Source organism: Larus michahellis, chromosome 6, assembly GCF_964199755.1.
Source record: "Larus michahellis chromosome 6, bLarMic1.1, whole genome shotgun sequence".
NCBI lineage: Eukaryota > Metazoa > Chordata > Aves > Charadriiformes > Laridae > Larus > Larus michahellis.
This window is the reverse complement of record NC_133901.1, coordinates 32,247,071-32,369,712: the sequence shown is the minus strand read 5'-3', so window position 1 is coordinate 32,369,712 and position 122,642 is coordinate 32,247,071. Positions and strand designations below refer to the sequence as shown.

General features: G+C 39.5%; 2 protein-coding genes and 1 long non-coding RNA gene across 4 annotated transcripts; 2 read left to right on the top strand and 1 right to left on the bottom strand.

Annotated features, from left to right (window-relative positions):
* Positions 1-4,376: 4,376 nt before the first annotated feature.
* DHX36 (DEAH-box helicase 36) lies at positions 4,377-25,311 on the top strand. Its single transcript, XM_074591270.1, has 25 exons — positions 4,377-4,636; positions 5,352-5,473; positions 6,274-6,475; positions 7,181-7,219; positions 8,472-8,642; positions 9,548-9,627; positions 10,625-10,699; positions 10,839-11,005; positions 11,587-11,668; positions 12,148-12,288; positions 13,524-13,626; positions 15,203-15,290; positions 16,162-16,217; positions 16,333-16,397; positions 16,900-17,043; positions 17,678-17,795; positions 18,452-18,550; positions 19,534-19,707; positions 19,988-20,074; positions 20,721-20,804; positions 20,903-21,002; positions 21,089-21,179; positions 22,737-22,857; positions 23,333-23,485; positions 24,381-25,311. The coding sequence occupies exons 1-25, from the start codon at positions 4,391-4,393 to the stop codon at positions 24,564-24,566; spliced, it is 2,994 nt and encodes a 997-aa protein (XP_074447371.1). The 5' UTR covers positions 4,377-4,390; the 3' UTR covers positions 24,567-25,311.
* A 2,402-nt stretch (positions 25,312-27,713) lies between these two features.
* ARHGEF26 (Rho guanine nucleotide exchange factor 26) lies at positions 27,714-86,738 on the bottom strand. The gene is made up of 15 exons (XM_074590742.1): positions 86,714-86,738; positions 84,906-86,043; positions 83,348-83,387; positions 81,255-81,400; positions 75,649-75,705; positions 71,130-71,290; positions 54,815-54,967; positions 54,199-54,328; positions 52,182-52,256; positions 50,374-50,463; positions 45,358-45,512; positions 37,014-37,223; positions 34,070-34,137; positions 33,490-33,594; positions 27,714-32,811 (listed from the first exon to the last, which is right to left on the bottom strand). Exons 2-15 carry the CDS (start codon positions 85,959-85,961, stop codon positions 32,669-32,671), a joined length of 2,589 nt encoding a protein of 862 aa, XP_074446843.1. The 5' UTR covers positions 85,962-86,043; positions 86,714-86,738; the 3' UTR covers positions 27,714-32,668.
* On the top strand, positions 84,834-96,452 carry LOC141744539 (uncharacterized). 2 transcript variants are annotated; one of them, XR_012587490.1, is made up of 4 exons: positions 84,834-85,398; positions 92,452-92,610; positions 93,006-93,079; positions 95,144-96,452. It is a non-coding gene; the product is annotated as an uncharacterized LOC141744539 (long non-coding RNA). The 2 variants fall into 2 exon arrangements; XR_012587489.1 differs by lacking the exon at positions 93,006-93,079 and having other exon boundaries at positions 84,919-85,398.
* The last annotated feature ends 26,190 nt before the right edge of the window (positions 96,453-122,642 follow it).

Below are 122,642 nucleotides of genomic sequence, written 5' to 3'. Positions count from 1 at the left end.
GTGTTGCTTTTCTTTGTGTTCTATAGAAGGAACGCAAAAGGTATCTTTATAGCAGCAGACACACTCGATCCAGATCAAAGTAGCACAGTTGTGATGGAGAATGCAGTCCAGCACAGCTGTAGTTTGCTCAGGTGTTCTGCTTTCCCTGGAAGTGATTCGGGCTGTGTTTATGTGCTGATGTGTTAATCTCCGAGGGATATATTTACAAAGGGTTAAAATTTGGTGGTATTAAAATTCCGTATAGCCGCAACCCCGAGCTTGACCCGATTGTAGAGTGTTGTCTTGTTGCTGTAGTAAAACAAAACATTTTCTTTAATGAATCGTAAATTTGGTAATGTACGAATGTCTGATTCTTTTAATTTTTTGCTCTAAATGACTTACATCATTAAACATTTTAAAGCGTCTGAAAACCCAAGTTGTAATTATTGAGTAGATATCAGCTCCTTGCACAAACCACCTTGCTGTTTGAGAAAATTTTCTCCTGGTTTGTTTATTCACGTAAGTGTTGAAGTGTCTTCATTTATCATTTCATGAAATGTATTTGGACTTAATTTTTAAAACAGTTATTTTATAATAGTTTTTAAGGAAAAAAAATTTCTTCCTCCTCTGTTGTTTTTCCCCATCTGACCTTTTGATGTATTTCAGTGACAGCTTGACATTTGAGAGCAAAGTGTTTGTCAATGACCATTTGAAGGTGACTTGAAAGGGACCTCATCTCTGCTCAGACACCACAGCGACTGACGGAAAAAAATCCCTTGGAAAATGTGATCTGAGTCAGCGCCTGGGCTTCCCCTGCTCTTAGGATATGATTTGTTAAATAATGCAAAGGATAGAAAACCAGAAACTGAGAAATAATTTTTTGAGCTAATCTTTGGTAAGCAGTATATCCAGTGGGTCAGTGTTTCCTTTCAGTGGTACTCATGTACACTGAGAGTAACATTGCATTAACAGAGTTATAAGAAAAATAAATCTGAAATAGGCAGGCCCAAGAATCCCAAATGTCTCAAAGGATTGTGCTTCCTGAAATAGAGGGTACAGACAGGTGCTGAAATGTATATTTTCTATACTAATCTTGATAGAAAATGTATCTTACAGCATCATACTATTTCAAAATAACAATAATTTCATAAAAAGATAATAAATGTTACTTATATGTTACATTACCTTTATGGATTTGGGGTTGATGCATAGATTCTGGAACATGATTTCACTTCCCAGTATGTATCACCGTAATGATTTCTAAGATGAGGGTTTGAGGGTTATGTTCCTCTCTCCTAATAAATTTTGGAGATTTAGATGTCTCAGAGCAGAATAAGTTCTGTTTTTCTCAACTCAAGCAACAGCTTCTACAAGAATTACAGTACCCGTATCTGTATACTCCTGTGTGTTGTACACTCTGTGTTTTATAAAACAAACAAATTGTAAAGACCTTCAGTCCTTGCACAAATGATCTGTACTCGTAGAGACAGTCCAACTGACAGCAGTGCTGCGAGCATGCAGTAGCAAGGTTTACTCACTGGATTGAGAGCTGTAACGTGGGATCCTTTTCTATTGTGTCTCCCCCTTCTCAGTGTTTACCTGCCAGGTTTTGTGTTTCCTCATTAGGAATTTAACTTCAAGGAATCTCACTTCCAGGTACTGAGAGGAGAACATCATCTTCTGTCCTCTTTGAGAGCTTGCTGCAGCGTAGAGACCGTTATGTACAGGTGCATTACTTTGTATCATGGTAGTGTGGTACTGAAGTGGATGTGAGTAGTGGTTAAAAGGACTTGAAAAGGCCCACTAATATGCAAACCATTGAGATAATTTCAAGAAATAGATCTTGTCAAAATGATCTATACATAAATAGATGCACATTTACTATCTTTCCAACATCTAAATATACAAATCTACTCAAAATATTCGAATTTGTAATGTCTTCTTTAGGGTGTGGGTTTTTTCACAGCGTTAAAAAGATGTGGCTGAAATGCAGTAGCTGCATGCATGCATGTGGAAATTCCTCTTACGCTAAAATCCCATTTCTTTCAAGTGTGTGCACTGCTTAGGTGTCCAAATACACTATCATGGAGAGGTATACTGGATGAAACAATAAATCTGATAAGTCACCTGGGTGATTCAAGGTAACCCTAGAATATTTTTCTTCAATAATTTTAAGAAGATGTAACAGACAAAACCAGCTTTCTGACAGCTTGTTTAGGCATGCAGAACCTAACACACGATGCAACAGTGTGTCTCAGTCAAGCAGCGTCTGAGAGAGTGGCCAGTGCTTACAGGATATGTACCCTGGCTGGTGGCACGTGTTACAGATGGTCACCAGAGCCCTTTCATTCCAGGCTTCACAAGTTTCAGATTAATATCGGGCACGTCTCTTGTCCTGATAGATCTAAATAACAGAACTGGAGACAATAATTGCCCCAATTTATATTGACCTACAGGCTAAAGAAGGCCTGGAAGGCAAGGTCCTTTGTGTGTGGGTAATGTTGTGCCACTGGCATGGAAGTTCATACCCGAGCAGCAGGATGTGTTTTCTCATCTGGTATTCTACCTTGTTTATCCTTTCAGATGAAGTTGTGCCATTCTCCCTTGTTTGGCCTGTATGCCACTGACATATTTAATCAGGGGATCTGTTAACATTTCTTAGATTTTGGCATTATTTATTTTGTACTAATTTTCTTTGGCTCTTTTTTACTGCCTAGTTGGTTGCCACTGTGAGATTTGAAGAATGCTGTGAAATGACTTCTAGTTTATGTAGGATAACAAACACAAGAAGCCATGGAGTGTGCTTCCCTAGACTGCATTAAGCTACAGATGCAGGGTGAGAAGAGGAGAAGTAAGAAATAAATTTATTTCCTACTAACTCATTTCTCTCCCATGCTCCTTCCTGTAATTTGCCTTTCAGATGATCTTCCTCAGGATCGTCCAGTCCTTGTACTCTCTGTTCTTGGTCCTCTCCTTTTCCCTCTTTTCTCCAGGTAACCTCACCCAAAGTTCAGCTACTTGCTGTGCTGATGATTCAGAGACCTTGGTGATGATTCAAACTCAGAGAAGTTTGAAAAGCAGTGGGTATTCTTTACTTGTCTTTTTATTCAAATTAAAATCCAAGCTTCTCTGAGATTTCCTCATACCTGAAACTGGGTATAGCTAAAAAAGACCCCATGATGCTTCTTGCACAAACCCTCCTGTGCAAGACGGTGGCATGATGCTGTACTTTTCTGCAGATGTACACATCAGCTCTGGATGAGTGGGTAGATCCATGCAGGACACTGTGGTGAGCTGTGCCTCTGGTCCCCAGCGCACTGCAGTTTCATCTTTGGAGGAACAGGCCCCATCAGCCATCTGCCACCTACTGCCGTGATCACTAACAGGAGCTCCGTGTCATTCAGGTCCATCACCTGAGGTGTCTGAGTAAAAGGCTATGAGTGTACAATGTGACAAGGCACTGTGGTTTTGGTTTGCATGTCTTAAGGCTACGGCTATAAACATTTCGTTAAGCATGGAAAAGGATAAACCTAGCAGCAAGACAAGTGGCTACTTGGATGCATAAAGCATTTTGCAAGGGGAAAGGAAAAAAGAAATTACAGATCTTTAACTCGAGCACCTAGTTCTTATTTCTTTACATAGCCAACTGCTGGGAGGTGTTGGAATAACTGTAGGTAAATGGTAGGCAGAGAAAAGAAAAGAGAGAATGGCTTTCTCTGAAACAAGCAGTCCTTTACCCAAACGAAGTTTGAAAATCAGTGGGTAACATTGTATTTTGGAGATCTGAATGCCAGTAATTTTTTAATGAACGTAAATCATACCAACAAAGAAGAAAAGGCAAAATAATATGTAAAGAAATGAGATCGAAGAAGCATTTATAGCTGCACAATGGTGTTCAAGGAAACAAAAAGAACATTGATTAACTGTTGAAAGAGTAATAATTTGGTGAATAATTTTATCTAATTTAAAAGGTTTCATTCAACACTCCAGAGAACCTGGACAAAGTATACCATATACACCAGCGGTCAGCCAGCAGACCCAGAACTGGTAGCTATTTAAATTTGTATATTCTATTTAAAAAAGAAACACTAGGAATACCCATCTGCTGCACCGAAAGGGTAATAACCCCATGGGTAATGATAGAGACCAACATTTAATGTTTCCTTAAAACCTTATCTGCAGCCTCGGGAAGAGAAATCAAATCTTGGATCTGTAAATCAAAACAAGAAGAGGTATTAATGTAGGATGAACTTCAGTGACATGTTGCACTGACTGTATTGCCTTATTTAGTCGCTGTTACGCTTTGCTCCCAGCTGCGGTTTGCGATGGGAGCGGAACTCGAACCCGCGGGCGGCAGGGGCGGGGCGCGGGGCGGGGCGGGGCGGGGCGACGGTCGGAAGTGAGGCGGCGGATGAGGCGGGCGGTGGCAGCGCTGCGAGCCGGGTGCCGGGCGGCCATGAGCTACGAGCACCGCCGCGACTGGGGTCGGGGCCGCGGCGGCGATGGCGGGGCCGCTGGTTCCTCCTCCTCGGCGGGGGGACACGGGGGCCGCGGTGGCGGCCGGGGGCGCCACCCCAGCCACCTCAAGGGCCGCGAGATCGGGCTGTGGTACGCGCGGAAGCAGGGCCAGAAGAGCAAGGAGACGGACCGGCAGCAGGTGAGGGGCGGCGGCGGACGCGGCCTCTCTGCGGGGGCGCCGGCAGCATCGGTGCCCCCCTCCGGCCGCCGCTGCGGCCCGGGGGCATTTCGTCCCGTCCCCGAAGCAGCGGGGGAGGAGGGACTGCGGGGAGCTGGGCCAGGCCGGGAGGAGAGCTCGGCCTCATCCATCCCTGTGAGAAGCGTCAGATCGTGCCGAAGAGTCTCGCTAGGCTGTCAATGACATTGGAATGTTAATAATGTAAATCTGTCGATATTACATTTTTTATTTTTGCTGTTAGTTGGCCCAGAGAGTTGGGGTTGTTCAGCCTGGAGAAGAGAAGGCTCCAGGGAGACCTTAGAGCCCCTTCCAGTCCCTAAAGGGGCTACAGGAAAGCTGGGGAGGGACTCTGGATCAGGGAGTGGAGTGGTAGGACAAGGGGGAACGGTTTTAAGCTGAAAGAGGGGAGATTTAGATGAGATATTAGGAAGGAATTCTTGACTGTGAGGGTGGTGAGCCCCTGGCCCAGGTTGCCCAGAGAAGCTGTGGCTGCCCCATCCCTGGAGTGTTCAAGGCCAGGCTGGATGGGGCTTGGAGCAACCTGGTCTAGTGGGAGGTGTCCCTGCCCAGGGCAGGGGGGTGGAACTGGATGGTCTTTAAGGTCCCTTCCAACCCAAACCATTCTATGATATGCTAAGCATATGTTGATGAAAATTGTACTTTTTTTTTTCATTAGAGAGCTGTTGTGCGTATGGATGAACGCAGGGAAGAGCAAATTGTGCAGCTGTTGAATACTGTCCAAACTAAAAATGAAAAGGAGCAAGAAGCCATGTCTTGGTGGTCTGGGGATGAAGAAGGGTAAAGAGAAACAATTACTAATGCTTTTATTTACCTTGAATTGAACAAACGTCCTACAAACTGGTAGGAAGGCATATCAGAATATATTTACATTTAGTGAGCAAATTAGGTTAACAAATGTACTCAGTTTTCTCTACATGTAGTGTCGTACTGAAAAAGTTGGTTGTAACCATTGCTGTAAAACTCTCTTCCAGATTATTGTTGAATTTGAGCTGTTACGTTTGTGTTAAATTAATAAAATTCTATAATTGATCTGCAGGTCTACTAGAGTAGATATATGGAATTTTTCAGCTCTCCTGGCCTCTGGAATTACTCTTCCAGAGGTAGCATTTCACTTCATTTTTCAGTTATTGTACAGTCTTGGAATGTTTTCTGTGAAATAGGGTTTAACACCTAAAGGATTTTAAATGATGTCAGTGAAATGGGCAGCCAGGTCTGTTACTCCGAGTTCACTGAAACAAGGTGTTTGGGTCTCTGTTCTGCTGAGTGATCCAGTTCCAGAGCAGTGGTTCTGGCAGTGGGTTAGGCAGTGATTTTTCTGGAGATGTTTTGTTGCTTTGTTAGCTTCGTTTGATGCAAAAGAACATTTTACATTTCTAGATACCGATGTAAAATTTTTGATGGCTGGTAATTTTCAGACTTTAATTGTTTTAATGGCATACGCCATCAGCTGATGGCCAGGTAACCTGTGGCTGTAATGTCCCAAACAGATTTCAGGTTTGCCTGGAATGGTTCAGTGTGCTCTTCACAGGCACATCTTGGATAACCTTTGAAGTTTCTGTTTTCTGCACTTATTTCAGACCTACTCCAGAACAGCCCACAAAAGTGAAACCAGATACTGAAAAAGCTCCTGTAAAACAGAGGCCAGTCTTGGAAAAAACGTTTCTTGATCGCGATGTGGAATATCTCTTTGAAAAAAATGACCAAGATACTGATTTAGATGAGCAACTTAAAGAAGACTTAAGAAAGAAGAAATCAGATCCTAGATATATTGAAATGCAGGTACTTTTGCACATATTAAGTAGAAAGCTTTTGATTGGCTTATTTTTTTAATTAAACTAACCAGAAAACATAATTACTTGCAATATATTTACTGGGAAGTTCTCATGATGTTACTTTGCCTAAAAATCGCATTCAGAATTTACAAAATGCGTACCTATTGGTAGGACAGTGATTTAAAAAAAAAAAAAACAAAAAAACCCCAGGCTTTCGGTGACAATTGCTGATTGCATAAAATGTAAAATTTTAAACTTACACATTGTCTAGTTGGGTGGGGTTTTCCTGTTTGTTTTATAGTGGATTGTACCCCTGAATTTATGCCTAAAACTGAAAGCACAAAAATGGGATCTGAAGGAATTGCCTCTTAAAAATGTACTTTATGTTGTTCTAACAGACATATAAGAAGTTGTCAAATAAAAGAGTCTTACTGTGGACAGGCAGTTCTCCCTTTGATTCAAGGCCCTAGTCTTGCAACAACACATACGTAGCTCGTCAGTTACTGAACTGTTGGTTTTAAATAATTTTGCTAAATTTAATTAAACTGAAAACATGGATGGAATTAAACTTATTTCTAGTAGGCCTGTGTGTATATAAGTATTAGCCTAACAGTTTGTTGTGTTGTTTCTCAGTTTAGCTTAGATTGTAGATGAAATCTGTTTCAGTGTGGGAAAAGGTGTTTAAAGATACTGTTACTTTCTTTTTCCCCAGAGATTCCGAGAGAAACTCCCGTCATATGGGATGAGACAGGTAAACATGTATTTAATTTGAAAGAATGTGCATTACTGTTGTTCTGTTGTAAAGTAGGAGGAAACAATTGTGTAACCAGGACTAACAGGAAACTTACTGCTTTCTATGAAGGTGCAGAAGCTTCTCAAGTTCTGACACTGGCTTTGACTTCTTTCCAGAAAGTAGCTCAGGTTCTCTGCTTCGTGACACATGCAGAGTTACTCTGCAGTTAGATACAGTTTTATCAGTAGAGGAAGCAGTATTCACGGAAATGGTATTGAATGCTGGATACATTGAAGTAGTCTTTTTAAAGTATAGGTCTTTTTTTCTTCCTCTGCCAGTTAAACTTGTAGAATGTACCTGGTCACTTGCATTTTATATAGAGTAATTGATCACTGCATGAACTGTCGTGCATTTATTTTCTTACATGTATAAAATTGTGGCCATTTGTTGAACACTTGCTCAATTTAGAGTTGAATATAATGCAGATTAAACCTTTTTATTTTTTAATCACAGACTTTATGGCTGTACTGCTGGCTGTTACTGCCATTAATTCCCCAGGCAGAATATAAAATCAGTGACAGTGTGGGTTGTTATTAATAGATGTTAATTCTTCATTTGAAGTCACCTGTATGAGATAAATATTATGCATATTCTGTTACATTTTCTTTTGCAGGTTCAGTGAATGATTAGTGAGCTGCCTTTCTAAAGTTACTGTATTTGTCATAACGTGGTCCTTCCTGTTAGTGTTTGGTTCTTAAGACAGTTATATTCCCCTTCACAGCCCTTTGGATTGGGAAGTAGAGGCTGGGAGTGGAAGAAGTACGGTACTGTCAGTACAAGAAATGTTAAAATGTTGCTCTGAAAATCTTCAGTTAGTACAGTCCTGCAATCCAACAGAAAACACTTGTTTTCAGTCACCAAAGATATACAGAAGGCAAGAAGGAGGAAGAAACATTAAAAATGTATTTCAGGCTTTCATTTTAGTTATTTTATGTTGTTTTCATAGGCTCTTAAATATTTAAAACTAGTATTCAAATTTTATATACTTCAGACTTTACACATGTGAAGTCCAAATGTGCAAAAATTACTTCTGTGTGGTTTAAACTGAACTTGTTTTTTTTAGCGTGAGAAATAGATGAGTATCTGTTTCTTTACTTGCTATGACACTTTCTTCTAAGTTCATTGCATGGTAGCAGAGAATTGTCAAAATCCTTTTAAAATCTGTTTTGAATAATAATACAGTGAATGTTTTCTCTTTGTTTGGAAACAGGAACTTGTAAACCTTATAAACAATAATCGAGTAACTGTGATAAGTGGTGAAACTGGTTGTGGAAAGACAACCCAAGTTACACAGTTCATTCTGGATGATTACATAGAGCGAGGGAAGGGGTCTACATGCAGGATTGTTTGTACTCAGCCTAGGAGGATCAGTGCTATCTCAGTAAGTGCTATTTGACAAACTGGTTAACTTACTTCTTGTGATTTATTTTTTTTCACTCATTTTTTTTTTTCCCGTAACACATCTGAGGAAAAATTAACTGCCTTACTCAGAATCACTGAAATACACGTTTCTTACTGGGCCTAGGATCCGTGGGCAAGTTGATGAACTGAGTGTACAGTCTGCTAAATTATTTAAAGTTAAGGTCTGAAAAAATTCCAAATGACCAGATAGGTAGTGTGCATCTCTCGGAGAAACTGCTCTGCCGTCACGTGTACACATGCTAAATTTAAAGCTCAAGATAAGCATTCAGCCTGTAGTGGACAGTGAAGATGGCTTTGTGTGTGTTTGTTTTCAGTCATCTTGGATTCTATTGCAAATAACGCTTGTGTTAATATACACTAATTTGATATTCCATAATTTTTGGTCATTAATAAAGTACTGGCACTGGAAGCCTCATTCTTCCCTGAATTTAATCATGGTTTATATCTGTGACTTCAATGGATTTGGGCAGTGCAAACGTTATGTCAGGCTCTTCAGAGGCATATTAATGAGCAAGAAAGAATTTGGCTTTTAAGTGCACAGTAGTCACTCTTCTTGACAGTGAAGTATCAAATGATTATAGAACCTTACTTCCCATGAGGAAAAGCTTGCCCTGATGAAAGGACGAGTGTATTGCTTATGCCTAAATGGTGTCTGTCTTTAAAATATGTCCTGGGTTGCAAACCTGTTCTTGGGTTGCTGACAGGAAATGCTGTTCTCAGTGAGGAGAAAAAGTGATTTTCAGGGTGTGTGTTGTTTAGATTCTAGGTATTTCCTGCTGATGAGTAGCTAAATTGTAAATCAGCCTTGTGGGATTTTGTAATATTTTTTTAATGCACTATTTTGATTCTATTTATTTTCCTAAGGTGGCTGAGAGAGTCGCGGCTGAAAGGGCGGAAGCATGTGGTAATGGCAAGAGTACAGGATACCAAATTCGTCTACAGAGGTGAGAGAGGCTCCCCTGGCAGTTCTTGTGCACTGGTGTACAGTAGTATCTATTGTTGCTCAAGCAAGAAAATTTTAGGAGTAGTTCTTAAGATAGATGACTGCTTTTGTTCTGATACTTTCTCCAAAAGGAATTCCTGTGAATAGCTGGCGTAGGGAATAAGGTTTCTGAAATTTAGCAAAAAGTCTGAGTGCGATTATTGTATTATATGGCTAGCAGCACGTTCTACTTTTGTCTATAAGTCCTTTTTTCAGCTCTTCTAAAAGGTTCTGCTATAGATAGAGATAAAACTGATGTCCCTAATCCATGAATTTCAAGGAAAAAAGTGCTAAAGGAAAGAATGCTATAACCCATACTTCTGGGGAACATTATGTATTAGCTACACTTACCTGTTGAGTAATCCCGCTGGGATCAGGTAATAAAGTTAGGTGCATTGACAAGAGTTCATAGACCTAGTGCCATAGAGCAAAAGCTATCAAAAGCTATTATATTTGGAGTCATCTATAATTAAAAAAAAAATATCTGAAATGTTACCAGCAAATAATGGAATCTCAATTATTGTTGAGGAAAAACTGATGGTGAGAGATGACAGCTTAGTCCTTTCAGCATTTTAATTTGAGTTTATAGAATCTCATTTATGTTTTTCTTTACTATTTAATCAAGAATGTTACATTGCTATGTATTTACCTGTCATCTGTGCTGTGCTTAGATAGATACAAAAACTTGGGGTTGGAGGATCAATGTGCAAATGATGAAAAATGATGTCTGGGAAGTCAGGGCATTTGTCAAATTACAAGTAGTTCATTCCCCATCAACAAAAATGCTGCAACTGTGTCCTAATTCTGTGTTCCACCAATTGAACTCTAAGTGAGCAAATTAGAGAATGAGGCATATTTCATAATGTCTGTAATGACTATCTGCATTTTGATTTTAAGCTTTTGAAGTACTTTGCAAAATACAGAAGAGAACTGAGGAATTCTTAATGTATCTCTTTCAGTCGGTTACCAAGGAAACAAGGTTCAATTTTATACTGTACCACAGGAATTGTCCTACAGTGGCTCCAGTCAGATAAGTAAGTTTTTTCTTATTTAGTAAAAAACTGAATACAGTTATGAAATGACTTGACTACTGAGCTGTTTCAAACAATCTCTGCTCTGTTTTTTTTAATTTTGCTAAGAACAAATGTTTAACTTCCGGCTGTCCTATTTTAGGCACTTGTCCAGCATTAGTCACGTAGTCCTTGATGAAATTCATGAAAGAAATCTTCAGTCGGATGTTTTAATGAGCATTATTAAAGATCTTCTGAATATTCGTTTGGATCTGAAAGTAATACTCATGAGTGCTACTTTAAATGCAGAGAAGTTTTCGGAGTATTTTGGTAGGTGAAATGCTTCCTATGAATGTTCTGCTTAAGTAATTTAGGCTTCTAAGGTGTAATACAGTTCTCAAATTTTAGAACTGATTTTTGTCAAAAGAGGTAATGACTTCAATTTAACAAATAGTTGACAGCTAATGGAGATGCTTGTTCCCATAACTTTATCTCATCATGAGCATATGTTGCTTTTGTATTTGCTGTTCAGACCTATCGTAGAGACATGTCTCCAGCGTGTTTTCATGTTAAGTATTCACTAATATTTACCATATTTTAGAAGTCATGGTGTGAGTGGGTAATCAGATTAAAGCCTTTAGTTGTTCAGTCTTCCAGCTGTATCCTGTAGCTGGAACCAGAACATGCTGGAGAACAATACGCTGCTTGCTACCTATGCTTTTTTTTATTCAGCAACTGTATTTGGAATTGAATTTGGCATCTTCTATGAGAATTTAAAAATAAACAAACAAAACCCCCCTATAGACTTAGCAACTATGTTGCAAAAATACAGAAGAGTGTTTATTGCCTTTGTTATTTCAGTACAGTATTTTATTTGCTGTTTAAAAACTGAGTTGTGCCATCCTCCACAGATAATTGTCCAATGATTCACATACCTGGGTTCACCTTCCCTGTAGTGGAATACCTTCTTGAGGATGTAATTGAGAAGTTGAGGTAAGTGTCTGTAACGGTGTGCAGAAAATACAGTATTTTGGGGTTTTTTTTTTTGCGTAGTATGTCTTTTCAAAGATTATCTTGCTACAAATAATCTGTGGAAAATTTAGGTGTGTTTTTCAACAGAAAACATTTCAAGGGACATTTAGAAGCATTTGCACATAGCAACCTGGAAATGTTGGCTTGAGGAGGAAAAAAACTTGTCTCTTCTCTTCTTATTCTGGAGTGGTGAATTTTCAGGCTGCTAAATCAAGCTAGTCTTTTTGTTTGTTCAGACTTTTTTTCCTACACATTCTCATGCTTACTAGAGATGGTACCTGCTTTTTTAAGATTTCTTACAGAAAAGAAATTTAAGAATCTTATTTACCTTGTATAGCTAAAGCATTGCATAGTTTCCATGGTTTGGAAAACTGCTATGCAGCTGGCTTTAAATGACTTTAGTTTCAAATTTTAATTATGTTTGTTATTTAAATTTAAAGGTATACTCCAGAAAACACAGACCGTCGGCCACGGTGGAAGAAAGGTTTCATGCAAGGACATGTAAGCAGACCAGAAAAAGAAGAAAAAGAGGAAATCTACAGGGAACGATGGCCAGACTATTTAAGGCAGCTGCGGGGCAGGTTGTTCTCAAGTTACTCTTCTTGGTCTTTAGACAATTTACCGTGCTTTTATTAATGTTGTGATAGTTGCTACTGTGGAAAACAATAATGATGGTATTGCCCGTACAATTGGCTGGCAACTGTCGAAATGCTTTGGAGTTATCACAGGGAATTAGCTTCCTTTGCATCTAAGAGAACTTACACCTGACAAGTTGCTTGCTTGTTGGTGTTGTTCATTACAGTCTTCAACATGATGTTAGGTTTCTTGAGCTTTGGTCATTAGTTCTCTTCTGATGAATTCTTCTCTTCTTCAGTCTTTTTCTTTGAGAGAGATCTCAGTATTTTAGTCTCATAATCAACATAATACAAAATATGCTGGGTTTTAAAAACAAACAAGCAAAAATTAAACAAAAAACAAATGACCCCCAAAAACCCTAACAAAAGAACCCCCCACAACCTTTTCCTCAGAATATTTTAGTATTCCTATATAGTGGTTTAAAATGAAGCTAAACAATTTCTCCTCTTGAGCATCTAGTAGAGATTGTCTACTTGAAACATTCTTTTGATTGCCAGCATTTGACTACTTCGGTAATCTGGTAAACTGATTAATTGGATAGCCTGGCTGATGTATTTCAGGAACAGCATCTTCCTGTTTTTCTCCTGTCTTATTTGTCTGTTGTGTTTTGGGACTGTCTATATGTCCAGCTTGGTAACAATAATGAATATAGGTGGCTCAGTTTTACCTCCCTTTTTTAAGGGAAAAGTCCTCAATGCTTTATCTCTGTCTGACCCATCCCATGCTCCACTCATCCCGTTTGTGCTCCTCCTTCCCTTTCCCACCATGTCTTTTGAATCAATTGGCAATTCTTGCTATAGCGTTGGCTTTCATGAAAGCAAAGGGCAGAACAGATGAGGTGCCTCCTGTACTCGCTGTGAGTGAGGGATAAATTGAAAGGTAAACTCGGATTGTTTAGGTCCTAGGTAATGCATGAGGAGGAGAGAGATGATGTAAATGCTTCAAACGCGGTTCAGACATAACATGGTAATTATTAAACTTACTATTCTACACTGACGATAATCATGCTAAACTAAATCTCAAGAGTACATTGGAGGTACAGTAATTGAAAAGACAAAGAAATAAATTGAGCAATAGTGGGTTACTTAGATGTATGATTGCAGAGCCTTATAGCAGGAACATGAGTGCATGACTTTGTATGTTAGTAAGTTACCAATGTGTATGCTTTCCATGGCTGTAGGTATTCAGCAAGTACTATAGATGCCTTGGAAATGATGGATGATGACAAGGTCGACCTTGATCTTATAGCAGCACTTATCAGACACATTGTTTTGGAAGAAGAGGTACGCTTCTGTCTCCTATCATCACACTTTAATAATGTGACTGAATTGACCTCAGTGGCTGTTGGGAGTGTCAGAGCTGACAGTTTGGCTTATTGTACAGATACAAAGAAGAAGAATTTTTTATTTTGCTCTTCTGAGAAGTAATCAACAGCTTTAAATATTTAATTACTATTTAAGCCCTGAGTTTAGAATGTGAGCAACTGCTGTGTTTATTGAAATGATGGGATAGAATCCATGTTTAAAGAGGAGCACGCATCTAAGCATTATTTTTGGGTAGAGGTTGTGGGTGTTAACGAGAGCTATGTAGGTAAGAAACTTGGAAAACTTACAAATACATTTGATATGCTCATTTATGGTCCCTTGTGAGCAAGCGGGGAAAGAGAGAATTCTTTCACTAGCAGTAGAGATTGTCTTGTAAATAAAACAGGATAGGTATCAGAAGGTTTGGGTGCCATTTGGCTTCAGATTGCTGCGGGTTTTTTTTCTTCTGGCTAAGCTTTTAAAAAAAACTTCAAATTAATTATACACCTTAGTTATTTGATGGAAAGTAATAGAATTACAAATTAAATTTTAACTTTTAGTTCTTTCTGTGACTGTGTTTGTTTGTCAAAGGTAATTTTCTTTGTAGCGTGTAGTAAAACTTACGTTTTATGAAATAGCTGTCTGAAAACCTCTTTAGTGTACAACCAAATCTCCGTTTCGAATTCTCAGCAACGGGAGGCAGAGGGCAAGAGCAATTCTTAGAGTTGACATTCACTGCCTCATATCTACACTGTGCAGTTTGCTTTACTGGTTTTCTGCCCGAGTAATTCAAAGCTGACTTAGACGCTGTGAAGACTGAATTTTGATTAGCAGAAGTCTAGTCACACTTACCAAACACGCAGCTAGGAGAGTCTTCCAACTTTCAGCTGTCAAGATTAGTAGTTAATACAGCTGCATTGTTATCCCCAAATGTGCCTTACCTTGTTATTTAGTAATAACATTATCAGAATATTAATACTGGAAGGATCCTGTGCCTGAAGCAGTGACAAATGAAGAATAACTTCCGTTACCATACGTATAATGTATGTGGACTGTCAAAACCTGAAGCTATATATTTGTTTCTGTGTTCAAAAACATCTGTGGAAGAGATGACACCTTGGCTGATTCCTTAAAGAGAATTTTGATTATTTTAAAATATTAAATAATTTAGTATTTCAGTTGATTGATCATTTAAGCTGTGGATAATGAGGATGAGTTGCTATTTTGTATTTTGTTCTTCCTGTTTTGAAAATCATACGTTAGTTTTTCTGTTTTATTTGCAGCTCAAATTCTTCCAGTGTTGAAATGGTGGTGTTTAAAACACTGCAGGGAAAAACATTTGCAATCAAATTTTTATTTATTATATTCAGCTAGATAAATGTAATTAACTCTTTTATAGAAAACAATCTTACAAACTTTGTTCCAAATTTCAAATATCCAGGTTTCAAATATCATCTATCCACTACATATGTATTAGTGTGCAAGTAGCTGGTTCTTCCTGTAGCATATGATTTATTCTAACCTCTTCTCCCTTCACTCCCTCTTTTATATATAGGATGGTGCGATTCTAGTGTTTCTTCCAGGCTGGGACAACATTAGCACTTTGCATGATCTCTTGATGTCACAAGTCATGTTTAAGTCAGGTAAAAACCAAATTTTACATGGGAATTCTAGCAATAGCGGCAAACTTAATTTTTGCATGTGATTGCTGGGATTGCACTGGATTTATTTTTTTTTCCTCATGTCTTGGAATGGTTGCAGTTTGTTCAGTGTTTTTTGCTTTTCTCTGGACGTGTGGTAGCTCTCATCTACCTAATGCTAATAACTCATTTTCCTCAGTGTAGGAGTGAAAAATCTGAAAAAGAATCTTAGGCCCACATCTTTTTCCTTTTGTACTTTCTTGTAGCTGTGATAACTTCCGTTCAAAACTAAACTGTCTCCCTTCTCTGTTCATTTCCTGTTGATTCTTCAGCAGCTTCTGTCTACTGCTTTGCTGGTAGTTCATTTAAATCCTGTTTATTCCTAGAAGCTTTTTTTAATAGGACACTAGAATACTCTATGCCTATCCAATACACTTTAATTTGTCCTTTTTGCATAACTCATATTTTCGTCTAACTATGCTCTTGGCTATTCACACAGTCATCTTACAGTTGAGTTCGTATTATGTATGTTCCATAGATAAAGAATTTCAATCTATTGAAGGACTGAGTGTCAGTTTATTTATTAAACTTGAGCAATTGTTAAATAATTTGAGAATTTAAAAATATAAATTACTGTACGTAACTCCATATATTTTCTTGAACTTGTCAAGTTATCATAGCGTAATAAAAAAAAAATTTCCTCTATACCTTTTTACTTTAGAACTTGCTGTTATGATACATATACCTGTGAATTCAGGATATGAACTAGTGGACATACTTGCAGCATATTTTCTGTATTCTGCATACTTGATTTTCCTGTAAAACTAAAGTTTCTGTGCTTACACCGTATCTCTTACTGATTTTTAATTTTCAGATAGGTTTATTATCATACCTTTACATTCATTGATGCCTACTGTTAACCAGACTCAGGTATGCTTTTCTTATGTTGTTATGCAATAAAGTAACATTTCACAACTACAAAAAAAATTAATTAAGCATATGTTTGGTTTTGGCAAATGTATAAATGGGCCATGGATAATTACAGGTTTTTAAGAAGACCCCGCCAGGAGTAAGGAAAATCGTGATTGCTACCAACATTGCAGAGACTAGGTAAATAGCTAGCTATACAGACTGAAAAAAGCTATATCTTTAACGAAATGAACAAAAGTGGTAATCTAAAGTATAAACCTGTTTAATATTTCTAAAATATATGGTTTTGTATTTGTTCTGTTCATTTATAACAATTTATCTTTAGAAATGTTTATAGACTAAACGAGAGTTTTCCTTTAATTGTTTTAAACAATTAAAACATAGGTGTTACTATAAAGACTCGCCTTTGTACATGATAAATCTGAGCTACCTATCCTCTCTGCAGACTTCAAAACCCCATGGGGTGACTATCTCCAGACCTAGGAGAATAAATCAAACTTTTTACTTGAACTACTTAGTAATGTAATTCTTAACGAAATTCCAAACATGTTGGTTTGTTTGTTTTTTTACTGATGGCTCGCAGTTTGGGAGGGGGTAAGGAGAGGCTAAACCCCTTTAAAATCCTAGGTCAATCTTGCAGAGGTGAAGAGTTGCATTTCTGTCTTTTTTTTTTTTTAAACAGCATTACAATAGATGACGTCGTGTTCGTTATAGATGGTGGAAAAATAAAGGAAACTCACTTTGACACACAGAACAACATTAGCACAATGGCAGCAGAGTGGGTTAGTAAAGCTAATGCCAAGCAGAGGAAAGGTCGAGCAGGAAGGTAAGAATAATGGCGATAGAAAAGTTTTGTGATGTTAAGTTTCCATCAGTGTTGTAGCACATGTGTGCTGAAGATACTACTTCATGTGTTTAGAAGCAAATGCTAGCACAACTGTCTCTTGTTCTTATGTAAAGAACGGTTTCTTTGTCTTTCTAGGAAGCTGACTTAACTTGGGCTGAATTTAACTCATGAGTTTCCCTCCTTCTTACAGAAGAATAAGTCATGCATTTTTTTAAATTTTTGTTGCCTTCACACCTGATTTATGACGCTATGATAGATTAAAGTGAAAGTTGTCTACAACTTACTATCACTTAGCTATATACCAATTTTTTAAAACAATCTCTCTCCCTCTCAAAATACCTTGTGGAATAATTTCTCTCTTACAGAACTTAACAGTTCTTCTCTGGTCTCTTCATTACTCCTTTTGAGCACTTGATAGGAGGTTTCTGTGTTCAGCATGCCTTTTTTCCTGTTGATGGGTCTGTGTTTCAGAAAGCTGAAAAGGCTTTTACAATTGAATACGCTTCAGTTCTAATTCCTTGATTGTGTTCGTTTATAAACAGCTTTCCAAAACACCTCATAATGTCATGGTGTATAGGGAAAAAAAAATAATTACTTATTTAAATAATTCCAGAGTTCAGCCAGGCCACTGCTATCATCTATACAATGGATTGCGTGCTAGCCTTCTAGATGATTATCAGTTACCAGAGATCTTGAGGACACCTTTGGAAGAACTCTGTTTACAAATCAAGGTAAACATATGGATCTTCAAACTTATTTATTACTTACTTTTCCATTGGAATAAGAAGTTGAGAGATTAAGTTAATGCAACTGTGAGCCTAGGGTCGCCTTCAAGTCAAAATTCTGTTACACTAGAAGTACAATATACTTAGCTATATAATTGCAGCAACTTTTGCAAAATGCATACTTGTATCTAGATGCATCAAACACAGGAAACACAGGATTGTCTAGTATAAATAAAAGCTGAAGTGTATTAACAAGAACTTGGACTGTGCTTCCTCCCCTCTTCCCTGCCCAAGTATCATTCAGTCAGAGGAGCTTCAGTGAGAATGGTAGTGAGTCAAGGGATATGATCTTAAAATAATTTTACTAAAAAGTAGTTTTAGAACTGACGTGAGTTTCCTTTTTGGCATTTTGTATTGAATTCCTTATGCATGCATAAGGAATACCATGTGTATGTGTACTGAATGAAGAATAGATCCTTATGTTTCAAATTTCATCGTTAATACACTTTTATTTTTGTCCTTAATTCTTAATTAGTGAAATTCCAGCTCAAGCTGTGAATTATTTACACTTTTTTAATTAGTGTGGTTTCTGCGTACTAATTTTAGGTAGCCATCCTTCTCCAATTGCTGTAGGTTTTTATTATTTTTTCTTTTTCTTTCAGATTCTAAAGCTTGGTGGAATTGCTTATTTTCTGAGCAAACTAATGGATCCACCATCTCGTGATGCTGTAATGTTGGCCATAAATCATCTAATGGAGCTGGTAAAGTATTGCTTAATGTACACGCAAGGAAAAAATCTATTTAGAACCATGTTACTGTGGTGTTTGTTATCAGACAGTTCTGATTGTACACATCTAGACATTTGCAACCCCTTACTGTATTGTGTAGATCCTTTATATATCTTCACTGAACAGAGGAAATAATTTCACATAATACGTGATGTTTATGGGCTGCATAGAGTAGTTCCTGAGGAACTTTCTAAATGACTCAAAACATATACATGCACCTTGCATGTAAATTCCTTACGGATACTTAATTTGCTGCTTCTGTTAATACCCTGCTCGTGGCTGCATCCACCAAGCTTTCCTATCCCAGTCAGATTAGTTAAAGAGTTTGAGATACTTTTTTTGTGGGCCAATAAGGTATATAGGAGAAAGATCTTGTATGTCACTGCCCCTCTGGATGCTGGGGAAGGAGAGTTTAATGATGCATTTGTACAGCTGATTTCTTGCCCTGCTATTATTTGTACAAATGAGTTGAAGCAATAAATTGAAACATCTCATTTAGATGAAGGGCGGTATTTAGACTGATGGCATGATTCTATAAATGTTTAGATGAAACTAAAATTCAGACATACATTTGGTGTTCTGGGACAATGCTGTATAGCAGCAAAGGGGAGAGTAAATAAAACCAGAAGTGATATTGAGGGTAAAATACAAGTCTAAAAATAAGCTTGGTTAGGAGAATAGGAATTCTTAATACTTTCATCCAGAAAGACACTAAGCCCTAGTAAACCACTTGAAACACAATTAAAGGTGGTTTCCATTTTCTTGTCTCTAACTGAACATTTCTATTTCTCCATAACTTGCTTGATCACTTTCCGACCATACCTTATTACAGCTCATTATGTTTTCCAGCTATTAGACTTTCCTTTGTTCTCTAGGTATACTAGTGGCTATTTCAAGGAGATCCCATTTCAAATGCTGTATTTATTCTTTTTTTCCTTTTGTTTCCCTTCTGACAGAATGCTTTGGACAGACAAGAAGAACTGACTCCACTGGGTGTCCATTTAGCACGATTACCAGTCGAACCGCATATTGGAAAAATGATCCTCTTTGGAGCTTTATTCTGCTGCTTAGATCCAGTACTTACAATTGCAGCTAGCCTCAGCTTCAAAGACCCTTTTGTTATTCCTCTGGTAAGACTTCTAAAAGGAGAATTACACATAAGACTTTAAGAATCTCAGAAAAGGATATTGGGACTTAGTGAGATGTTATAGTTTAAAAGCACTTTAATGTTATTTTCACGTTAATTACATTTTTATTAGTAAAAGATTGCCATCACATACTGTAAAGTATAGTCTTTGCCTACAGAATATTGGATGTAGCACACAAAGTATTGCTGTGTGTACGTATCTTAATTAAGAAAAGAAATGGTGTGTCAGTCATGAATATTTTATAGGTTCTAATTATTCTCAGGGCAAAGAGAAAGTAGCAGATGCAAGAAGAAAGGAACTGTCAAAGAACACTAAAAGTGATCATCTAACTGTGGTGAACGCTTTCACGGTAGGCATGTTTTAATGTTTGGGTTTTTTCTTCTAGAATTTTAATTTGAGTAATATGGACTATTCTAAGGAGAAAACTGATCAGTTTAGGCTCTGAAGTATTTATTTCTTGACTTCTACAGAACAGAAAACCAAACTAATTTTCATTTTTCTAGTGTTGAGCAATCTTGTCTTCAGGCTCAATAACCTAATTTCTTGCAGATAAGTCTATGGAAGAGACAAAAAAAACATAATGTTACAGTTATCTTGCCGAAGTCATTAATTCTTGTCCTTCCGGCCTCTGCAAGAGGCTGAAGCTGACTTCAAAACTGTTGGAGGTTTAGCTGTATAGTATTGGGACGAGAAGAGGAGGAAATAAATGGCCTGGAATGCAGTTTCTGTCCAGGACTGTTAACAGTAACAAATGAAATTCTGACAAACTTAGCTAGATTTCACTCCTCGCCATGGAAAAGGGAAGTTGATTCAAAATGTTACAAAGTTGTGGTTTTCTGCTCTGTGCTGCATATATATAAACAAAGAGTTCAAAGGATTTACTTTCTCTGTTTTAGAGAAAAATATCTATATTGTTTGTTGACCTCTAGTTTTTGCTGTCTAACTTGTTCAGTATGTGTTCACTTACATCTTTGAACTATGACTTTAATTTTTAGGGCTGGGAAGAGACTCGGCGTCGTGGTTTCAGAACTGAGAAAGACTATTGCTGGGAATATTTCCTGTCTTCAAATACGCTGCAGGTAAGATCCTGACAGTTTAAAATCATGCCTGTGGGGGGGAGAAGGGGAGAAGCCTTTTGGCACAGCATCATTCTGGAACAATTTTTGTTATTTCCTAGATGCTGCATAACATGAAAGGACAGTTTGCTGAGCATCTCCTTGCAGCTGGATTTGTGAACAGCAGAGACCCCAAGGATCCCAAATCTAATACCAACTCAGGTAAACAGTGGAAGAAAATAGAAAATTTCTGATAGTTGAAGTCTCAGTTTGCAGAACTGCACTATTGACTTTGCTGTCTTCTGCAGATAATGAGAAGTTGCTCAAAGCAGTCATTTGTGCTGGTTTATATCCAAAAGTTGCAAAGATCCGGCCAAGCTTCAGCAAAAAGAGAAAAATGTAAGGATTTGGTTTAATGTTGATTTGTATTTGAGGTGTTTTCTACATTAGGTAGTTTAGCAAGGTGAAGCAATGGCTTGAGTGCATGAATGAATCTCTGTATAGCTCAGTCATGGGTGTGGGTTGCTTCATTTGAGAAGGGTAGAGGAGAGCATGAGATTGTTGATCTTCACTTTGTTTAACATTTAGATGCCTGCTACTCTCTGAAATACTTTGTGTATATCATACCACGGATAATGTTGCAATATATCAATAACACTGCTGCTAAAGGAGTCCTGCCATCATCTTTGGTCTATGGCAGCAGTTGAAACATTGTCCTTTCTTATTATTTGGCACCATAAAGTCTAGAAATTCCAGTATGTTATGGACCTGATTTAAGGCAGAATGAAGGGTTGAATATTTGGACTGATTGTTTTCTGGGTGTGTGTAATGTGGAAACAGGAAGCTAGGAGCAATCGTGATGCCTATAACTAAAAGCAACAAGCAAAAAAAACCCCAAGTCATTTTTTCTGTGAAAGGAGTAAGAATAGGTAGTCAAAATGCTACCTTGTATTGTGTAATTTAGACCTGTCTATAGCTGACACTGCTTGTCAGTCGATGCTCCCTCTTATACTGAGTCCCGTGTGCCAGAGTCACCTCAGTGCAGTAAGTTTGTAAACCTGATGCAAGTTATGGTGTCACTGTGTCTTTGCCACATGGTGGAGCTCGGTGTCAGCCAGCTGCCCAGGAAGGCTCAATTTTATGATTGACTAAACAAGAGATATGTTACACTAACCACTTTCCTGGAGAGGCTCTCACACACTGTTTCTGTTCCAAATACTGAGTTCTATGTTTTACAAGATATTTCTCCACACAGGGAATAGAGAGCTCAGTGATCCATACCCAAAGAATTACATCTCTGAAATGTGGGAAGGAGGAGAACAGTTGTGCTTCATATCTGTTGTGCTTGGTTTCTGCTTTTTATTGTCTGATGGCATTATTACGCTAGAAAGGAAACGTGATTTTGGGTGCTAAGTATAACCAAAGGAGTTGACGGTTGTCCCTTGAGTCAGATTCATTCAAAGGCATGTGGTACAAGTCGAGGTACACCACTCTAGACTGGTTGACAGTGGTATAGCTAGTCCCTCGTTCCACACTGATGCCACTTAACGCTGAGCAAAGAATTCAGATGTGTAAGTTCCTTATGTGTTTTACCAAGCAGTTGCTTGAAACTTGGTTTGAGTAACCAAATTCACTAACAGACATGGTCCTTCATTTGGAAAAAAACCCACCACTTGTTTTTCTACTTGAGAGAATGACCGGGCTTATTAAGGGGGGTAATTTGACAAAGATTTCAAACTCTTTAAATGCACAGAGAGACGTGTCTAAAAGTTCATACTGTAGATTCAGTTGTAATCTTTTGGGAAAGGAGTTAAAGTTTCTTCAAACGTCCTTGTAGTTTCAGAGTTTATTATGCTAGTAGAGAATTGGAGGGTTTTTTAACTTGGGACATCATTGTGCTAAACTTTCAAGGTCTTATTTTAATCCTAAAATAAAAACTTTTTTTTTCCTTTTAAGGGTGAAAGTTTGCACCAAGACAGATGGAACAGTTAATATTCATCCTAAATCAGTTAATGTGGAAGAAACAGAGTTCCATTATAACTGGCTTGTGTACCATTTGAAGATGAGAACTAGCAGTGTATGTGAAGGTTTATATTTGTGTAATTTATTTTTGTAGTTCTTTAATAAGATTGGATCAGGGTTCAAAGGGGATGTGAACAGTGCCTTTGTTTGAAGCCTTCCTGTTTCGGGTCATTCTTTTTACATGCTATCAGATTATGTTCTTTGTCATACTGCTGGTATTGTTCCACAAATAACTACTGGGTTTTTTGTGGTTGGGATTTGAGGGGGGGGGTGGGGGGTTGGTTTCTTTTAAGGTTCTGGCAATAGCAGGTGTAAGTTTATTTTTTTTTAATCTCAAACCAGTGTAACACTAAAATTATTTTTTCCTCTGATTGTTACAGAGTCATTGGTTTGATTTCATTCTATGTGAAGGAATTTATGAATGGCTCTGAATAATGATGTTATAGAATTCTGTTATAAGTTTCATTAAGGGTTATTGATAACACTTAAGATGTCTTGAAGAGTGATTGGACAATTTTGGTGTCTTGCAGATTTATTTGTATGATTGTACAGAGGTCTCCCCATACTGTCTCTTGTTCTTTGGAGGAGATATATCCATTCAGAAGGATAAAGATCAGGATACCATCGCTGTGGATGAATGGATTGTTTTCCAGTCTCCAGCAAGAATAGCGCACTTGGTTAAGGTGACTATGTTTAATAATAACATATATGGAAGACTTAGTGTAACACTGATTCTTCTTAGAGATTTCTTTATTTGATATTACTATGTACCTATGGATTTACCACTACAGTGAGAGAATAATGTAATGTATTAATGTTCTGGACAGTCTGTATCGCATGGTAAACTGGGCAGAAGTAAACAGTAATGTACTCCCTTATGTTTGGCCTTAGGAGCAGGCAGTCAGATTTAATTTTTGTTTGTTTCCCGTTTAATAGCTTGACTAATGAGAATAAGGCTGTGTGTCTGAGGTGTCAGGAAGATAGTGATGATGTTCTTGTGCAGCCTCTGCTGAAGAATTCATGGGGATATTGAAAAACGTAGAAGCTTCAGAGAAGAGTCATAGGGTGTATTTAAAGGATTTATAAACATGTCTTACAGTGAGAGATTTGAAGAGTTTTTCATCTCTTGTAGTTTTCCACAGCAAAAGCTGTAGGATGACTTGATCAGCCCATGACATGTCCACGCGGATATGGAAATATGAGGATGGGACTCTTCAGTTACCAGTAATAAGTTCCAGTGGAAGGAAGAGCTGAATAGCGCTTTGTTCAATATTAGATCCTAGAAATTGTGTCTCTTTTTTTTGCCCCAAATATTTTTAATCCTGAATTAGTCAGCTAATGGACATATATAGGCTGTTAAAAGGTCATCACTTCCAGAGATGGTCATCTGTCATAAAAGGTAAAACTGATAGTTTTTGAGAAGCAGCTTTTGATAGTGATGTTGAAATGAATTGATAGGAGAGCAGCAGGTGTAAAGATTAGGCAAACAGTAATGCTGTTGTGTGTAGCTCTAACTGCCTGTCTCTTTTCTTTTTTCTTTTTTTTTCTTTTTTGTTCATTCCAACAAACTCTTTGCAGAATTTAAGACAAGAGCTTGATGATCTTCTACAAGAAAAAATAGAAAACCCACATCCTGTGGACTGGAATGATATTAAATCCAGGGATACAGCAGTACTGACGGCTATTATAGACTTAATCACAACACAGGAGAATGAAGGTGCCAGAAACTATGCTCCACGATTCCAGAGTGAACGCTATAGTTGACACACTTTCATCTGTTTCGATAAAGCCAACATACTCAACTTTTTTGTTTCATTTTTTATAGCATTTATTTAGCTAGAAGAAAAACTTTTTTAGGGCAAGCTGGTAATTCCCTCATACTGAAGAGCAGTTATTTCAAAATAGTTGGTAATATCTGTATATGCATGGTATTCTGTGTTCAGTGTAGCTTTTTAAGTAAGAGAAATGCAATGCTAGCAATGTTAGTTGATGTATGGTTCGTGTCCTGCTGTAGCTTTTTTCTTTTTACCCATCAGGTAACAGATATTAAAAAAACCTGCTAAAATACTGCTTAATAATACTTAAACTGTTCTTGCTGTTGGTAGAAACATCTCAAAAGACTTTTTTTTTAATTGGGGTGGTGAGTAATTATACTTAGTATGTTATTCCAGCTGTGCAGCAGTCTTCTCACCACCACTTTCACAGAAGGTAATTATAGCTTAATTAAACTAAACTTGAAAACACTTGTTAAATTTGTACTGTGGGAGGAAACAATCTTCAGAAATATTCTCCTCTTTTGCCCTTCACCTCCTTCAGTTTTTCTTTTTTCACTTTCTGTGCCCATTCATCATCAGTACTGACTAAAATTTCAGATTACAGGAAAGATGGTTAGATGAAAGTCACGGTGGAACACACTTTAAGGTTGCATTGCATTCTAATTTTTCTTTTTTTAAAACAGTCCATGTATGGGTTATAGTATTACATTAAAAGTCTTTTCTTTAAAATGTAACTTCATCTGTTTGTAGTTCTTAATGTTTTAAATGTCATTCTGTTCTGAATGCTTCCAACTATGTAAGAACACTGTTTAGGATTTCAAGTAGGGTGACTAGTTTGAGAAATGCTTGTTTTGATCAAACTGCTGTTACTGTTTTTAAACCCTGGGGGCTGGATGTGGGGCTGGGCTCTGTTCCCCACTGCGGAGGGCAGGAGATGGAGCTAAGGCTGAGGGTGGGTATTTAACACTGAAAAGTGCTGGTGCTTTACTTAGCAGCCCTCTTACCTGTGCTTTGCAGCTGTAGTTATGGTTATTTCTAGGTTTATCCTTGAGGAACAAAGCTCTTGCGTTTCATTTTGTTTGCCTGGAAATGTCACTCCTCTCCCTTCTTGGGGATTTCTGTTTCTTGAAATTTGTGAAAAATGATCTTGACCACTAGGCTTTATGAGCCTTATCCTGAAGAACACAGAACTGTTCAGGTGAAACTATTTTATTTTCATAGAGAAACAAGTCTTGGTGATTAGCCTCCAGATTTCCATTGGGTTAACAAGGAGTCAAGGCTGCCAAGCTCATTATTTCTACAATACACCTGTTCAACCTCCCTCCCCCCAAATCAGTTGATTGCTTCACCCCCAGGTGCTGAGGCTGGTGTTTTAGTGAGGGAGGAGGAACGTTTTGCCCTGGGGCTGCAGGAGGCAGTTTAAGGAAGAGGAAAACAAAAGCTCCGGGGAGGGGGACGGTCGGGCCCGGGCGCCGGGTGGCAGCGGCCGCTGCCACCCGGCGCCCGGGCCCGACCGTCCCCCTCCCCGGAGCCGCCCGCGGTTTTATGAGGAAAATCCAGGGCTATGAGGGGTGCGAGGACACACCGGAGTCCGCCGGGACCCGCCAGAGGCTCGGGTAGCAGGTAAGAGCGGGAGGCGGGCTGTCCATCTCGCCTCATGGCGGTGTTGAGCCGCTCTGAGGGCTGCGTCGCACTCTTCAGGAGGCGGGAGCCTCACCGCTGAAGGTGAGCCCTGGAATCAAAGAGGGCGGGGGAAGAAATTAAATTTGTGATAATTTGTGTGGAAATGGAAAGGAAATAACTTTGCTGTAGCGCTGTACCTCAGGCTATTGGTCTTGGAAACAAAGGGGCGTTGTGCTGGGACAAGGGGCAAACTCTCACAAAATGGCGCCCAGGAGTAAGATGGCGCCCAGAGCTGAGGGAGCAGCTGTGCTTCTGGGGCCAGTTAAGGCCGTGGGGTGTGGGATGGCAGGGGCAGTTTACCACAGAAAAGTAGGGTGAGCTGCTCTACATCGCAAATTTGTGTCTTCTTGAGGAAGAATGGGCGGTAGCGCTGCTACTGGCAGGGTTGGATTAAAAATCATGGGGGGGAAAAAAAAAAAATAAAGGCTGGCACGTGGTACCAGTCGTACTCTCCTTGTTCTTGGTTTTCGCGGTACTTAAAAGCAGTGATGCCTAAATGTCTAGCTAACAACACAAAGGGCAAAAAGAAAGGGTAGCGATGGTGGAGCCTGTGTAAGAACAGCAGCACTGGCTGAACAGACAGTAGTTCTCTCACGTCCCCCCCCCTCAGTTCCAGGTGATCGAGATGATGCTATGGTATCAGGGCCACCAGTAGAAGAAATGCACACTGAGTTGGCCGTGGCTTGGTATGGTCAGATCTTTACTTACAAAGTAACGTGACTAATGTGTAAATAATAGTATTTGTTAACTTTTGCAACTGCGCTTAAAGTGTGTAGCTTGACATACTTTTCTGCTTAGAAAAAAAGTATCGGAAACCTCTGTGTTCCTGAGAGCTTGAAAATTAGCCTTTTCCTAAAGTCAGGTGTACTGGTTTTGGCTGGGATAGAGTTAATTTTCCTCGTCGGTGCTGTGTTTCAGATCTGTGGTGAAAACGGTGTTGATGTCTCTGTGCTGTCCCTGCGCGGGGTCCAGGCCTTTCCTGTCTCACTTGTCCCACCAGCGAGTGGGGACAAGTGGCTGTGAGGGGACACAGCTGGGACAGCTGAGCCTGACTGACCGAAAGGATATCCCACACCAACTGTATGGTCATATCACTCAACAATAAAAGCCTGGGGAATGGAGGAGGAAGGGGAGACATTTCAGAGCTGTGGTATCCATCTTCCCAAGTCACCCTTAGCACGATGGAGCCCTGCTTTGCTGGAGACGGCTGAACGCCTGCCAGCCTATGGGAAGCAGTGAATGAATGCCTGGTTTTACTTTGCTTTACCTGTTGAACTCAACCCATGAGTTTTCTCACTTACCCTTCTGATTCCCCTTCCCCATCCCACTAGGGGGAGAGAGCGAGTGGCTGTGTGGGGTTTAGCTGCTTACCAGAGTTAAACCACAATGTCAGGTTATTAAGCAATCTGAGGTAATGCTTGTGTAAGGTTTTTAATTTTCTTTTCCATATGTATAGCTAGAGTGAATGAACGTTTCTCTTCCCAGTTCATAGTGCACTTAATGAAGGCTGTTTGTGACTGTGTAGAGTTTCTAGCATCTTCTGGACCTCCAGCTTATGGAATGAAACAGAATTCAGTGGTGGTAATGAATTCTTCCTGACCTTACTGTTATCTCCAGTTTGCCTAAATGATGTAGTTGTTACGATACAGCTGTAAAAAATTAATTTGCAGACTACAGTAGAGCTAAGAGCACTAATAGCTGTGTTTAATTCCCAGGAATCAAGACCTCCTCAGATTTGCTCAATCTTGGCATCAAAATTTACTCTAAGTTTGTTTCTAATACTTGTTCTGTCCACTTGTTTTGACCAAGTGTATTACTTTAGAAATAGGATACACAGGAAAAAAGGAAGCTTGTGTGAATATATTCTATAGATAGAGAGTTTAAGGTATGTGCGTGTAAATATGATGCTGTGTAACGGCTGCATTTCATGAGGTTGTGTAGGTTGACTAAAGTGGTCCTACTTTTGCCTTTTTATTTTCAGCAAATTAGCTTTGCATAATGGCAAACAAATTTATTCTTTGATAGGAAAGTCAGGAACAATACTGCATTACAGTGTTACTTTTTAAAAAGTTCAGCAAATAAAAAAAGTTCTATTATGTTGCAGGGATGATACAAAGAAGCAGAAAAGATATCAGTAGCTGTTCTTTAGCTGTGTCATGCCAGTATTGGAAATGCTGAGACAGGTTGATGGCAGGTGGGCACTGGTTTCCCGAAGGGGTGCTTGATGGCCTCCAGCAGTCCACAGAGACCATGTGGGCACCTGGGCTCACCAGGACCAAGTGGGTTCCTTCCCCTGGCAGTGCTGATGTTCAGTTTGGTCTTGGCTTCAGTGAGGGTTAAGCATAAACCTGAGATAATGTTCTCATCCATGCAGGCACCTTGTCGCTGGGCCAGTCATGCACGTTGGGCTTTGCATGGTTCCTGCCCACCTTACGTGATATATATTTAATTGCATAAAAGTGAAACTTTGATTCAGGGAACTGAGAGCCTTTTAGTTTTAGTCAACTTGCTTAAAACCTGATTGGAGAAGTTATGTAAGGAAGGGGTACAAATTCCAGGCCCTGCAAAAATGAAAGTTGATTTTACAGTAAAACTCTCAGTAGTATTCTGTCACTGCTGGGCTGTTTAATTAAAAAGGAGATACTACTGTCATGTCCTCCTCCTTGGGCAGGGCAGAGGGGAGGAGAGAGAAAGTGTATCTGTGTGTGTGTGCACATGTGCACACTGGTTAGTGAAAGCAATGAATGAGGCTTTTTAGGTCATTCTCTTTGCAGTAAAAGTGCTCATCGTAGAGTAAGTTAGAGTTAAAAGGTAACTTTTTTTTTTTTGCTAATGAAATTATTGTGGAGTTGCTAGAAGGGAAAAAAACAGCACAAACAATCCCTTAGCTTTTGAAAACTTCCTTATACAAACTATTAGATAAAGTGCTTGTCGTGTGTTCTTAAATTTCCAAGACTTTGAGTTATGAGGGAATTTAGATGAGTGAAAGTCAAAGATCTTAAAGGCTATGTTTTCAGTGTTGTCCCTGCTCCTTTTCACTGTTTTTCATTGTTGTGCCTGCCATGTCTTTTCCAGGCAATCGCTGTTGCTACACTGAACGGGAACATGGTGCAGTCTTATTTCTGTGCATGGGGGAATTGCGTAGCGCGGGCTGGAGCTGTGCAGCTTAGACAACACTGGTGGCATCAGGTGCTTCCTTAAAAAACTCACTGTGTGCTTTTTTTATTTTTTTTAAATTTTGATTCTTTGTTCAAAGAAGGGTGGGGGCAAACAAACTATGCAAACAAGCAGGTGTGACAAACATATAATGGAATGAACTTGTAGCTGTCATGCCTCCACCAGTGAGGTTGTTAACAGCCTGTAGGTTAATGGTGAGGTTGTTGCCACTTATGAGAAGGTTCCCAGACCATTGTTGTGGCCAGCAGGAGCAGCCATCAGGCAGGAGAGGACAGTCCCCATTGCCCCAAGCTGTCAGCACTAGTACAGGCAATCACCTTTCTTCCTGTGTATACTAACCCCTGGATAAGAAATGCATTATAAATAATTGCAATACACTCTTCCAGCATTTATTGTAACTATTTAATACTAAGTAATGCAGTCATCTTTAGCAAAAGACCTGGATCCAACATTTCCACTCCTGAGTGGTCTACAGTAGGGCCTTGTTTCATCTGTCTCTCAATGAATTTTGAATTATTTTCTTCAGTCACTTCTAGAATTCTGGTGTATGGCCAGATCCTTAGAGGCTCATAGCATAGAGAGCAACAAAGCTGGTGAAGGGGCTGGAATGCAAGTCCTCTGAGGAGCAGCTGGGGACTCTGGGTTTGTCTAGTTTGGAAAGAAGGAGGCTGAGACGCAACCTCATTTCTCTTTGCAGCTTCCTGAGGAGGGGATATGGAGAGGGAGGTGCTGAGCTCTTCTCCCTGGGATCCAGTGATAGGACTCATGGGAATGGTTCAAAGGTGTATCAAGAGAGGTTTAGACTGGACATTAGGAAGCGTTTCTGTACTGTGAGGGTGGACAAACCCTGGAACAGGCTTCCTCAAGAGGCAGCTGATGTTCCATGCTTGTCCGTGTTTAAGAGGCACTCAGACAAGCTTTATATTCTTGACTTGTTTCCTCTTCTCTCTCCTAATATGGTCTCTAACTTGAGACACAAGATGTTCTCCTAGGCCTGCATTTTATGCCATTGCTCTAAATTCATGTGCATATGTGTGACAGATCTGTCACAGATCAAGTAGGACAGATGATGGTGGTGTTCATCCTTAGAGAACAGAAGATTTTAAATGCCACAGGTTACAGAACAGATTTAATTACTTTGACAAGAATGACATTAACTTGCAGTTAACTGTATTTCTTAAAGAAAAATGGAAGCTTTTTTTAGTAAGGATTTAAAAGTATTTTATTGATTGTTGTCCTATAAAATCATAGACATTTTTCATTCCTGAAGAACTGCGTCCAACAGTAGGAAAAATGAAAAACTCTTTAAAAAACATTACAGCATTTTTGGAAAAACTAGGTATGAAAAATATATACAATGTATTAAAAAAAATAAGAATAAAATTAATGTCTGGATTTATACATTCAGTTGTGTTAAACATCTGCCTGTGTACAATAAAATTTGTTAAAATATTAGCAGTATTTTTACTATGTTAAATAAGTCTCTGTTCAATTTACAGTTCCTCATTACTATTTTATCAGTCCACTTAAATTAATTTACAAGGCCGTATAACCACTGTCGGGCTGTCAAGGTAAGTATTTTTATACAAAAATTATTGCCTTATTTTAAATTGTTACAGAGATACATCTTTATAAACATCCAATTCATTCACAAACTCAATCAACATATTACAGTATATAAAACATACAGCTCCATTAAAAAGACAGGGAATGCAACAAGCAGAAAACCTTTGTACTACACGTTGTTCCCTCGTTTTTATTGAACATGTTTTCTACTCTGCTGAGTTATCAGCTGGTCCTTAAAAACATGAAGATTTTTATAATACAAATTGTCACACCTATATACAGAAAAGATGCACTGAAATTTACTTCATTTTTGAGTGCATTTTATTAATGCAACATTAAGTGGTGTTTTTTTTCTGTGAAATTCCAAATCTAAACTGCAGATGCAAAAACTGAGCAGGTGGTGTGTGTAGTGCAATTGTGAGACATCTTCTCTGAAGCAGAGAAGAGCTTCTCTGAAGCAGCACCAATGCGAGCTCCTCTGAAACTAAGCTCCCAGTACTATTTTATCTATTGCTCTCTCTCCCTCCCTCCTTACCTCTTGCCTGAAGCATCCAGTGCCATCAAATCACACTGCAGTAGGGGAAGGCGAAGATAACAAAATACCAGGTTAATCAAAGTGCTCAGCTATCTCCTTCCAGCTCTTTTCTCAGTGGTGGTCTCACCGTTTATATATACAATGGAGATGAGAAGACCTGGCACCTTAACAAAGCTCTTCAGATGTTACTACTCTCCTCTAGTACAGAAGACCAGAAAGACTAGAGGACAAAAAACACCCCAAACAAATGCCCCAAATCCAGAACAAAGTATTTCCAACGGATCTGAGACCAAGATGATCAACACTATATATTTTGCAGAGTTTGGTACCTCTTTCTTGCTTTCAGAAATCCTTTCACAACTGCAGCACTAGAAGGAGAAAAAGTCTGAGCTGCCTGAATGAGTGACACACCGTACTATAGACCACCATCACTGGAGGCATTTCTCTGGATTCTTCCCCTGGAGCTTCTGTCAGCCTTGCTAACATCAATTGGAGAGGTCTAATTAATTACTTCTTACAAAGCCTAGGACCTCCCTGGATCTGTGCTGGAGAGGTAGTCCTTTAGGAATTATGGGGTTGGTTATGCTAGTTCAGGTTACACACAGATTTTGACACAACGGGGAAGCAAGCCATGAACATAGCCTCTGATACTGCGCATGTAACCCTGCAGTTTCTTAGAAGCAGGAAACTCCCAATACTGCTATTCACCTCCACCTCAATGGATTGGGTGAGTTTCTGGTGTTTGGTCTCCTACACGGACTGCTACACAGAGCTCTGCTTCTGAAAGAAAGTCAAGATGCTCAAAAACAGATGGAAATATGTAAAAAGGCAGGAATGGAGGAACTAAAGTTGAAACTGAAATTTGAGCCAGGGAGATGCATGGCTGATCTCCAGTGCCTAAGAAACTACTTCTAGTTGAAATCTGCTACTGGTCGAGCCAGGTTTCAGCTCAGAGCTCTCAAAACACAAAGCAAAAAGGGATGTGTATCTGAAATATCAGTGCTCTGTTACTAGATTTGTTGCATTGGTGACCCACTCTTCCATGCAAGAGCTGTAGGGCACGGCCCCGTGCCCCCACCAACAGCAGTTAGTGCAAATCCTGTAGAGTAGTATGAAGAAGCAAAAACAGTCTACACGTTGGTTTCAAGTCCAAGCAGGCGTCCCATCCGCTCCATGTTCTTGTCAATCGTGGCACGACACGTGATTTCTTTAGCACACTCCATGGGAAACCAACCTCTTTCGCCATCCCGCAGTCGTTCCCCTTCATACCAGCCTGCAAGGGTGAATAGACAAAGAGTAACAAACCTTCTCAAGTTATGTTAAAGATACTTTGTCAGAACTGTGTTGCACTTGAGCAGACAGGGCTGACACAGTTATCACATACATTATACCTTTATCTATCTTTGTAGTGAATAAAGTACCAGATTAAAATAGATTCAGCAGTTGTGGTTTTTTTTATACAGGCAGACTACAAACAAAATAGTATGCACAAATAAATATTATATGAAACAAGTGTAATACATTTGTTATACTGTTATTCAAATATATCGTCTGAGGTAATATAAAGAATATAATATAATTGCAATCTAAAGAAAGCAATGCAGCACAACTGACAGGATCTTTGATTTCATATGTAATATTGAATAACATCATTAAGTCAGGATTTAGTACTTCAAGTGCTGACAGCTGCAAGCATCACTGAATCAGCACATCACGAGACAGGAGAATCACTGGCACGTCCAGGCAAGTTATGGTAGGCAATGAGTTACTTTGAACATCTGTTCCCTATACAGAGGCTGTCCTTTAGAAACCTGAACCAAAATGCTCATGTTTTTCTTGGAAGCTAAACCTTTATTCATTGTAAGGCCAGTGCTATTAGGAAACAATTTTTACTAGCTGGATTTACCTGCAGTGGTGACAGTCGGTTACTAACTGCAAAATTCTCACTTACCGTCATTTACTTTTTGATAAACCAAAACAACATCAGCAACTTGAAGAGACAGTTCATCTGACTGCTTTGCTGTGTAAGTTCGGATGATCTCTACCTGAGTCAAAGCTGTGGAAGAAATAAGACAGGTTGAATTAGAGGATTCATATAACAGAGTATCTTTTATTAAAAAATATATACGATTTATTTTAAAAATTTCCATCTTAGAGTATACTCCCCCCCAAAAACCCAAAGGAAGTAGCAAATTATGCAAATGGCTTCCTACCTGAGCAATTACATGCGAACAAGTGAGATAAACGTACAAGGGAAGGGGCTTTGCACTTTTGCTAACAGATTGAAACAACTGACCAAACTGGTGTTAATGAATGCAAATGGAAATTACTGTGTGAAGCAGAATGCCTCGAAGCCCCTGTGCACAGGAGGAGAGGGCAACAACACATGCATTGCATACAGAGCCCAGGAAAAAAATGGACAGCATTTCTAAGGGTATTTGTAGGCTACATTCGCTCATGTCCCCACTAAGGGGCAGCGCATTTCCATTCTCCTGTCAAAGCTCTCGAAAATCTTTTTAGCTGTAACTTACTCGTCCTGTCCGTTTTCTGCCCGTCTCTGTCCTGTCCAAGCGCTGTAATCCAGCGAGCTCTGTCACTCCTGCAAACACCAAAGACAAAACTCAGTTTCCCAGCTCCTGCTCTTGATAATGGTCAAGACTACTCCTCTTTTCAAAATTTTGTGTTTAAATTTTTCCTCTTATTGGGTAAGAGAACAAAACAAAGCCTTCTTTCTTCTCCTCTCAAAATATGGCCAGAAGGTGTGATACTACTTTTAGTAATATATTATTCAAACATATTTAACTGTTTTAAGCATGTTGGATTAGGGGAAAAAAAAAAAAAGCCTATATACATGGGGCCTACTGGCATGATGTCTTATATACCTTTATTTTAATTACTGTTAAGTAATGCAGGTAGACTTCTCTGCTAGTGTCTGTGACTAATATGTATTAGTAAACTAATAAAAAAATAATCCATCTAATGTAGAAAGGGTATCATAAACGCAATACAGCAATTTTAATATACAATACCTACAGGTTTCCCGTAAGAACTATCTGTGACACTCACTCAGAATGAAAAGCTGTGATTATTTTTACATCCCAACACATTCTTCCTCCAAGATGAAACTACTGCAGGTCCTACTGGCATTTCATACCTGTTCATCAAATGGCCAAAACTACAACACATGCTACTTTAGACATTTCAGTCATTAAAAGTAGGTGGTGCTAAACTTGCTTTTCAACCAAACTAAAAAAGTCTATATGCAATTTGGCATGCGCTTAACTTTGTGCTTGCTTTTTTTTTTTTTTAAAGAAACAGGTGTTATTTATACTCTCATTTTCCATTCCCTGTAACCATTCTTAACAGTAAAATTACAATTCCTTTCAGACAGCTCTAAGAAAAATAGGATAATGCCAGACTGTCTCTGAGTTTAAGTATATATGTCTTCAGAATCTGTGTGTACCATGTATTTTGTGCCTTATTCACAAGTACTTTTGTACTTGGGAATCCCACAGCACATGAAGTAACAAAACACGATAAATCTGTGCTAGAAATTTCTGCATCAGTGAAAACAAATTTAAGTTTTACACATGCAAATTTCTATTCAATAAGCACTCCAAACCCTCCAGCTTGGCCTTCCAACTGTAGATCCCCTTCCCATGCTCCTCAAAGATAAGAGAAAGCTACATTTTTCTGTACCCTGTGTATACATGATAATACTCTACAAAGATAGGTAATTTCCAAATAAAGTAATTATTTTCAGAATTTTTTCCTCTGAATGACAATATCCTAGACTGCTATTTATATTACAAACAGTAATAGAAAATCAATAATAAAATCTGCAGAACAAAATGTCTTTTCTTTAAAAGGCAGACAACTAAAAATGTACTGCATTTTTTCCCCAATAAAAATGCGTTTCCAAACAAGTCTGAATCATCTGCTTACTTTATAATGAGATCTTTACTAGAAATCATTAACAGTCTGTAGTTTCTTTCAGGGTTATTCTAAACTTTGAAAGCAAACCTAAAACTGTAAATTTTTCCAGGCCGGGATACGTCTGGAGCACTTTGTTTCAAGTCTTCTGTCCCGTCTCCAGCTTCCACTAAAACAGATAAAATCTTTCACTTTTGTGAAGGGTTGTGTGGAAGTTAATGGCACCACAGAGAAATGATGGCCTCTCGCATATTTGCACCCAAAAGAACAAGACACTTCTTGTTGTGCGTTTCTAAAGCGGAATGCTCTTCAAAACTGCGTCAGGAGAACAAGGACCACCTCTATCCCAGCACAGCTCCACTGCTTCCCCAAGGCAATGCCAAACTCCTCCTCCCATTTAATCCAGTACTGTTTCTACTTTTGCACCATCCAACCATTATAATAAATAATTCACAAATCACTGCTCCAGGACAAGAGCATTCTCCGTTCATACCTTCACAACGTCTGCCTGCTACCACCACGGTGCCTTAGGATGCACCTGTGCCTGTTTCTTCCTGCTAATACTGTGCTCTACATACACACAACGTGGTACAAATGCCACATTGCTAAAAGACCTGACAATTAGAATAAGGAACACACCAGTGCAGAAAAGCATCAGAGACGGAGAAAGCTTAAATGAATCTCTGCAGTCAGGTTATTCAAGGTCATCTTCTCAAGATAAATATCAAGAAAACCTCCCTTAACTGCAACAGTAAGAGCAACGTTTTCCTCATAGTCACCTGCATTACGTTTAGATTCACATGCTCAATTACGCAGCCTGCACCGCAGCACGGTGTGCCACGGGATGAGATGGGAACAGGGTTACAGAGCCTGGAACTCCAACTCTCACCACCTCGATTGCTTGTAATTGACCTTTCGGTAGAAATTTAAGAACCTGCAGTTGTTCACACCGAGTTCTGTTCCTTGGGGTTGGTAATGGTCTGAACTGTTTGTAGGACAGCTCTATATTGAAGCAGGCTGTAGAAAGCACACACGTATAGCACTTTCAACTACAGTCTACTATTTGCTGTTCTGTTAGGCACTGTTACTTTAGGCACTTACCCACTGGACATAATGATTAATATATCGGATAAAAGTGTTATGTTAACAGGTAAGCTAGGCAGAAAACCTGTGTCTTGACTTCCAGTTCTCAAAAGGTGCGTTAGAGAAATATGTAAACACATCATACTCAGCTACAACAAAACCTAGCGTTGACTCAGATACTTAAGTCACATTTGTAGTTCAAATTAAACAGTAAGAATATCACAATATGTAGTCAGTCATTAGATTGCGTAGTTTACTTAACACTTGCACTATGTGGCAGAACTTTGATTTCTTTTTTTTTTTATCATGATATCACTTAAGTTGAAAATAAATTTATGGAAATTCCTTCCACAACCCTCAAACCCCAAGAAATCCGAACTGCTTAAATCTCCATCCTGCAGTCCTTGTTTGCCTTCCCGAGTCAGTGAAAAATTACAGAAACAGTTACTATTGACTTACTGAGTCTCTGCTCCCAGGAGCATCTCCACCTTCTCTCCTGCGTGGTTACTGAGGACAGCCAGTCGGAAGAGGTAAACTGCAGAACTCTGCCGCGAGTAGAGCATTGTTGAAGCATTCTTTACAGGAGAAGAAGTCAGGTCCTCGCTGTCACATTGTTGTACCACCAGCTGGCCTCTTAACGAATAGTCTGTGACATTGTAACTCTCTTCACTGCAGAAAAAAGGAGGGAAGAAAAAACCTCAGAATTTTAATGTTTAGTTTGCCATTAAGTATGTCTGGAAGCAAACTCAGTCACAGAATCCCCTTTTAACGACACAGTATGGCATGATTCTTCTGACACCTCAGATCTTCATCTTTTCTGTTTATTTGTTTTTGAAACTACCAGTTTTCCAAGATAGAAAGTAGATCAGTTTTTAAACCCTGTGGAATTTCATTTAGTGGCACAGTTTAGGACTTTGGCGGTGTTGAGATGGTGGAAGCTCAACTTACTCAATTTGAAAACAAGCACAGCAATTGCATAGAATTGTGCTTCTTTTTCTTCTGTAGCTTTGGACGAACGACAGACTTCAATTTTAGAATCTTATAGGAAAAAAAGGTAAAGTTTCCCTTTTCCTGTGCCTGTAAAACTATGGATATGCATACTGCTTCCAGATAAACACTGTTCATCTTCATTTTAAATACAGGATAATCATCTGTACTCCTTGTACATCTGCATGTAGGTGGACTAATCTAAAAACTATTTTACAGTATTCTGAAACATAACCTTAGTCAATTGTGAATTCTAAAAACAGGCAAAGGCTTGTCACACGCTATTGGTCTTGCAAAATGCACTGCGCAATTTACCTTTTAGAGAGTACTTTGTACATAAATATACCAACTCTAAGTGATACGAATAAAGATTGCTACGTGCGCTTAATAACTTCCCAAAAGCGACTAGAAAGAATTCTAAGACATGAAGGAAGTCAGAAGCTTTGCTCTCCTTATGATTGAAATGTAGGTGAAGAGGTGGGCAAAACTTATCTTCACTCACACACCACCGTGTTTGACACAGAAAACAGAAGACCTCAGAACTACTTCTTATGTCAAAGTTGTTGAATTATGCCAAAATGACATTCTGGTAGTTTTCCCAGATAGGTGGAACTATTAGACATCACAAATCAGAAGCATTACTGATTTTAACAACACAAAGACTTAAATGAAATATGTACTCTTCCCTGAACAACAGACTTTTATTTCTAAATGTCAGAATCACTTCAGCTACTTGAGATCTTCTGGAGAGGTGAAGGCAGGGCAGAGAGAGGAAGAAGCACGTCTGGACAAGGCACCCCCTCCCACATACAACAGCGACAGACGGTAGCAGGAACAGTAACTTCACCCCCCCTATTCTTCAATCCACTACAACGTATTTATGACATGCACTTCGACTTCAGAATATCCAGACATCTTAAGCAGCATTCCTCAGCACTCTTACATGAGTTCAACCAGTTATTGTATCTATTGTTTTTACTACTTACTCGTATCAAGGCAATACTGGGAATATACTTTTCCCGTGGAAAATAACTGCATTTCTCAATTTTTAAAGTTTTGAAACATAGCTAAAGATCAGTTAAAAGAATCTACATAATTTACTTAAGAAATAGCAATTGATCACAAAAGAGAAGCCAAATTAAAAGGCGTTTTTGTTTCGACTGAAGCTTGTGAATGTATTTCTTAGAATTGTCTAACATGCATTTGCAAGTTTACCAGGAAATATCATCAAGCCAGGACACTGATAAACTAAATTACCTCATAATTTCATGTAAGCTTGTACACTTTTTTTCAGATTTATTGTCCTACACTGGTGCAACAAGAGAGAAAAAAAACCACCTGCACACACAGGCATAAAGCCAGTTCTCCCTCCTAGCTCATACATGGCTGTGTTTGCCAAAATTTGCAGTAAATCAAATACATCAGATTTTAAGGTGCGGCTATAGTTGGCCTTAAAGTACAATCTGTTTAGACCTCAGTCTCAAGTGATGAAAAGCTATGCTAGAGCCTCATACTACTATGGTTCATTAAAATAATTTAAATTGAAAAAAATACTGGAGAAGCTTGATTTTGCTGCCAGAGATACACGGAAACCCAAGCACTGAACTGATACAAATTAAATCCCAAACACCTGGAACTGAAGCTGTCTGAAATGCAGATGGTGACATACTCCTTTCTGGCAGGTGCAAATGAAGCGTGTTCTTCCTTTATGGTCGCTCAGCTGTTGTAAGAAAATGGGCAGATGATAACTTAATGTCTGTTGGGATATATTCTACCCACTTTGTGAACTCTTAGAAAAATACCTGCAAATACCTCATTAGTTAATATAATGGTCTTTGTAATTCTTATTTTCAGTCCTTCAGAAAAAGACTTGCAAATGAGCAACATTATAACTCAAAACATAAGTTATCGCCTATTTCTGTGACTCATACAGCATTAGAAGAATCTCTCTATTCGTCAAGTGACAAGAAGTTTACAGATCATATTGTATTTGTGGATTTTTGTGGATTAAGTTTCTGCCACTCCATCTAGTGTAAAACAAAACTTATTTAAACTATGTGGGGTATGTTCTTACTTTTGTTCTGTGAATTAAATACTTAAGTTGTTTGGTTTTTTTCCTCAGTACGGCTTTGTACATTCTCAAACAATCAACATAGTTCCGTTAGTATCATTTTTAATCCTCTCAAGTATTTTTTTGTTCTCTGTTCTGAGGAGGTTGGGGGCTTTACAAAGGAAGCAGAAGCAACAACAGACAAGCTGAGTTAGATTTATCCTATAGAAGGACTGAAATCAATGAAGCTCGTAAGATGAACACTTTCCTTCAACATTTCTTTTTCTTCAAGTCTCAAAATGGTACCAGCAGTTCCCCACAATCTGCTGGTGTTTCCCACTCTGAGGGCTGGAATCACAGCTCCCCATTCAGGCACCATTGACAACAGCACAAAAACATGCCAAAACATCCAAGAGCACTGTTGCAAGAACTTAAGACGGCTTTAAAAACTCTCCACACAGTTTTGATTAGCCTCGCTTTTGATCAGACTGTTGCTTCCATGTTCCTTAGAGTAAAAAAATTAAAAATTAAGTCACATAGGAAATGAGACGGACACAGCAAACTCTTTTAGAGCTCTGTAAAAATGAAGCCAGGTTGATTACGGTATTACACATGACTTCTTGGGTCCCCAAGTACAACGAATATAGTAGATTACAAATACGTTTTGGTCTAATTAAAGGAATTTAACATAAGCAGACTGAGAAGCTGGGAGAATCTTCAATATTTCAGCATGTGGAAAGCATGCGCAAGTTTTAATTTCTGCACATATAACCCAGGGATGCTAAAAGGAATCTTAATTCAAATGTATTCTGTATGTCCTTATCTTTTGGGAAAGGTGTACACACAGCTCTTCCCTGAAACGTAACAAATTTAAAATTACTGTGATTCTCCTACTGTAGGCTACGGAAGGGGAGAGAGTAGAGACTGTGGATTTAAGTTTCACATTCCCCTAAATCCAGCTCTAGCTTCAAATGAATTCATTTATCCCCAAAAAGATGCTACTTATCACTTGAGGACAATTGCTTCAAGGACCATCTGTAGTAGCTGAGGGTTCCAAATGAAGAAGAAAAAAACACATCTAATAGCTATCAGTCTCTCCCTTCCTCTTTTTTTCTTAAAATACATACTCTAAAAAAGGGAAAGGGTGGTTTGGTTGGTTGGTTGGTGTGGGGTTTTTTGGGGGGTGAGGGTTGTTTTGTTGTTTTTCATTTGTTGGCTGTTTTTTTGGCTTTGTTTTTTTTTGTTTTTTTTTTTTTTTTTTTTTTTTTTTAAGAAGTCAGTTCAGTATTTTAGTCTGGACAATCCTGCTTAGCCAATGGCAGAACTAGCCAAAACAGCTAGGGATGCTGCTGTAGTTATTTGGGAATCTTGCATCTGAAGAAGAAATGTAGTCTTCTATACATTTGCATGATGAATAATAAATGCATTCCTTACTAATTAATCAACAGAGGTGAACCTCTACAAAACCTTCCTATTTCTTACCTCCATGCAACAAAACAGTCTGATTTGAAACTACGAGGCAGTCCTCATCTTTTTACCTCCACAAACTATCCTCCTTCCAGACGGATAACGAAATTTGCTGATGAAGCTGACAGTGCTGCAGTGCAGATGTACATAAAAGTTAATGCGCTCAGCCAGGCAGCGAAGTAACAGGAATGACATTTAACGCATTCTTTAAAATTACTGTAATCAGGTAATACAAACACGCCAATGTTCATTTTCAGTCTAAAACTTAACTTTTTTGCTAAACTTTTATTTAGATTCAGAACATGAAGCAACAGGACTATTTTATATCCCTTCGTAGGGATATGCAGTATTTTAGAGGCACTTTTATGAAGAACAAGTATCTATTGATATAATATCTTCTGTTCTAGGCCACCTAAACCTTAACAGGAAGCACACAGGCTGTCTCCCCATCGCTTTCCTCTCTTCCAGCTGTGCTACTCTGAAACCCTTGGTGATCCATACAAGTTAACTTTGCATTTTTGCTTGCCTTTAGTTACAAAATCACCCCTGGCACCTTGAGAAAAACCACGGGCTTGCAAGCAGCTGTGCACAGGTAACATTCCCAAGTAGCAATGAACCTTTGGGTGATGTCCAGTGTATGAAGTCCAGCTGCATTCCACTGTCAAGGTATTTCAGGAGCTGACGAGCTACACAGCCATCAAGACAGACAGCATTCTAGCAGTATCCTTAGGGGATTATGGAAAACAGAACAGTCAATAAGTGTACACTCATTCAAAAATATAAGCCTCTCTGGAGTTCACCTGAAGTCTTCCAGAAGCACTCAGGATGTAACTGGCAGGTTTTCTGAATAGCTGGATAAGGCAGCTACTTACTTGCATATACATTTATTAATTCTGGAGTTCTCCTGAATTCTGCAGAACCCAGAGCCATTAGTAACTAAAATATGTAACCAGATCCTTGTGGTCCCAGGAGGGCATGTGGAATAAAAGGAGGTGTTTGACTTTTGGTAGAGTTCAGAACTAGCTGTATCCTGGTTTTAGCAGGTTTTAGCTTTGTTTCTCTTACGGGTTTTTTTGTTTGGGGAGGTGCGTGGGGGGTGGTTTTTGTTGTTTGGTTTTTTGGGCTGTTTTTTTGTTTGTTTGTTTTTTACAGCGTACGCTTCCAAGCCTGCACAAAGTATGGGAGAAGTTGCCTCTGTAGTCCAGTCCTCTCCTCGGGCAGTTATAAGGTGTCCACTACGGAAACTCTACCGCACCTGGCAACAGACAAATAAGTATCTAAACCCAGCAGTTGAGCTCACCGGCTGTGCGGGAGAGGTATGGATGATACTTGGGGTTTAGAAGAGGGAGAAAACTGAAGACTTAGTATGCAGGAAATACATACAAACATAAAAGTAGTAGTGTGCTTAAACTAAGTATGCTATATTTTAATAAAGCACCAATTTCATCATACTTTGTGGAACCTGGAATAGTTTCTTCAGTAGCCCAAGAGAAAGCAAATCTCCCAAGCAAGACACAAATGACACTTTAAAAAAAATAATAATAAATCGGATTCTGTCTACACAGCATAAGGGGCTACAAGAAAGGACTACTGAACTGGAAAATTTCCCAATAAACTAAAAGCTGAGCAGTGCAGAAATGCAGATTTTTACACTCCAAGATCTTGTGTAGAATGAAATGCATCACAAGTTCATGTGTCCCTCTTTGGGCTAATCCCAATGTCCAGTCTTAAGTATTATTCAGTAGCCATTTGCCTTACTTCTTTGAAAGGCAAGTGTGATGAAGCAACTGACTACCCTGCTGCTTTCTTTACAGCACACAAGACAGCCCAAATGATGACCAAGGTGTCTGTAACACACAGAGAAATGGACCATCCAGTAGCTGACATGGAAAGCGTGAGCCTCTGAAATGTTTCATAGTAGCATGAGATACAGCCACACAGTGTCCATTAAAAAGGAAGAGATTCTGGTAGCTAATCTCCATTTAACGTACTTTCCATTTAACCTACTTCATGGATGAGACAAGGCAGTTAGACCCGGCAGTTTTAATCAGGAGGTGAAACTGTAGCTGAGGAAGATTATAATGAATGAAGTATCGTTAAAATTAAAACAAGATTATGATGAATAAAGTATCATTAAAATTAAAACAGAAAAACTGTGAAGCATTCTGAGTACACACCAACACAAGACCTCCCTTAATCTTTTTTGTAGCTAAAATGTAAGAGTTCTCATTATGAAAAGGTTTCTGGAACGCTTGCTCACTCAAGTATTAGAAATGCAGTTCTTCTAACGATGATTCTGACATTTAGAAAGTGTCCCTGAAGCAAGGATGCGAGCAGTGCCGTATGCCGTATTGGGTTGGCCTGGAATTATTTAACAGTTACCAGCAGGACTTCGACGGGTACCATCAAGCCTGGCCTTTAAGCAGTCAGGACTGAGCCGCTGCCGGCTGCCTGCGCGAGGTTCTGCATATATGGCAAACTGCTCAGCTGGGATAGCTGAAGATTAACTTCTGGGTAAAGATTAAACAGCGTGATTGCAGCACTAAGCAACTAGTATTTTTAGCACAGTAGCGAGGAGTTATTTTTTTGTGCAACGTTAAGAATCTTCTGAAATGCAACTGCTCAAGTAAAAACACAAAACATTTAAATTCAACTAGCAGCAAATATTTCTGTCCATTGCTGTGGTGTCCATGGGAACACTGTGGGTGGGAAAACAGATCACCAAAAGCTCAAATATTATTAATAAGCTTAGCCACTTGGCTAAAGTACACGCTTCATGCTCGGAGTATCTGGGAGACTCGCAGAAATCAGTCCTTTTCCATTATACCCATTTGTTTAGGGGGTCTTGCTAGCGTGAATATGTGAATCTGATCATTAACATGAAGCGTTCTTCAATTTTGGCTTCTGGGCCCATTTAGGACATTTCAATTCCAACAGCTGGAAGCTGTTATAAAAGCAAAAGCCCTGAAGTTTGGATAAGATATGTTGCAATAAAAATCTGTTTTATAATCTGGACAACGAGCCATCACGTAGGAAACCAATAAACAATGTAACAACATAGATAATAGATTTTTCACTTTTTTTCCCCAACTCAAAACATTTACTTAGCTACCAATACAATAATATGTTAACAGCAGTCCCATGAGAAAAGAAACGCACTGTTTAAAAAAAGTGCAGTACAGCTCTGTGATGTTCTGCCAGTGATTTAACAAGAGACTTTCATAGAAACATTTCAGCCTAAACTTTGATAAACACTGAATGTCAGAAACGTGTTCCCATCAGTAAGATGAAGAAATCTATTCACTTTTCTTCCCATCTTTATAAGAAACCCCTTCAGTTAATTATTTTTTTCCATTCCATTTTCATTTAGCTTTCTCTTTACTTAAATATTAGTGTTTTCTTCCCAGATTTTATATCATACCTCGTTCCTCAAAATTCATTTAAATTATGGATTAGAAATTTCACAGAAGGGTGTCTTAAAAATAGCTGGTATTTGATTTAACTGGCCAACCCAGATGCAAGGTAACTGTTCTTCAAAACAGTTTTTAGCCTCAGGAATAAGGTTTATCTATCAAGTATTATCTAAGAGCAACAGCAGAGGATGCAAATTCCATTCAATTTAATTAATCTAAACCTCCCCTCAAATTTAATCGTAAGTATTTAAATGGAGGCTGATAGAATTTGTATCCCATACATCATTCTCAAAAACAGCTGAAGTGTGGAAAGCACAGAGGGGATGAAAATTACTACTTCTTTATCCTTCCAAAACTCCTCCCTTGGCTAAGGCATCAAGGATGAACTTTTTAATTTGTTTGACAATTTGGAATGTCAATTGTGTTTGGCAAAAATAAAGCCTTTTTAACAAGTAGTTACTTGTCATTTCCAAACACAGTCTGATAAAGAAATACGAGAAAACTCAAGTAACTTCTTAATTGATTTACTCTCTCTGACACAGCGTATTAAAACATGTAAGTGGCTTTACAAATGTTTACTGGACGTAGAACATGTTTAGTCCATATTTCCTCCTATTTTATGCTGCAAATGCACCGGGTCCACTTACTTCTTTTTGAGACTCCTTCGTTCTTTAAAACAAAAATGTGGCTAGAAAATATGTAAAAACACTGTGGATGCAATCAAGTTTACCGTTCCAAAGCCAGAAAGCTTTAGTTTTAATTTCCCCGTAGAGGGAGACACACACAACTGTCACAATAGTCTTAGAAGACAACGATAACTCGGCTGTTCTCTCCGTGATTCAAGGAGTTGAACACAAAGGCCATTTTACATCGGTGAAACTCTTACCTCTTCTTCTTGGTGATAATGAGGACATCATTAAAGAGGAAGAAGTAAACCTGCTGTTTAGAAGTTCTTTTAGAAAAAAGTCCGGTGTCTTCTACATATGCCATTAATTCGCCCCTTTTCACCAACCATCGTGAAGACGAAACCAATGGAAATGGCTACAAAGCAAGAAAATAACATTTTAATCCTTTAAAAGCAGAATTTTTAAAACTCAGGTAGAAGACTGCTATGTATTTGGGGAAAAAAAAAACAACAAATGCTTGAGTGAACTCAAAGCTCCGAGATCACAAGTACAAGCACAAAACAGAGGTTATCAAGGTTTAAGGTATCTTCATCCATACAATGTACAAGTCATAGTCTGCAAATACTTGAAAATCACTCATGCACGACATAGCTGCTCATCTAAGATAAAAATGAACAGATTTGATCAGTCATACTTGGGATGGAACAGACTATGCGAGATCGCCTAAGGAGATTAAAAGTAAAAAGACTGTCTCCCAGGGATACGTAAGTTTTTGTAGAGTAAGCAATCATTCTTTAAGCAGGTACGAACACTAGATTTTCCTCTAGGTACCTTACAGCTTTTCTACCTAAACAATGGGAAAGAAGAGCTTAGCTTCTCATCTCAAACATGACGGTTACTGCACACTGCGTTTCATCACATCCCTAAGGCCGGTTAAAAATGATGCTGTGCCTTCTTTCTGATGGTGTGTTCTGTACCACACACAGAATAAATAAAATTAAAAAAAGTAAAATCCTTTAACAGATAAATACACTTTGAAGTATATTAAAGTATCTTTGAGTATATTAAAACAGACATAAACAGATATGGAGACAGCATACAAGATCAGATTGGTCCTAATACAGTACTGAGCATTATTATCATTATTACTGAGATATTCAGAGCACGCAGAATTTTTCTACATTAAGAAGTAAGGTGAGGAATGCCAGAGGGCTTAGCCATCACATGTGGTAAAATCCATTTTCTGCTCTGCAAGTAAACTGAAGTTCCAACACAACTCTGCAAAAGAATGTGCAAAGCAGCATGCGATATGTAGGTTTGAATTAGCTGTCCATGTCAATGCCCAAACAATACACTTTGCTCACGACATCATACATTCACCAGTGGTTTGAAGGACACACCTGACAATTTTCAGAGGACATTTCTTTAGGCATCCACTTATGAAAGGCCATATTAACAAATAACTGCCCTTCCTCAGGAGGAACTTCAGCTTGTTTTTTCGCTGTCTTCCATTTTGTCAGAAAAGGTGACTCTCATAGTTGTCCACGATTGCTCTGTAATTTGCTATTGTAGCTCACACACAGTGAAGTGTCACCAGTGTCACTCAGAGCAGTGGCTAACTTAGACTTCTGTTGATCCAACTTTACTACTTTCTCCTAGGACATGCTACCAGTTTTCTTATGGATGGTCATTTTATTAAAGACACGTCATTAAACCTCACAGGTTGTGAAAGGCCAGTTTAGCTCAGTGCTCGGACACAACAATCCCAGAGGAGCTCCATCACTGAAATCAAAGTTCTTTAATATTAACATTCAGCTTTAAAAAATTAGGCTTACTTTCAATCAAAACTCTACTCGTTCAGTACCTTCATGTGACATGAAAATCAATTTTTTAAACAAACGGCTTTTCTTTCTGTTTCCTGAAATGCAGTAACAGTTCCGTGAGACAATCCAGGAATGTGAAACATCGGACCATACCCAACAGTGACACCAGTGCGCTTTTTGTGACTACAAACTTGAAAGACTTTGGGCCAGATGCTCCTTGAACACAGAAGTCACAAACAAGTTTGTTTCATGAACAGAAAAGTCCGTTTGCAAAAAAGAACCTCAAAAAAACAAAAATCCCCAAACCCACAACCTTTCTGGTGCTAGAGATGAAAAATGTAAGAATAAAAACTTCTGTATCTCAGTTAAAAATTAAATTCTACAGATTAGCTGTGTACAAAAGCGACATAATATCTGAGCAACCTCTCTTGTATTCCCATGAAATGTTCTACAGTTACATCTAACAAAATAATAAAAATCCCCAAACACTCTGAGGGTGAGCAAGAACAGAAATAGTTTACCTAATTTATAATGGTTATAAAACAGAATTATAGCACCACAATGGTTGTTTTACAGACAAAAAGTACTCCGACAATTTCTATTTGAGGATGAACTAAAAATTCATCTAATCTCAGAGTTCATAACATTTTCCTAATTGACTATATTCCAGTGGCGGCTTTTTACTTTCCTATCAATTTTTCCTTAATTGCCAAAGAAGTACATCACGTATACCATCTCCTTTCTATATAAAACAAGCCACCAGAACTTAAAATGTACTGAAACTTGGCCAAAGAAGCCTCTTATACACCAGCTGGCAAGCTCTCAAACCACAGATAAGGTCTAAACCACTAAGTGGTTATATTTAAGATGCACAAAGGAAAAAAACTTGCATTAAAAAAATACAGAAAGTTGCTGTTACTCGCTGCTAGTTACAGCATGCAGAGGGAAGAACTGTACAAGGCTCTCGCATCCGCAAAACCGGGGTCAACGGCATCCTCTTCCCAGGGGGAAAGTAAGAGACTATAAACCATTTAAGCACTTAAACACCATTAGGTACTTCTGTAGATTTGAAAACTGTTACTGAAACCACAAAGCAGATCGCCCAAGGACTTCAGACTATCCAAAACACTATCTTAGACTATCAAAGACTTGAGCCTGTTAGCCATCGTTGTTAGCATACGTAGTGATGTCACTTGTTAAGAGATGTTTTGTTTATTGTTCTTGTTGTAAGTAAACATTATTATTCTCGGTTTTTAGTCAAAGTTTGAAAATGAAAATACTTCAGACAAGTTCAGAACTATCTTTCTGGAGACCGCATTTCCTCAAAGACTGATGATGATCCATTAAAGAACCACATCTTTAAAAACACGAACCTCTAATTACTACCTGTATGGTAATAAAAAAAATCTCACAAAAGAATACTCATTATGTAATGGTATGAGACATTATTTATAGAAATGATATTTTAACAAACATCGAATAGAAAAAAGTAAGTGTACTTGAAGAATTATCTTGAAAGTACAGTAAAATCCCTACTGACTATGACTATGTCTGCTATTTTTTCCTACCGAAAAGGCTGACTGTAGAGAGGTTTGTTGGTTGCGTTTTTTTTTTTTTTTTTTTAATGACAGCCTAAATTGTATTTTCAGGACTAGAAAGAAAAAATTCGGAATACTTCAATATCCCAAGACTCTTTTAAAATTATTTGAAGGTTAATACCACGGTTACTAGCAAAACAAAAACTTGGGAATATTAAAGTGAACTGTACTAATAAAGGTGTAGTTTAACTTCAGCAATTCCCCTACCCTGAAGCCCGCTGTTGCCCACTTTGCTATTCCAGGCAGGTGGCTCATGATTTTGGTTGCCCATCCCATGCTGCCAGAAGGGCTGTCGTGGGCAAAGCTGGGGAGCTCCTGCCTGCGGGTGGGACCTGCGAGCCGAGGCAGCTGCTGTGGGAGAAGCCGGCTGGGCCCAGGCATTTCACACCCCTGTGCGGGCAGCGCTCACCAACCACAGCCTGCACTCGGTCACCCCCCACAAAGAGGACGACTCCTCAAACTGACAGTTTTCCCAGCAGACTATCAGAATCTGGTAAAAATAGACTGTCATTCCAAAAAACGTGTCCTAAGGTGACTGGAAATAGACCTGTGTTTGTTTTTTTTACTTCACACTACTGCAAATCCAGACAGTCAAATACTATTAGGATCCTTCCCTGGCCTGGAAGTACATACTTAGGTGCGCTTTCCCTATCGCGTACATGAGAACATCTCATCATCAAGCAGCAGCAGCCGGCCCCTCTCCTAACAGCAAGATCTTCACAGCAACTTACTTTGTCTTTACAGCAAAGAATACTTAATTCAATATACATTAAAAAAAAAATTTGCTATAAAATAACTCTTAAAATAAAAATACTTGACAAAAGTTTTTTTTATCCTGACATAATAGATCATTTCTTTGCAAGAATTACTGTGTGATATGAAGATGCCATTAAAGTTCCACTGTTTACTCTATCCATTGCAAATACCGATTCACTCTAAAGAAACACCTGATGTGTTCCTCAACTGCAGTTAGAAATCTAAGCAAAACTTCAGATGTGCAGCTCACAGAAGAGTCAACTCACGTGGGATGAAATTTATCAGAACTTGTTCGCACGCTGCCAGACAGAGTGCTGAAGTGAGAAACAGAACTGCTTGGCAATGCGATACCTCCCCCCAAAACATTTCTTTCATCCATCCAAAAAATTCCCATTCTGCAAGAGACTTCAACAGATTCATCAATCAGCCAGGTGCACTCTTCAGTGACACGGCCTCCGTCGCCAGTGGAGAACCGCAATGATTCTCCTGCAAATTGGAAATGATTGTGCATTCTTCTGCTTTTGTTTTATGTGAGGAGGAAAGAGACCAAAAAAAGCAATTCAAGCTCTGACAAGCCTCGAGGAAATGAATGACGAGAAGGATGGACACAGAGGCAGGGCAACGTGTGATTCTCTGTGTGAACTGTGACAAGACCATCACACACATTGTTATGAACTACGTAAAACAGCATAAAACTCTACCATGACTGATATTACCAGGTACTGTCCCGCCAACAAGGACGGTGTTCATCCACAAAGGTAAATGCAGAATCCGATATACCTCATTCTTCAGTAATTAATGACAATTTATTCTTTTAAAAATATATATATATATATATATCCCACAACTCTCTTCCCCTGAAAAGCCTCAACCTGAAGCTTAACCTGCCTGGTGAAATGCAACAGTCCTCAGTGACTCAGTTTCCAGGGCTTCAGCTATCCCAGAATATGAACTTGTCTTCCTTCACTGAAGTCATGTCAGTATTACAGCCTACGCTAATTTACTTTGTTTATGCTGGCAATGAACCTATAAAACTTAACACGTAGTCAAAACTATTCGTATGGTAAATGATTTATGGTCAGAAATACCACTATCATACCTTGATTTTAAATTCCAGTTGGGAGTTAATTGTGTACATCATTTCTGTCCTTTCCATTTTCCGAGCACCCTCGTTGCATAAACGCACCAACTAGAAACAAGACATTTATTTAACAGGTTTAATATACTCAGGACTTACAATGCAAACATTGTTCCTCTATAAAATGCACTTCAGAGGAAGCAGAAAATTTGCAAAGGCACTGACATTTTCACGCCGGGTCACAGACATCATGCTTTCAAGACCAGAGTGTGTGCGGCCCTGAGCGAGCAGGTCTGACCTGGCAGCCAATTCCGCTCTCCTCCGGGAGGCTGGACTGGATGACCTCCCGAGATCCCCCTCGACCTGGATTACCCACTACACTGTGACAATTATTTATTCTTAGGGGAGTCCAGATGGTACAAAGGTTCATCCAGAAGTTCTGGCAGTGAAGGGTTATAGCTCTCTGATCCAAGTTAATGATCAGCTCCAACAGAAACAACCTCCCAGACTGACAGATCGGCGCCACACGCTGCCGCGTGTACCACACACCCCAGCTCACTCATAGAAGAAAGCCCCAGCACAAACATTAGGGTACCATCTTGTTAAACTAATGCAAACAGTACCCTAGAAAAGTTTCATTGCAGCTGACCTCCAGAACACAGTTTTAAAGCAAGCTACAGCGTTACTGAAGCCTGCACGTGGGGGTGGGGAGCACATAAAAATGGGGGGCAAAGACAGAAAGGCATGAAATGCATCCCCTTAACCCCACCACAACAGGCAGGGACTTCCCAGATGTCAGTGGGCCTTTTCTGCTTTTCTAATCGAGCACTTCACACACCATTTCTGTTCCTACAGAAAAACCCAATTTTGTTGGCAGGAGTACAGTGCTACTGAGTTTAGGATACTTTCCTAAGCAATAAGCAGACAATAATTTAGGCATAAAAACAATCCCTAGTGGCCTAGAGTTTTTATTTTTCAGTACTCTTCCTGTTTGCATTATTTATACATGGAAAACATAATTTTTTCCCTTAAAGTAGACAAGCACGTTCAAGGCTCAAGGTAATGTCTAGCCCCAACATGCAGAAAAAGACTGATTTTTTTTTTTAATAAAGAACGCCCAGTTCTTCACATTTCACAACAGTCCATGACGCATTACAGTTTCTGAAATTCTGAGATCTTAGAGGCAAAAGACAGCTAGTCTTTAGATCCACAGATTTTTCTTTTCATAACACAATGTTTTGTTTTAAAGAGTTGTCTATTTCCAGAATATAATTATATTGAACAGATGGATTGGCTTTTCCCACCAATAAAAAAAATAAAAAAAACCATCTGATTGCTCAGGTTCAAATGGAAGGAACTGGAATTTATTATGCAAGTAAGCGCTGTTGAAATTCACAATCCATGCATGGAAATGGACTGTGCTCGTCTTCCACCATTCATTCTTGGCAAAAAAGCATGACTACGGGAGAAGAGAACATTTTTGAACGACTGACAGGAGGCGATCTGCTTCACTTAAAAGCAGAAACGATGCTTAAGTTTGCTTAGAAGAATCAGACTTTGTCTCTGCTGTCAGGACAGTGTTATGGCTTTTTTTTTTTTGCCCCCCCCTTTTTTTTTTCCCTTTTAAAAATGTCTGGTCCACCCCATGGCTTTCTGAACAAAATGAGTAATGAACCTGAAAATTAATTTTCAAGTAACTAAGAAAAAACAAAAGCAGCCACTTCTCCCAATGGAATTTTGAAATGACAAAAGCAGGCAGTACAATTTAGAAAGGAAAACAGTCAAAGCAGGAAAAATTCCGCATCCATATTAAACTTTTAAGAACGTACCTTGCTCACTTCTTTTAGAGCTTGCTTGCAGTTCTCATATTTTGGTGAATCCTTAGGAGTTTTCTGACAAATCGTCTGAAATAAAATGTCAGTTACTTCAGAGGATTACATACCACAGATTGTAACAAATAGAGAATTTTACATATATATTAATTGACACCAAAGAGGTGAAGTCACAGCTGTGGACTGGGATAAAAGAGAGAACATCGGATCACTTCTTCAGAGTGTTTCCCAACACTGAGGAATGCCTCCCTTGAAAGCTTTTTGGAGCAAAGTGATATTTTACGCCTCTTGGCCAACCTCCACCTGTGGCAACACAGTGGAAGAGACAGGCCATATACCTGCAGGAAAGGGAAAGTTTCTGCCATCTCGTCTCTAACGTTTTGCAAACCACAATAAAATCCCATTGCAGCTGTACGTAACCAGGTTCTTCCTATTTCAAGTACCATGTTAAGCTTTTCCTGGAAGTTGAAATACCCATTTATGTACAATTGTACTTGCAAGAAGAAAACTATACTAGATTACTCTGTCTGACCTCCTCGTGGAAGTAAGTATTTCCAGAGGATTAACAGAAAAGGCTCTTGAGGCTACACTGTGATGTGTACCATGGAAAAATATGCATAACAGTATTATATTAAAACAAAAAAGCACATGGAAGGGAAGACAGCTGCAGCACCCAAATAGAGGAAGTGCTGGCAAGTAATGAGAAGTGAATCCGATCTATGATGTGCACATGACAGTTCTATCTACTCACAGAGGTTATTCTCATAAGTTAGAGGTAAAGACAAAGTTCTATCAGAAACAGGCATTTTGAATCAATGACCGACCACATAAATCACTTTTTTGATTGAGAAACAAAAACATTGTAAGATATTTTACATTACATTAGTCTTTGGTTTAATTACGTTCCATCCTATCTGAACATAGTTGGAGCTGTATTTCTGGAACTAAAAGCTTAAAAATTGAATTTGCTCTGAAGCCTCAATATAAGGTTTACACAACCATTTCCAAGAAAAGCAAACAAACTAAACTGAAAAAATGCTTGGTTTGCTTGTTAAGATTCTTACAGCCGAAGAGGGGAAGGAGGCAAATAAAAGAAAAAAAAGACAAAAAGGGGAAGGCACACCTAGTGACACACCGAAGTAACATGGGATTACTATTCCATTTTTTAAATTTAGGAATGTACTACAGAGAAGAAAGTATTCAATGTCCATGAATGAACTAAGTAACTATCCAGATGATCAAATTAATCAGTGTACAATTTGCAAACATATAGATCAAAATTATTAGGCCTGTTTCTCGATCCTACTAATGCTAGAATCTGAGCCTGGATTTTAATCTGCACATAAATTTAGTTCTATCATCTTAACTGAAATCCCATGAATCTGGGGTGAGCTTTGCTTCACCAATACTCAGTTCACTTCATCACACTTCCTGAGCCGCCTGGTAGCCTGCGCAGGAAGGGAACATCTCACTGCGTAACGTGCTGGTGGGAAACCAAGTCTATTGATATTGCTCCACTCAAAGAGCTCCCGCACCCTTGAGAACAGAGTTCATTCTTCAGGGTTACGCTGTGACCCTCTTAACTTGAGTGTCTTCACAACCCTGCTCCCGAAAGTAAGTATTTATGCAAGAGGACCCTCATCTGATCTGTATGATAGGAAGTCCTGGTTTTTAAACTGTAGGGTTTAATTTTAATCCTAACACTATATAACACTTCTGCGCTAGGTTCCTCCTTGATTTCAGAATCATTTTGACCCTTTACTGTAAAATTTTTCTATTAGAATTTCTAAATATTTAATTTTTGACTGGGGGTTCAGGAGCAGGGGGTACTGGTCACAGCAAGCAAACAAGTTGTACAGCACTTCATAATCAATAGACCAGTACCTACAGCCCTGAACCTGGTATAAGTAAGAAGATATGAAGAGACTGGAATGAACTAGAATCTGAATATGAAAGAATGCTAACATTAAAGAACATGCATCAAGGAAAAATAGAAGAATAAGTCTGTTCTCACATCCATCAGTAAGGGAAGACGAGTAACTCTCTGCATGGGAAGAATGAGGAAAGAGATCATTGGTAAATTCCGGCAATCTTCATGGGACTCGATCCGTGATAACACCTCTTTAAATGCTGGATTTGTGGCTCTGATGGGAAAAAAGGGGGAGAGAATTAAATGGTATGTTTTACCAAACGGTTGTGAAAGTTGCTAGATTTTATTAATAGGAAAGTGTGGTTTGAAGGAGTCATATCAACTAAGCCTTCATCTTTATTTACTTAGATATAGAAGACCAGTATTGACATTTAGAAACCTCAAGTTCTCCCATACAAGAACATGAGTGCAGACAGACTCATATGTAACATACAAGGAAAGTACGTCTCTGACACTGATTAAACTGTACTTATCAGTGGAAAAGGAATGTAATGCATGACCACAAACAGGATTGGATGATGCAGCCAGGCATGTTTTCGCTCTCAATTACTTCAAAGGAACTTGCACATTAAGGAAAGCTAAGCATGTAAGTACATGCTTAGTTGGAAGCCATAGGTTTTGCATCAAATACCACAGCCTACTACTCACTCTTACTAAAGAGGGGATGATTTTGCAACCGTATTTTAAAATTAGTTCTTACAGTAATTTCTGCAGTGTTCGCTGCTGATAGACTTCATTGGTGCAGTACTTTACATACGGATCAAACGTTGAAGAAGTATGCTTTTCGACTATATCACTAATATCATCAATAAAGATGTTGTTCTGATGTCTTGCTTCTAGTTCTTTAAAGAACCTGTAAAAAAAAAAGAAAATAAATTACTTATTTTGACAAAAACAATGGCAGACTTTCTTTTGCAATATTTTACACTTCTCCTGACGCAACCCATCAATTTTCTAAACTAATCGTTTGTGAAAGGGTGAGATCATCTCTCCTTTGGCAAGGGAAAACTTTACACGATACAAGCCCAAGGGTGGCGATGTCACCTGGCAGAGCTCAGCATAAGCAATGCTGGCAAAGCTACTTCCCATTCTCTAGCTGCCAAAACTGAAACTGCGTTACTGATCTGGTTAGACTAGAATTTCCAGAAACAGGGTTGAAAAAGAAATGAAACAACTTCAAGCACAACATTAACACATTTCCTCTTGTAATAAAGGAAGTACAATACCAGAAATGTTCAATTAAATGAAGTTACATGTGAACTGCTAAACTAAAACCAAAAAAATACGTAGCAGGCTGAGCTGGAAGAGGTGCTTGTGTACCGCATACTTCAATCTACCATGCAAACCAAACACCAATTGGAAACAGTGAAAATGGGAACAGAAACCAAAATCCTGAGCTGACTTTTTCTCCTAACCATGCCTGTTCCAAGAACTTCCCTACTGTTTGTCCTCAGTTCCATATCTGAGTCCCTTTGGCCTCTGAAAGCTTTCCACTGCTCCTTGCACTGCTGTTTTTACTAGAAAACAAAAGCCTTTATTTCCACAATGCTCTTTAGAAATATTTTACTGTTTGGGGTACAAAAGCTCACACAGATTGGCATTAGATCTATTGCAGGTCATTAGAATTACCTACACTGACACTCTGACATCACTTCAATCCTTCGAAATCTAGAAGCTGCTGAAAATCTCTCCAATACCAGACTTGCCTGCGGCCTTTATAAAAGATGACTCACTATAACAATCCTGAACTCCACAGAGCTAATATTAAGGAAATACTTGGAACACATGACCTCACATCATGCTAAAATATTTTGAAACACGTTTTATTTTGGCCCTTTATTACATTTTCTCATTACTAACACTGGCTCTTCAAAAATCTGTCACCTTGTAGCATTTAATTTTTTTAAGGGTCCCACCAATGTTGTCTATAATTTGTTTCACAAACAAACTTAAAACATGTAAGAAGAGAAGAGGATGAACAGAATCTTATCATATGAGTGTTTAACAACATGGGTTAACTAAAATTAAGACATTTTTTCAGGTGTGCTTAGAAGAAGCTGCCTCAATTGAGCGGTTGCCAGATTCTCACTCAGTCAATCACACAGCCGGAAGAATCAAGTGGGTTTTTTTGTTTTGGTTTTTATTTTTTTTATATTTTTTTTAAAAAGTTGTGACACATTAACTGCAGATTGAACTGACTGATGTTTGTCAGTATTGTCATTTGAAGAAAAACAGGACACTGCCTACAAATAGGTATAATGCCACCTATGACAGTGCACAGTTTTCTTCTCCCTCTTCCCCTTTAAATTGTGCAGCCATGTTTTTTTAATAGCCTTGCCACTTTTGGAAGGCAGAGTCCTCCAGCATCCTTCTCGCCTCCACTTATCCTATTTCAACGCACAAAATATTTCAAGTTGTCACTGACTTGTATTATCCTACGTATTTGTTTTTTTAGTACCAAGAGCAGTGCTAGCTGGCAAAGCATACTAAGGTGCAATGAGGCCTCATACAATACATGGACAAATACAAAAGTTAACAGTGGCCTGAAATTTCATCAGGGTCCAAGAAGGGGAGGGGGGGGAGGAGGGAAGCCTCCAAGTCACAATTTCTCATGAACAACAGTCAGATTTCAACCACTGACCACCATGAACTGCAGACGACTGGAATTTGTTCCTACTCTACTCAGACACGTTTATAGTTGGGAGAACTTCTCAGCGCGCTGCCAATTTACTTTGCTCAGGAAATTAGGAAATACAGCATTTCTTCCTGCTGTTATGTTATGGCATGCTGACGAGGTGTTTATCCAGGCTGGGCTACAACTTCCACTTTTAGAATTTATCTGATGCCTTATCAATGACATCATCAGTCACAGTCATTGTAAGGAACAGTAAAAATCTTGGATAGTAGATTTTAAAAAAGAAAAAAAAAAAGAAATAAAAAAAAGAGAGGGGCAGAGAAAAGCAGCATATCGCGGTCCCATCCCCCACAACATGTACTGTAAGAATTATTACCTCTGGAATCATGCAGCAGAGTTTGAATCAAAGGTTGTCTTTTTTTGCATCCTATCTGCTAATTACAATGTACAACCAGTGAACCAAACACATCATAAAAACCTGTTACTTAAAGTTTCAGGACAGATTCTGTCATAAAGATCAGTACTGAGTGATTGAGTGACTACATTCAATTTAACCAACTACAAATCAGTTGTGCTGTGTGACTGGCTTTTTTTGATTAATATCAGAAGGATTTATTTAAAGCTTTTGTTTCTGTTAAATCCAGAACTTTTCTCGTTAAAATTAGATCCAATTAAGTGAAAGTCAAACAGCACCATAAGACAGCATTTGATTTCCCTCATTTTGCCCTCATGTTGTTTAAAAGAAATGTCCAATTTGCAATACTCTAAAACTCCCCTCTCCTAAAGGCTACATGCCAAATTTAGAAACGCAGGTTTAATTCATTTCCTGTTTCTTTCTTTTTATAGCACAGTATCTACAAACACTACAGATCTGACCAACACTGGAGTTTGCCCTGTCTTTATGACAAGGGCTCCCTCCCTAAAGTTGGTGGCTCCTGTTAACGGTCTTCTTATGTCTTCAGGCAGCTCATTAACAAGCTGGTAGTTACCAACAGGAACAATGTCCTAATACTTGCTCAGGCAATTTTCTGAAGCTATTTTTTCCTACTCCTTGGCATTGCTTTAATCAACGACTGATAGCCCCCACTTTCTCAAGAAGTCTAGTTAATTCAGCTGTATAAACACAAATGCGCAGTGGTACATGTACAATGTTACAAACTATTCCACACAATTCACCTTTATAAGGCCTAAACTATGCCTCACTTTACAATTACAAAACTCCCATCAACATCAATAGAAGTTCTACTTTCACAGATGCCATGAAAACATACACAAAATAAATGCCCTAAGATAACCATTTTGGTCAACATTTCTTCTCAGCATTTACTCTCCCTTCACCCCTAGATAAAGATACTAACTATCTAGTTAGTATCTCCCTTCACCCCTAGATCAAGGTAACTAAGATAATCCAAAATTAGACTGCACTGCATTAAAAGTATTCTAATTAGGCAGGTAAAAGAGATTTTAACTAGGTAGGCCAAATCACCATTAAAAAACAATTGTCTTACAGAATCAGTTATTATCCAGGAGCAAAAAGCACTTAGAATCAAATGACAGCACATAAAAGGAATATACAGAAGGGTCAGGGGTACTGCAAAAAACCTAAACAGATTGTTTGCATCAAGGGTGACTGGAGAAGAAACTGATACCAAAGCTTTTCTGGTGAGTGAGACTGGGAAAGAGCTGACTTGGTGGAAGATCTGTCTGAAACTGAAGTAAATGTGGAACACCAGAGGTCACCAGACCCAGGTGATCAGCACCCAAGAGAGCTAAGAGGAAAAAAAAAATTCTGATGAAGTTACTATGAGATCATTTTATTCTGTTTGCAAAGTGACAGAATGCACATAGCAACATTGCCAGGTTGGTGAGAGGGACAGATGGTGTAATGGCATTACAGTCGTGCGTACAGGTTACGGAGCTGTCATAGAATCAAGGTTCTCAAGCATTTATCTGACATTTTCCCCCTACTGCTTACAGTAGGGAAAATTACAGTAGGCTAATTTTTTACCTCCTGGCAGGTTCATGTAATTCTCCATTGCTAACCATTCTGAACAGTGCTGTTGTCCCTCTCTGTCAGATGTCACAGTTGCTGAAAACAGCAATCTGTCACCAGTAAAGTCTTTCTGTATGTAGAAGTGAACTGCGGTCTGGCTTGTACATTACTTCAAGTTCGTTATTATTATTCTTGCTTAATGTTTTTGAAGTAGTAATGACCTATATATCTGGCATGAAGAAGATTATAAGATTATAATGCAGATTTAGCTTCACAGGGACATTGCTGCTGACACATTACTATCCAGTAACAGAAAAAGCCACTGGAGTGGAAGCAAGTACAATTTACCTTCCTCCTCTTAGAGATAAGGGAACTGGAAAAACAATTACCAATTTCAGATAACTTCAGATAAAAGTAATAAAAATTTCTGAGTAGCCTCTCCAAATCTGAATATTCTCATCAGGAACAGAAGATTAACATCTGCATTACATTTTTTTTTTTTTAAATTTTTGGGAGGATAGGGGGGTGAGGATGAATAATTTAAAATAGGAAAATTGGGGAAAATTACAGCCTTATTTCCATAGAATTTTTATGCTGAATCAGAATCAGAGCTTTTAGCAAACGAACGGCTGAAAAAGAACAGGATTGAAGTGAGGGACTGCATCCACAGGTGTTTGAAATGAATCCGTTTGTCACAAGAGTTACCACAATCTAAATAACGGAAAACAATACATACATACACATATACTATAACACCAAACACTGCAACAGTAATAGCCTATAAAAATATCTTTCATTAGGCAACATCCATTGAGCGACTACAAAGCCAAACAAGAAAAAAAACCCAAACAAACCCTGACAGCCTGTTCCTTCATTCTGCAACAAACTGGAACAACTTTCAGCAGGCCTACCCACAAGGAACTGTACTAATGGCAATAAAAAGCCACTTGCCTTTCCAAGTATTTATAGTCTTCTGGCAGAAATCCAGAACAATAAAAAGGCCATGGCAACCCTGTCAATATATTCTGTTACTGAGAGATTCTTGAGATAGTGGGTAAGTGCTCATAGCATCTAGTTCAATAGTACGCATTTCAGAAAAACAAATCTTGATTCAACCAATTAATACCCACTGACAAACGAACCCACAAAGAACACTCTGTTGCACTAGAAATGTAAATCTTTTTGATAAATTATGAAGACATCACAACAGGAGTCTTCATTTTAAAAACCTTTCCCATGCTGAACAAAGTAATGCTTTTTATATTACTGTGAAGAAGCAGGGTGCTTCTGCCTGGCTGCCCGAGTCTGAAAAGCTACCTAATACTCATTTGTTACAGAATAAAATGATCTCTTGCATGTCACAATCAAAGAATTTTTAAATCATTTTGTGAAACCTTCTGACAACAGGGATACGGCTATTCCCATATAACACACTTTCTACAACAGCCAAACTAACAAGCACAGCAAAGGCCTTGGAGAATGGATGCGAACGACCAGACACATAACCTGCCTCAGGCTCTACAAACCTGGGCTGTCACCTGCAGTCCCCAGCTTCACAATAACCAAGTGTTAGCACTAGCAAATACTGGTGTTGATACTATATGCAAGAGAACTAAACAATCTTGATATTTGGGAAGAAGTTTTAGTTAATATAAAAATATGAACCGTACAAAAACGTAAATTAAGCATTGCTTAGTCTTAAGGGAAGCGTAGCCACCAGGGAAATCTCTACCACCGCCTAGAAATAACAGTGAGTTACAGAGTGCCCAGGAAACTGCCTTGAGAAAATCTGGCATTTGTCATTTTATTTCAAATGACAAACTCCCCAATCAGGCTCCTGCCCCCTCCCTCTCAGAGCCCAGGATGCACCACCACAGGTACCACCCACCTCCTGGCAGCCCCACGCCAGAGGGAGACCGCAAACACTCCCAGGTTAATCTTTCCCACAAGGGCACCTGTGCCAAGGTGGCAACTGCCTAAACTCCCACCAAACGGAAGGAAAGCAAGTTCAAAGTGCAAGTGTACGAATCACCACGTTATGCTGTTTTACAGCCCTGCTCAGAAGGCAGAGCAGCAGTGCCTGTCACAGAAAGGCCATGGGGCGGGAGCACACAGCACTGCGAGAGGCGACACAACACAGCGCAGCTTCGAGTGCTGTTGGACTTCTCTTCGTGCCATTGCAGGCACTTCAGCTGCTATCCTAGACATCTGTGGAATTAGTTATCCAGGGCAGCAAACTATTGCACGTACTTAAAGGTAGGGAGAAAGTTGCAGGTTTTGATACTGCTGCAAATAAAGCTGCTTTTCTTATAAAATGTACAAATAAACTGTATACATGATCTTCATATTGATACAGCCACATCCATAAAAGAAGTTAGTGTGATACGGAGCACAGCAAATACCACACTTGGACAGGCAAGATTCCCTAGGTACAAACACTGCACAGAGCAACCTCAGCTGTCCAAAGTAACGCAGAGCACTGCAATGCAAGCTTTCACCTCATGAGTTTGAGGTCCAATAAAAGATTGTACAGCTTTAAAATCTCATTTAAACAAAGCACATTGACCTAATGATACATGAGAGGAGCCAAGGGAACATACATATATCCTCCCACTATGACAGTCTCGCTAAACACAGATATTTCTAGACTTACTAACAACTTGGTGCCTTTTCAAAGCTACACATTCTTTTTATGCAAGAAGGGCAATGGCAGCTCTCCGAAACCAGACTGACCTCTTGAAGACTTATTGCTCAGCCTCAACTAAGAAAGGCTGCTTCTTCATTCCTTAGCAGTCTCTCTACAAGGAAAGAAGAGATGCAAGTTCGAATAACTGTTGAACTTCACTACCAAAAAAATATGCAGAAAAATACAGTTTTCCTCCTTTGTGCTTCCTACAGCAACACTAAATCTGAAAAAAAAAAAAAATCAGTGAAAGATTTGTAAGCTGTGACTAGAATAAACCCTGCAAGACCTAACGGCAAAGCATGATTGCTTGAGAGGATCTGTGTGGGCACCAAGTTTCAGACGACTGTGGGAGTGATGTTCTGCAGGAAAGGACACATAAACACCTACTGGATAAATAGGTTTTGGGTTACAGCTGGAAGGCTTTAAAAATTTTTAAGTACTTTTTTTCCTACTGTACTTTAACACAAATACTCACATAAATAACTCTCATGCAGATGTTAGGCCACAGCAGAAAAGCCAGAGGCTCCAAGAAGTCAACGACAAATGCTGCTGCGGGATTTTATTTTTTTTTTTTAAACAGAGAATATATTTACATAATATAGGGATGAATTTCAATACAAATAAATATTATGGTAGATGGCAGCTTCATGCCATAGTTCTGGTGATGCCAGCTTCCACAGCTCTTCTCCAACTTATTCATTCCATTTCTTACCACGCTCCTTCAGATATGTCACCGCAACTGCTTGTGGGCTGATGCTTGGTGAGCTCTGCGAACTGCTCTGATGGGGAAGCGAGGGAGGTAAGAGAAGGAAAACTCTGACCAGGTTTGTTTTGTAGGTTATTTCTCAACTACACCAATCTCCTGGTCTGTCTGGCAGCTGCCTGAACAGAGGGAGCAATGAGGAAGGGGGAAAACCTCCAGGCGGCACTATCACCAAAACTGGACCTTTTACATCAGTATGCAAAAAAATAAAGGACTCAAATAAACAAACAAACTCTACTATGCTGGTCCTACAACAGCCCTCTACAGCAGAGAGGGCTGTTATGACTCTTTTGGTTATGACTTTGGTTAAACTCACGATTTTAAGGCCGTTCATCTGGAATATGGTTTAAATCCTTGTTCCAAACTATATTTCATCTCAAAATGAGGTATTTTTATTTGATGCCAAAACATCTCTGTTGCTGGATAACACAAACCATCTTAAGTCACCAGTAAGGGAAGATCTGGTGTTTGGGTGGTGGGTTTTTTTTTCTTTTAAGAAAATAAGCTATACTGCTAACATTAAAAAGAGTCATTAGAAGACAACTACGTAGAGAAGTATCCATTCTTAGGTTGAGAACCTCAGCTGGAGAAAGAATGAAAAGAAGTATCTCCAAAAGTACTTAATGATAGAAGTATAGGAAAAACTGGACACAAAGTCATAGACCAAGGACTGGCAGAAGAGTTTTGAAAAGTAATTACAAGAGGAAAAGTTCCAAGGGGACCTGACAGGGTGTCTCCCCTCATAAGAATCTGAGACATTGAGTTACATACCATCTGTGCTGCATTTCCACCAGGAAGACAAACTGACAGTATAGAGCTTCAGAGTCATAAATTTTTCAGAAAGGGACACAAAGACAATTAATTTATCAAAATCATTTTGGCAGCAAAACAACACACAAAGAATACTGAGAGCACAGCGCGTAGATGAAGTTTTGATTACAAGCATAGATAGGCAAGAAAAAGTTACCAGAATTCTCTACAGAGAGAGGTAAAACACAGTAAGATTGTAAAGGCTACTACTCAAGAATACAGCTTTTGTAAATTTAAAATAGAAATTTAATTACTTTTCATCTGACAAACACTGCTAATTTTGTCAAGCTTCAGCAATCACAATTAAAATTCAATAAAAATACACACCTACAATCATGCAGTTGAGATGACACAGCAATTGTATCTGACTTCCCACAGCCTTGGGTCCTTTGCCGCTTCTTTCACTGAACCTTTTTCTGAGCAATATACACATTGCCACTCACTATTCCCTGACATTTGCTGTCAGACCAGTTCAAGTGAGATAAGGAAGTAGAATGTTTTGTGGGGAAGAAAAAAAGAAGCAGCAGCAGAGACAGTATTACATGGGAGAGACTGCAAAGGCCTTAAGAGAAAACCAGCGAGTAACACAGAAAACAGGCAAGGGCTTAAAGGTGCAGCCCGTGCCCTGTCTTTTCTGGGGAATGCAACCCTACCACAGAGGTTTAAATCAATCCTACCACAGAGGAGGGTTGACCAGGACCATTCTTCAATTCTTTCCTCCCCTGGCATTCAAATGCTTGAGAAAACTGCAATTATATTATTTCAGAAAAGTTAGGGGGAAACAAAGAGTGCGGTGAAAAACACCCTGATTTATTCTAGGAAACTCTTGAGTAAAAATCATCAAAAGACCAGGTTCCCTCTATCCTTCAAGTCAGTACTGCAGTCTGTAATGAGAGGACCTTCAACTATTACTGTTGATCTTTGCAAATGGTGGTCATTTACGTTTTGATTATGTGGTAAAAAGAGTTGATAAATAGAGAGTACATCTAAACTGCTAAATAAAAAACCCTGAAACCCAAACAAGATAGTTAATGTACTACTTCACCATGCAATTTTTCAGAAACAATCCCCTGAAGGCTTTGCTCTGAGCAAAGCATGAGATGGCAGTTCAGGGATCTAGAAAACATTGGCAAATCAGTTGCACTGATTTTTTATAAATATGTATATATAAATGTATATACTCTTTTTTAAAACAAGATCCAGCTATGTAGTGTCTATTTTAATTAGCAAAATAAGTAAACACAATAATTAACATGATCTGAAGGTCTCATTAAAAGATTGCACTAGCTAATACTATTTTAAAGGGATTAAACTACGTCTATGCAAAGCTTGACAAGCATTTCAAGATCTGTTGGGTAAAACACCATGGACACTGGATGCTAGATTACATGATCAGCGTTTAAATGACACCGCAAACGATCCCTGGGATACAGAAGATTTTCTGAACAAATACAAATTTTATGCAACTAATATTTAAATTTCATATATCCAGCACTGGAAAAAAAGAACCATAAGGACAATTTAAGTTTCATGTTTCTTGAAGATACCGTATAATCTGTTAGACTGACAAAGTAAGGCAAGTTTATTCCAGCTTCTGGTCCTATCTGGTTTTAATAACTGACTTCAGGCTCAGGCTAAATTCACTGGTAACAGATACACAACTGCAAATGCCCTCCACCAACACTTTCTGTGCCATATGCAGCGTTATTGAAGATTCTCAGACAGCCTCTCCAGAAGTGATCTTTTACAACACCTCTAAGCAGGCGTGAAGGCAAAGATAAGGACGCCTAAGCAGAGACTGTGCAATCTAACATGAGCTATATTTAATTTCACAGAGGATTGCACAAGTCAGAAACAAGCAAATTGCGAATAGTTTCAGTTTTCTTTATAATTAGCTGGCGTCCCTTCAGAGGGGCATCTGAAGTGGAGAACGCAATGGACATCTTGAATGTGACTTTACACAGGACAGAAGAGAACGTACTGAAAAACACTTCACCTCTCTTTACTAGTCTAAATCAATACTATATCGAAACACTGACTGTTCTCAGAAACTGTTTTAAGAGTTAAACCCATCCCCACTGGCAACACCCTCACAGCTCACTATCAGCAGTAAATATCTTGGGCTGAGAAACTTTTCCATAGGCAGCAGCCAAAAAAGTGCTTCCCTGCTTTGGTCACTACTGTGATTGTGTGTGACACGTCAGAGCTCCAGGAGAGGAAAGCTCAGGGATCAAAGTCCAGGTTATCGAGGAGGGCAGTGCAGCAGCAGCGGGAAAAACAGGCTCACACACAGTTAAGCAGACAGTGTCATCATACTCCAGTCACCATGGCAGAGTCACTGCCCAGTTATCTTCCTGTTGTGTCCTCCTACACCAAGCAACAGCTGACAACTTTAGTCTTATTTACATGGCATGAAAATACACCATGAAGGTGATGGATGGAAATCTGTGAGTTTGGGGTATTCTTTTAGACATATTTAAGTGAATAATTTGAAGGTAAAGGCTTATTTTATTTTCTGGAAAACCAGGCATTTTCTTCAAGACCACTTTTTGTATAGGTGATTGCTAGGTATTTACTAAATTAAGTATTAGACAATGTGTGTATATATATGTATAAAAATTTCTAAGCTCATTACAAACAAAATTAATAATAATTCTTTCTCTCAAAGTTCTGTTCACCCAAGAAAGCTGAGGGAAGTATGGTTCTGTTCAGATTTGTTGTTCTTCAGTATTGAAGTCATATATCTAATCTTACCTCCAATAAGGATGCTAAATTATAAAAGAACAATCACTGGGTCAGGAATGCAAGTACCAATGCCCTATTATTTTAAACTTATTGTTTACCAATGCTGCTAGTCATTTGCAAAGAAACAGTGCAGGTCAACCAGAGAAGAGTTTTTTCAGCTGCCACAAGAACTCTGTAAACAAATAATTCCTAGATACTAAAGACAGAGTTCGGCAATGAGTGCTGATGTCAGAACAAGCCACGAAGGAAGCAATCGGAGGAAACACAAAGATAAATGCACTCTTGCAAGTCATCAATATGATGCAAATCCATAAGTGCGTTCTGTGGGCACCTAAAATTTAAAGAGAAAAAAAATGGTATTTTGGACTCGCTGCTCTGCAATAGGTTCTCCGGAATGCCTGGAATCTCCTGACAATTAAAAACAGCCCCAGCAGCAGTAAAAGTAGACTATGCAGCAAGGCTGGGAGAAAGGCAAAACCCACAAAGGGTAGATTTAGCAGTGCTCTGCAGCACGTTGAAAACCCAATCACCATGTATGGTCACTGCAGATCACCAGCACCTGCTGTGGGTCAGGGCAAGGCACCAGCTTCTGCACAGAGCCACAAAGGTGCCTCACATCCTGCTTCCAGATCATTTGGGATGATTTATCTCACTCTTGTTCACATTTCTCTGTCTACCATATCCAACATAACCACTCAGCCCTACTGGTAAGGAAGCCACTTAATCTGCTTCGACACTTCCAGTACAAACAACTTTCTTTGAAAGAGCAGAGGAATTCTCCCCCAGATCACACCTCAATGTCACTTATCCAACAAGGTAACCGTGCTCAGCTGGATGCCCTCAAGACATTACTCAGCTTTTTTCAAAAACTGCTAACATCAAGAACTGTGATAAAACATAGAACACAGACTATCAGTCCAGACCAAATAGGAAAAAAGAATGTTAGTGACTTTTATCACTCTCTTATATCACTGAAATCAAATCGGTGAGCTGTAATTTATGAATAATTCATTTTTGTTACAGTTCACCTGAATCACCCACGGTCTACTCATTTTTTTTACATTTTTTTTTTCCACTTTTTTTTTTATTATTATATGCAGGTTTTGGGGTGTTTGTTAGTTTTTTCCAATCTCAAGAACTAAGCAACAGAACTCTGCATTCTCTAAAAGTAATGTTTTTTACGCCTAGTTAACTGATTCAATACACACATACTTTCCTGTGGAAAAAGATGAAGCTGCATCATTTAAGGATGTCGGAAAGAGGTGAAACCTCATTAAGCTAATTTACAAAAAAGTGCTATAAGAAAGCTTACCTGGCTCCTAATATATATTCACACATACAAAATTAAACTTGCCTCACAAACCCTCTCTACCAAAATCAAGACACAGAGTTTAAAAACCAATCAGAACCTATCAAAATATTTTTTGTTCATGTCTTTTTCTGCGAATGCTAACCTTCTGAGATTCATAAGCTTTTTGCTGGCCTAATGGCAGAGAGAGAAACAAAATGCTAAAGCTTTCCTTTCTCCTATAAATTTGGCTTTTAGACCTGTCAGACGAATTGTTCTTCAAGACATTTCATTTATTTCCCTGTAACTCCTCTTTCCCAAGACAGGCTCTTGGGAAACTGACCTCTTTTGCACCACATATTGAGACTGGAGAGAGTTTTCTGACTAGCGAGATTGATTGAGGAGTATTCTCAGACTACACAAGCTTTTATTTCTGAATAAGCTGGCCTATGGCATCCCCATCAGCTTTCATCTCAATGCAGCAGCTCTAACTGACTCGGGTTGCCATTTGTGTGATTTTGTATTGTATCAGTTATGAACTCCCATATTACACATACAGGCAAATACGCAATAAAAGAGCTAAGCTTTCTAAAAGGCACCTTACAAGACGTTTTCATAAACAAACACACTGTATGCTGCACAAATTATTCAGATCAACTCTTCTTTGTTAGAGACATTCCAATGAGCTCCTAAAAGCAGGGACTGTCTTTACTGTCTGTATTTTGCATCTAACAAAGGCAGCTTTGTTCCAGTAGAAATGGCCTTGTCATGCATTAGAAGCCTATCTTGGTGTTTCTGGAGAGTTTCCATTAAACACGTTCTAAGTCGAAGTCCATAGATGTAAGCTTTAAGCACTTTTGTCTAAAGATATTTTTTACCAGTTCATGTTCTTTAGCTCCCCAAACTTTTGTCTGAGCAACCAAAACCACTGATAACTACGCTCATAGTTAGTGTAGATTTTCTATCTTTAAGTAAAGAAAACGCTGCTTAAAATATAGTATAATGGGACAGATGCTCAATGTTATTACAATTTCATAACAAAAGGATGAATTTTGCTACCTTGAAAGTGGGAAGCGATAGCTTGGAGATACTGAGAAAGAGGCTTCTGTTTTAAAATCACTTTCATTGTTTACACAAATGAGGTTGTGGAAAGCCAGCACAAAGTTTTGCTAGAGTTTAACAGTATTGCATAACTCAGGAAACAAAATGTGTTTTCATTTAAGTTTAAAAATGAGTTACAAATTCTGTTTTTACTCCAAGTTATAAAAAACAAGTTCTTAAACCATTAGACGTTCCAGACAAGAAAGAATAAGATCATAATTTTAGGCTAGTGTGGTATTTTTCCATTCTTTTTTTTCCCCCCTCCCACTTCCTTTGAAGACTATTAATCAAAAGGGTTGTAAGAATTCCCCTAAAAATATTGCTCTCCCCACCCCCATCTCTGCTTTAGATATTTTAAGTGAGAAATTTGAAAGTGGATTTAATGATTTGGAAGCCTTGTTCAACACATGGAAAAACACCGAACACACACACCTATTCACATAGCTATACTGGTACGGTCAGCTGTGTCCTACAGAAACAATCCAAAGGAGAGGCAAAGTCAGCAGGTTAATTAAACTCTGATTTCTATTAAGCTATCTAAAGAAGATGGCAACCACCCCCCAATACATGATGGTTCTAGGACATCAACATTTGACTAGCAAAACACGTGCTCGTGATACTTTTACAATTCATACTATTCCTTGACTATAAGGACTTTGATAACCTGCACTCCCTGACAATACTGCTGTTGTACAACTCCCATTCCTGAGGTGGCTGTGGATTTAGAAAATACCCAGCTTCCGGCAAAACACCTCAACTGTAATAGAGAGAAGCCAAAAGGGAATAGGGGGATGGAGAAATGAGGGTATACCACGCAAGTACAAATCTATACCTACTATATAGCTCCTAAATTAGGTTTGTACTTGACACAATAGATTAGACTCTCTCCCATGTATGCTTCATGAAACAAAAATCTTACTACTGCATAAACTTTAGAAGACATAAAATCAAACTGCTGCACAACAGATGAAAAATTCCCCAGACTTTGTGGGGCTTCAGAGAAATAGGAGCCAAGAAGGGATGTTACCATGACTGGGAACGTGAAATTTGAGAAGTTCCACAAAGGTAAATGCAGGTTTAATGCTAAAGAATTCAGAATATCACAATTTCTACAAGAAAGAAACAAAGGAGACAAAAGAAAAGGGGCGGGGTGATGGGAAGGACTGACTCCAGAAATATTCCTACCCTGACAGATTCCTTATCCAACCATTAGCCCCATTTCTGAAATGAGGCATATATTTTTATGTTCCACAGGTAGAGAGAGATACATTTAAAGTCATACAGTTAAGATCAATCAGTATCTTAACTAGGCCATGTGCATCCTTTAGCCATTGTAATTGATTTCAAACTGGAAATAAAGCATAAGAAAAGAAGCAGAGACATTTTTATTTTTTAGTTATGCAGACCACAGAAATTCACCTACTGATACTGCTATTAACCAGGCTATAATAACAAACAAATTATAACAAAGCAAACCCTCATTAAATAACTTTTTGAAATAAAGTATTCATAACCCTGTTAGTGCACATGCATATGCATGTCCCATATTAAATAATGCTGGCAGTAATTATCAGAAATCATAAACCAGAATTTTCAGCACTTGTATCGTGTAAGATCTGCCAACATTTTCTTTTCATTAGGCACTATTTGTAGTGTATCCATTTTTCTAGTTATTAATTTTGTACTGAAGAAACTTACACCAAAAAAAAAAAAAGCACAGCAGATCATCTTTTTAAAAGAAATACAAGTCTCTGGTGCCAGGTGCTATGGTGCACACAGCACTGTTCATAAACAGTAAAATGCCTATGCTGTTTACATAAAAGATACCATAGTCACACAGTATGCTGCACATTGAGTACTCAGTAGAAAGTAAACAGTGATTCAACTGATTAAGGAAAACACTGGCAAGAGTCAATTCTTAAGGGCAAGTATGAAACTCTTGCTCAATTTTTAACAGTTTAATAAGGGGAGACAGCTTAATTTAAGAGGCTGTAAAGACTAGGTATGACTACTCAATGTATCAAGATTTTGCTTAGGAACTGCTTAGATTTGAAGGATGCTAATTCCTACTAAAATACACTATGTTCTTTCCTTCCCTACTAATTTTCAGAGAAACTAACACCATGCCTATCCCATTAAATGTAAGCTCAAACATAGTGGCAAGGTGAGTCTGTCAAACTCATGTGCACGTTCACTGTGATTTGTATTTTCCATCTTCTAGCATGACAATTCTAGCAAACTAGCATGACAGTTTTGGAAGAAATGGTTACCACTCTAAAATGGTTACCTGAGATTCCGGCAAGAAACCTGCTTTTATGTTCAAACAATTACTAAAATAGTAACCAGAGATCTCCAGATCAGCCTACCTATAAGCTCTCCTTGCCAGAAAAGTAAACAACTGTTCAACTTTAAGAATAGAGCGTATTCTGGCAAGAAGAGCCAGATGCCTCAGAAAACAAGAACATAGGTAAGGCATAGCCCGAATCTGCAAATACTACCATATAATCACAGATAGTACCAACCAAAGCTCTACTGTTCAAGGAGCTGCCTGTGAGTTCTATGAGGAAAATATAATGCAAATAAACAGGGGCTTACTCACAACACAAAAGCAGACTCTATGGTTAGCAAAATCAAACCTTAGCTGTTTACATTATATTAAATGATTCTTTAGCGCTGCAGAGCACATGTATTTGGTGCTCCCAAAGCATAGAGAATCAAATTCCATTCTAATTTATTTACAGCCTATAAAACCCTAAGACTCTGCATATTAGCAAGTGCCAACATTCGACTTCTCATTCTTAAATTGTCAGGCTTAAATTTTTGCTGAAGTTGCCACCTTGCAGCTGTTCCTTCATTTTGTGGTAACAGTAAAGATACTATTTTGTATACTGCATTTCATTACTTGCTTGAAAGATTTTGCCTACTAGTAGTCACCCTCAGGTATAATTTAAAAAAAAAAAAAAAAACCAAAGGTGGTTGTATTTTTACACTTACTTTTTGCTTGCTTCGTAAACATCCGTTATATTGGAGAAAAGGTGATGGCTTTCCGTTTTGGTCATTGTGAGACTCAGTTCCCTGGAATTTTTAAACATCCGGATCAGAATCTCCAAGCTCAGCAAATAAGAATGCTCGGAAGATATCACTTCGAATATTGCCTGCAAAGTGGAGTGAGGAAAGAAAAGACTTACTTGACTAGGTTTTGTTTGTTGGTTATTTTTTTATTTAAAAAGGAAAGCATGGAGGAGGGGTGCAAAGAAAAGTTACTGAATGTAAGCTAGAGATTATAATATAAATATTCACTTCCATCATAGTGTCATTATTTACTTAGAAATAAGTGATTTAGTACTAGAAAAAAAGACTTTTTAAAAGTCTACACTAAGACTTTTCAATGTAACTGCAGAGTATTTGAAGACAAAAACCTAACACCAACTGTGATCACTCCCCATTCATACTTCCAAGAGGTCTGTTTGGTGTTTTGGTTTGTTTTTTTTTTTAATTTAAAAAAAAAAAAAAACAAAACAGGTCTGTTCCTGTAGTCCAGTTGGAAGCTTCCTATCAGACACACTACTGTTGACCAGGCAGTATTTGCTTTCGCCTTTTTTTTTTTTTTTTTTTAAACAGAAGCTAGTAAGTTATTTACTTGAAAGCATTCTTGAGCAACAGAGCTCTTCTTACCCAGGCATCTGCAGAAAAGCAAAACCCTTTGCAAATTCAGGTTTTAGTCCTCTATCAGCAGTGACACCTTGGTTACTTTTAAAACATGAAGTTAGGAGAGGCACATGAGAAGCTGAGCTATCTGCAGCAGGGAGAGAAGCCTGGAGGCAGAGCAGACAGGCGGGGTGGTAGCCACTATCCCCATTAGTGACCAGACAGGCAGACCTCCAGGACATTCCCTCACCTCCCACAAACAACTTGTCTTGTTTTATTACCCTACCAGCAGCAAACTTTTAATGGACTCTTAGACTTTGAAATCCACATACTTGTTCCATTGGAAATTTTCATCTCTGATCTAGAAACCTATTCAGCTTTTAAACCTCTTTTACCTCTTCAGGCTTTATTTGCTGTTAATCTGCTCGAGTTCTTACATGTATATACAAGGGAAAAAATTAAGTAATTTTCATGAACTTTTTTGGCATGAGCTCCACCAAGTCACATTTGTCATCAAGTGCTACCTTCCAGACATTACGAACATAGAACAGTTCCATCAGCAGAGGTAACATAACTTTGTTCTCGATATAACTAGTGTTAATGCTTGCATGTATGATTTCACTGGTTATTTACAACTAACTTCTCTAAGCATTCTCAAACCAAAGGAGAAATACACACTTTAAATGCAACAGCACAGATCTGATTATTTAGAAAGGCTAATGCCCATGGCTCTACACAGAGAGAGGATCTCACACCTGACAGTCTCCAGGAGGAGTTCACTTAGATGGTCTGACATATGTGCTCTAGAGAGACCCTGCTCTTCCATGACCAGCTATAAAGGCAAGGGCGACTATAGGCAGACTGAAGGCATCTTCCTGAATATTCCCAACTGACAAATGAAACAAACCATACTAGCAAGAAAAAGCACAAAACATTCTGCTGAGGACATTTGTTCCTAAGATTTCTTAACTAGTTCAAGTCCAGTGAATTCTGCTGGTGTTACTAAGGTAAGCTTTTGATCAAATACAATTTCTCTTGGGCATCCTGAGACTGGTGTTCACAGACTGTGCTTTCAAACTTATTCTTGCCCTTCTAAAAACTCTTCTTCAAAGAGCTGAGATTTTAATAATGAAATAAGAAGTTTTAGATTTCTTTGAACAAAACAAACCAAAAAATCTGATTTAGCTGAAGCCTTAAAGGCTTATGCAGTGCCAAGATTTATGAGCTCCACAAAAAAACGACACGGCCATTATACATACAAGGAAAGGAAGTCTAATGTACATATCAGTAGTCTCTCCATCTCCTTACCTGCCTAAAAAGCTGAAGGACGCTGGTGCTAGGTAGCTAGGTAACAGCTACAACATCCTACATATTACTCACAAGAGCGAATGGTGCTGTGCAAGAAGATATGCAAAGGTGATGCTTAGAATAATGTTAAATTGCCTGTCTGCCAACTCTGTCAGCCTCAGGAATCTAGAGAATGTATACATACATCAGCCAAATTCTGGCAGCAAATCCACTTACTGTGTGGCTAACAATGTGCAGAAAGTAGCCTAAAAAGGGCATTTTGGCCCTTACCCAGCAACTATATTTCCAATCTTCAGTCTCACTGTACTACTCCCAGCTGTGCTCACAAAGAATGCATTTACCTAAGGATTGCTGTAGAGTTCCATGGCTAGTTGGTTTCAACCCAGTCATTTTTGAACACAGGAAAATATACAGGCCTCTGATTATTATTATTGTTTTGGTGCTTTTACTGAGGACCCTCATGCAATTCTTCCAGTTTGGTAACAGAAAGTCATTAGCACAGTCAGAAATAAACGGGACAAAGAAAGGTACTTGTTTCTAATGTGTAAGGAAGGAAGGGATATCATCTTACCATGACCCAAACACATTTCAGAGAATAAAAAAATAAAAAAGCCTTAAGAAACGATCTTGCCTTTGACATTCAGTAACTACACCACATTCAGAGGCTGTGGTGGCATTTACCAGGTGCTTGCTAACAGTGTTTCTGAATGACACCTGAAACAATACTGTGGTTCATTTTCATAACATCAAGGTAAGCAGATATTTGAATCCTGGTGGACAGTAAACACTCTTAAGAGGTCAGATGCATGCTGCAGTTTGTACACATACACGCACTTAGAGTTTCCAGCTTGAAAGAAAGGAAGATCTATCGAAGATTATTTTAGTTCAAATCAGTCTGTCTATATAACACATTTTTTTTTTAAACAAAAGATAGACCAAGATCCATCTCATTAATATGTTCTGAAAGATGGGATGCATATGAATGCATGACATTGACATTTAATCAAGGTATAAAGCAAACAAATATATTTTTCTGCAGTGACAATATATTATGATAGCAAAAATAATCAAACAGGCTCTGAAAAGCAATTTAAAGAATAGATAATAATTGATAAAAGACAATTTAAAATAAATACAGCAAAAGCATGACTTGGTAGTACAACTATATCTTAAGTATATTTATTTAGGCTTTCTCTGAAAGAATGGGCCTCTAATATTCAAATAAAAAAGAAAAAAATCCCTCAGACTTGAAAGCCTTTTTGGTAACATTAAAGACTTTACATTTAAAAGGCATCTAAAAAACTTGTTCTCTTTGAAGGGATGCAAATATGACTCCAGGAAACATAGACTAAAGGCTCCTAAAGGATACAGGACTGAAATAAATGCCTTGTGTCTCAAAGCTTCCCAGTGGGAGGAGACAGAAAAGCAGAACATGTGGCCTGAACTGCTGTAAGCCTCTTTCCCCAAAAAGCAAAAGATGATAGCCAAAGAAATGTAGATTAAAAAAAAAAAAAACAAACACAACACCACCACACAACATAACAAACTATTGTCTACATTTCATGTATGCAATACAAGATGTTTCTGCATTTCATGTATGAAAACAACAGTGGTAGGTCACACAGCTACATTAATACTTGAGGCTTGCTATACACATCTGTGAACTTCACAGAAAACCCCAGTCAGGTCTCACTTGGCTACATTCACTGAGATATGTCCTGAAGTGAAATTAAGATAATTGGAACAAATTACCATGGCAGGAAATGCTACAGTGTTTTTTTCCTATTGAAGGACATACCTCAAGAACTGCAGGTATATAGTTGGCTAGGTCAGGCTATTCTTTTCAACACCTCTCATTCATTTTGATATAGCCCCTGTAAGTAAGGAAGGAGGGTAAAGCAGATAAAGTGGACAAAAGGAGAGAAGAGGAAAGAAGATAAAGAGGACAAAAGGAGCAAAGGGGAAAGAGACAGAGAGAAAAGATAACTACATCAGTAATAGCTGCTGTTGTCTGTACTGTTGACAGCATGGATGCACCTACTCTGTTTCAGTGTGAAAGGAAAAAGGTTACTTACACTTACGCAGTGCTTGCATGTTCAGCATTGTTCACAGGATTAGTTACAACTAAGGGGCACTGTAAAAAGCTGTTCTTTGTTCCTCACTGCCTTTAAAAATTTATGTGCCACCTCCTTCCCTTGCCTGAAATTAACGCAAGGTTAATTTCACACTTTCCCCAATACAACATGCAGCAGCGACTGTCTGCTGCTACTGAGTAGCCATCAACCAGGCTACATCTGCCGGAGCAAGCATACCTAGGAACCACTCCTCCGGCAAGACCCACAGGATGTTGGCAGGAGACCTGTGGCAGGGACATATGCACATCAGCAATAGACTGGTTTTGTTTTTTATTTTCCCTGGGGAGAGATGACGCTTCACTCTAGGACAGGAAGCTGTGTGATGAACTTGTCTCCTTATCAACAAATAGAAATTATTAAATCAGGCATGCAGTACATCCCTAAACAATCAACGAAAAAGCATGTGTTACTCTAAAGAGTACCTCCTGTCTTTTTCTTTCTTCCTGGCTGATGGCTTCTGATAATCCATTCTTCTTTACCTAAGAAAAAGAAATTTAAATTTTTAACAACTTTTGTAGAAAAATACAACTTAAAAAAACAAACAAACCATGGAATTATCAAAACATTGGACTAAGAATTCAGCTAAAGAATCTGTCCACTTCAGAAAGACAGTAATGAACTGGCAGAAATTAAAAAAAAAGGTCAATAATGTCTGACATTTGACTTATCAAAGAACTAAATAATTTCATTAAAAACTATCCCAGGACACATACAGAACTACTTAGCAAAATCACACACAGTTGAATCATGATCACCCTGCACAACACCCTAGAGAGGTAGTTTGTCGTCCAGAAAATTATTCTGGAGGAACTACAGCTTTACCCTAACAGACATGGCAAAGCCTTGAGTAAATACCCCTGTATTTCTATCCTCAGCCCTACGGTAACGTCTCTCCCCACTTTGCACTCTATAGCCAAATCAGCCAAGACAAGTTTCCCCCAGCTCTCCATATAGAACCCTCCAGTCACAGCCACATTTTTCACAGACAGAAGCCACATGCTTAGCTACCAAATTCCGCACTAGAAACCCCTGAAGTTTACTCCTTCCTGGTGCAAATCACATGCATTACGTCATTTAACAGAAAGTGAAGCACCAGGGAGGGACTGACTCCATGCATTTCCTACAGGAGTGTTAAACACAGGACTTCAGATCAGGAGGGTCATCTGCGCATGGCACAGTGGACCAGGGAAGGGGAAAGAGGGCACTGCACAGCACTATACGTGTAAGAGATACTGGACATTAGACTTAACAAATGCACGTCTATTCTCTGTTGGTCTTCTCCAAAAAGCTCCTAACATATTATCATCAACAGCTTTCTCTTCTTACTCCAGTTGTTTCCTGGAATTTTAAAGGATATATTATTCCCCTTTTTATACCTGCATAACAGGCACCACTAACATGGACAGCAGGCTCAAGAGTAAAAAGATGGCACAACATTAAGAAATGCTGCACTTTGGTTTGCATGTGCACATGTACATACTTAAAAAAATAACGTAATTGTTCAAGCAATTGTTCTTTTGAACACATGTCACCACAAGCATACACTTCTAAATATCACACAAGAACTAATTAGATACCTTCCTATTAAACTATTAACCTGAAACCTTTAAAGCACTCACTAGGAAGTACAATGTCACTTTTCTTTTGGATGCAGTAGAGGACTTTTCTAAAAATATGCTGACACAGGAAATACCTATGACCATATCCAAGAGATTTCAATGCTTCCTGTTAACACAGCAACTGCAAATTTCCAGTGAGGTCAACGTGGCAACTGCTGTATTCACTTTCAAAAAACTGTAGCTGTGTTTCGTGATTGTTATTTTGTCATATATGGGTGTGTACATACTAAGTACACATATGAATTCATCATACAGGCAAATGGATCAACCTTACGTTCTTAATCAGCGGCAGCACTTCCAAAGAGAAAGAGGCCCAAACATGGAGATTATTTTTGGCATTCTCTGTGAAAAAAAATTCAGTTCCTATTTTTTCAGGTGTACAAAATATTTTAGCTTAAATATTGTAAAAATCACATTTGTGGTACTATACAAGCAAAAACTTAGTATAAACTAAGAGCACAACTAGAAAGACTACGAGAGGCCCAACACTACAACTGCTAATGTCTTATTGTCACATTGGAGTGCTTTTTTCCAGCAACTCAGTTATGACTGATGCAACCATGGAGACAAGGAGGAAAGGATGGAAGAATGACAGGTTAACTCTGTGGTTATGTACAAGAAGTTCCTCCAAAACAAGGAGGTGCTGCGAGGAACTCACCAGAAAAATTTCTTTGACAAATATAGTAAGTGGTTGCTCCATAAACCAAATTGAACATAAGCCCTTTGATAACAGGAGAGAAACGAGAGCTAATGCAGAGATTAGCCCTGAAGATCCTTGACAGTAAAACCAGATAAGTTTTTGTTTGATACCACGGAGAAGAGGCAGCCATGGAAAGGTGGCAGGGTGAGTGGCTCAGTAAAGCAACTCATGACAGCTTTTTAAATAAATGAGAAAAATCAACACCGCATTGTCCCAAACTATAGAAAGAGATGATCAGAAAAATGAAACACAAGATGACCAAAGCTCAGAAGGAGTTTCGCGTTAGTGAGGCAGCAGTTGAGAGAACATGTAAAATCCTGATGCAGTGCTACAGAAATACATTGAACCTACTGGGCACGAAATGGAGGATTTGATGCTAAAACACACATTTAATATTAAATACTTCAACAGTTACAGGCGTCACCATGATATGGGACATGTTCTTCCAGTGCTAGATCTTAAGAGTATTTTATGATAATCACACCAGCATTGACAGTAGTAATGAAAAGTGAACATGCATCACATTCTCCAGGCTGGACAGTAAGGACATTTAAGTTCAAAGTCCGCCAGTCAGATGCAGTGGCAAACTCCGCAACAGATTGCCATGGGAGGTGGTGAGGTGCCTACCTGTGGAGATATTAAAGACTTGACTGGACACAGTCCTGGACAACTTACTCTAACTGACCCTCCTCGAGCAAGGGGATTGGACAAGATGATCTCAAGAGGTCCCTTCCAACCTAAATGATGCTGTAATTCTTAGCATGCACAATAATACATATTGTCATTATCTGTACCAACTGAATGCTGCATTTGTTCGGAAGTAAATACATTTAATATAGCACACAAGTTAATATCAGTGCCTATGATCTGCTGGAAATTCTTCAAAAATACTGAAAGATACTTTTGGAATATATTTTGGAAATATTGGTCGTTCTCCCTAAATTACTTTACAATGAACAGATGAAGGATGGAAGGAACAGAGATAGTAGATAAGCTAGCTCTTTACCTAGTCATCTGCTTAGCTACTGATAGCTGTCTAATCTGTAACAGTAATCTAAAGAGGAAGGGGGTTCAAGAGAGGAATTTGAAAGGAACTGCATTTAAATAGCACCCTATTTCAGAGTCTTTAAATGTTCTTTGAAAAGCTCAATCACATGTGCATACACTGCAGGAAGACAGAAGAGCCCCCTTTTTTTATTATTATCATCACAAAGGATTTGACAGCTCCATACATAAAGGTTACAGCACCCCCCTCAAATAGAAAGGCTGGTCAGAACTGCATCAGCTGTCAAGCCTGTATGGCCAAAGAAGGAGGAATGGATTCATTCTGCTGCCTTTCCCCTTGATTTCCTAGCATAACCACTGCTAACAAATACCCTAAACATATTATTCTCTTTCTTTCATCACATATGTTGAAACCCAATACTTTGACGTTTTCCAGCTGACTTCCTGTTACAATCACACACTCACTTTTTAATACACATTGACAGAATGTAATTTTTCCAGAGAGTTATAAACACAGACACTGAGATGCAGATTCCCTTTCCCACCCCGGCCCCCAGTGCACTACCTTTTCCCATATACTCCCCACTTCCAACCTTGTAAATCAAGTAAAGACACTGAACAAGTTTGCTGTGCTAGAATTGTAAAGAACAAGATGCTTTATGTAACTGTAAGCATGGAGGAGGAATGGTTCTCTTCCCGAGATGAACTTTATACTATTTTGTTCTCACAACAAATTAGTGTTTTTGAAATTATTATTATTACTGAACAGCATTCCTTCCAAAATACCTCAGCTGTTGAACGTTAAACTGCTAGTTTGCCTAGAAGGCAGAAAAAAAAACCCCAACCAATTTGACTTCATTATAAACAAACTTTTTTGCAACATTAAGCAAATTAATTACATTTAAAGCACTTCATTTGTTGAAAGAAAATTTAAAGCAAATCTTTTCAAAACTACATTGTCTTGCCTTCTTTATAAATCCCTCTTTGATTTGATAATTATATTTCAGTATGTTAAACTGGAAAAGATCATCAACATCTGTAAGACAGATCTTCTAAACAATCTAAATAGCCTCAGAAGATCTTGCTGAGGCTTCATAACTAATTTATATGGGACATACACAGCCAATGACCCCAACTGTCAAATATTCTAGGTGATCATGTCATGTAATAATAATCCTTTCCTATGTCACATATAGGGATCGGGATCTACAACATTCTACAAGTTACATAAACAAAAACCAAAAAAACCCCAAACCCTTCATTTTAGGAATATCCCTCCAGAAGCCACAGAAATTATCAAAGGATAAAATTAATCTCAGAAACACAGAATTTTTTTGCAGTTCCTTTAGTCTCAAAATCGTGCATACTAGGAAAGCCTGTAGAAATACCAACTAGTATCGTTAACTTGCCGCTTATTAGCGGGGATGCTATCAAGATTACAGTACTTATTAAAACAGTTGAATTTTACTTTGTTTAACAATACTACTAAGAAAAAGCTACTGCACATGCTTCATAGACTGTGCTAAGGATAGCAGAATACCACCATCTGCATACTTAGCTTTTATAAAATGGCTTCCATTAAATATATGTAGTCAAATAAACTTAGAGTTGGCTTGCAAAAATTTAGAACAATTCAGCAGAAACTTGTTTTTAACTAACTGAAGCTTTTCTTCAGTATAATTCACTCACACACTTTTTCTTTTTTTAAACACAAATCAGTAAAGTTGTGTCTTTCCCAAATACAGGACCCTAAAATGAACTTTCTCAATTGCATTGCTTTTTATGTAGAACAAAGACCATCAATTGATCAGGATTTCTATGCTGTTCTTACGAAATGAAAAAAAAAAAAAAAAAAAACAAAAAAAAACCAGGACTAAATCCTATTTAAGATTTGGTCCAAACTACTCTGATAGGAACTACAAAGCACAGATTTCACTGAGTTTACATGCTGTTAGGATTTAAACTGGTCTTTTCAGGCTTTCTGACAGTACCTCATCCAGAACAGCCAGATACAGTAACATACATTAGTGTAAACTGTAACTCTTCTAAGGGCCTGCATCAGTACAGCTCCCAGCACCCTGTACAGGCAAGGCCTGAGCAGCCATCTCTAGCGACTGTGGGAAGTACGAAGTCAGGGTCTTAAATTTAATGCGCAAACAAAAGAAGCACGCTTGACTTTTTTTTTTTATCCAGCATAGTTTAAAAAGAAAAATATAATAGAAATGTAACTTAAACTGTAAAAATAGGAAATATTAACTCCTTTGCATTTCATGCTGAATTTTTTTCTTAGTAATTTCAAGTCACATATTCTAACCAGTCTTTTGTGTGGCCACATAAGCCTACAAACACTTGTGCTAGAAAAAGGGAGGTGTCAGGTAACCAGGGAAACTGATTTTGGCAGGAACTTCAGTCTATACCTACTAAATTTGACCGAGAAAAGATGGTTTGTGTTTTCTTTAAGCTGTTGGAGTTACCTTACATAAAACCTAAACAAAAGCTAAATTCAGACCTCCAGATTTGGATTAGTAACATCTGAATAGTTGCAAACTTGTCAGCAAAAAAATTCAGAGACACCTTATATGTTGGAAGGGAGAAGAAGATGACAAACTTCAGCCAAAAACTCCAACAGCAAGTAAAAAGACTTGCTTCAATACATTCTTAGACACTCTATCTTTGTCTACTTATAGAATGATCAAATACTTACAACGGACAGCTGACTCCATGTTGATCTCAGGGGTTTATAGTGAAAAACAACCTTTTCATCCGATTTCTGCTCTCGGGACTCAGACTCTTCGTCAGAATCTATGTCCAGAGCTTTTTCTTTATAGTTTTGATATAATACAGCATTTTCTGTAAAACAACAACAGTACGTCATTAATTGCTAGAAAGTTAGCTTAGTTGCTTTCATAAAAATTATAAGTAACATTTAAACAATGAAAGAAATGAAAATGTCAATGTGCCATTCACAAACTCCAAGGGACAAAGATAGTATCTTATTTAGGGTGGACAATGGTGCAGTAGAGTAACAATGGATCACTGTACCACTACCAAAAAGATCCACACTGACTGAATTAAAGAACAGATGTGTCCTTTGTCAAGAAAAAACAGAAAACAATTTTTTTCTTCCTTGGTTTGCAGTACAATGTTTCATAATTAGCCAGCAATTTAAAAATGGAACACGTGTGGCCGTAGAGCAAGTCACTAATCTGGAGGTCTAGCTATTTTAATCTGCAAGACCATTATACATCCACTACCCATGCCAACTTTTATTCTGTCAGCTTTAAATACCATCTTTGCACTTCACTAAGAGAAGGAAATGATCCAAATTTCAGAAATTTGAGGTCAGAACTATTCCAAATAGAAACTTCAAAGCTTGCTTGAACAAGCATGAGGCCTATGAACCTTGAAACAAAATACACTCATATATTTCAGTACTGCCAGTATTAATTCAGTAATATCAATGGCAAAGAAACACAGGTGTGGAGCACACCCTTTCCATTTCCCAACCTCCTGGACCACACACCCATTTCAAAAGCAGACAGAAAAGGACAGAGAAATTCAAGACCAGAATAACCTACAGACAGATTAAGCAGTTAAGAAAGCAAGCTCTAAAAAGGTACTTTAGAGATGGGCCAGGCTTTGGACAATATCCAATTTTCCCATGCAAGAGAAAGGGGAAAGAAGTGAAAGGTCTGGCTCCACGCACAGCTGCAACTCCTGAGGTCTTACACAGGGCTGGGTGGATCTGTTCCACCTGTTCAGACCATACAGCCCCAGCTGAGTATTAAACATGGTCTGGACTTTTGTATTTGTTCTTTGGAATGTGTCTATATAGTTCATACACTTTTAAGACAGGAAATCGTGCACAGTAACTGAATTCTGAGAGGCATCACAGAAAATGTCATTAGTTGGGATCAGTCCAAGATAAAAGGGAGCCATTGGAAGAGAATCCAGAAAACATCACCAGGAGATAAGAGTGAGAAAAGTTGAAAATAAGAGTAAGACAGGGATTGATGCAAACAGAATAAAGTGGAAAGTTTTGAAGAGACAAGAGGAAAAGGAAGGTAACACCACAGCTTAAGGAAGCATTAAGCAGAGAAAAGCCAAGAGAGCAGCAGTTATTATAATGAAACTTCGATGGACTCATAGCCAGGAAAGAATTTTTTTTCTGGTTGAAATATTGGGAAAAGCAGCAACCTTTGCAAAGCCAAGAATTAATGAGTAACATAAAAGAGCAAATACATGGACAATGTTTTTCTGACACTTAAACTTGAAGCCTAGGTAGCAGGAAAAGGATTACAAAGTCAAGGAATTCACCACCCCGCACCCTAGCCTTATGAGGAAAAGACAGAAATAGCTGCATGAGCCATAAACTCAGAGAATAACAATTCAGGTGCCTGCTGCAAGTGATGACCCCAAGCCTGTGATGCACAAAAGCCTCATCTTGCATCTGGGAAGAGTCACAGGGAACAGGCAGGAAGGCAGTCCCAGCTGGAGGAACAAGCCTCATCTACGTAATTCTACAGAACTTTTAGGGTTGAGATAGAAACAAAAGAGCTTAAGTTGAAAAAAAGCCCTTCAAACAAAACCCCATTTTTAACCTGCCACACTATAGTCTGTAAAATATTCCCTAAAGTATGTCTTGTACCAAACCTACAGTTCCATATTTTAGTCAGCGTACTGAAAAACAAGGTACTTAGTCTTTGACTACATATGAAAGAAGCGTGCAAAATGATCCTGAAACTCATTTCACTTGTGATTGAGCATATAACCAAGTCCGTACAGAAAAGTGCTTACCTTCCCCATCAAACGTCCCTTGTCCTTTCAGCATTTTCTTCTGATAATGTCAACAGAAAAGAGACATATACACATTAAAAGAAGAATGCAAAATAACCAACAGTAAGAAGAACTTCTATTTTATTTGATACTTAGGCTCCAAATTAACAGGCCCTAATCTATAAGCTTCTGATGTTGGACAAATATTGATGAAAACAATTGCTTCATCACAGAAAGTGAAAAGCTACTCTAGTTTTCCTTCTCTCATGCATTATTTATATATATTTATCCCAATTGCTTCATTTTTTCTATGTTTCAAAGGCATAGTATACTAGCTTTACAAGAGTTCAGTGAACTTGTAACTCATCCCACTGTAAAGGGGCTTTTCTATGAGAATGAAGGTACATGACTGAGCGGCTGTCTCTTTCCATGCACTCTGCAAAGGACAACCACATTAAGTATTTTGTAAACTAACGTCTTGAGACCAAAACAAACCTTTGAAATAAAACAGCTGTTCTGGTGCAACAAGTCCTATGGCCAAAGAAGTTTATTTAAAACAATACTACTAGAAAAAGAGAGTTTTGTGTGTAAAGACAGGACAATGTCAAGTCCTCCTATTTTAAACATAACTTACTGTTTAAGTCTACTACCAAAACCAAACCAGAACAAACCACTACTCAGCAGTAGTTCACAATTTGATCTATGACTATTTCACCACCTGTAGCATTTTCACAAAAGCTTCCATAATATTTAATTTGGCTGAAAATTGTCATAAAGCTGATAATTATTTTAATAGCTACAGCATCAGCCCTTAGCCTCAAGTACTTTGTTACACAACTGCAAAAACTCCACAGAAATCTACCAATATATTTTTTTAAAAGTAACAAATTGTATGTAAAAAGAAGGAAATAGGAGATTACAATATATGTTCAAGTACAAGAATATTTTCAGTGAGTCTTTATAATTTAATTTTAATACATTAATATTCAATATAAATCTACTAATTCTAAACGATTACAATCACTACTTAAAAACAGGCATTCTGCTTTTACTTGCGGGCACTACAATTAAGGTACAAAAAGATACCTGAAGTGTCCTCCATCAATTTAAAAATCATACTCAGATTTTTAAAAATACTTTAAAAGTAAAGTCTCAGAAGTAAGGGAGGAAGTTTATTTTTCTGTCAGTCTATTTACTCTAGCAGGTAGACTTTATTAAGTCAATGTCTTTTTTTTTTTTTTTTTCCTTTTTTTTTTTTTTTACCCTGTTTGCTCCTTTCTGGGAGACTGGTTTTAAAACATCAATTTGACTGCAGAAAAAAACCCTCGATGCGCTGGGGAATCCAGGAGGAAATGCTACCCAGATTTCAACAGAATCACGTCCCTGAAACCTCCACCACTTTACTTTGAAAACAACACTTGTAAGCGATCTGTGAGACTCATCAATAACTACAAAAAGTTTTGTGGTAGCAAAAAGCAAACTGAGAAAAGCCCAGCATTTATGGAACACACAGAGATTGCGAATCACTCCTGTGGTCTGTACCATTCAAACCAACGCGTCACCGGTCAGCACGACTTACCTTTATCCTCCCCAGGCTCGAAAATTTCTCTTTATCTTCCACAACCGCTTTAAGTATGGGCTGGGACATTCTGTTTTTTTTCTTAAAATTAGCAGAGCCGTCGAAGTCCACGCCGCTCACCACCGCTCTGCGGTAGGACGTCGACCTCAGGCCTCGCCTCAGGGTGCCCGGGCTGTCCAGGTCGCCCTCGGCCTCCTCCTCAGCATCGGCGACCAAGGGCAGGCTGAGGCTCTCCACCATGCTGCGGACCTTCAGCACCCTCCTGCTCGTCTCCGCGTTCTGGCTGTTGGCTTTGCTCGTCACCTTGATCTCAGAAGCCAAACTCTTGGGGATGATCTGCTGCGTGCCCACCTTGAGAGCGGCGGGGCTGTTGGTGCTCAGCACCACGGGCTGCTCCTGAGGGGACGCGGGCCTCTGAGGAGCTCCGCCTTGCTCTGGGGACATCGCCGGGGATACCCCGGGGGGCCCCGGCGGCACTTTTTCTGCTATTTTGGTAAGCCGGTTGCATTGCGGGGGCAGCGCGTTGCTGTTAGCGGGGGAGGGCGCGTCTCCCGTCGGTGAGGGCTGGGGGCTGGATGTAAAAACAATCCGCTCCTGCCGCGGGGTAAGCGCTGACGGGCTGGAAATCATCAGGGGACGGCCCAGTTGGCTTCCCGCTGAGGTAATGGTGCCGTTGGCAGTAAAACCGACAGAACTGTTCGAAACCAGAGCCAGCAGCGGGGAGGACCGCTCAGGGGACAGCTCGGGGGAGGCGGCTTTACCGGCTGGAGGTTGTGCCTTCCCGTTAGCCACCGATCCCACGCTGGAGTTGAAGAACGAGGGGCCCCTCCGGAGCGCTCCGCTACCCGGGCAGGTGCTGACGGTGCCGGCGGGCTGAGTCACGGTGAAGGTGCACCTGTCCTCCACGGGAAAGTCGGTGAAGAGCACCCCGTTGGCGCTCTGGTACGACTGGGGCCGGGGTTTGCTCCAGCCGCGGGGCTGCGGCCGAGGGGTCGACCTCCTCTTCCAGCGCGGCGCCGCGCTGCTGCTGGAGAGATCCGCCTCGCCCTCGTCCATCGCCCGCTCCTCGGGGCCGCCGCCACCTCAGGGCGGCGGCAGCTCCTCCTGCCCGCCGCCGCTGCCCGCCGCCGCCCGCTCCCTGCAGTTCGGCAAAGGGGAAGCAAACGGCACCGTTCGTCAGGCCGCGGCAGCCCCACCGGCGCGGCGGGCGCCGGGCCAGCGCGGGCCGGGCCGCGGAGGAGGGGAGGGGAGAGGCAGAAATACCCCCGGCTCCCACCAAGTCCGCGCTTCCCACCGGCGGGCGGGGGCTGCCGCCGCTCCCACCTGCGCGGAGCCCGCGCTGGGCTGCCCGGCCCCGGCGGCGGGGAGAGGAGGGCCCGTTCCCGGTCACGGTCCGCCCGCCCGCGGCGCCCAGGGCCTCACCTCATGGCAGCGCCCCCCGGGGGCTGGGGGACGCGGCAGCCTCCCCGCCCCACCTGCGGCTCAGCTGAGGCGGAGAGTGGCGCGCAGCCCCACAGCAGCCCTTGCGGCCAGCGGCAAGCTGCCCCGCCGCGGCCCAGCCCCGCCGCCCGGCCCCTCCCCTGCCCTCCGCCCCCGGAGCGCGGGCCTGTGCCCGGCCGCGCAGGTAGCGAGCGGCGGGACGGGAGGGGCCGGGCCGCGGGCAGGGCCCGGCTGGCAGGGAGGCTGAGCCCGCGCGGCTGCAGAGCGACGTAGCCCAGGCAAAGCGCCTTGGCCGTGGCTCCTGGGGGAGCCCGGGACTCGACAGGAGTGACTGGAGTCACCCCTCAGCAAAAGCGGAATTAATTTACCTCGGTGTTAACTCGTGTGCAGTGCGGGCTGCCCCCGGCAGGAACGTCATCTAGGCCAGCGCTGGCGGATGGAGAAGCAGACCAGCCTCCAGGCACTCGGGGCCTTTTTGCAACCCATTGAGAGACATTGAGGCGCTGGAGCATGTCCAGAGAAGGGCAGTGAAGCTGGTGAGGGGTCTGGAGCACAAGTCTTATGAGGAGTGACTGAGGGAGCTGGGGGTGTTCAGCCTGGAGAAAAGGGGGCTAAGGGGAGACCTTATTGCTTTCTACAACCTGAAAGGAGGGTGTAGTGAGGGGGGGTCGGTCTCTTCTCCCAAGTAACAAGCAATAGGCTAAGAAGAAACAGCCTGAAGATGTGCCAGGGGAGGTTTAGGATGGATATTAGGAAAAACTTCTTCACTGAAAGTGTTGTCAAGCATTGGAAGAGGCTGCCCAGGGAAGTGGTGGAGTCACCATCCCTGGAGGTATTTAAAAGAGGGGTGGATGTGGTGCTGAGGGACATGGTTTAGTGGTGGACTTTATGATCTTAAAGGTCCCTTCCAACAAAAACAATTCTATGATTTTAACCCGTGCAGCTCCTAATAATGACAGCCCCGGTCTTTTCGCTGGAGGAATGCACAAGTACCCTCTGTGCTGGGAAAACGTTTGATTTTATCCTTGTCAGGAGCCATGTGCGGCAATGCCATCACTCCCTGTATTCCACCCCAGCTGTGCCCACCCCTCTGCACACACACCTGCTCGATCGTCAGGAAACGAGGGGCTTGGCCAGCTGAGACTGGCTCACCGGCTGCCCATGTCATGGAGGAAAGCTAGGAAAAGGTGCAGCTTTTTGGTAATAAAATAGGACACAAACCGTGAATCTGCTGGGAATTCTGACAAATGACCTCACCCTGTAAAAACTGTGTTAATCTTGGCCTTCAGCCTCAGATTTTCTGCCATCCCAATTAGTGGTGAAATATTCAGGTCGTTTACACCTGAGTGACCTTCAGGAAGTGAGGGGGTGGGGGGGTGATGCCTTTGTTAGGCTGAAGGTGTTTCCTCCCACCTGGCTTGAGAGGGCACTTTGTGTTCATTGCCTGCAAGATGCCAACTTGATTTCTCCACAGATTTTAACTGAAAAAGAGTAATACAAAAAGCTTTGATGTGGAGATTGGGCCTGCAACACACACCAGCAATACCCTACGGCAGAAACCTTGCCAGTGGAGCCCTGCGACCCAGCAGCCACTCCGGGGTTCTGTAGAACCAGGGACCACCTGCAGGGGTTTGTAGGAGAGTTCTAGGGGTGTGAAGCTGGCCCTGTGCATCTGTGACACAGGTGGTTCCTGAATGAGGGAGGAGAGCTCTGTCCTTGGGGTAGAAAAAGCACACAGATGGAGAAGTTCAAGTTGCTGTGGTTGGCAGGGGTAAGGGGTGGTTCGTTTCCCTGAGAGTATGTTGAACCAAAAGCCCCACCGGATTTCTACTTGGCAGATGCCAAATCATGAACTGATACTTAGGAAGTCTGAAAGCTGAGGTGATGATCATGTTTGTTATAGGAAAGGAATTTAATTAGAAAAGAGGAGAGAACTGTAACAATGAGAAGGGCTTTCATCAGACTTGATGGCAAACTGTGTTGCAAAGGCTGTTTAACCAAGTCCCCTCTAAACATATGCATAAGTATGGAATCGGAGGAGAAAGGGCCAGGGGTAGCCTCACACAGGCTACAGTCCACTCTGGTGCATCAACACATGCCTAACTTTGAGAGTGCAAATTTTCCAACTCAAGTTCAACAAGATAACAGGCTTATATAAAGATGGGCACCCACTTAGGCTCCTGGCTATACTTGAAGGGAGAAGTGCCATAAAAAAAATTGTTAGGTTTTCAGTTGTTCTCTCTAGACTTGCAGGAGTTGGTACGTCACTGAATCAGAAAAAGAGCAGATTAAAAGTGCTCTATTATCTTTTTAAAGATATTAAAAAAAATTATTTATACTAAGCCTTTTTAGTAGGAAGTAAACAATCAGAAAAAAAAATATAGAAGAAAATATAAGGAACAGCCAGCCACGTGTATGCACACATAAACTTCAGATGTATGAACTCTTCTGCCAGAAGAATCCAGGAAAATCAAAAATCTTACTGAAAATAACATAAAGCAAAGCACAATGAAATTAAAATTGACAAATTTGTCTGTCTCACAAATGAGACAAAACTTCAAATTGCCATACCAACTTCAAACAGTCAAAGCACACAAGGAAAAGCCACAGGCATGGCCAAAAACGGTAGTTCAGTCGTCACTTCAGATTTCACAGCCTTATGAATTAGTTATAAAGAAAATTCACACACAGGATTATTTCTAAAATTATCTCTCAACTTTCCACATGAAATTGTCAAGGAATTGGATATAGTTGCAGCATATTACTTAAGTCATAAATCCCAATTATTAATAACTGAGGTAATCAGCTTTTACAAGATTATTCTCTTACACGTACTTATTAACTATGATGCAATTACAAGAATAATTTTTGTTTCTGAACAGCCACCTCAGTGTTCGATTTCATACACAGTGAAAAAGAAATAAAACCCTTACAATAAAATTGCCATTGTAAGAAAAGTAAAATCAACTATATAATTTAAGAGAGGAAGGAAATTTAAATGTAACACCTCATACAAAGCAAGGTCTCAGTATAAAATCACTGAGGTACTTTTCTAGAAGTGAAAAAACATGAAATGAAGTACAGGCAGGGAGAGTGTGTCCTGTAGGGCTGCTACAAAGCACAGTCGCTTGCCAAGTGTAACACCTGAAAGACTGTACACCCCGTGATGTGGAGGGAAGAAATCTGCCAGTAAAGCTTTCAGCCATGCCTTCGCAGCAATCGGGTTAATCCAGTTAATGACCTTGAACATTTACTAGTGAAAATTTTAAGTCAATCCACCATTTGCTTGCTACTACAAAAGACCTAAGAGCTAGTGTTACGAATTTGCACCAAACCAGAAAGCATTTCTATACCTCCTTGCCACTAGACATTCCTTGATATCCAGAAGACTATGTTTATCATAACCAGTGTGAGACAGAGAGAGATTAGAAGACATGCACGGATATTTTCAGTGGTCAATGTGGTGATTCCCTGAACAACTACCAAGGAAGACGGAGGATTATTCATCTTTTCCCCACATCCAAATCAAGAGCATACTTTTCCTCTCTGTGAAATCAGAGAGAGAAAGCATTAGTGAGACTCTGGCTTTGTTTGTGAATTAAATGTCTGTGCTTTGCAGTCCCAAATGCAGTGCTCGTTGTATGCATTCTGTAGGATAATTTTTAATAGATGACAGTGTAATCACTATCATACTCTACATATTTTAGGTATATTAAATACACCATTTTCTTCTCTCCCTCTCCAACTCAGTACAGCACAATTATATCTTGTCACTTAGACACAAATGAGAGATTCTCTCAAGGTAACAAGCCAACAAGTAATAGTAAGATTAAACATAGCTTTGGAGACATTACAGGTTTTAATATATAACTTATTTTAAGATCTTAGTGTAAAGATCAAATGAAGATTTTCATGTTGGGACTGTGCTTTCTGGCAAAAAAACAGAAGAGGAAGAAAAGTACTTGGACCCTTTGTATGTTCAATTTCAGAAACATTTAAAATCTATAATGAAGCTCAGGGCTGTCTCTCTGGTGTGTGCTCAGCTATAGCTCTTCGACCTCACAAATACCTAGAGATATTCAGGAAACCCCTGTAATTCAGCGTTTTAAAATAAACTGACTTATTCTGTTTGCTGTATCAGTGCTGCTTAATTCACACTTTTATCAGTCCTCTCTATCTCCCGGTCACTTTAGGGTGTAAGGAGGTGTGAAAGGAGAACCTGTGTCACTGGAAACTGACTGCAGCAGAAATAATTCCCATGCATGTTCTGTGGGTAGCATTACTTTGGAAACTGTCCTTCCCAAAACCAGGTCCCAAACTAGCCATGCCCCTAAAACTGCAGACCTGTGCAGATGAGTTTCACCGCTGTGCGGGGTCTGCGAGTCTTTTGCTGCCACCAGCCTCCTGCAGTTGGCTTTTTCAGCAACATCTGTCCCCTTCAGTGCCTACAAGCAGAGGTGAAGGGGATGAAATGGCTTTACGGGAAATGCCTATCTGATGTTTAATCTGCAAGGAAATCGACTCTATGTCCCATCTGTATTAAGTGGCAGCTATGAAATATTAATATAAATAACATTCTTTTTAAACTTCTCTCTTCATGACTTGGGGCAGTCTGTTTATGGTCAGCTGAAAAAGAGCCAACTGTTCTCGGAAGATTAGTGCAAGTCTCGATCTCATAATTAGCATGCATGAAGGAATAAGACTCTTACTGTCTCACAAAAACCCTACTACAACAACAGGAGTGACAGAGGTCACCACAAACTAAAGAAAAGACGAGATGCAAGTGTGATGGAGCCAGGCCACTGGTGAAATACTTCTGTTACTGTTTTCTCCACTCTGGCAGGGACATGAACTGCAAGGCAGTGGAGCTTCTTGCCAATGAGAGTAGCAGAATTTTACTGAAGAGGACACTTGTTACTCCAGCAACACAGGCGGTCTCAATGTGCTTACAGCCATGCCACGTAGACACCCACCCCCCTTTCTTTTCTATACAGCTGTAGACTGTGAGAGATTTCACTCTGAATAATGCCCAGCTAAATTTTAACTATAGATGAAAGACAGCAGAAGATCAGTTCTTTATTTCTGTTTTCCTCTTAATTGTTTTTGCTGTCGTTAAAATAATCAGCACTAGTAGAAAGCTTTGCAGCATGAACTAAAAGCTTTTAGGGTAAAAACGAATCACATTAATGCTCATGGAGTATCAAAGTTGAAACAAGATGCTATTTCTAGTGTTAAACTGGGATGTAGCTTGTAACAGAACAGCAGAAAAAGAGTAAGAAAGAATGAGTACCCTGAGAAACATGACTAATGATTGAGGTACTGCTACCTCTTTGATTCTTATAATGGAAGTTATGAATTTCTTGTCTACATTATCATAAAAATAACCCTCTGTTTACTAACACTTAAGCTGATATTACTTCACCAGCAGTCTTTCCTGATAATGTGTCTTCATTTACTGCATCAGAAGTGGGTCCAGAGATCAGTTCTTCCAGTTTTAGGATTTCATTTACATGTTTGAAATTCTGACAGTGAATTCCATCTCAATAATAGAGATGGAATCTAAGAACATCCTTTCTATAGGACAACAGTTAAGGAAAAGTCTCTGAAAAAATGTAGATATAAACTCTTTTAACTGATTACTATAGTTCATAAGATGTTGCTATTTAAACAGCAGGAAGATAAGGTACTTCATACATTTCCTAACAAAAGGATTGAAGCATTGCTTGCCATAGTTGAAGACATTTTGTGGTTGCTATTAGAAACTAAAGAAAGCTTGGGAGCCTGCAAAAACATGTCTTTGCAGCTAAAGGATGCTATTTCCTATGTCTGCTCTTTCTTTCTTTCTTCTTTGTCTGCATGTTGCACAGAAAATGCCTGAACAAGTGACAGGAGGAAGAGAGGATATGTCTACAAAGAGCTGCTTCTTATTCTTTTAGTTCAGGGGTTTGGGAGGTTTTTTGTGTTGTTTTTTTATTTAAGGAATGAACATTCTGCACCTACAGAAATTAAAAAAAAAAAAAAAAAGAGAACCGCTGTATTTTTGATCTACTTCCTTAATGATGGGTAATAATTTATGCTTTTGATTCACCATTGTCACTCTTTGCAGTCGGAGCCAGAGAGTCACCTGATGCGCAGCCCCTTTCAGGCCGTGACTATCCAGCCTTTGCTGTGTCGCTGGACTTGGCCTGTCCACCCTGCAGCTTCAAAGCCTCAAGTGGGATGTGGTTACACTTGCCCACTGCTGATTGCTGAACCTATGTACCAGGTAACTCCACAGGACCCCTCTGAACGCAGTCCTGCAGTCTCTACAGCTGGGGTTGCTGTTATAAATGGAGGCTGAAATTTTCAAACCTGAATCTCTCAGGTTAGACACCCAAGCCCTATTTAATGGCTTACCTAAATTGGGCTGGTTTTCAGAAATGCTGAACCTGGTTTAGTTTCAAACAACTGGACAATTGATTAACCAATGCACCAGATTTCCCCTTTGCTGCATTAAAATGCTAGAATTTTATGAATGTCATAGCAACAGAATCAGAAAATGAGGAAATCTGGAGTGTGAGGCATGGAAGCTTGTATCTTTTTTTCTCTAATGAGCTGAAACTCTGAAGTGTGCCTTTCCTCCTTAAATTCAAATTTCCCATTTGTACTCTCTACATTCAGATTCCACGCTTCACTTAGCGCTTCTTGGCTGAAGTTCCTTCAGTGGAAACTATGCATCAACGCATGCATAACGGGTGAGATCCTGATTCTGTGAAAGGCTGTGGGAGTTTTATTATTGACTTCAACAAGACCATGATTTTGGCTCCAGTAGGACTAATTGGATCTGAATAACCGTGAGGTTGATAGAATTCCCTGATCTACTTAGTGAGAGGCCATTCTCACATTTCACTAGTCCTTCTTACATGGCAGTGTGGTATGTACAATATATTGCCCAAATAATGTGCAAGGAGTCTTTCTGTAATAATTTTTTTTTGGCCAATAGCAGTATATGTAAGATTGTTCCTTTCCTAAACATTTTGAAAAAAGGGCACTTCTTCTAATATCTTTCCTCTTCAAGCTATTAGAAGTGTTCCAAATTCAACTCTGAACCCACTAATTAGCTCAAGTACATTTTAATAAGCGGGATTTAGTCTGTTGTTGTGTGTGCCAAAATTTAGCTATATGGTTTCTCTAAGATCAGGTTTATCAAAATTGTCGCCTTTCCAGTCAGATTCATGCTCTTATTTTCTAGCAGTCACTTAAGTGTTCTTCTCATTTGGGAATACTTTCTATTGTATTATCTAAGTCCTTTCTTAATCGCTCACCTTGCCTGTGGCTTATTTTCTAACCTACCTTCAAAGTTCATTTATATCTCTGCTTCTCAAAAGATCCTTAAAAATGAAAAGACACACCCCAGACTGAACATTCCATTTTCTCATCCCTTACACCACCATTTTCAGAACCGATTATCTTTCTTCTTCAGACAATAAGCCCTTATGAAATAATTTTGATCATTCACATCTCTTAAATAACTTTGTGTTAATTAACACAGGAGACTATTAATAGTGAACACAATTAGATATGCAATGCAATCTCTTAAAAGTACTTGTCTTACTACCTGCTCAGCTTGAGTGCTGTCATTGCACTTTACTCTGCTGGTAAGAACCATTCTCCCCAGCTTATTGTCAAGTCATGAAGACATACATGATGTGCCCATGACTGGCCAGGAGTCATTATATAAAGAAGGATTGGTCAGGGAGTCATACACTTCAGCCCCACTTCTGCTACATCACTGCTGCAATAAGAAATATAAAACTGGCAACACCAGAGCTTTCTGTTGCTTAGTCTCTCTCCTGCACAAAGGAGATCTCCAGCTGTCCCTTCAGATCTCCTTTCTGACAGCCTGTGCTCAGTGCAGATGAGTAAAAGCAATAGCGGAGAATCTAGGTTTATTTTCAAACACAACTTCAGTAGCACTACATCTCCCATTGTAACAGATACCAGGAAGTACTTCCTCCTGCAGCAGCAATGCATTGGTGAATGTCTCAACAGACGGAGATGGCAATATGCTTTCACAGGTCTCAGCACCACAAAGTGTTACAGAAGCACAATTTACAAAGCACATCTATTGCATGGTTTGTAAATGGTAGTTCTGACAATTGAAATTCTAGAACTGCAGTCATGCAGTCATGAGGAGGACAAAGAGGAGAGGGGGTATGTAAAAGAGAATATGGCAGGAGAGAACAGAAAGACCTTCAGCTGAAACAACAGCAAGTTAGAAGCACAGTGAGAAGTCTGAGAATTCATACGCTTCTAACAAGACTAAAAAGAAAGAACATGGGGGGCAGAGACACTTAGTAAGCCAAGAACAGAACAGAATCCCAAAAGAGAAGAACACTGGATTCAAAAGGAAGCAAAAAAAAAAAGAAGTGGATAGACAAAAACCGTTTTGCCAAAGGCCTCTGTCTGAAGAAGAACAGCTAGTCCACTCTGCCTAAGCAGTAAATTTGGCCAAGATTACTAATTTTATCTGTGAAACAAGTCCCCATAGACAAAACATTTTAATTGCTTTCCAGTTGGTTTCAAAATTAGTCACAGACTAATTTTACCCTAATTTTATCAAGCTGAAGGTGATCAAGACCTTGAAAAAGGCATTCTTCCAGAGAGGCAATACTGGACCCAAAATAAGCAGAAACCTTGCCCAGCATAGCTGCCGTGGAGCATAAGCTGTTTTATAAATGTTAATAAAGAGTCTAAATACTTTTCAAGTTACTCTGAAAAAACTTAGCATGAGAGTAATGTGAACTTATTTATTCCAGCAGGTCAGCTGGCCGGCGTGCATAAGCGTGAGCCTAACAAAGAGCAGGCTGCTCAGCAGTGTCAAGTCCACATACTTTACCTAGTTGGGAAGAGCTTTAATAGGCGAGAGCCTTTCTCAAAGGACGAGGACTTACTTAGCTGATTTCCACTGACTTTGTGGCCTTACAAGTACTTAAAACTGGAAGCGAACATGGCACTAGCTTGATGGCTGAGGAAACAGAACCGGAGCTGCCCTGAATGTGCCAGGACACCACCTCAGACATTTTCATGATCCATTAAGTGGAGCAGCAACTGTGAGCAGTGCTGGTTTTCAGACAGCTTTAAGGTGCTGGAAAAAGTAATTTGAGCTAGTACACGGATTGAGACTTCTCAGTGGTTTTACAGCATAGGTGACAATGCTCTGTGGTCTTCTGAATGATTAGAAGGAGCTCTGTGGATTGTGGCTCCTGTTACAACACTGCTTATATTTGTATGTGGTCTTACTGTGCTTTGGATTTTTAGTTTTACAGGCTGATATTTTGTATGGATTTTTTTTAATGTTGAATTATGTGCATCTGGGGTATAGAAAAAAAAAGGTAAGAGTGGATTAAGGTACACACATATACAGCAAGAATGTTTCTTCACAGCTTTCAGAAAGTTTTGCCTGGCTCCTTCCTAGCCAGCTCTGTGCTGTTAGATACATGTCTGGATTCATGTGTGGTGTCAAAGTGTTTATGTTTCATTTACAGTTTTATTCAAATTTTCTCAGGAGATGAAAGACAAAGTGGCTGAAAATATTTAAAAATGCAGTCTGAAAGCAAGAGAAAAAAATTTTAACATTTGTGTCATTACTTGGAAAACCTAAAAAGAGAACTGCAAGCAGCAGTTTCGTCTATGATACTGTAAAGTGCTTCCTGTTCGTCTTGTTTCTGCATGTTCTTTCTTTCTTAAAAAATTGGACAAATAAGAAAAGAGATACTCAATTGCTGGCATCCTCTGTCCTACAGTACTGAATTAACCTGGCACTTGTCAGGCCAACATTTCAAACTACTACACTGCAGCGTCAGTGTGTTCACTGACTGAACTGGAGGTTACTGAAGCAATGGATAACATTCCCAGGCAATGTTATGATGTGGTTTATGTTCTTGTTTTTTTCAGTGATAAAAAGCAGAAGCTAGAAGGAAATAGAGAACATGTTTCTCTCTCTAAGAGAAAAAAAGAATGTGTGCTACAAGATAGTTTACCTAGCTTGATACCTACTTGCTCTGTATCATAATTAATCAATTCTTCAAGTAGCAATATAACCAAATAAATTATCTTAGTCATCTCACTTTGAGTTGTATAGGCTCTTTGATAAAAGCAACTGTTTTTAAGACCCATCTCAGGAATGTTAAATATCAGATACAAATCCTTGCAAGTGGTGAATTCTCATGTGCTGAAGGGGAGAAAATGTTCATTTTTGTCAAGCAAGATGTTTCTCCATCAAGATACATTTTATAGATTTTACTGTATGCTAGTTTGCGTGTGCCTTTATGGACTTTTGTGACTTGGCAACAATCATGCAGTAAAGCTCATGGGAAAGGAATTTGGTCTTACATTACACTCTGAGCGATGGCACAGTCCACACCTCTTGAGCTGTGTAACTAATAATTCCTTATGATCTGTTCAGTTAAGCCTGTCCAAACTCCTTTGTAAATACTCCTAAATGAGTTTACTGATTTAGAATTAATTTTTAAGCTTATTTTATACATGCCAAGTTTACATAGATTTAAGTACATCCAGTGGGTATACAATAAAAATTATAGTTCATCATGTACAATTGGGATGTAGAGGGGAGTCCTTCAGTAGCTTCAACACTGAATTTAGGTCGTCTAAAGAAACAGAAAAGTGCAAATCAACTATCATCCACTATAAAAAATATGACAGCTTTTTTTTTACTTCATTTTTTTAGTGTGATAAAAATAAATAACTTCTTAGAGGAATTAACGATGCATAGAACAACTTAAAACACTAAATAAACATACGAAAGTTTGCTGCAGAACATAAAGACGTGCATTTGCCTTAACAAAACAGACATGTGATCCTTCCTCTTGTACCCTGATTCTCTTTTCTTTGCTGTTGATGTTTAACTTTATTCCTCGTAATGGTAACATTCACTGTAGTACCTCAGACTATGAGGCAACCGATTCTGAAATAGCCATCTTTTGCATTACTGTAAGCACTTGGCACCAAAAAGTCACAAGAACTGGAAATACAGATCCTATCTGAAGACAAGGCAGAAACATTTGACCAGATACAGAATACTAATCACTGCTGTGTAGGTTATTAACCACTACCGCATATCATAAATGCTCCAATCGCCAGCAGCAGCCACCTGGCTGCCACTGAGGGCAGACTCCAGGTGCGCTCTGTAAGAGACCTTTGGCAGACGTCAGCTGTATTCACGATAGCTGCATCAATAGTCCATGACAGTGTACAGGGAACAAGTCTAGATGTCCCTTTCTAACTTGGCCACGTTGGTAATGATAATCAAAACCTTTTGCAAGGAGTTTGAAATAAACTGTTTTCTGCCATAGGTGAGCAGAGGGCAGTTTAGTCAAGGCATTGGAAGCCTCTTCACTCATTTTAGTAGGCTTTGCAATGGAGTTTTTTTGCATGGTATCAGTCAGAATAGCCTGCTAGGTGTCAAGCGACAACTAATCAGTAATTTAAAGTTTAAAAAACCATTCCCAAATCTCCTGAGAATTCCAAGAGAAATACTTAAGCCAGAAGTAAGAGACATTAGAAAGGACAACCAGCTGCAGATGTTCTTATCCTTGTGAGTGAAAACCTAGAAATACTTGAAATACTCCAGATAGTTATGACTGGCCAGCAAACTCCACAGCAACTATATATCTTTGTTTTAAGTAAACCATTAACAGAACAATCCAATCACAATGATAAAAACCACACTAATATTCTTGGACTAAACTACTTAAGCGTAACTAGCCATCCAAAACTAAAGCTATAAAAATTGAGACGCTTCCAATAGAGGAAAAAACATATGAAGGCTTCTATGACACAAAATTTTTGAAAGCTGATCTTTGAAACACAGGAGGTTTATTAGAATTACACTGTCTCACAACAAAGAGGTCTGCTTTAAAATTTAAGTCTAAAAATAGTGTTTCTCACAGTCCTGCTTTGAGTGAAAGATTTATTTAAATTACAGTATAATTAGAAACCTTTCTTTGCCCTTTGCAGAGTCAAATTCTGATTATTAATTACCCATCTGAGTCAATTCATGGTTATGATTTCAGAAAGAAAACAGTATTTTAACAACACTCCATACCTGGTTTAATAAACTCCTTGCATTATTGCACTTGGAGGCATTTTAAGTACAAATATATTTGGCATTATATGCACTGTTTATATTTTGATCCAAATAGTTTTGTGGGGAAAAAAAAATTAAAAAAAGGTTTCTCAGTTCTCCTCTATTTTATGTCACCACACACAGAGTTCAAAAACAGCAGGGAAATCAAGTCTTCAGTTTAAAAATCTGGACTTGTTATGCAAAGTTCTATACAAATAGGAAATTAATATGGAAAGGGAGAAGGTAATGATAAGGAAAATATTTCTTTCTAGTTTCATGCATCTTAATCCTGCAAGACCTTGCTTGTATAAACGCCATACAAATAATTTTTTTCCACGTTTCAGTTAATTGCACAGTCTTCAAAAAATTAGAACATCAGGTTGTAGCTACTCCGCTCCTTACACTAGATGATGTCTGTTTCAAAAGATCAGCCTGAACTATCTCAAGTCTTATAATTCACTTTTTTTTCATAATGTACATTTCCAGTTCTTTTTTTCCTTGGAGGAAAGCACAATAAAAGTATGGCCTTAATCCACTAAAAATATGAAATCAGATTTTAAAATTGCAAGCCTTTGGCTCCATCCTTGTAATGGGAATTTCATTCATGTGATAATACATGCCTCCGAGATCTTGTTGGCAGCCCTCACCATGCTTAAGAGAGGCCAGCAGGAGCCAAGCGACATGGTAAATCCCCTGTCCTTACTCTATCAGCATGTAGCGGAAACATGGCCGCAGGCCATACCGAGGGCACTGTACACTGGTATTCATCTCAGAAACAGGAAGGAGGGATGCGTTATTTTGGGATGAACATTTAAACACTGCTTTTATTTACATACTTACATTAATAAATTATTTGGGCATTTTAGACACAGAAATATATATATGTTTATATGCACATATTTTTTTCCCTAGTGATCTATTTTCCTTCTGTCCACAACCACCAAATGCATCCACAGCTGCCTGGCTTTCCCAGACTAGCTTTCACATGAAGCTCTGCTAAAAAATAACAGAGAGGCAGGCTCAGAGAAAGGTACCCGGACAGGAGCAGGGACAAGGAGTGATGTCACTGCACTGCTCCTGACACTTACAGAAAATGCACCAAAGCTGAAAGGGCAGACCAAATGGCCACATCCCGTTTACCAAGGATGGGACCACTGGAGAAGCTGTAAGCAAGCTGTACAGAATGGATTCAAGAGGCCCTTGGCAGGGCTGTAAAGGCATGTGAAAAGTCCCCTGTCGAATGATACAGCAGTCCCAAGGGGAAATAGAGCTGAAAGGGGAGCTCTGGCTTTTTGCCTGTTCAGCTCTTGCTTTCTTTACTCAGACAGTTAAGAGAGGTGCAAAACAATGCCAAGCACGTTGCTTAGCAAGTTAAAGTTAAAACTAGTTCTTTTCTTCTTTTAGCATGTTTATTTTCATTAGTACCTGTATGTATTCATATATTCACATATACTTTTCTTAAAAAGTTAGTTAGCTTAGAAATCACTCTGTCAGATTATTTTTCTCAACCCACCATTGCTAGTACCTGCATGCCTTGCATACTTCTAAACCTGCTGGATAGGGCAACTGAGGTTAAGGATATTTGATAGACTATCAGCATAAATGTACAGTATACGTTTGTTTGGGGAAATACAAATGTTCACAGCTGACTTGTCACTGACAAAGAGTTGAGGTCTCTTTATCCAGAAGGGTACTATTTTCCATTGTCCCTATCCTTTCCAGAGGGAACAGATATTTCTCTCATTTATGCAAAGGGAGGACAGGCAAATAATGAATCAAAAAATGGGCTGCTCCTTCCAGAAGCTCCTAGTAACCAGAGGTGATGCCAGGATGGTAGGGCCGTCCATTTCTAAAACATACAGAGCTTTGCCCAGGACTAAAGAATAAGATAGCAAATGGAAGGCAGCCACTGCACACACATAAAAGCTCTTGTCAGGGTAAAAGAAAAGCTCAGCGTGGTTTTAGTCCTGTATTTCAAAAATACAGTATGAAAAGCTCTTCACAAAACTAAACAGAGGCAGCTGAGCTGGCAGTTATAATAGACCCACATTAACAAGCAAGGAAGCAGGCAACTTCTGAATCTATTAAGAGAAAGATTTCAGGACTTTTTTTTTACTAAAAAAAGATCCACTTTCTCCACATGGTTGTACACCATCATTTCACTTACACATGCTTCACATTTTGTCCATTCTTGTTTTCTTTGGAGAAGTGAAAAGACTGTTCTGAAAAAACAGAATGGAACAGAATAGATTTCCATGTGTATTTGTGATAAATACTATTAAAGAGTAAAATTAGTAAAGGAGTCATTTTAAGAAAAATACTAACATGTAAAGTAGGGATAGTTGCTATGATTCTTAAAAAACATAGGAATTATTTTTACATTTCAACAACTACTAAAGATAAGACAAAAAGCACAAGTGTCCTGCCTTAAGAGTTTAATTTCTTTTATAAAACTAGTGCTCAGCAGACACTGTGTTCTTATGGGGAAAAGGATGTAGATGGAACAAAACATGACTGGAGTGAGAATGCCTGAGATGTGGAAAAACAAGTGAAGAACAGGCAGTTCCAAGTTCTGTATTCACAGGCCAAAAACCCAGTCAGTGAAAACGAATACATGACTCAATCATTTTAATAAATAAGGCCTCTGTTTTGATTTCCATGGTTTGAGAGAAAGTTTCTGTCAGGCTTCTTCATTTGCCTTCTGCCATGCCTAGCTGCAGTACCAGACTCGGGCAGGGCAGCAGTTACAAGGAATTTGTTATGGTCCATTCACCAGCACAGCTGCCATGTGGCTCCCTCTGTTGTGTGTAAGGTGGGCCTCCCAGCAGTCCCAGGGCCATGCAGTATTGTCCCTAGTATACAAGAGATGCTGTTCATGCATCAGTCAAATCTAAGTCATGTTCATAGTAAGTGTTCTGAGTCCCATCCAGGACCTTAGCTAGAATACTAGAATTTTTTTCCAGGAACCATTAAGATACAAATGTCTTCTTATCTGCTTGCTGCTGGTGGGCAATGGCTCACCAGTCTTCAAGCAAAGACGTAACTGAACACAGCCAACAGTACTTTTCACTGGGGAGATGTGAGCAAGACATACACCACATCTGCTCCGCAGAGAACTGGTTTGTTCTGTAAACACGTGGATGGACAGCAGGAGAGTTGAGCACAGGCTGAGGTACCTGGTATCTCCTTCACCTCATGGAAAAATTAGCAGGTGCAGAAAGGCTCATGAAGCTACATCAGAAATCACACTGGAGTAGTTGCAGAGAATGGTTTCACTGTTGCCCTTTCCCTGCTAGGAAGGAAAAAGGGAAAAGATTCTCTCCTTTGCTCCAGGACGCTCTCACTCAGCCAGTGTCCAGCCAGCAGCACCTGTCTCTCATCATCACCCAACTCATTAGCGCCTCACCATACACAAGTCCAGTTTAGTTTTCATGTACAAAGAAATTGTAGGCTTATAGTCTTATAGTCAGCTGCATGCTCAAGGATTCATTGTGCTGTATGCTACAGTAATAGACATTATAGCATCTGTGACATAAGAATCCAAGGCCTATTAATCCTGTTTCTTCTGCATTCAAATTCTTATGTTTGATAAAGAGCTAAAGAAATTCATGACTTACATTCCTAGACTGATAAGCTTGTTTCCAACTAACCTTCACAAGCCTCCAGCTGAAAACGTAGTATGACTAAAACTTTGAAGGTGGAAAAAATGTGAAAGTGTTTGACCTTAGCCACTGCTTCACCTAGTAGCAACAGAATAACTAGATTCACTCTTTGTTCACCTTATTTTAGTCCAATAAAGAGCCTAGCTGCAGTAGAAATGTGAAAGGCAAACGAAGATGAGAAAGCTAGACCTCCCTGACCTTGAGGAGATAAAATTCAGCAAAAAAAAGTTACCCTGGTTAAACTATTGGATTATAAATGGATGAACCTTTCTCCCCAAGCCTCCCTTGAAACTTAAGACTCATTCCTAATAGCATTTTTCATCTACTTCCAAAAACTGCCTAAGTTGAATTCACGGAGCTTTTCTCACAACTGACTGATCTCACCTGGAGGCAGATGATCAAGTCAAAGATTAAAGGTACAGGAAAACTTGAGAGAGAAATCTACTGCTTTTCTTTGCCAATTTTTTAGAGAAGCATAATCCCCATCTTCGTCACAGCTCCCAAGTATTATAGCCTGATGTAAACCTAGAAGAGCCTGAGCCAAAGTCGTCCTCCTGTGAGGCTTTCCCAGAGATGGGTTTCCATACAAGGGCCAATGGCTCTGTGCCTCCTCTCCAGGCTGGTTTGGCAGAACGCTGGGAAGGCCCAAGTTTTGCAGTAAATATGGAAAAGACCTCAAGAGAGCACCCAGACAAACCTGCATCTGATGCCATTTGGCAATACAGGCAAAGTGCCAGGACATGGTGCATTCTACTGCAGGTAAAATTATCTACACACCTGCTTTTATGAAAGGAAGACAACTTCTCTTCATGCTGTTATGTTATGCGAAATATGTATTAGTTCCAGAACTTTCTAAAATTGTCACCATTAGCCTAACTTTGTTCTCATTAGGTGAGTGGCAATATTTGTATCCATGCCTGAGAATCAAGCTAAGCCAGCAACCTGAATTTTGGAGAAAATCCTCTCCTAAAAAAATTAACGCACACTATTATGAAATTTGTCCAAATAGCAACTTATCTAGTACACATTTCTCTTCACTTCTCTCCACAGGGTGAGGTTATACATCTGTTAATGCAATTAATTCACAGATCACACAATCATGGATTTATATTTCCTTACCTGTCCCTTTCCCTTGCACATATAAAAAAGAGACACAGATGCTTAAGGAAAAGAGTTATGGCTTAAGTTTACATCCACACAAGTTCCCTCACTCTGTTCTCTTCAAATCTGCATACAGGTCAGCAATAAGACTCCATCAAAGAGTCCAAAAACCACATTCTTAATCAGGCTAAATTACTGCTGACCCAATCCTGGTTGAATTCTCCCACATAAAATAGAACTGCAGCTAAGACATCTAGTGTGATAATCGCTATTGGACATTAATTAATAGTTATTTTAATTTACAGATCAGAATAATATGTACATGTTAGCTTGCCAATCATACTACTCCAGAATTAATGCTAGATATTTGAGGGACAAAAATGCAAACAATGCTTTAAACAGTGATTGACATGCAGTTACAAGCATTCATCCAACCAGCAATTAAATAACTTGCAGAAAATTGGTTTGTAACAGATAAACTAGTTAAAACAGATCCAACAAGAACACGTGTATTATTTGCCAAAATATCAACTGACCCTGAGCTCCAGACGCTGTTTTTCCTCACATTGCCTTTGACTCCTGAGATGCCTCCACTGCACACTGTCCTTATCTATTATAGCCTTCCATCTTGCATTCCTGCCTGATATTCTCTGGGTTAATGGCTACCACTGAGCAGACATGGAGCAACCGTCTTTTTTCTGATCTTCACTTTGCATACTTGCAGCAATTATCAACCATTCACTACATGTTCTAGTGCCCTGTTACTTACTCTTCTTGAAAAATGTACACAGACAAACCCTCACAGAAAATCTATTGTGCCTTCAGATTTCTCCGTCAGCAAAATTCAGTGTTTGGTTCTAGGACCTTTCTACTTGCTCTGTCTTCTATGGCTGCTGCAAAGAGCAGTGATCTTTAGCAGAGTGCTTTTAATATAAGCATTGTTAAGTGACAGTTATACTTACAGATTAAGGTATCTTTAATATAAGAATTTAAGGAGCTAAAAAATGAAAGACAGTTTACATGAATCACTGGAGAACGGTACCCTGAGATTTACATTTCAGACTCCACTTAAGGCATAATTCCTTTGGTATTCACTGCTGTATTTTAACTGTGATGAACACATCTGGCATTAATAAGAAACATAACATACTTTAACAAGAGTCCCACTGCTGTCAATTGCAACTCATGAGAGTAAACAGAAAACAGTTATTTATAAAACCATTCAATCACAAAGTATTCAAGAGTCTGTAACAGAGAAATCTGCACAGTTTATCACTGTAGTTCCAGTTTATATGAACCTAAAGCAAAGATAAATAAACCTCCTGGCTGGTATTAGCTGGTAAGTGTTGATCAGCCTTGCATGAATCGTGGCACATCCCCCACACACAGGGTGTATAACAGGTCAGTCTAACCGCCAGGAGAAGCCGGCTACTCAGCCAGCGCCATGGGCTTGTGCTCTGGGCTGAGCTTACCGGGCCATCATTTGCCCAGCACAAACTTAAATCGTTGGTCAGATTTCAGCTCAGCGAAGGACAGTGCTGCTGCATGAAGGATGTTTGCTCCATCGAGAATGGCTGATGGGTTGTTTAAAATGCACTGTGCGTTAGCTATTGGAGGAACGAAGTGTGGGACAGCTAACCACCAGGCTATTTCTGCCTGTTCCAGAAACAACAGCTCTGGGAGCAATGCCTGCGAATTGCATTTTTCTGCCTACATAGAAACCATGTATGTAGAAGGGAATTTATATTTTTAAATATATACATGCACACATGTATGTATATATTTAATAATATATTTAATATATATTTACACATATGTAGACATCCTTATCTAGGCAATTTGATGAGGGTAACATTACTACAAAAGAGGTTATAAATATTTAACCAAGTAAAAAAAAAGTAGTGTCTGACTTACACGATCAGTCATATATCATGAGTGATCAATATGATCAAAATTATTGTACAAAAAAAAACATAGGCAGAAAGATCTGATTATAAATATATCTATATTGGATATGAATATAACTTAGTTCAACTTAGTGGAAAGACTTATAGCTTCTCATTGACTTAAACAATTTTTTAGTCCAGCACATACATTTATTCCAATCGTGCAAATACTTCGCATAAGTCAAGACTGACTTATTACATGGCAAAAGAAGGGGATAACTTTGCAAAGAACATTCATGAATGAATGTCCATATGGCCTATTTGTACAAATGTGTAAAGAGATCAGTGAATAACACAATATTCTATTCTAAGGATGAGACGACATATTTGTATATGCCAGTATGTAAATATTATATTAGTTATAATTGGCAAATATTGCATGAGAAATTACTGCCTTAATATTACAGATTAAAAACGAAGCCTGCAACAAATATTCATCCAGCTACCAAGTCTGATACAGACTTCTCATGCAGATTGGAGCAATTAATGTATAGACTGGCAAGTTTTTCTGCAAGCACATATGTATTTCTAGAGCCACAGTCTTAATCTCTTTCTGTGTCCTTGTTTCCCACAGAAATAAAATAAAGACAAAGGAAAACAAGAGTATGAGAGAGGGACTGTGACCATTTAATATTAAAATATGCAAGTTTATTTTATATGTTTTCGACATACACCTTTTTTGTTACATAAAAAAGCAGGCAAAACAGCCATTAGATACAAACGGGAACCACAGAAACAGCAACAGAATTTCAAAACAGCAGTGAGCTTAAAGGAAGGCTTAGAAATGTGTTTGTAAAGACAATAAAAGAGCCATTAGTAAAAAGGTACAGATGTGAACATTTTAATTGACATACTTGTTTCAAATTTGCAGTACTCATCAAACAGTTGGCATGGAAAAAAAATCCCAGAATTTCTTCTCCCCTGTAAATTAGGGAGCTTCTCTCATTCAGTTGTACATGATTGTTTGTGGGAAACACCCTTTATAGCAAATAGGAAGAACAAAATAAAACTGCCAGAATAACGCTGCCTGTCATCTCTTGCCTTCCTCAAGTTTGTCAACCAGTTGAAGTGTTTAGCATATATAGATCATTGGAGTATTTTAAAACTTAGAATTTTGGGTTATCTACAGACCTAGCTCTTTAAAGAGGCTACTGAGAGACCCTTGCACTTTGAATAAAGCCTCCAGGAACATATGTAAACAAATCTCTATACCACCCTTCTGAATTCAATATGCTCCAAGTCAGGTTGCGAAAGAACTTTCTTATTTTCCTTGTGCCTAAAGAGAGTTCAATGCAGGGCCAAAGGAGAAATGATTAGAAATATTAAAAAGGGAGAGGAAATAAAAAAGGAAAAAAATCTCATGAGAGCAGATCCTAGAAATACTGCAGTTTAAAGTCTGAGAATTGGCAGGCGACCAAGAAACATACTGAGAGCAGAAGACGACATGGGGATTGCAAGAATTGGCAGGCAGACATCATGGGAGATGCCAAATGAGAGCACACAAAGAGAGTGAAATGAGTCAGAACTTACAAAAGGAGATATAAGAAAGAAAACCCAGCACAAGGGGAGAATGAGAAAAAGGAGACATGATCCAGGACTTGCAGCTTTAAAATGCTGCACAAAAGTAACTGAAAAACCTAATTCGCCAGAATCAATCTGGTATATGACAGAGAAAAACAACAACCCAAAGTGATGGTGCACACAGTGAAAAACACTTGCAGGGAACTGGGATAAAGCAATAGTCCAGAGAAAGCGATTGAATCAAAGTCCGTAAATCTTTCTGGGTAGGGCAATTTGCAAACTGCAGGTTTCTATTATCATTTCTCTCTCTCCTTATCTTCAGTCTTTGCTCATGCAAAAGCTAGTCAAGGCTGCAGGCTATGTTGCTGAGTGGAGGTGTTGCAAGGGAGGAGACAGTTCTAACAAGAATGCATTCCTTTTATAAAATTCTGTTGGCTTCCTTGGAGATTTCTGACAAACATGCAAGTTTAGACTGCACATTAAAGTTCTGCTGCACATGACTCCTTCAGCTAGTCACAGCTTATTTCTGTCTCTACCTGCTTGCCATGATAAAGAAGTAAAGCCTTGCTTGCCTAGAAAAAGCAGAATCCTTGTTTCAAGAGAGTTTTAAATATAAAAGGATTGTACCACTTGTTTTGCAATCTATGCAGCATCTGCTCTTTAACTCTAACCTCTTACTGCAGCACAGATGTGCTGTCTGTTCCGCTGTATGCAATTCATATGAAATCTTGAGCAACTTCTCCTAAGCTCATCTTCCATCTTTTAGGCTCTGACCTTTGATCCTCCTGTAAACTAATGTCATTAGACAAGGATAGCATGCTGAATCTTTACCTTGAAATGCTTTATGCAATCTCTTTATTGTTTGTGCTTACCTATTTTGATTTACTGAAATTAACACAGGCAGTTGTAGTCTCAGCTCTAGGCAGCACTATGCACAGATGCATATGCATATATACAACACAAATATACAACTCAATTATAATTCTAACAACTTCACTAACTTCTTCCTTCACACCCATTTTCCCTTTTGATAGGTATTTTTTTACCATCAACATCTTAAGTACAAGTATGCTTTGAATCATTCTCTAAGAATCAATTAAAGTAGATAAGAAGGAGTGGGTGGGTGTGGAGGAGGGCAGGTGGGCTGGCTCTGGGTTTCCAAAACCTCTCATCTTGATGAGCACACAACTCAGTATGAGAGAGCAAGAAAAGCAAGACCGAGTAGGTGGGTGTCAGGCTGCTAAAACTTTACAGACCAGAGATAACACCTTAGCACCTGGGAACTGCTAAGGACCAAAGCGCAAGGAGTATCTGCGCAACAGACCTACTCCAGAGGTGGTACTTACACTGGCTGCTAAATGCTGCAGCCCAAGTCATCTCTATCAGAGCACAGATGGATTTTAACTGGCTGTCGGGTCCAGCACATTTCTTTAACTGAACCTCAAGTTACTCAAGCTTGTATCCAAAAACTTGGGATATCCAGGCCATCTGCAAATAAAGTAAGCATTTGCTGTCCCCTGTCATCTTCTAGCAAGTGGAACACCAGCCACTTGCCTTTGTGCCAACCTGAACAAAACCCGAGATGCAAACTACAACGAAGGTGCAGGTTATCACCATCACCCTGCCTTGGAGCTGACTGTCACCTTGGTATTATGTAACCATGCTGGAATTAGCCTGGTTATTAACAGGTCACCAGACAAGATGACCACATGTTGTAACACCACAGGTAAAACCCTCGACACAGAAAGCCAGAGGCACAAAGTAGAAGAGGCTGCCTTTCAGATGCAGTTCTTTGCCTTGTCTGCACTCAAAGGTTTCTCTGCTTTGACTGTGTTGGAATGTTTCATGCAGTACAAAGCTTAGGGAAATTTCTACAACCCAAAGGCAGTAGGATTACTTTCAACTGAGGAATAAGTTTGTCTAAGCCCATTTAAACCAGTATAATTTCATGCATGTGAAGGAATGGATCACTAGAAAAAGGAGAAAAAGATCACTTATCACATTTAACTAATTACGGTGGAACACAGATGGCTTGTTCAAAGACTGATTTTACACAAGATCATTGTTTTCCTAACTTGTATGTAAGAATTTATTCATGAAAATATCTTTTATCTAAAGCTCGCAAGGCTCTGGAAGTCTTTTATTATAACATACCAGTGTGAAAAATGAGACACAGCCTGAATCTACTGAAGACTGAGACACAGGCACAATCTAAATCAGCGCTGTAGAAAGGGTGGCTTTGCATGCTACAGAAAAGCTGAGAATATTCTGTAAGCACGCTATAGAAGAAGAATTTTTGCTTTTCTTGCCATTTGAAGTCACCACAGGTATGATCTTAGTTCTCTGGCACCTTCAAACATCTCTGCAAAGGTTCACCTGAACTGACTTGCACTTAGCTTTTTTTCCCACAGGACCCATGTGCTTAAACAGAACAGTGATTTAGCACAGATGACAAGCAGTAGTATCTATGGATGCATCTCATTAGTCTGTTATGAATTTTTGAAAGCATCCTTTGAGATAGAAAAACCAAAATTGTTAACAAAATGGCCACCAGCTGATTTGGATGGTTTTGTTCCTATTGCATATATCCTACAATGCATTTTACAGTGCTAAAATCACGTGGTTAAATGAAATTATTTGAAGAACACTTTTATAAATAATTTTGATTTTTCAGGGGAAAAAAACACCTTTTTGTGACATTTTGGAGAAGACGTGATCTAGAATTTTTAGTGTTTTAGAATTTCCTTCAGATTGTAACAAGCTATCCAAAGGGATATTGTGAAGAATACACAGTATCGTTAGATACACAATATCGTTAGATACTCACTGTATAAAACAAACAGCCCAGAGATAGTTTACTCTTTGGCCACAACCTTTGAACATACATACTCTTAGCTGAGATCTCTCCACAGTGAGGGCCATATTAATGTCCTGTTTGTAACTGGGGCTTTTTTTGCCCCCAATATCCGTAGGCAGCTGAAGGCAGCCCTCTCCCCATCACACTACCGCATCCCCTTGGGGCCAGTCACCCCAAGCCCACAGGTGGGGTGGGAGAAGATGGGACCAGGTGAAGATGCCACAGGTGGGTCCAGTGGAGCTCTCCCACCCATGGGGCATTACCTTCCATCCCAACAGCGGAGCCACCTCAACTCCTGACGTTGCAGCACACAGAAAACAGAGTGATGGTATTTTAAAACCATTAAAAAGTACTTATGCTTTCTGCATCAGCTGAGTGCACAGACAGCCCAAAAGAGGGAGTTCTCCAGCAGCGGTCTGAAACAGGACCCTTCCGGGCTTAAAACTGTTCAAGTGGGGGATCCCCTACCCCCAGTTTCTGGCAGAGTCCAGAATAATTTACCCTTTCATTGTGGTTTTGTTAAGAACTACATAGGGAAGTATCATGGAACTTGCACAAAACCCAAACCAAAATGACATCTGTTCCTGCAAGGCTTTCAGCGCAGTACGACAGGCTTGTGAGCGTGAGATGGATTTTGAACATCCTGCATTGAATACTGTAGGGGGGAGGGAAAACACAAGGCCTTACAGATTACAACCACAGCTTTAGGAGTGGCAAAGCGTATTTTTATTGCTTTTGGTGAAAATTAAATAAAGGCAGCAAATCTCTTAAAAGAACTAGGAGAAAACTCATGGCAGAATGTGGCCTCACATGTTTATCCAGTGTCTCTCCAGAAGTACTCGGAGCATTTGCCATGTGTAAAAGCAAGCCAAGCAGCTATTTTTAAACTCACTTGATTCAACACATATGGGCTGAATTCTGTTAGAAATAATGACCTTCTGATGTAGTTATTGAAATTGCCACTAGACAGAGCTGTTCATCTTATTTTTAACCTCAGAAAAATTTATAAGCCCAGTGATATGCTAGAAATCCATGAGGAGTTTGTATTACAGACTCCTTAGAAAAATGGCACGTGACTGTAACAACTGCATGGCATTTGGAACCACGGTGTAGTTTTTGCACTACACTATATATAATCTCATCACCAGAGCTGAGGGCTGCATCTGCGACACATAAATTCTCTAGTCATTCACCAAGAGCTAGTTATAAAGAGATGACAGATGAAAAAAAAATACCTGTTTTTTCCTCAATTAAACTACAGTGTAGGTGCGGGACTTGAAAATAAGCAAAACATCTGGAGATCTAAAAGCACCATGACAAGTCCCTGACTGTAGAATTTACTGCCAAATACATTTTGTCAGAATTTTGTAAAGGTGCAAACAATGCTACCTTTGAAAACCAGAAAAATTTTACTTCCAGGTAGGTAACATACATTCAGAAAGGCATTAAGTGTGAGCGCCAGCAGACTGGATTAAACGGTTAAGACAATGCAAACTTGTTAAAATACAATATTGTAGTTTAATTGCTAGGTAACGATACATCTTACTGCACACGCTTTAATATTCACGTGCCCTACTGCCCATCACAAAGCAGCAGTTCCTCCCATCAAGTAATGCAGAAATTACCCCAGAAATTAAATGCTTGTTGACATTCATGGAGCTATGCCAGTTTATATAACCTAATTTTCCGGTCTTTTGTGATACATTTAGGGTAAAAACCATTTTCTTTACAGAAAAGCAAGCATTACTTTGGGAGGACGCAGAGAGAGAGAGATCAGCATTAGCACTGGTTTTCCTGGGCTCACACCCTGACTTGCATTGCAGGCAACCCAGAGCAGGAATTTCTGGAATTTCTGCAGCTGTAGCTACAGCATTGATTTCATCTTGTGATTGCGACTTAAACAGCTGTGAAACCACAGCCAGCTCTTGCAGGCCAGCGTTCCTGTACAGCCCACGTGTAGAGTAAGGTTGGTGTAAGCACGATCAAAACTTTTAATTCATTTCCCTGCTGGTATTGGGCGTGGGTTTTTAGGTTCTATTTCGGTGTTAGGCATACTAAGTGCTGAGGCAGGTAACTGCCTCTCCAAGGCCAGGAACTCTCTCTAAAGACATAAAAAGGCTACAAAAGGACTTAAATCGTGTACGCATGTCAATTCATGACCTTAGGTAATGCATTTGTTGCTTAAGAACATACCTGTAAAACCTTTGGCTCTTTCTTCTCACTTAACTCAGCTAAATCTTACTTCCACACTGATTTTCTGACAGTCCTTGCCTTGCTCCCAGACCAGCGTTTCCTCTGGCACAGCTATGCAGGGCAGCCACACAGCAGCCCATGTGGATATATGATTCATCTTTCAGTTTTCCCCCAAACCCCCCCAAAACCACCACTTGCTAATACTGGCAGCCTGGTGACTTAAAAAGACTGATGCAAGACAAACTGGAAAACAGCAAGCTCTGTTGTGTGAAAACAAGCCCGTGGTGGCAGAGCTTCACCAGTGCGCAGTGTAACTCTGTCCCTTCTTGGGAGGCTGCCTGTACTGGTGTCAGATAGACCGCGGAGCTCATACCACGGCAGCCCCTGCCTCTAACATTGTCCATGTAACTTAGAGGGCTCCTATCAGCATTAATCCCTGCCATTTTGACGCTAACTTTGTTTGACAAAGCACAGCAATTAGAGATAGCTTTTTGACTTTTAGGACTCAACAATATTTATGTATTTTTAAGTCACAACTGAATATTATATCAAGTAATTTTTATTACGAAGCTTTAGTGTAAAGTTGTGTGGATTTTTTGAAGGATACTTTTAATAAGTTTGCAGTTGCACTTGTATTTCAAATGCCAGTCAATCCCAGGCTTCTTCCCCATTTATCCACCTATATCCTGTATCCTATATATATTCTATCCTAAAGTCAAGCTCCACAATAACTAGAGGTGAGATAAAAGAAAAGTACCCGGTCTGACTTGGGGTTCCTCACTCACCTTGAACAATACAACAGGCACTGAATACACAGAGTTTGGTTTTGCTCTGTCATCATTATTTCTCCCCTCAAACACCACTGAGACTGGCGGCCAAGCCATAGACGCCCTGAGCCAGAATTGCTGCACGCAGGGCAGAGAGGTTCTGGCAGAGCAGCGTTCACTGCCAGCAGGAGGAGCGGGTTAGGAGGCAGTTGGCAGGTTCCTGCTCTCTGCCCACTCAGGACAGAAGAGCTGAACTCCACCTTCTGCCCTGGGCAAAGTACAGGGCCACAGCCTAGCTATTAGCACATTAAACGAGGCTAATTTAGTATTTGCAATTTCCAGAACTAATTAGTTCTGGACAGCTTCTGAACTCAGTGGCATTTCTTGAACCTATTACCTCCTCACCTCTTGCAGAATTTTTAGCTGAAAGCAGTAAGGGACCAGTCATATCCAGGTGAAGATTAAAAAAAAGGGAAATTATGATCCTTTTGTCAGTTCTTCTGATGATTTTTGGACATTGGCAAAGGATTAGTCAGATTTTGAAGATGTGTAAAGCAGAAGGAAGTGTCAGCAGGTGTGTAAGAGAAACACTGCAAGAAAGATACAGACATGGGTACACAGCCCATAGGATCAGAAGGGAAAACTGTCGATATCACCAAATACAGGGGTCTGGGGCATTCTGGGTGGACAAAGACAGACTGAATGAGACAGGATGAGGTACAAAAGAAAATCCGTTCTGCATTACTAGCAGAACTTCAAAACCTTTCAAAAAGGCTTCACAGAGCAATATCAACTTTTTTCTTAATTGATAGTTTTTACTCCCTAGCAAGAATTTGAAGCCTAGAAATTAACTCCCTTTTCCATTCCCTTTCTTCTTTTCCCCCAAATTCCAGCAAAATTTTGTGGTATTCCTGTTAAACTGTAACGTAATTCAGAAACTGGGTTTTCATTTCAGCTGGCTTTGGTTCTCATTCTCATATTGCCAAAGCTGGCACAGCCATTGCAGTATGGAAGTCTTAGGATCTTCTTTGAATACAGGTGATCCTAATGATTTTACTCCTTTTGCAATTCAAAATGTGAATTTTTTAAAAGCCTTCAAACACATTTTAAAAGAGATTCATTACTTGTAATGAAATTGGAGGCCAAGGCCAGATCCAGTTCTTTCAGATTAATGGGAGACCTTTCCTGAATGTGGATCGTTCTAACCTAATATTTAGAAACGACAATTAGAAGAGGAACAGTGGATAGCAGCCCTGCTGCATATTTTGTCTCCTAAAACACCCTTTTTTAAAAAAACCACCACCCAAAAAGAACCCCAAACCCCACCAAAACATCCTCTGAAGATCTGACACTGTGAAGGTCTTTTCTCACTGCTCTGCCCAGGAACGATTAGGCTTCCTGCAGTTTAACTCTGGAATTTGCCATTTCTCCATAAGGAACCCTGCGTCTCCACTCAGTTGTTTCCTGCCTGGCTTTGAACTTTCCCTCTGTAAATGAGTAACTGTGTATCTCAATTGCCTGCGTGGATGAGTACCTTACCGATTGTGAGGAGCTCTTATCTCGTGGGGATGTGAACATGACTGTGAGAGGCTGAACAGACTGATGTAAAGTTCAACCTTATTCAATCAGAGAAATTGTTTCCATTTGCTCTGCATTCTATCCAGAGTTTTTATCTCTGTTGCCATATTTTTGTGGAGGTTTGTGAAAACAAATTTTAAAAGCACTAATCCTGGTGCCAAAGCACATAGAATCTTCTGAAAAACACACTTAGAAAAATGACCTTGGAATGAAAGTTAGATCTGGCAATATCAACGCAACGAGTTTATTTTCTTCATACATACCCAAGGTATTAGATGTTCATAAAATTCAAGGAAAATATGGATTTTGGATATTTTAGCTCTGTGACATTGCCAAAAATTTTGAAACATAAGGTTACTTATTATCATAATGTAAAACAGCTCAGGAGTAAGAATTAGCTTTACCTAGTGCATTTATTTTTTATTTGGAATTAAGCTACTGATCTGTTTTTCCAAAATCTGATCAAAGCACAGGGCATAAACAAACATTCCCTTGCATGCTAACTAGGGAAGAAATGTTTCACTTTATTCTGGCTCATTCATCCTCTGAGCCAGCTCAATGGAACTATATCAGGAATTTAACATTACCTGTCCAGAACTTGCTTTCCTGGAGTACCGTTCTGCTGTGGGACTTTGGTGATGACACAAACTCCCAATGCTTGAATTTCAGTCACAAGGACACACTAGAAAAGCACAAGAGGAGATTAAATCAACAGGAAAAGATTAAAAATACTCTCAATTCTAAGCATTACGGTGACAATCTGACTACAAAAAAAAACCCTTGCAAGTTGTTTAAAAAGTTACACATTCACTTTCTATTGTGTTATGGGATTTTTGCATTAAGATTATATGGGTTTTTGAGGCAATCTCAGTCACAGCAAGAAAATCTTATTTGTAATATAAATGTCTATTGTGAAACTCTGCAATTCATACTGGGTCAGGGTTTGCCAAGAGTATGATGTAGAACAGAACAGTGGTAAACAAAAAGCTAAATCTCTGATGGAATTATGTCAGTTAATTGCACAAATGGCCCTTGTGATACAGGATTCAAAAAAACCTGAAGAATGAGAATTTTCCAGCCCCTTATGTGTTTGTGCACATTTGCCAGAGTTAAGGATTCAGCACACTTTTGTATGGGGTACGTGGGCTGTCCTTAAATACTGTGCTCTTCTGACTCCTAAATTATAGCACCAAGGTCAACCAGCCACTTCTACACTGTAAAACTGTTGGGTAATTCTTAAAGATAAAACGTTAGTTTGTGACAATAAAAAATTCAATTACAATTGCATCAAACTAAGTCTCCCGCTCTTCCTCTAGTATGTGCTAGTGCCCCTGCATTCTTCCCCCTCCCCAGACATTTTTGTACACGCCTGTCTATGGTGACATCTAGTTGATGACTAGACCTTAGAGTCATTGAGACCAGATCAATATTTTATACTCATAAAAGACCAATATGGGAAAGCAGCCTCTCTAGATTTTTCCATGGCCTCTGTCAAACAATAAAAAGCAACGTTCACTTTGAACAGCCGCAGGAACTACGGCTAGGAATTGTTGTCCTTTGGCAACTAATCTTGGGCACTTTGTTCCAGATTTGCCAGCAATCAAGGCTGGATTTAGGCCACTTCTCTTTGGCCATCAGGCTGTAAACTATCTACCTTGGCTTCCTATCATCTATTATTTAGCAGGAGAGAGGATAAAAAGGCTCAAAGAAGATCCAGTTTTCTCAGAAGGGACAAGCCTGAAAACAGGGCAATGCACTGAACTTTTCTTACTGGTGCCCCGAATCTACCCAAAACAACATTTGGAGTTTTGGAGACTTGGAGAATGTAATAAAACAAAGAACAATGCATATGGTATCTACTTTGAAGGACAGATTTCACTTGAATGGAAAAAAAAATCATTGAAGGCAGAGTAAAGCCATGAGAACAAGCAATTCCTCCTTTTATTGTTTTAGAAGCCACCTGAAATAGCTCAGTGGCCCAGCTAGATCCCACTCTACTGCATACATGAGAGCATGGCTCATCAGTAGGGCAACAACATTTATACTTAGAGGAAATGAGAGGATTTGATCCTCTTGGTAGATGCAGAAGACACACTTCAAACACCAGTTTAAAAGCAAGAAGGGAGAAGGCAGTACAATGGGCAATCTCCTGGCACCTATCTTGACACAATCCTCCATGGCATACCATACTTCTACTATCACTTCACAGCAATGGGAAGCCTTGAACACAGCAAAGCTTGTGCTGTTCCTTGGACAAGGGATGAGAAGAGAGAGTTAGAACTTGTCTAGGGGGGGTACAAAAGAAAAAAACTTGATAAAAGGTAGGAAGGAAGATCAATAAACAGAGCAGCAGAGGAGAAGGCGGGCCAGCTGCATGGATCCTTGGACATCCATGACAGTGGGGTGGCTCAGCAGTGAGCACACTGGAGATCCGCAGCCACAGCAAACAGCTGCAGTCTTAAAACCTGGGGCTGTGGGACAAGGATTCTTTAGGAATATCCCATTTTCTGTAGGATGCAGCTTTCATTTCACTGAGGCTGGCTTGTGGGACTGCATGCTACAGCTGGGACGAGACAGCTGGAGATTTGCAGCTCCTGAAGAGAAAGCCTTAGCTTTTTTTGCTCTCTCAACATTATCAAGTAGTGATGAATCAGATTGTGATGAAGATACAGCTGACAATGGACCTGACCACGATGCTGTCTGTGCTCTGGGAGGGCAGCACATACCCCATGGGTGACATCAGAAAAGGTGACACAAATGTAACACAGGAAGGAGGATGCTGCTGACTCAATGGCAGCAATTTCTTCCAACTTGCAACTTACAACTTTATTTCCTGTGCTCAAGTTGAATGTTGATGATATTATTTCTTTTGCTCTTCATAGAGGCATCCACCCCTGTATGGCCCCATTCTCCTTTCTCAAAAATGGACAAACAATGAAAAACCACAGCAAACACAAATAATGTTACCTCACGACTTTTGGGCCTTGAACAGAAGATCCTTCAACCTGTGTCTGTTACAGTCCTTTGTATGCGATTCTTGGAAACATTTAGTAGCCCATGAACCGAAAAGGAGGTCTTGTAAAACCAGCCTTAGTTTTTTACTATGCAAATGTGTTTCTTCAGCAAACACAACATTGCTTGGGCAAGAAATGGTATAAATATTGGCTGACAGTGTCATAACAGCTAAGCTGGGCAGATACTGACCTGTGGTTAGAAGTCTGATGTATCTATGCTAATAACAGCAGTATATTGTTCCATTTTTTGTCCCCATACAAAGTGGCATATTTCAGAAGTAATATACTCCATTGCAATCAGGGAAATTACATCAGCATTGTTGGACAGGGTAGGAAGAGCACTGTGTGCTTGCAGTGTGTATGGAATGTAAATTGATTTAATTTTGATGACATGATAGTTGTATGATAGTGGTCCCCAACACTTGAACATGCAGCTCAAGTCTGAGAAATAGATTTGAGAATATGCTTTCAGTTTTAGCAAAATGACACCTCTTACTTTAAAAAATAGAAGTTCACAGAGTTTTGAGTTATCTTGTCTTCCAGATATATCACGATTTTTTAGAGTTTATTTTTGCCTGTGTCAGGAAAGACAGAATAAAGCCTGGACCATCTTTTTGGTTTCAAGTATCCTTCATGAATGCAATAACTTGAAGAACAAAATGAAATTAAATCACAGAATCACAGATAACCTACTCTGGGACCCAGAGCAAATGCCGTGCTTTTCCTGTGTGTTGTTACCACTCCTGTCAGCTGTGACACCAAAAAGAGACGCAACTGAGCATTGTCATATCATCTGCAGTTCCTATCCCCAGGCACAGGGTCCCAAGCAAGGCCCCACTGACACAAACATATCCAGAGGAGCTGCTGTGATGGCTCCATTCAGCTCAGACCCCAGTGCCCTAGTCAAGATGCAAGTGCCTGGTTTGAGATTTTACTAGTTTCAGCCAATTTTCATACAGCCTTAAAAACATCTGGTACAGCATAAAAGATCTCTGGATCAAAGTCAAGTTTGAATTAGGATGAAGCCAATGCAGTCCTCGAGCTCAAAAGGCTGAAAATGTTCTCACTCTTGAGAGGTTGAAATGTGGTACTCTGGTGAAATCAGCAGAGCTTTGAGAACATCCACCCTCTTTGGCCAAAGTGCCTGGAGATCATTCACCTTCAGGTCAAAGGCTGTGACCCTTCTCAATGCAGAGCTGACACCAGGGAGGTTGCTGGGCTCAGATCAGGGGCACCAGGGCACCTGAGCTGAGCAGAGTTAAACCACGGGTCAGAATTTCAGCTCCTCATTTCAGTAATGGTTTATGTATAGTTTTATGTGTATCTGTTTCTCAGTTTCACCACAAAGTGGCACTAGAGCAATTGCCATTCATTTCAGTCAGAGGATGATGAAGAACTTCCGACAGACAGCTTTTTTGTTATTTTTTTCTCTTCTGCACTGAGTCACCACTAATCAGGCTCTGCTCATACCATAATAACACTACAGAGGGTTCTGGGTTCACTTTGTTAAATGTGCATGAACCAGTTAGATGGGAGTTTCCTGCCTCGTTTACATGGCAGAAACATTTTCTTGCAGTACCTTCTACTTAGTCTATCTTCCAACTTTTGTTTAATCTGAATTAATGAAAAGTAAAATGATACATATGCTTTTTCAGAAATATAAAGTGAAAACACAACTCCAAGAGAAAAATAAGAACAGGAAGAATCCCTCAAAATCTAGTGTACTTTCTTCCTCTGAAGACTTAATGGTTTGGGCTCATTGAAACTACTGCAAAGATCTCCATTGATGTTAGCATCAGATGAAGCTTTATATAATTAGGCTTGCTGTTTTCTAATGAGTAGTACTTAGCATTTGTACTGTATACTGAGGATAGAGCAACACACACTTTTTCCTTCAGTCTAACCATCAGAAGTTTTACCCACTTACAAAACAAAGTCAAGGGCAGGTAAAGTATCATCTATTTTTTAAGTCTCTCTCACAGGCTATGCACATTGCACGTATATAGACCTATATAAGCACAGAAAGTGACTTAATGGCTTAGCTCTATTACTGTTGTACCGGAAAGTGCCACCTCCCTCTTTACTTCCTGAGGAATGGAAGCAGAAGGTGCCCAAGCTTATATCCACACCATACGCGAGCCAACACACGGGTACTGCGGCTCAGGCCTGGAAGCTGCATGGCAATGCTGAGAGGCAGTCAGGGATCACACTGGCGGCACTGTGGGCAGTGCTGGGGTAATGGAGGTCTGCCATCTCATGCTCTGCTGGCCTGCTGCGCACGAGGACATGTGTATGCAGGGCTACAATGTGTGGCCACACAGACATACCTGAACTAGCACTGATAACAGTATTGCTATGGAAATGCAGAGTTCAGGAAGGGCTCTGTCCTATGGGTACCCAAGGAAACAAGTTTAAAACTATTTCTATTTTAACTGCACTACTGACATACTTTATGTTGACTGTCAGTTTGAAGCTCTTCCTTCTACCCTCATGCTGGACCCCCTACATAAAACCCAAGGAGCATGGGACTTGGTTATGAAACACTGGTACCGGGGGCTGTGCTGCATTAGACTCACTTCTACCAGAAGAAACTCTGTGCTGGTAGGGCTGTCAGAGGCTGTGCTAGTCCACGTGCCAAAGGCTGTCAGCTGGAATCACCCCAAAAGTGAGGGAAAAAGAGTGATTTCTGAAATAGTCAAACCCATCATACCTTTGTCCTTATTCATCTCCAGTTTCAAGGGTATGATCAAGCAGTCTTCCTAGAAAAGCTTGCCAGCAATACCGGGTTTATTGGCAGTTTTGAGCTCTCTGGTATGTCCACTGGGAATTTACCCTCTTCCAGTTATCCTCATACCGGCCAGCTCCCAGGACCTGCATCCAGACACGCTATATTGCTGGAGCAAGGATTAATTTTTTGGCTTAGCCCACCCACTGCTTTTACTTGCCTTCCTTACTACTGATAGCTGGAGATACAGCTGGCTCTCTCTAGCAGTCCTGCTCCTCCAGGCCAGCTGGCAAATATCCTCACCTACCAGCCTGCAGTTATCTTCTCCCTCTCGTCCAAGAACTAGTTTTGGATGATTTGTTGCAACTGAAATGCTGCTGCTCTCAGCAACTGCCTGCCCTGTCTTGTCAGCTGGAGCCAGGCTGGCCTTGCAGCACGATGCAGTCAGGGCTTGGCTAGGAAACCCCTGCAACACAGAAGTCCCAATCCCAATCCTAATCTCACTGCAGTCACTAAAAAATAGCCCCCAACTGCAAGAAGGGGAAAGCAGTGGAGTGTGAACTAAAGGAACTACAAAGGGAATGGAGAAAAGGGTCAGAGAGGAGAAGCCAGACGCTCATGGGAGAAGTTCCCAATAAAAGGAAGAGTTTATATATAGAAGAACCCAGAAATATGCTGGGTTCTTCAATTGCATGAGATGGCCCCTGGGACAGCTGCGGGGCTTGAAATGCTTCCCAAACAGCATTGTCTTTGTTTACATCTCATTTTCTGCAAGTCATTGTAAGTGTTTGGCAGCCCCCTTGGAGACTGTCCTCTGGAGGATGATTTTGCATGTGGACCCCAAAGCAGCCATTGAGCTGCAGTGTGTCCTCTGCCACACTGAGAGCTGGGCAGCCGCTCCAGCTGACAGAGAGGGAGGAGGAAAGTCACCCAGCATCTTTGCTGCAGAGTTCAACAGGGAAAAACAAATAAAAAGCAAAAGCAAATGCTGCCCAGGAAGGCACAGCAAGGACTTCACCTGATAGCCTCATTTCTATACCCTTCCCTTTGGGAAAGTTTTCCTTTAATGAATCTTGGAACAATTAGCAGAGTTCGGAGATTTATAATGTATTGGATGTGTGAAATCCCTAACTGCCCAACTAGGTATCAACTTTTCTTTCTCTGGCAGAGAGAGACTATTCACATAGTAATAACACAGCAATATGCGTATGGTATGCTTCTGAGGAGATAAGAAAGTGCTGTACAGAAGAAGGCCACAGAAATGCTTCAAAGCTTCTTCATTAATGATTTGTAAATAGGTAAGAGAGCTCAGTGAGTTTTATGGTATTAATCATCTTATTGTAGTAAGGAATCCAATTTTGCTGTGTGTAAGTAAAGAGAATGCAAGCTGGCCCTCGCTACTCAGGACAACACAGAGTCTGAAAGAAAATCAAATTGCTTTTGATGCTCAGGCAACTAACTACTGCTCACACTCCCTCTTTCTACAGCTCGCTGCTTTAATAGTTCCTGTTACACTATTGGCAATTTACCCTCAACCAGTCATTTTCTAATTGCATTTGATTAAGATCCATGGTTAGATATACATTATGATGATAGTGTTATGACAAATTGATATAAAATAATTCTGTGAAAATTAAAGCTTATCTCTAAATCAGAAAAAAAAGTTCACTATTAAAATAAATGCATTAGATGTATGTATTTAAATAGAAACAATTTTCAGATAAATCAGAAAATTGGAAAATTTGAGAAATAAGGCATGTATATGCCTTATTGGATGGATATAAGGGCTACAGACACTATGAAGATAATCCAAAACTCTGTTGCTAATATAGAATTAATGTGAAAACAGCCATACGAAACAATAATTCTCAGTAAAATCTGAAAGGGCAGGTATTTTTATACAAAATGTCTGCAGGAAAAAATATGCCAACACAATTTCTAACACTGTCAATAAGAGGTAATACAATGCCTTTCTGAAGTGAAACAGGAACCAAGAGATCTCGTTTAGGTGATTGATCTTTTGATCAGATTATTCTGGTTATGAATCACATACCGATTAATCAGTACCAGATACTTAAGTATCCTGTAAGTATTTGATACTTACAGGAGAAACAGAATATATTTTCCAATGAGTGGGGAAAAAAAAGTCCTTTGACAAGTTCTGAGAAGACAGGGGGCAGAAAGACAGTGACACTTTTGGGCTGGTGATCATTCCCTGCTCTGCTTCTGCACAGCACCTGACCAGCTAGCTGCCTTGTCCGTTTCTGACAAAGATCTCATCTGATACAAATAATGAGAGCAATAAACATTACAGATTAAAATACAGTTCTTAACTAAGGGAAAGTGCTGTGTCTAACTAATAGACATGTTTACTGTCCTCTTAGCTAAAGCAACTGCACTGCAGATATTTCAGAAATATTACAAAAATTTCTGATTGAGCAATATATAAGAACATGCCTGAACATACTCTAGACTGTTATTACTGAAAATGCTCTAAAATTAGTCTGAGATAGAGAGAATGAAGGAACCATGGAGTTCATCAACAAAAAGCAATGTATTTCATGCCACATCACATTCTTCTAATGCTTTAGCTTGCTTTAAAAAATATGAGCTCATCTTTTAATTCATCTGGGGTGCAGCACTTTGAAATGACCAAAGTGTTCAAAACAGAAGATGCATTGTGTGGGCTCATCCTCCCATGCTGCTATTAGAATATAGAAACACCAACAAAGCGATATCCTTATGAATGAAATCTAAGTCTGAAACCAAAAGGCCAAATAACCAGTAAAGCAAGAGAGGGAAGCAA

Coding starts and splice junctions, on each gene's coding strand:
- DHX36 (XM_074591270.1), top strand. CDS start 4,391: ATGAGGCGGGCGGTGGCAGCGCTGCGAGCCGGGTGCCGGGCGGCCATG. Junction 11,006..11,586: donor GAAGTTTTCGGAGTATTTTG/GTAGGTGAAATG, acceptor CATCCTCCACAG/ATAATTGTCCAATGATTCAC. Junction 20,075..20,720: donor CTGTGGTGAACGCTTTCACG/GTAGGCATGTTT, acceptor TTTAATTTTTAG/GGCTGGGAAGAGACTCGGCG.
- ARHGEF26 (XM_074590742.1), bottom strand. CDS start 85,961: ATGGACGAGGGCGAGGCGGATCTCTCCAGCAGCAGCGCGGCGCCGCGC. Junction 37,224..45,357: donor ATTATCACCAAGAAGAAGAG/GTAAGAGTTTCA, acceptor TTTTTTCTGCAG/TGAAGAGAGTTACAATGTCA. Junction 33,595..34,069: donor GCAGAAAACGGACAGGACGA/GTAAGTTACAGC, acceptor TTTCTTCCACAG/CTTTGACTCAGGTAGAGATC.